At 50.9% G+C, this 144179-nt stretch overlaps 1 protein-coding gene across 1 annotated transcript; it reads right to left on the bottom strand.

The window, feature by feature from the left end:
• Positions 1-58984: 58984 nt before the first annotated feature.
• Positions 58985-132186, bottom strand: PRDM2 (PR/SET domain 2). The gene is given in 10 exon segments (XM_054691643.1): positions 58985-61114; positions 64301-66320; positions 66323-68671; positions 72772-72882; positions 92652-92778; positions 97639-97791; positions 107593-107696; positions 109245-109362; positions 121421-121494; positions 132151-132186. Coding segments are annotated over 9 exon segments (5004 nt in total). The 5' UTR covers positions 121430-121494; positions 132151-132186; the 3' UTR covers positions 58985-61101.
• Between the last annotated feature and the right edge of the window lie 11993 nt (positions 132187-144179).

Raw genomic sequence — 144179 nt, 5'->3', positions numbered from 1 at the left:
TTTGAGGTGAGACAGCTGAATCCTAGCTGCTCGCCCAGAAGACTTCATGTCATGATGGAGGACTATGGGTGCCTTGGTGGGGGCCTTGGTGTGGCGACATGAATAAACAAAGACTTGCTGGGGGGCTGGCAGGGGTCGGGGAGGCCGAGAGCTCCACTCCAGTGCTGCCCTTGGTCAGTGAAGGGGTCTTCCTGCAACTCCGGGCATGGGGTCTCACATTTTCCATGCTTTTGTATATAACTCTCATCATTCCTGCTAAATGGAAATGCCGTCCCATCACCGTTTATAGTCAAAGCTTGCTGGTCAGAAATACTTAAATAGTAACCACAGGGAAAAGATATTTTGTCCAAAATCACACAATTAATAAATATCAGAGAACAACTTGACCACTGATCTGACACCAAAGCTTGACCAACCTTAAGTTCTATGCTCCTCTAGCATCACTTAGAAGGAATTTCTGGGGGTTCAAGCCCAACCCCTTTTGAAGAGAGTCATCATGCCTTGTAAAATGCTTTGCTTGAGAACAAGGCATTTTTATGTACACCTGAAGAGGCGTGATCCTGAACCCCCAAATCATATACAGTGCTGTGAACCAGGTTACTGCAATAAAAAATATAAAATTAAAAGAGGTAAAGGAACCAAACCACATGCCTTCCTTCGGGGGAAGGGAAGCATCAGGGTGCGTCTGGTCAACCTCCCGGCTCGCGGGGGTGAGGTCGACAGCTACCCTCGGGGTTTGGATGAGAGCTCCTGCACCCCAGCACTGAAATGAATCCAGAAAAGGAGCCCCAGACAGGGGCTCAAGCGGCTTCTGTTCTCCCATCTGCATTCCCGCCCCCACAGTTTCAACCCCCCTTTATTCTAACAGGTTTTAGCTCCTTCTGAATCTCTCAGCAAGGCTGACAGAATTCCCTCCCCTCGTCAGCGCTTAATTAGCCCCACTACATTTCCAAGCCAGGCTTTCATCATAACCAGCCGAGAAAGACATTTTATCCTGAATCAACCCCAGCCCTGGATATTGGTTTGTGATTCCTGGCAAGAATGTGGGTGGAAGAACAGGTGGGCAACAAAGTGGGGGTGAGGGGGTCTGCTGAGACAGAACAGACCCAGGCAGTTCTCCTTATTCACCTTCTTCCACACTCCCAGGCCAGACTGGGCGCTCCACCCCCCACCTGGAAAGTGGGGTCTCCTGCCTCCCACCTGAGCCTCCTGCCCCTGAAAGCACAGAGCATTTATAGGTTTATAGCCGTTTTTACCATCAGGCACTGCAGGAGGGAGAGGCACAGCCATTCATTGAAATTACTCCTTGCTGCCCCCCGCCCCCATAATCTACCTTGGACACACTTATTGTTGAAGCAACGCAGTGTGTCAGCCAACCAGACTCCAGGAGGATTCCATGATCTTCAGGGACTTTCTGTTTGCATGAGGAATTGTTCCAACAGTTCTACCCAAGTTCCCATCTTTTCCTCTGCAGAAAGATCTCGAAGGGTGAGAAAGCACCCACCTCCTTGTGCTAAATCAGTGGGCTTAACCTGCTGCAGGTTCTCAAAAGCCACAAGTGGCATTTGCAAGCTCTACCTGCTTGCCAAAGAAGGGAAGCCATGGAGTGGCCTTGAACTTTCTCTTTGCTCTTAAAAATGACATGTGCATGGTCTCCTCCGCTCAGAGACATCCTGAGCAGCTCCGTCCTTGTGCTATTTGGGGTGAACCTGGGTCCCGTGACCACCAATTTCTGAAAACTGACAAGCTTTGCCACTCAGCATCCTTGCTCAGGACTGTTTCACCATGTGAGAGGTTTGTGACCCTCAAAAATGAAGTGCAGGCCCCACAGATTCTCGAGTTTACCAAGAGACGAGGGATCAGCAAAGGCCCTTAGCCGTGCCGGGCTCATTTATCAGTGACCAACCAAGAAAGGCTGTAACGCCTCCACCTCTGGCCTCAATACGGCTCCAAGCTTCTATTCCCAAGTGCCAGCAGCCACAAAGGAACTTCTGTTTAAATTGAGGCCAACCAGGGTAGAACCACCTGACAAAATGGATTTTTAATGAACACTTAGTACTCAGGGGAATGAGCTATTTTAGCTGGAGCTTTCTCCGCTTGAGAGTTGCCAAGGTCAAAGAGCTACATGTCAGCCTCCAGCAACAGGTCTTTGTGCAAGAAACCCTTTGAAATCCACCTTTCTCATGACCCCTGTGGTTACCCTCAAAGGCCGCTGGCTTCTCCTTCATGCTAGAGCAGGCAAGAGGGGCTCCCCGGGCCATGGCACATGCAGATGGGGGCTGCGTCTTGCTGGTGGACCAGCCTCTGGACTACCCACATCACAGGCTCCCTAAGAGACCTAAAAATAAATTCTGGCTTCGTATAGAACCAAGTCCAGGAATTCTGTTTCCAGCAGAAAAATGGACGAGTTACTCAAAGGTGGCTGGAGGCTCCTTTGATCTAAATGGTTCCATTTCTGCAGAACAGCTGAGAGCAAAGGCTCTTTGGCCTGGGCTGCTGTTCATTCTACTTCTATGACTTCTCTCTGCAAATCCGCACCGTGAGTCTGGGCATGGCCGTGGCTTTCTCCAGACACAGCGATTCTCAGAGAATTGACTCTATTTGAGGGCGAGCACATTCTCTTGTCCTCTGTGAACTATGCAATCGGATAACCTAATCCAGCTTGGGCCCTCGAAGTATTGTCCAAGTCCCAAAATGGTGATGGTTGGAGAAATGGTTCCCACACCCCACTTAGAAACTTTTCACTGAGAGATCACGCTTTCGCCTGAACCCTGCCTGCAGGTTGCTGGTCTCATGCCCTGCTTCCCAGAAAACATTTGGAAAATGGTTAGGATGGCAAGCTTGTCTTGGTTGTGGAAGGGGTGAGAAGAGGACATCAATTGATCCAGGGCCTGTTGACCTGACTTGGTGGCCAGGACATAGGTGATACCAGTTGATGTCACTCCAGGTCCCCACCCTCACCTCCCCCCTAGACATACACACTAACACACACCCCTCAGCAGCCCTGCCCTTAGTCCTGCCCCTGCTTCTTCAAGGTCTGGTCCCTGATCCCCGGGCAGGGGTCTTCTATGCCAGCCCCCCTGAATTTAGGGCCTAGACCCCACCTGCCAACTCCCTGGCACAGACCTGGTGTGCTTTCCCAAGGGGCACGACCAGTTGATGCCTGATACTGGCGAGAGAGACACAGAACACTTGCAGCATCCAATGGAACCCTTGGCCTGGAGGGGGTGCCCTGTGGTTCTAGAAAGTTCCATTTCATGATGGAGATGACCTCAGTGGGGAATTCCAATTGTAAAGACACCAAGGTTTCAACCACTGAGGCAGAGGCATGACTTCAAGAGAGATGGGAATAAAACCCACCCATGTAGCTGCTTCTCCTCTCTGAGTAATGAGGAAAGGAGGCCCACCATTAATGACTCCCCACAATACCTGCAGGCCCAGGTGTTTACCACACATGCAGGTAAGTCTGCATTTCCAAAGGGCCACAAGAAACAACCATAATCTCTCGTTCTGCTTGCCCAGCTGCCCCTGTGGATGAAGATTTGTCCCAGGAGAGCAATCCAGGAAGGTGCTCATCTCTCTCCTGTAGGTGGGATAATGATGACTGCAGAGGAGGAGACTCTGCAGGGATGACTGGGCCCAGACTGCCCTGTGTGACTTGGGTGATGCTCAGTTGGCATGGAGGGAGTCCCCGGGATCCTGCCAGGGGAGCATCTGGTCCAGTCCCTGCAGCAAAGGAATAATGAGGAACCGACTCAAGACCTGTTTCTGGCTACCACAATGGAAGACTCCAAGGGTCAAGTGGGGGCAGAAACCAGGACAAGTTACACGCATACAAAGGCCAGGACACAAAATCAGGAGTGGACCGAGCACACCGAACGTGGGGCAGCAGTGGCCCCGTGGAAGGTGGGCCGTGAGGCTGTGCCGGGTGTCGTGCCTCTGAGGAGCAGCCAACTGCAGGCTGTGTATTGCCCCTCCGGCCCTGAGAGTCTTTGGTATATTTCTTATGCAGAAAAATGCTACAGAACATTTGGGAATACAATTGGCATTTGATTAAATATTAAATGCAAAGCAGAGCTTTCAAAGTAAGGGGAATCCACTTTGGTGGGCTGAAAAAACACCCCCCACCCTCCACCCCCACCCCCACACACAAAGATCTCTTGAATTTGTAAATGTTATGTCATTTGGAGAGAGCCTCTGCAGATGTGAAGTTAAGGATCTTGACATGAGATTATTTGGGGTTATCCTGCTGTACACTGCAAGTGTCTTTGTAAAAGAAACAGGGAAATCACACACAGAGAGCATCGAGGTGGCAGGGGGTGGGGGATGGAGGGCTTGGGGGGTGCAGCTCTGAATTAGGGGTGCCGGCCGCTGCCAGAGGCTGGGAGAGGGAGGAGCAGAGCCTGCCCTTGACTCAGAGCAAGCGCAGCCCTATTCCTTGACTTCAGTCCAGCAGTGCTGACTTCAGATTTCAGGCCTCCAGAACGGCGAGAGAATACATTCTGATGTTCTAAGCCACCAAGTTTCTGATTCTTTCTTACAGCAGCCACAGGAAAGTAATAGACCCACAAAACAAAATCAGCCAAGAAATACAAGGTTGACGATGAGAGCAACAATACAGAGGCATTTGCTGATCTTGTAGGATGGACGCCAGAGCAGAACTGCCACTTGGGGAAGGTGCAAAGCCTTAGGGTATGCTGTGACCAGGGAGTTAGAACTACAGCACACCTACACACACTCACACACACTCACATGCTCATGAGCCAGCTGCCATAGGGCCTCACCCTCAGGGGAAAGGGAGACTTGGAAGAGGATGACCTAGTCCCCCAAGTCTGCCTTCCAATGGATGTGAGCTCAAATGCATGCCATCCACACCTAACACACACAGTCACATCACCTGTGCAGATGAGAGCTCACAGATAAACCCCAGCCACGAACTCAAAATCTAAACTTACAAAATACTTGAAATGATAAACGATCCAGGTGACACCCCGAACTGTCCCCACAAATGCCAGGAATGGATTATAAATCCCTTCATCAGATAAATATGAATTTATTTTTATTTTTTTTAAAAGATTTACCTTTATTTATGTGTGTGTGTATATATATATTTATATATATATATAGGAACTGGGGTGCAGGCCAGAGGTGTGGAGGGTGAGAGGATCCACCATTGATAGAGTGGGGAGCAGAACGGCAGATTGACTCAAACACACTGCTGAGGGGAGCAGCGGGGAGACAGGAGGGGTCTGCTGCGCCATGGGGTCAGCTCCCTGGCCGGGGATCGAACTCAGGCCGCAGTGGCTTCATGGCGCTGAGACTTTAACTCCTGTGCCACCAGGGAGATCCCTGATTTTAAATGATCAAAGAAATTAAAACAAAATCAAGAGAAAGAGAAATAAGATACATTTTTAAAAAGACACATGGAAGACCTGAAAACAACTCAAATAGAACTTCTAAAGGTTAAAAAAAAGGCATTAAATGAAAAATGGGCTTCCTGAGCAAGGCTAAAGATTGGAAACAGGTAGATAAAAATTAATGAACCAGAATATAGTTTTTATGTCATTATCTGGAGTGCAGCAGAGAAACAAAGACGGAATGTCGGATGGAGAAGTCGGAAGCAGGTTGCAGAGGAGGTAAGAGGACAGGCAAGTCCGTGCTCAGAGGGACACGTGGCTACACTGCCTTCACCTGTGTCTAGAGCCTTCACCTGTGCCTAGCTGGACACTCACCTCATCTGAAGCGCTTTCTATTTTCCCTGGGAGAGCTGTAGGCCTCGCCTATCTCTGAGGCCAAGTGTCAGATTATCTCAGGCCAGGACTCAGAGGCCCCAGCGCCTGGCACTGGTCTCGGCCCCAGCAGACCACGTTGGTTGTTTAAGGGAGTGTGGACAAGTCCAAGGGTTGGGGTCTCAAGCTAAAGTTTTGTTTTTTGTGTTTTTTTTTTTAATTCCAGCAAAGGCTGGGGGATGGGGGAGCAAAGAGCAGGAAGACCACCAGCCTCAAACCAGTGGTTGCAACTGGGGGCTCACAGGCCGGACCCGGCCGCTGGAGGGTGACCCTTGGACTCTGTAGTCCTTCAGTTAGTAACACGCCTTCCAACACTGGGAGGCAGGGTAGGAGGGTCGGAACTCGAGGTTTCTGTGGGAGAATAAGATCTGGCAACATTGGCAGCCCCCATGAGATGCTGAGAAGTAGCACCTGTTCACCTGCCCGTCTGGCCCCTGGTCCAAACCAAATGTTCCCTTTTTCCACTGTCTTTAGGCTTAAGCTAATTCTTCCAGCAGAGACTCCACATTTTGCTCTAGTAGCATTTGAATCTTATTTATTCAGCTGCCCCTGATTAAGATTGACCATCTCAATTGTCATGCAAATGAGGACATGCTTGAGAATTAATGCAGGTGATTTTAATAATTAGATCCAGCAGAGAGACACAAAGTCGCCCCAACCCGGGCAAGGGCAAGCTGGGTCCAGGTCTTCTTTAAACACCCTTTGGTGATTGGTGGAAATTCTCCTACAACATTTGATTTCTGGCCTTGGGAGTCAAAGAAAGAACAAAAAAGAAGTGTTGTTGTTGTTGTTGTTTTAAATAAAACTGCAATGATTAACCAAGACAAAAAGCAGTAGCTTTGTCCTAGAGAGACAGACATGACCACAGGAATGTTTTAATTCCTGGTGTTACTAAACTTCATCTCAGTAAGCGAGGCAGAGCAGATCACCAATAAGAAATGCTAATGATGACAGTTGTGAACTGAGTATCTGAGTCCCCCCAAAATTCACATGTTGGCATTAAGAAGTCAGGTCTTGGGGAGGTGATTAGGTGGTGAGGGTGGGGCCCTCAGGAATGTGAATTAGTGCCCTTAGAGGAAGAGACGGGAGAGCTGCCCTCTCTCTCTCTGCTCCCCACATTCTGAGAAGATGGCTATTGGCAGGCCAGGAAGAGGTTTGCAAACCAGCCCTCACCAGTAGCCATGTCTGCTGGAGCCCCGATCTCAGGCTTTGCTGCCACCAGAACTGTGAAAACTAAACGTCTCTTGCTTCAGCCCCAGGCGATGGCATCTGGTCAGAGCAGCCCAAACTGACTGACACAGTTTCTACATCTTATGCCAGATGCCAGAATTAACACTTCACACATATGAACGCATTGTCAGACCCAATGAAGTAGGAGAACTATTATCCTCATTTTACAGACAAGGAAACTGACACAGGCAAGCTAAGGTACTCGCCTGAGGTCACCCGGCAGCTAAGGGCAGAACTATGGTGGGAACCCCAGCGGCGGAGCTTGCAAGTCCAGAGTAACAACTACCTGCCCTTCCTGTAATGAGTCATAAGTAATCAGTCCTCTCTGGAGTAAGAGTCAACCAGGCACCAGCCACCGCTTCTGACTGAGGACCCGTAGGGAGGTGGCAGCTGCTCAAGGCCCTGGCTCCTGCACAGGCCACTCACACCAGTGCCCCAAGGCCCCAGCTTGCCCCTGTTGCTTTTCCAACAATCACCACTGGTAGGAACCTCTCAAAGTCCAGTGGGCATCGCTGACAGTAACTGCATCCCAGTCACTCTCCCAGAGCCCAAGAACACTCAGAAAACTCTGCTTGGAGCTGAGGGAAGGAGACTGAACTAGGGGATGTGGCAGGAGGACCAGGAGTGGCTGATGCCCCCACTTCATCCATCATACCCTACCAGGGACCTTCCCTGTGAGAGCCTGGAGTTAGGGGTGCTCAGCCCAAGGCACTATGGGGACGAATCACTCTCTGGCCGCCCTTGAACTGCACACTAACTCGGGGGCTAAGAAGAATTGAGAGAGGATGTAACACAATTTTACCCCTTAGAAACCACAATTTTCACTTTGCCAGATTCTGCTAATGCCATTTTGTTATGCTCGAAGCTTCTTTTGAGGACACCAGCCAGCCTGTCAAAGAACAGATGATTTGGTTTAGAACAGACATGTCAGCACTTCACTGAGGACCACCGTGTGTTGCCAACACCGAGTGGGGGTTGGAGGCCCCAGCAGTGCCTGATCTTAAGGAGCTCAGAATCTGATAAAGAAGCATCGATGAACAGGAATCTCCACACAACATGTTATGGACAGAATTGCAGAAACACAAGAGCCCCAGGTCACACCCCCTGAAGCCACAAACTACTGGGGAGTCCTGGGGAGAGCAGATGCCACATTCACTCAGCAAAGTTTTGTTTGCTGCATTGATGTTCCACAGACATTTCTAAAGATGCGTTCCTGGGAAATTTGAAAGAGCCTGGAGGGATGAGTAGGGGTAAGTAAAGGCTTTGGGTCCAGATGGCTGGAATTTGAAGCCTGGCTAGATCATTAATCAGTTAAGGCAAATCATTTCCTTTATGGCCCTCAGTTTTCTCATCTGTAAAATGGGGATGATTTTATTTGCCTTGCAGGCATGTGGCAAGGATGAATAAGAAAAGTGATGGGGCGGGGGGCACTTAGCTTTATGACTATCCCAGGATAAGCCCTCGGGATGCTGATGTCAGTTGCCAGCAATCCCAGGAAATAATTCCTTATCAAGAATATCAAAATATATCACCCCCACGGAAGAGACGGCCCAGCAAGAAACAGGCCCTGGACTGCCACTTGGGAAGCGGAGGGGAAACCTCAAAGCCACGTTCCCAGGCCTAGAGATTTTGGAAACAGGGCTCTTCCCTCTTTGCTCATCTTCATCAGTTTAACTTTTGCACCCACAGTCTCAGCTCACACCATAAATCTTAGTTTTCTCCTCTCTTGCTTGTAAATGTGGCCTCCACCACAGACTGTCCATCCAGAAGGCACACGACTTGCTCAAAAGGCAGGAGAGGGCTCTGCTGGCAGCCTTTGAGAGGAGTAAGGAAATAAAGTCAAAAGGTAGACCCTGACATATGAGGCAGACAGACAGACAGACACATGCGGCTCACGAACACTTGAGGGTGTCTGTGGCCTGGGCTGGGGCTGGTCCACAGCTGGCGGTGCACACAGGAACCCCGTGGGCAGCTTCGGGGCTCAGCCAGGAGCAGCTCCAAGCAGCAGCAGTCCAGGTGCTGAAGTCTTGTCACCTCCTGTCACCTCCTGTCCTCTCCTCTCCTCCTCCCTCCCCCAGAACTGGGCCTGGATTCATGCAGCATCAGCAGGACGGATTGGACAGAACAATATTAGTCATTTTGATCCAGAAAATTAACCCTGCGGAAATGCTTTTGACCCAAAAGAGATGGGCTGGCAAGCACCTGGAAGGAGCCAAGGGCAGCCTCACAAGCCAGAGCCTCACACGAGAGACAAGGTCCCCAGGAGCCAGGGCCTACGAGCTGTGGTCCCCCAACCAACAGATTGTCAGACAAGGGGTGAGTCGAGAACCCTCTGCAGGGACGTAGCCAGGGCCAGGACACAGGGACACTCTGGTGGAACATTTTGAGGCCAAGGAGGAGATGGGCCAAGGGACTTACTCAGTCTCGCTGAGACCAACACACCAGCTTGAGTCTACACTGCCCACGGCCTTGGAGCTCCTTCCAGCAGCCTCAGTTAAGATGCCGGAAATAGCCAGAAATCAGAACGATGTGGATATCGTGAGCTTCACAAAAGGCCTACCTGGATGTATAGCCTTAAGCCCCCACCCAGAGGACTGGAAGACAACATGGCGGCCTCCATTGACCACACGTCCCCAGCCAGGTGACTGTCTCGCCTACCATTTCAGGCTAGAGCAGGGGCCAGAGGAAAGCAGGAGATGTTTGAGTTGGGGTTTGGAAATCAGAGAGAACTAACTTCATAGGACTAACCATTCAGAAGTGGGGTGAAGGGCCCGGGAGGGCTCGGGGGTGGGTAGCAGCATCAAAGCTGACGAAAAGAGCCAAACACAGCTTTCTCCTCCAAGCCCTGGAAAAAGACAAGACTTGTGGCTTAAAACCCTTTGCGGAAGACACAGAATTGCCTGTTTTGAGAACAGCCTTTGGGATGGGACTGGCTGAGGTTTGCGGCCTAAGCTGGCCACATCTCACCCTCAATGTTAAATCCAAAAAGTACCCTCTACCTGCAAGGTGGCGGGGAAGCAGCAGCAGACGCAGTCTTGCCCAGCTGCGGACCAGGGCACTGCGGACCAGGGCACACCGCGGGGACTCTATTTACTATGACTTGCAGGGCTACTCTAAATGCTGCCTGAAGCAGCTCCTCCTGCAGGCGGTGCGGTGGGGGAGGATACGAGAAAACCACAGTGCCATGTCGCATCAAAGGTGCCGGCAAGGAATGCGGAGTCAGAGACAAGTCTCAGGCTTGAACCCATCCCGTGCTGCGCATGTCAGTCGAGGGTGGGGGGGTCAGCATGTTTTTTCTGTGTAGAGCAAGATAGGAGAGATTTTCAGCCTTGTGGGCCACGTGGTCTACTCCTTTGCTGTAGCACCACCAAAGCAGCCACAAACCAATGTACATCCACTAGACGAGACTGTGTAGCAATAAAACTTTATTTACAAAAGCAAGTGGTGAGTCAGAGCTGGCCCCAGCACCATCCTTTGCCAACCCCTGGTCTAAGGCTTTGGGGCTTACCAAATCCACACAGCCAGCGAACAGCTGACTTGAGACCAATGGCCAAGAACTCCATACACTTTCCATGAATCCACACAGCTTTAAAATTCCACAGTGAGAGGGCCTCCCTGGTGGCTCAGGGGTTAAAGTGTCAGTGCTATTAAGCTACCGCCAGCCACCACGGCCATGAGTTCGATCCCCAGCCAGGGAGCTGACCCACATGGCGCAGCAGACCTCTCCTGTCTCGCCCGCTGCTCCCCTCAGCAGTGTATTTCAGTCAGTCTGCCTGTTCTGCTCCCCACTCTGTCTCTGGTGAATCCTCTCACCCACCCCCCACCTCTGACCTACACCCCAGTTCTTGTATGCATAAATAAAAAATAAGTTAAAAAAATAAAATCCCATACTGATAATTAGATCAGAGTTTTCATGGGCCCCACCCATGCCCAACTATGCCCCTACTGCCAGGGGTCCATCCCTAACCCCTAAATTCAGTGGGCCCTTTTATGCTCATGCGCTCATCTCCTTCCCACTAAGATTCTTTGACTGCTCCATCTCTCAGGAATCAACTTCTAAAACATGACACTTAACAGATATAAAAGATTTACCCAAGTCACCAGCAGGAACCGCACACTTGAGGCCTTGAAGACACCTGCTTGGACATCCTACCAGCACTCACCCTCCCCTTTCCCTGCTTCCCAGCTGCATGCACCTGCACCCGCAGGAGACCCCCCCATGTTTCCTCCGCCTGTGGATCTTGGTCAGCCTTTCTGAAAATTAAGTTTATCTATGTCACTTGGGAGCTGCTATAATGGACATGGCCGTGAGCCCTGAGTGGTTTCTCCTACACCGAAGACTCACTCGTGGGACCAGCTCAGCTGCAAATGTCTGTCCCGTGAAGCATCGGTGTTTGCTCTCAATCCCTTCACCCAACAGAGAGAGCTCTTTGGACGGTTAATTATTCCTCTTTGCATTTCTTCGGGGAGAGGCTTGTCCCTTGAGATGACTGCTCATTAGTATTTCGTGTCACCAAGCTCTCTTGACATAAGGGATTTTCTTTAAGAAGACAGAGGATCCCACGGCCTGATTTAGGCCCAGGAGCATCCAGAGGCATGAGGAGGAAGCCACAGGGTGCCCAGACAGAGGCGCACAGAAATCCCACCTGCCTTCCCACAAAGGCTGCAGCGAGCGGACAGACGAAGGGAAGGTGGTCCAGGAAAGCTCCCGGCCCTGCGCCCGTGGGCAGAGGAGAGAGCCAGGCGCTCGCGGACCCGAGCACCCACAGACACACAGATGGGGGGCGGCAAGCTTCCAGAGCAGCCGGAGTCACGTTGCAGGTGGAGAGCAGGGTGATCGGCACGTCAGTGCTCTAGAACCGCAGGCAGCTGCGCTGCTTTCTACGAGCGGAGCTGCCCGGGGTGGCCCAGGAGGGGTGCTCTCCCGGCCCCACCTTCCCTGGACACGCAACACCTGCTGGCTAGGGGCCAGGCTCTGCTCGAGGACTGTCCACAGATTGATTTAGCTCATCTTTGCAATGGCTCTAGGACCCTGTCTGAGCACTTTATGGACGGATAACTGTTGGCAAAAGGAAAAGGCTCCAGAGGGCAAGTTCAAAGCCAGGGGGCCACCCGAGGAAAGCATCCCTGGCCTCAGCCCCAGACTCCTCCCACAGCGCGCAGTTAACACCTTCCCGCCCCAGCAACCCCTGGAGACGCCTGTGGGGCTTTCCCCAACCACACCAAAGAACTCGGAGGAAGCCAGAAACAGGCATCAGCATCAGGCCTCGAGAGCGAAGCCCCCCTGACCTGACCGTAGGCACAGGCCGAGCCCCGCGCGTGGGCTCCACCAGTGACCGCTGGCGACAGGCCATTCGCCCCCCGCTGGTTTGCTTTGTGACCAAATGCACCCCCAGCAAGGTGGCTGGCCAGGGGAGGCTGCAGCCCACAGCGAGTTTCCCTTCTGTAAAAAACGTGGGGGGCAAAGTCACAGACTAGCGAGGACTCCCCACAGCAAGCCAAGGGCTGGGCCGCCTCTCAGCAGACACTATGACCAGCACCTACGTCGCCAGGAGGTGTGGCTTCAGCCTCACTCCTAGCAGCAGAGAGGCCAGCTGGCAGCAAGACAAGTGGCCGGGGGTTTGCACAAGCCCCCCAAAAGATGACCACAGCCACCACATCATCAGAGCCCCCCAGACTCACCTCCCTCATCCTCCAGGGAGCCCCAGAGAGCAAGATGATGACAACCAGCTGGGGAGCCCTCGCTTACAGAGCCCCCTGCCAGAGTCACTCCCGCGGCTCGCCCTCGAAACTTGAAAGTGACTATGCCAAGCCAGCGCGTCCCTGGCAGGTCGAAGCTACGGTGCAAATTACATCCAGGGAGAGACAGACGCACAGACACGCTGGAGCTCTGCCGCCAGGGCCCCCTGGCAACCGCCTCCCCGCTTCCCGCAGGGCATGCGTCCTACCTGCTTCCATAAGTTGGCACTGCTGCCCGAAGACGTGGGAGAAGGTGACCGGGCTCGGGGCCGAGCTGGGGGGCGCCAGCGTGGACTCCATAGCTGCTCGCGGGTCCTGCTGCTGATCTTCAGGGAGCCCCCGCCAAGGACAGCATCCCTGGCCCGAGGCTACTTGTCACTTCCAAGAAAATGTCCCTGCCCCGAAGCTGGTAGCGCCTCTTCCTCCTACCCCGCTCCTGGGGAATTTTCTCAAGCATCAATCAAGTGAAACATGGAACCTTGTAGGCTCAGCAGAGCTTGCGGCGCGACAGGAGTGAAATACAAAAGGAAAAGCGAAGTTTTATCCCCCCCGGAGTTGTCTCCTCTCATCCGGGAGGGGTGGCTGGGACTTGGTCCCCCCACTCTGCGCTCCCTGGGGTCGCCTGGGCAGGGCAGGGCCCCGCCGATGTCTCAGCCCCAGTGGCCGGAGAGAGCTGAGGCCGGCAGAGTCCGGGAGCAGCTGCAGGGATCGCGCTGCCCAGAGGCTCCTTCCAGAGACGGTGGCGGGGAGCAGGCTGCCTCTGCTCCCCAGGGAGCTGGCCTCGCGCGCAGCACTGCCGCCGGTCCAGGTCCTCCTCCTTCCAGAGCCTGAGCGCAGCTGCCCAGGTCCTCACGCCCTGGGCGGGCAGACGCGGACGGGGACAGTGAGGGAGCAGCTCTGGAGCCAGGTGGCTCTGGTGCATCCTTCGCTCCAGACGCGGTGGGAGGGGAATGAGACGCAGTTAAAGAGGCCCTGCCCCGACCTGCTGCAGCTGCTCCCCTAACCCACACAGTCACCCCTTTTCCATGATGCAAGGGGCTGGCTGTTCCTTGGAGACATTCAGGATGCAGAGGGAAGTGCTAGCTCAGCCCGGCAGGCTCCCCCTGCCGTAACCTCTTCGTGCCCACTGCTGGAGAGGGGTGTGCCAGCAGCAAACGCAAAGATCAAAAAGAGGAAAATACCAGACGTGCCCCAGGGTACCCCAGTGACAGGGTGCGCTACCCCCAGTTCTTGTCTGCACGGAGAGACAGCAGCCCCCTGCCCTACCCCCAAAGGGGCAGTTTTTCTGCAAAGAGGGGACGGAGGAAGAAGCAGCTTTCACATGAGCCCAGCAGCTGTTCCAGTAGCTGCTGCGTCTTTATTTTGCTTCCCCAGCTGCTGATCATTAAGGTGCTAACCTTAGAGACAGAGGCTGTCAAGCCAACATTTTTAGGGGCTTTCTTTGGGGGCTGGGCTGCAACATTGGAGGACACTGGCGACCACCTCTTTGGGCAACACCTCATCCACCAGGAGAGTGAGAAGGTGACACCATTAGGGCAGCAGCAGCAACCAAGCCCTCTTGCCTGCTCCCCAGAAGAACCAGATCGAAAACCATTTACTGGTCCACGTTTAGCCCACAGGAGCTAATTACCTCCAGCTGATTTGTGGGCCAGAAAATCTCTTAAACAGAAGCGTGTTCCATGAGAGCTCTTGGCCAGCCCGGTGATATTTGGGGGGCTCCCAGGGACGCTAAGACAAGACAGAGGGAGTCTTGAAGTACTTGCAAAAGGCAAGCAGTCTACTTCACCTTCGCGGTTCAAGGGAACTTACACTATTGAGCCTCCTTATTCTTACACGACTTTCTTCTCCAAGTCATGAAGCTGTGGGACATCAGAGACCATTCTCTCGGACATCTGGGGTATGAGTTGATCAAGGATTTAGGCTGGGAGAAGACCAGATCTCTCACTAATTGCACAGACCCCACACAGGGTGTCCATGGATTGGCCCTCAAGGTCTGGGTGGCTATGTAAGTTTTAATAGGTCCTAGCAGTGGACTACTATGCTGCCATTAAGAAGGTCCTAGCTGGGATGGTTGTAGGGAAGGGAGAGATGAATAAGAGAGTTGTTAGGGCAGTGAAAATACTCTGTATGATACTGCAATGATGGATACATGTCATCATTACACATTAACCCCACGCAATGTACACACACCAAGAGTGAACCCAATGAGCTTAGGGTGATAATCACAGGTCAATGTCGGTTCATCAATGGTAACAAATGTATTAAGTTGGTGCAAGCTGTTGATTATAGGGGGAAGTTATGCATGGGGGTGGGAAGTATTTGTAGCTTCCTCTTAATTATGCTATGAACCTAAAATACAATTTTTTTTTCAATCCAAGGTAAACCTTTGTGCATTAATTCACCCTCCGTAAAAGAATCTACTGTTTACTGTCTGCTCCTTAGCCCCAAACAACTAAGTTGCCTCCTGCAAACAGCACACTGATGACGCCACCTAATGGTGAGTCCCCAGTAGAGCATCCAAGGCAGGACAGGAGCGGGAAGCGGGGGGAGCATTATTAACAGTTCCACCTGGACAAGTGGCAGAACCTGGGAGGTAGGGATCTGTGCAAGACCTTCCCTGGCTACACACCCAGTTGACTTCCTAACTGCTGCCAGGCGCTGCTACAGGGTCTGAGGTGCCCCCCACCCCCAACTAGCACATCTCACGACGCTCTCTCTCCCCAATCTCTGCTGACCACAGCTGTTGGCAAAAACTAGGAAGCATTGCTTTGATTTGCCTTTCCTTAATTATGGGTACTTGAGCCCTCCTTGAAGGGCCTGTTCACCATGAAGATTTCCTCCTGGGGAATTTGTTGGCCACCTTTACCCGGTTCCCAGTCCCCTCTCTGTTCTGATTTTCTTGCTGATTTGTTAAGTTCTTTGATTTGTCTAGATACCATCCGATGACTCATTTACCCCTGGCTAATAAAGATCACCTTTAAAATATCTATTTGATGCCCACACTATGCTAACCACAGGTAGATGGGACAGCAATGGGGCGTGAAGGGTGGCAGAGGGGAGACGTGAGGAGATGGTGGGAGAAATGATACATTTCTGTATGTTCACGATAAGCACAACGTGTGTGTGTGTGTGTGTGTGTGTGTGTGTGATTAACCAGCTGGGGGGAGACGCTCCACGCTGTGAATTATGGGCCATGAAAGGGCTGGCATTCCAGTACAGTTGAGAGTGATAAGCTTGAGGGAAACCGTTAAGGCAGGGCATGAGGGTGGGGTCTAGGATGAACAGCTGGGTTTGCATTAGTAGCAGGAAGAGATTGGCTTGGGGGAGGGGGCTTTGGCACAAGCACATCATTTGGGCAAGGCTAGTTTACATTTATCCTGTGTTATTCTGAAAAGATTTTAAAATCCACTTGGGGCTCTTTAGATTACAAAGGCTATAAATTTGCTCTACTTCAAATCAATGAACCTATCTTTACCTTTAAGATCTCCCTGGGTACATTTTCAATACTATAGACATTGACATACCCCCAAAGAGCTCCCCAGACTCATGCTCCCAGGGGAGTTAAGAGCTCACTCTACACATATCAAGGTCATCACTAGTTAGCACACAGAGATCCTAAATGGTGCCAAGCATAGGGGCAGAGTGAAGGTGTAATGGCAGGAAGGGACAGTGCAGGATCTCCATGACCCGAGTAGACTGGGTAAAGGAGGAGGAGTCCTGGAGCCCTCAGTGGCTTTTCAGGCTTTTATTGGGATTTACCAGGTACACAGCAGGCAGGGGTGCTGGGGGCCTGCGAGGCTGCCAGGCCTCCCAGCCCCCAGCAAGTCTTCACTCTATCTGGGCTCTTCCGCCTTCTCTGGTGGTCTCTGCTGCTCTCGTGGTTCTTCTCGTGGTTCTGCTTCTGCTGGCATCCCCGTGACACCGCCCTCATAAGCCCAGTCTTAGCCCAGGTGAATCCACTTATGCATGCCCACACCCTACTCCAGGTGCCCGCCAACAGGCATGCATTCAGGACCGCAGGGATCTGTCATCCATCCTAATGGCGGGAGGGCAGAAAACCTGGTATCATTTTTTACCTTACCCTACAGAAGGGCAATTGGAGAAGTATGAATCTGAGCTCAGAGCAGTGTCTCAGCAAAAGGCCACTAAGCCAAGACCACTGCGCACCTGAGCCATACCAATAGCTCCAGACTTTCTCACGGACTAATAGACACTTACAAACATGCCCACTTCCCAGATCAGGGAATGGGAGCCTGGGGAAATGCAAGTACTTTGCTCAAGATCACACAGCCAAAAAGTTGTACAGCCATTAGTGGGTAATCTACAAGATGAACGATTCTATTGGTTTCTGCTTTCCAACTGGTTACTCTCTATTTCATTGGAAAGTCGTGCTGTTGGGCCATACCACATACAGGGTTTCATAATGACTCAAACAAAGTTCCCAGAAAGTCATCTGTGTCTTCATTTTTACAAAATTTTTAAACTACTTTAGTAAGATATAATTCACACGTCATAAAACTCACCCATTTAAAGTGCACAACTCAATGGCTTTTAGTGTATGTACAAATATATCATCAACACAGTCAGTATTGGAATATTTTCATAACAAAACTTAAGTATTTAAGCCATAGGCCTACCATTGTCAATCTAAGCATGTGCTCATCTTTCTGTCTCTATAAATTTCCCTATTCTGGACTTGCAGGAGAATGGAATCATAGAGCATTATACAATCATGTCGTAATGCAGGACCAGTGACTAAGACATCTGAGTAACCTTAAACGTGGCAAGGGCTACATTAGTAATTGTCTCCAAAGGGCTTACCTCAATTTCTAAACAGACTCATTTTGAAAAGTAAAAATCCCTTCTTTTGCCACAGAAGTCACTGGTCAGTAGATCCAGGCTAGAAAGAGATAATAATTTGATTCTGTCACAAGAGAATCTGGAGATGTCAGCCTAATTCTCTGGAGAAACGCTATCAACGTCATCAATCCTAGATCTAAAATGATTTTGTCTATTTTTTCATGTATAATTTCCTATATACTTTGTACCACCTAGTCAGAAGTCAGCAGTGTCTTCTTCCTTTCCTTCTGAATAAGTTGATTCAATCCAAAATATGGGAAAAGATACACAGAAAAACATGCCCAAGTTGTGGATGGTCACCCAGGGCTTACAGAGAACCCAAGAGAGTTGAGAGGCTGTTGTAAGTCAAGTGGGCAGTGGAGGGGGCCAGAGGACAGCAAGACACAGCCCCACAGCACAGCTCCAGGCGGAGGATACTGGTTAAACAAACAAGTAAAGAGGTAAAGATAGAGAAAATAGCGGGGGTGAGATTTCCCGCTGCTAAACAGGAAAAACTAGAATGAAATTTATGGCGTTAAAGTAGAATTGAAAGTATTGGCGTGAACTCATGGTTTTTGAGCTGTATACACAGTAATAGAACTTAGTCCAGATGCAGACGTGTGCATGTAGTGAGTCAGTATATTGCTATATCCCCTAGTCTGTCCACTTGGAGGGCCTGGGAGCAGTGACACCCCAACAGCAATGAGATCTCACAGAAATCAAGAGCCAGACTCTAACTACCATTCTTTCCTAGAAGAAACCAGAACTGGTTAGTTCCAGGGCAGAGGCAAGGAAAACACAGGGAAGTCTGATATTGCGTTCAACCAGAAAGTAAGGAAATGCTCAAAGTTGGATGGAGACATTCCCAAAAGCTATAAAAGCCAGTTAAAAGGGGTTTCCCAAATAATGCCTAATTTGAGTATTACAAATAGTAATAATGGATTATAACCCATGGAATGGAAATCTACAAGTGTGGATGGCTGGATGGCTGGATAAATAAATATAAAAATGCATGGACAAATATACATATTAAGAGCGAAAACACTTTTTTGTAACTAAACCAGGCTAGGCTTTATTAGAGACTCATGCATGAGGGAACAAGTCCCAGAAGGGAGAATTTAGCCTGAGTCCTCCCAAGGAGTTAGACAGAGATACTCCAGGGGTAGGCCCCTGAGCTGGGGAGGAGGAGACTACAGCAGGGCTTGTTCTGGGCATGAGCAGATGGGTTAATTCCAGCGCCTATGTGGGCTGTTGACCTTCTCTTTCCAGGACATTGCGAGATGATCATTAGGCAGGACCTAACTCTTTGTGTCCAGCATGGCGCCTTGGGGTTAGTGTGGTCATCTAAATTATTTGGCCAGGGTTTGCCAGGCTGTGATTTAATCCAGTAGTTTAAACAGAACCAAAGGCAATTTATCCTACTAGGCTGCAATTTGTTTGACCCAGGCTGTCTCATCCCCTAGTGAAAGATTTTAATCCCTTAATCTTAAGGGAATTTGGGGCTGAAGGGCGCTTCTTCTGTACTGCAGCCCACTAGTTAGGGCTCTTGGCCCCGAGTGCTGGAGGAGCGCGGTCTCTCACAGCCTGTTTCAGAGAACAGTGGCAGTGGCCGCCACCTTGGGGCATGGATGGAGTCACTGGGTCATCACCAACTTGACAGGGAACTGTTGCAACCTGAAGGATGCAAACTTTATCAACACATTAAACACACAGAACTCAAACCCTGGTGTGGAACAACAAGGCCCACACTCCATTGGCCTGAGGCTCAAGCCAGTTCAGATGCTGGCAGGCCAGGCTTTACAGCCATCTCGACGATAGCTTTGAAGTTGACAAAGTTCTCCATCTTTTAGAAAAAGAATGTTCACTTTTTAATTAATCCAAGTCAAAAGATTAGAAAAGAAACCTTACTTTGAAACATCATGGCCAGACATTCAAAAATTGGGATCCAATTCATTTTACAGGGCAAAGAAAAAAAAATTAAAAATTAAGAGGACTGGAAACCGATATCCACTAAAAAATGTTACTAAAACTTGATTTCTCTCCACCCTCACACTGGCTCTACCAAACAATACAGCAAAACCCTTTTGCATGTAAAGTCTGGTTTTAGTAAACTTGGCCAGTTCTTTCTCAGGAACGCAAGAACAAAATAAAACTATCATTTTAATTAAAATCTATTTTGCTGGAAGTTTCACAAGGAAGCTCAGATTGAGCTGTGACTAACCAGCCTCTCGGGGCTGGGAGCAGTGCCAAGGCCTCACTACTTGACTTGGCCCGTTGTACCTGCATCATTGGGGAAGTCCCTCTCCTGACAGTCCCAAAATGTCCTGGGTTCTCCTGGTCTGCCAAAGGTGACCTTCCTCACCCTTTTCCTGACAGATCTGGAACCCGGAAAGCAAAGTATCAGGCTGTCTTCTTCTTGAAAGCCCCCAGATCTCTGCATTCCTGAAAGCAGTCTGCTCTCAGAATCATTTCCAAAGTCTGCCTTCCAATATTCTACTGCAGAGGAAAAAGTCTTGCTGGAATTATGCAAAAATAAATAAATGAAAGCACTAGCATGAGAATTGTGAACAATAAAAGTTCGCATTTGGGGGAGGGAGAGAGAGAAAAGTAAATATTTCACTTTGCTGTCTTCTGGAAGTAAAAAGCAAAACATTAAAAACTATTTTTTTAAAAAGTTATATCAGTTCTTCTTAGCTTATTAAGTTGCAGCTAGCAAATCTCAGTCTCCTGCTAGCAATTTTCATAGTTCCAGTTTTTCTATAAGCTCCGCTGTTTTCCTCAGTTCCACAACAAACCTGTATTTCCAGAGTATTGTCAGTCCCTTTCCTGTGATTTTTCTGAATACAAAGTTCAGTAACCTCTGCCAATAGCAAAAGACTTTAAAATAACCATAATTAAAACCTAGCTATAAAGCAGTCGGCAAGGATGTTTGTTCAATTTTGTGACACACATGTTTTAGAATAATCAGAATTGACCAATAATATTTACCAGAACGTATTAGTTTTCAAGCAGTTTTACATATTTTAGGGCACGCCCATTCATTTACATACATGCTGAAAAGGTGCAGCAATTTCACCCTATGACCACCTTCCCATGAAGTTTCGATTTACCCAAATTGACCTGATTTGTTTTAACATTTCTTTCCATGAGGAGAACAATTTTATGGCGTGTCTTGGGTATCCTTCCAAGATCTCCCATAATTTTCTTTAATTAATCAGAGATTATAGTATTTTAGAAGTTTGAGATCAGGAAAGTTTCGTCACAGGGTTAAAAAATTGTTCGCTGATTTTTATCAAATAAAAAATTGTACGCAGATTTTTATCAAATAAAACTAAACTATCCAGAGTGATGAAAATGTTTAAGGTTCAACAGCAGTGACAGGATTAGATTTCTCTCAGTTAACTAGGTCTGAGGAGAAAAGGGACCAAGATATTCAGACTATCTATAAACAGTCCTCAATTTGTTATTAAAAGTTGGTAAAAGCAGTTTAAAAGGACTTTTGTCCTTTTAGCAAATGAAAAAAGTAAAATCTGGCTTCCCATAAGTACCCTAATGATCTTACAACAAGTCATGTTATAAGAAATTTCTTTGTCTAAGATATCTCCCTCAGACTTTCAATCTTTTCTTTTGATTTCTCATTTTTATATCATCCCATTCCAAAAATAATCAGTTTCATTTTAACACTAAATCCTCCCCAGGCCCTCAAAATACCCATTCCCAATACATTCCCTTTTTCCCCCAAACTTACCTCCTAGTTTCTAATTTCTAGACTGCACAATGTCGTAATAATTGTTACACCATCATCCCTCCAGATTGCTTGAGATAGATACACACACACACACACAACCTGCCACCATTTCTAAAACACCTGCTTTAATCATCTTCTTTTAGGTGACATAGGACATATTTTACTCACAGATATCAAAATTTTAGTTTCTTTTAAACAAAGAGCCAAAAATAAACCAAGAAGCCAGTAATTTTAGATAAAATGATCTAGATAGTTAATGAAAATTCCATGATTAAACATAATAAAATCTTCACTTTTTAAAAGAAATTTGGGAAAAATTAATTATGGGGTGCAAAGGAAATCATCACGTACACCTCAGTGTTCTATGCTGGCCACTAACCAGACAAGCACTAGACAGATTGACAAAAGCCAGAAAAGACCACAGAAAGGTTTAATATGATACACACTAGATACTGAATATCCACGACTCCACTTACAGTTTGTCGTGGAATTTCATGTAATCATCAGGATAAGGGGTCAGCTGCCTTAGATAGGAGAGGGGGGTGATTGGAAGGTTGCCAGTGGGGTCCTTTGGGGCGTCCCATGTTCTTCCAAACCAAGACCATGCTTTTTTGGTGTCAGACCTCAAAAAGGCATTTTTTGGAAGGCTGGGTACACACCAAACTTAACTCACCCTAAAACACTGGAGGGACTGTTACTTTCCCTTCAAAGATGCCTGTAGAAAAGTTGTACAGTTTGTCATTTTTTAAATAATTAAACACTGTGTTGGGTGTTCATGCATTAACTTTCTCCAAGAAGGTTTTCTGTTCCCCAACCACTGCTACTAGAAAAAAACTTAGCATTTGAGAAGTGAGCTATTGAACAAAAGTGAACCCTACTTTACCTCAGCGATGTCTCTTTCCCCTTGTTCTACTTAAGCTTTTCCCCGAGTACAATATGTCAGTTCCAGAGACATCTTCTTGTCTCGTTTGTAGAGCGGTATCTGGTGTGGACAGCCTTCAAACATCCATGGGTGAGGGCCTCCCTGGTGGCGCAGGGGTTAAAGACAGCGCTGTCAAGCTATTGCCAGCCACTGGGGCATGAGTTCGATCCCCAACCAGGATGCTGACCCACATGGCGCCCGCTGCTCCCCTCAGCCGTGTGTTTCAGTCGACCTGCCTGTCCTGCTCCCCACTCTGTCTCTGGTGAATCCTCTCACCCCCCTTGCCTTGCACCTCTGGCCTGCACCCCAGTTCTTGTATGCATAAATAAATAAATATTTTTTAAAAATCCATGGGTGAAAAGCACAGGCTGGAATTTGGTGGATTTTTTCCTATGTCTATGTATTTTGTTATCTATGAGGTATTTATTTTATACACATATATTTCATTTCTCTAAGGGGAACCTGCCCTCACATCTGGACTCCGCATCTCCACAGTCATCATGTCTTTGTTGCCCAGACCAGGCCCTGGAAGGTAAAGGGGCGTGTCATTCATAGTTATTGGCATATCAGGCATAAAAGAGGAACATTCTAGGCAAACTGAGATGCAAGCCTTGGCACAAAGGACTCAGAGAAACCTCAAAATGTGGGGCGAGTCTCCTCTGAGATCAGAACTATGCTGTCAGCCTTGTTATTAAGATGGTAATTGTGTTCTCTGCATTTCTGCACAGCCGCTAATGCTCTTAGCTCTGAAATAGAAACTTGTGCTAAATGCATCTTTTATGAGACTTGTGGCCTTTTGTACCTTCCCTCCCCTTATTTGCTAGGTGCCAAATACCATTTCTGGGAGGGAGACCACATGCTGCACCTACATGGCACCCCCACACAAGTCCTAACTTTGTTCTAACTGCCACTCTCAGGCTCTTCCAAGCCAATATGTGGGTTGAAATTCTGGCCTGGTGAACACCCCAGCTTGCTGTGGGAGCTACGTGGAGTCACAGACTCAGGGGTCTTTCCAGCGTGGGCTTGCCAGAAGCTGAGTTTCCCACACCTGCTGTTCTCCAGGCTGAAATGCCCCTATTGCTCTTCACCGTGTTAACACCTTCTGGCCCTCAGCTCTGAATTCTGACATTATTCCGATTGCCCCTGCAGGTGTCTCTGTACACAGCACCTAGACCTCCTTGTACAAGAATCTTGAACCTACGTCTCGAGATTTTTTTTTAATGTTTATTGAAGCAGCATCGGTTTATCACATTATACGTTTCAGTGTACAGCGTTATCCCTTGACATCTGCATCCCCTACATTTTGATCCCCAGCAAAGGCTCGATTCCATCCACCCTCATATAATTCACCCCTTTAACCTGGATTTTTTTGGTGGTGGTTTTATATTCAGTGGGTCTAAGAGTGGGATCGCCAGGTCATACAGTATTTTCGTTTTTAATTTTTAAGGTAAATCCAAGTTGCTTTCCATAATGGTTGTCCCAGCTCACATTCCCACCAACAGGGTACGAGGGGTCGTGTTTCTCCACATCCTCTCCAGCACTTGTCAGTATTTTTTTAATACGTGCCATATTGTAATTTTGTCTCTTATTTGAAGTGACAATAAACATTTGTTCATATGTCCTTTGGCCTTCTGGATGTCCTCCTTGATGGATGCTACCCATTTGATAATTGGGTTATTTGTTTTTTATTGTTGAATTGTATGAGGTTTTTACATATGTTGGATACTAATCCCTTAGCAGCTGTATATTGTGTAAATACTTCCTCCCATTCAGTAGGGTGTCTATTTAATCGTCTTGTGTTTTCTTTCAGTGTACAGAAATTTTTTAACTTGAGGTAATTCCAATGTTTGTTTTTGTTTTTAATTCCCTTGCCATGGGGGTTGAGTCACCAAAAATACCTTTATTGTTAAAATGATGGAATCTATCACCAACGTTTTCTTCCACGCACTGTCTCATATGTTTAGGCCCACACATGAGCTTCTCCAACAGCAAGAAAATGCGCTAGTACCATTCCTTAGGACATCTGACAGTGGAGGGGGGAACCCACTGAGATCTCTTTCGGCAACTGGGGTTCATTACAGTTAACCATTCTCCAGTTCGGGGGGCTTGAACAATAAGGAAACTTCTACCACATCACTAGTGCCAAAGAAGGTGTTATGGGTAAAAAAATGTCTATCAGGAGACATCCGTAGTTGAAGTCCTGACCCTCACCACCCAGAATGGGATATATTTGGTGGGAGGATCTTAACAGAGGTCATCGCACTTCAGAGGAGATCATTAAGGGGAACCCTAATCCAATATAACTGAAGTTCTGATATAAAGAGACATATGGACGTAGGCATGGCCCCAGGGAGAAAGTCAGGTGAAGCTGAAGGCAGAGATGGTGGCAGTTCTGCAGGCCCAGGGAGGCCAAGGATTCCAGCACTTAGGTTGGATTCTCCCTCACAGCCCTCAGGAGGAACTAACCCCACTGACACCTCGACCTTGGACTTCTAACCTTCAGAACCGTGAGACCTGAGAGAAGAAATTTCTTTTGTTTAAAACACCCATGTTGTACTTTGTTATGATAACCTAGAAAACTAATCCAATAGGGTAACTCCAGGGACAGCTAATCCCATGGCTCCTCAGTATTATCTGGGACTTGAGGCTCTTCCCCTCACTGTTTTGACCCCTCAGTGAGTTAGCTTTGCTTCATGAGCACAGAGTGACTGCCAGAGACTGGCCTCAGAAGGTCCATAACAACCAGGGCTGTTTCCTCTCACAATTACCATTAAGAAAAATAAACCTTTTAAGGAGCACCTGGGAAACTTTCCCTCACGCCTCGTGGGCCAGCAGCCCATGGCTAAGACCACCAGCAACAGGAATGGCGTTCCTCACTCCAGATGTCTCCACAGAGCTGGGTGGAAGGTCCTCTTCCCCTAAAGGAGGTAGAGAAGGGTGGACACGGGGCCAACTTGTCCATTAAGCAGAGTAAACACATGGCCCAGTGCCAACTACACTTCTAAAGGTCCACAAGAATGTTTTATTTCTCACAATAAAGATATATATATATACTCAACTATCATATGTATCAATATAATTTTTAAATATTTTTTATAGAAGAAGGATCCCCAAGGGCAAAAGTGCCTCGGACCCACAAAAGTCAAAGTGTGGCCATGGTGGCCACCCCTGCCAGCAAGGAGAAGAGTGACAGCTTCTTGGTGGGCAGCCAGTTGAGTTCGCTGTGGCTCACCCCGTACATGGGGAGATGCCGGACATCAGAGATAGCACCTCCTCGTGCATGACGTGGGTTTTTTCCAGGTGGGGCAGGGTCAAGGATGCTCCTAGAGCAGGGGAAGAAGTCTTCTTGGTGTCCAGTAACAGATAGCCCCTGTGGAGGCACCCACGATGCCTTGCGGATTACTTTTCAGTTTCTCATGGCCATGGGCTAGCTCATGTCCTCCCCAAAGTCTCGTGTTGTCCACCTAACCCTGCAGGGCTACTTGAAGACAGGACCTTTAAGGAGGTGAAGGATTGATGAGGTCATAAGAGCAGGGTCCTCATTGGATAGCACCAGTGTCCTTATCTGAAGACACCGAGACACCAGCAAAGGCCCTGTGAGGCCACGGTGAGCAGTGGCCACCCACAGCCAGGAAGAAAGGCCTCCCCAGTGACCAACCAGGCAGCACCTTGATCTTGGACTTCTGGCCTCCAGAACAGTGAGAAGACTAATCACTGCTGCTTTGGCCCCCCAGCCCACCTCCTCCCCTGGCATGTAGCATCCCGCTCTGGCTGCCACAGCACCCCAACACACTCATTAGTCCCTGCCTCCACTCAGCTGGGGGCAACCGGGTTGGAGCTTGCGAGGCGCTTGCCCAGGTCTTAGTAGACCCCGCTGGAATCCTAACCAAGCTGGGGTCTCCACCTCCCCCACACCAGTGAGGGGTGAAGCCACTGTCCGTCATGGCGCCATTTAGCCTTTAGCATCCTGGGCCTCTCCCCATCTGGAGCTGGTGCAACCGCAGATCTTGGTTTTCACTCTGGGTTCACTCCATCTGGATTGTTTAGATTTGTATTGAGGTAACATCAATTTGCAACATTATATATGTTTTAGGGGTTCACTCCTCCATACACAGCATCTGTCACCTCAGCAACCCCGCCCCCCTCTAGCCCAGACTCAATGCTGCAGTCGGATTTCTAGGGTTTGTTTAGGTTTAACCTTGTCTGTTCTTTGCTTGTTTTTTATAGTCACAAGTGAGTGAAATCATCCGGCTCCCTTTCCTTGGGAGCATCATTCCATCCATGTTGTCACAAATGGCAAGGTTTCATCTTTTTCACAGCTGAATAGTATTCCATCATTACACAGACCACATCTTTACCCACTCATCTGCCACTGGGCACTTAGATTATTTCCATGACTTGGCTGTTACAGTGTTGCCATGATCTCAGGAATACCTCCTTACCAGTTAGGCGTGGCATCATATGGTAGATCTATTTTTTAATGTTTTCCAGAGGGTCTGGACCTGTCTACACTCCCACCGCCAGTGGACCAGCGCCATCCAAACTTGGACTGTAGGGAGCGGCCCAGTGTTCTTTAAATGGGAAGGAGGCCCGAATCCTCCCCTTCGCTCCTTCCATGATGAGCAAGGAAGCCTCATAATGAGGGGGGGTGGAGGAAACAAACTCCTCGGCTTAATCAGAGAAATAGTTTGCAGGCCAAGGGCTCATGCATCCACGCACAGTCAACAGAGACACCGGCTCAGCGTTCCGTCGCCCCATGAACACAGCCCAGACGCAAATGCACGTAAGAAGCAGTGAACAATAATTCCTTCCAGGAGCCCCTGGGTGCGGGTGGATCTTTCCCATGAAGGGAGACGAGCTGATTAATGGAAGATGGTGAGTAAAAGCTGTTCCCCTCTTCCGCGCCCAGGCTAGATCTAAACCCGGGGGTCTGTTCTCCTCTTTCCAAGCTGGAGCCCGTGTCTGGTCAGGATGAAATGTGACAGGAGCAGATTTTCAGAGCAGCTGCTCAGCCATCTCGGCTTCACTCCTGTTCCTAAATAATCGATATGCGTGGCTCCCAGCTGCTATAAACGTCAACCACCCTGTGTGACTAACGCCAGCACGAATCATTCTGGGCAGCTCGTGACCGAGACCTCCCCCACTGAAAACAGAGTGGAAGAATCAAACCTCCCCGGCTGCATTTTATTTCCTGTCAGCTCTCAATGCGGGAGGCTCAAAGGTTGATTCTATCCCCCGGGCTCCCTCCAAAGGACGGATTCATGACCTGAGGCTTTGGGTGATGTTTGCTCCATCTCAGGAGGCTCAAGGACTCAGATGGATGGAGAGAGAGTGTGGACACGGATCTTAAAAAGCACAAATCTGTTCAAAGCAAAATGACCTGTCACTCCTTAGCACAACCAGGGGGGCGCCATGACTCCTGAGATAAGATAGTTGCCCCTGCCCCTGGGCCTTTGCACCTGCATATCCCGGGGAGATTGTAGCTGCCGTGTGGTTTCAGATCAGTCGCTTCTTCTCCAGGGAGTCCTCCTTGACCTCTGGGGCAGGTTTGGGCATTTTCCTGTATGCTCCTTTATCTCATGGCACAGAGGGGCCCTGGTTTTACCTGCCCATAGCACTAACCCTTCTTCCAGTAACAGAAACTTGATGTACTTTGAGGGGACCCCTCCACCACTGCACCTGGCCTTGGTGAGCTATCAGTCCAGAGTCCTGCCCATCTCTAGTCAGAGAGGACAGAGAACCAAGATCAAGTCAGAGTCTCCTGCCAACATAGCCTGATGTTGGTAAGAAGCACTTTGTACCAAGGGCGTTGTTCTCCCGGGGAAAGACCGTCTGCATCCCCTGCTCAGCCCTGCACTCCCTAAGCCCCATCGAGCAGCATCCCCCTCAGTCTCATAAGCCAAGCTTGGCTTCCCAGGGCAAGACCTGGACTGAGGTTAGCCATAGTCAGCTTCCACTGCAGCTAATCCCAACCCCCAGATCCCCTAAGGCCCCACCCATCACTCTGCAGTGGCTTCGAGGAACAGTGGCTGTCCCCACCATCACACCATAGCACCTGACACTGGCTTATGGGTACAAACTCTTTGTGCTGGTCCCTGGTCATGTGGCCTGGCTCGCCCCGCCAAGGGCCGTCAGCCCGACAGCCGCACACACTGAATCAGCGGCTCAGGCACGTGAGCACCTGGAGGCCAACATGACCTGTCTGGCTTCAGGCACGGAGATCTGACTGTGGACGGCAAGTCTGAATTTGTTCGGTGTAACCCGAGGGCATGGTGCCCGCCTTTCTGTGTTGATGGCATTGAATCCAGCCCCTGGGCAGGCGCTCGAGTGCTCTGCCTGCAAGTTACCTGATGTCAGCCTGGCTTTCAGCATCTTTGGAGGAAAATGACATCATTTCCCCTCCACATTCTTGGCTCTTAAACACCAGGTCAGACTTGTAACATGGTCAGTGGGTGGCGCTTCCCTGTCCTGTCTCAGAGTTTCCAACCTTCTCCTTTTGCCCTGGAGCAGGGCTGTGATCATCCAGGAGAACCTGAGCTTAAACCTGCCCTACCCCCTCCACCTAAGTTATCTGGTCTCGTATCTAGTGTGGAAGAGAAATTTTCCTCTCCCCTGACCCTCCAAGACCCTCCAACCTGGGCCCTACAAATCAGACTGACAAAAGACAAATTAACAGAAGAAAAACAAATGAAGTTTCTGAACACGTGGGCATGCGTGCACGTGGGGAACAGAGTCATTCTAGGGGGTGCGGAGAACTTGGGGTTTATATCTATGCAGCATCTCAACAAATACATTTGCAAGAGAAAGTGACAAGACAAAGGGAAAGGGATTAGGCTTTTAGGGAGGCAACTGTGGGGAGCTAAATCTGTTGCTTAAGTTGGGGCTGCTCTGTAGAGGCCTTGGGGGCCACCTCTGGACCAAAAGAAACAAGTGTCAGAGCAGAGTCTATTCCTATGTCTGCTATTCAATTGCCCTCATTCAAAATAATCTTCATATCTAGCTTCCTTGTGGGGCAGGGGTTAAGTCTCAGCATGATCAAGCTATCGCCAGACTCTGCAATATGAGTTCTATCCCCGGCCAGGGAGCTACCCACAGGGCACACCAGACCTCTCCTGTCTCCCTGCTGCTCCCCTTGTTATAGAGCAACCCCGATATTAAACGGGTTCCTGGCTGTGGGTCCTCACCCGCCAGCAGTGTATCTCAGTAGATCTGCCTGTTCTGCTCCCCACTCTGTCTCTGGGGAATCCTCTCACCACCACCCCCACACACCTCTGGCCCACACCCCAGTACTTGTATGCATGAACAAAAAATAAATCTTAAAAAAATAATAATAATCCTCATGTCAAAGTGGAGAAAAAGGAACTCTCCTACGCTGCAGGTGGGAATGCAAACTGGTCCAGCCACCATGGAGAGCTGTCTGGACGTTCCTCAAATGACTAAAAATGGAGTTACCGTATGGCCAAGCAATTCCACTCCTAAGAATCTATTCAAAGAACACAAAAACACTAATTCAGAAGGAAACCCACACTCTGATGTTTATGGCAGCACTTTTTACAACAGGTAAGCTATGGCAACCACCTACATGCCCAAAAACAGATGACTGGATCGAGAAGGTGTGGTCTCTACACACAGTGGGAAACTACTCAGCCATCAAAAAAGATAAACGTAGGCCATTTGCAGCAATACGAATGGAGCTGGAAGAGATTATACTCAGTGAAATAAGTCAGAAGGAAAAAGAAAAATATCAGATGGTTTCACTTAGAAGAGAAATAGAGGGAAACCAAATAAGGGATCGGGCGGGGGTGGGAAACGAAACAAAACAAAAGTAGCATGCAACTATAAATTGGAGACATTCAGCAGGGGAGGGAGAGGGATTAAAACAGGGGCAGGAAGAGCACAAGGGACATGGTGATGTTCACGGGTGACCTGGTGGTGGGAGCTACGTGTGAGAGGGGAAATCAAATGTTGTACAAAAATACAGTGATGCAATATATATATATATATTTTAAATATATATATATTTAAAAAATAATAATCCTCATGTCAATGTGGCAATATTTGGGGGCTCCGTGCTCTGACCCCCTTCATTCATACACAGGATTCCAGGCACCCAGCCACCTCTGTCCGGGCATGACCAGTGCACTGAGTCACCAGGACCCATGGCTGCACGGAATGTTCCAGGCTGATGCAGATAAGCGCGGGTATCATTTCACCGATCTGGTTTTGTATCTACCTGCCTGCTTGCTCTTCTCCCTGAACACTGTCCCATCTTCTGCCAGAAATGCCGAGGAAGCCGCTCTCATCTCTGAGAACAAACACTGTTCATCTAGTCCAAGGGTCAGCCAAGTTCTTCTGCAAAGGGGCGGAAGGTAAATGTGTCAGGCTCTGCGGGCCACAGTCTCCATCCCAGCCAGCGCCTCTGCCCTGCAGCGAGCCGCAGCCACGGACGGCACCAACCCCGTGGCCGTGGCCCGATGTGACTTTATTTACGGAACTTGAATTTACTATCAATTCCAGGGGTCACAGAGTCCTATTCTTTTTTTTTTTCCCCCTTAAGAATTCTGAGTTTGTTTTTAATAATTTGTATTTTACATCATACTTTCTTTTTGTATAAAGCTGTGCTGTCTCCTTTCAGGTATAGTCCCCATAGAATTCCCATCACCAATTCACCTGTGCCAAAGCATTACGCATAAATAGGCAATTCTACAACAAATCCAACAATGCCCAGCACTGAAGAAGGACCCAGGAACCCTCAGTCTGGGCAGTCCCCAGCTTAAGCTCGGCTAAGTACTTAAAGGTTCATCCTAACAGCTTTTACTGGGATATAATTCAATGGCCACACAGCTCACCCATTTAAAGCGTGCAGTTGAATGGTTTTTCACGGAATTATTGCCCATCACACCTATTTAAAAGATCATTTTTAAAAGGCTTAGAATTCAGGAAACAAGTCAATGACTTGATGTTTTGGGCAACGGTGGAGCCCCACGAATCCCGAAAGCCAGGGGTTCTTATAAACAAGAACACTTCATACCCAGTTCTGGGGGGTTCTGGTCCCCCAGATCTCGCTAAGTCTCCTTCACTGAGTCAAAGGAGCAGGCAAAGTGGTTTCCTGGTCAAGTCCATGTGAAATTGCCTCCCTGGCCCCGCGGTCACAAACTCCTTAAGGAAAAGGACTCCAGCTTGAATGTGGCCCAGTAGAACGGGCGCCCCATGGACTCATTCCCCATCCGCGCCCAACAGGGCACTTTTGCTCAATGCTGATGCTTCGAAGCAAACAGCTAGCTCCTGGGTCTAGAACCTTCACACCAGGTCTCACTATACTGCAGAAGACATGAGGGGACAAGACCAGATGTGGGATCTAGACTTCAAGATTCTCAGACAGCCGAGCTGGGCCACTAACCAGAGTTCCCAAAGGGGCGACAAGATCCACTCCCCTCCAGTCTAGCCAGACTGAACATTCTGGCTAGAAAAACAAAGACAATTTATTGGAAAGAAATTGGGAGTTTGCATATAAGTGTGGGGAAGCTGGGAACGGAAATCAGTGGCAGGTGGACTTGACTTTTTGCCTGTCTAGAATCTAACTGCCTTTGTTATCCTTGGGCAGTGCCCTCGTGAATAGCATCAGTTGCAATACCTTTAGGTGTGGAAGTCAAAAAGTGGGGATTTCGCCCTTTTTTTCCCCAGCTCCTAGGAGTCAGTAGGAAGGCATCTGACCTAGTCTTGGCAAACCCCCCAAATCAGGCTCTGAATGTGGGAAGGAGTATTAACAAAGCAATAGTTCGGGACAATTCCAGGGCAGCTAAGGAAGAGGTGGGAGTTGCAGGGGGCTAATGACGTAGCAGCCTGCCTCAGCAGCTGCAAATTTGTTCTGGTGAACTGTTTCTAATAAAATATGATTTCCATGGTTCCCATTTCTGCACCCTCAATGGGGAACACCCTTCTTTTTGTTCCACCTCTGGTCTTGCAGCCTCCCATCAATTTCAACTTTCCATATCTTTCCAATAGATTCCCTGCTCTTCCTTAGGAAGCCACAGGCAATACTGCAGCTTGCAACCAAACTCCTAGGTGCTACAAGAATAGCTCAGACATCTCCAGGGACTTGGAAGCGGGAATTGCAGGCACCATGTCAAAACACAAGCATCCGGTCAGGCGACAGCAGCTGAGACGCGTGACTGCCAACCATTTCTTCTGGGGATTTGTCACTTTCACAGAACTCAAACGCTCAGGCTAGGGAATGGGATGTGTAGACCTCGGGGCCCTTGCTCCCCCCGAGGCTGTGCTAGGATGAGAGGAAGGACACGCCCCCCACTCCTTCCCTCTGCTGTGTCTCAGTCCTGGCAGCAGCACCTCATGGGGTAAAATGGGGCCACTTTGGAGCCCCCAGAATGACCCTGGGGAAGGGCAGGGGTCCCTCAACTGCAGGGGCCCTTCCTCCTACCAGTCAGTGACAAAGCAGGCCCACGAGTCTGCTCCCGAGTCAAGGAATCTTCCACATTCGATAGCAAGGCAATAGGGCTTATTATTTTTTTTTTTCCAGCTTATGTATCAGGCTAAGATTAGAGCCACAACCCCAAGATGCAGGCAGGTGTCAAGAGCCACTTGAACACTCTCCAGTTCCCATGGCCCACTTGACATTTGCCGACTTTCCTCTCCAAGGCCTGCCTGTGATGACGAGCCGGGAGCCGCTGCCCAGCTGCCGGGCCGAGGGCCAGGGCTCACCCACAGCGTGCCGTCCTGCCAGTGTCACCCCAGAAGGGCATTGCTGGCGGCTCAGCCCTCCCTCCGCACGGGGCCACCAGATTTAGCAGCTAAGAAACACAGGACACTCCGTTATGTTTGCATTTCAGATCAACAACAAGACCCTTTTTAGCGTAAGCGGCCCCGTGCCATACTTGGGACTTAGTGACACTTAGAAAACGTCGGTATTTACCTAAAACTCAAGTGTGCGCTCACTGGGCCACGTGACCTCAGCAGCAGCGACCTTGCAAATCAAAGTCCCTGCTTCCCCCATGGCCACCAAGGTGGTCTGTCTTCCCAGAGATCCCCACGCAGAGCAGGCCGGGGGTGAGAGCTGCACAGAACATCCCACCAGCGTGGCAGCTGCAGGCCACGCATTTCACACACCTGTGTTCTAACCCCAGCTCCCAAGGGCTCCCTGAGGCGTCACACCCACCCCATGCCTCAAAATGCACCCCTCGGTGAATCTGAGGACCTACTGGGCGTTGAGTCCTCTAGTTGACGTGGATGGAGAGATGAGTGCTCCCGGGAGGCTGGCACTCTGGAGGCTAGAAATCCACCTAGAAAATCTCAGGTCATGGATAAAATCACCAGCCCTGGTTGATCGCTGGCCAGGAGGCTATTTTAGACTGAGAGGTCAGAGGGGCTGCTGGGGAGACACAGAAACTGAGAATCACGTGTTACTGGGGGGAAGGTCATCTGACAGGGACAGGGATTCACCTGTGCAAAGGCCCTGTGGCAGAAGAGAGCTTGCACGTCCTAGGCACACAGATAATTGCTGTGACCGGAACAGAGGGAGGGAGAGGGTGGGGGTGCACTGGCAGGCGGACCAAGGACACTGCTGAGGGGAGCAGCAGGCAAGGCAGGAGAGGTCTGCCAGGACATGTGGCAGGTGAGACTGGTCCAGAGGGGCTTCTAGACCAAAATTGGGTTTTCTTTGAAGTGCACAGGAGGTCCTTGGGGGGTTTCAGTGACATGATCACCTGATAGGATTCAGAGCTGTGCACTCGACCCAGGGAAACACACAGCCTCTCAGGCTGCCAGGGCCAGGGGGAGACAAGGGAGGTGTTCAGGGCATGGAGTTTCGGGAGACCCTCATTGTTACACTCACACAAGTGCTGACTCTCAGTGGCCCCAGCCCCCCCCCCACCTCAGCCCGCCATGGAAGCCAGCTGACCAGAAGTCACATGACCTGGCGAGCCCCTCCCCTGCCTCCCCCCACCAGCAAGCCTGCCCTGCATCTGCTCAGCTGCTGCACTGGGAGGCAGATCAGATGAGGAAAAAGAAACTTACCTTGTGCTCTGGTTCTGCTGGGGTGATGGGACAGGCTGCAGATTCGGGTTCTCGCTGGGCAGCCCCCAGACTGTTAACAAGAGACCCCAGCCCAGGCTGACCCTTTGGGGCACAGGTGTCTTCCAGCTGCGCATGGCAAGGCAGAACTCCTGGGCATTTCAAAGCGTCTAACACCCTAGCCTTGTGGATGCCCAGCCTCAGGGCCCAGTGCGTCAGCGTGCTCTGGGTACCCCGCCCAGACCCCTAATCGGGCAAGTCTCCCTCTGCCAAGCAGCTCAGATACCTGCTCCACCCTCTGCCAGGCCAGGCTCTCCAGACTCCTGACCTTATCAGCATTAACCCTGAGCACCTGCTTCACCTGCGGGCCTGGGGCTTCAGCAGGAACGAGGACCCCCACCTGCTGGCAACTGTCAGCATCACAGCCTCGGGGGAGCTGTGGGTCCCACCAAGGAGGCCAGAGAGATGCACAACCTCCCCAGCAGCCTGATCCCCTGTTTGGTCAGCCTGCAGAGGCTGCGGACAGCTTCACGGTGCGGCACTCAACCCGCTGCACCACCAGGGAGGCCCCACACCCCACCCATGCCCTACAGCCCTGACTTGTCCTGGGAAATTGAGACAGTCCTCATTCCAAATGCTGCTGCCCAGGAGTCTGAGGGGGCCTTCTGATCCCTGTCCCCAGCACCGCCTGCTGGACACAGCAGCCAGGTTTATCAGGACAGTGGGGTTTCTGGAAAGTGTGCATTTCTGGAGCCCGTGCCGCCGCTCCCAGGCAGCGCCTGGTGCTCGGGAACATCACCAGAGGGGCTGGTTACCCAAACTGCAGGTGCCCGGCCGCCCTGACTTGGTGTCTGTGTAGGCCGGGGATACTTCATGCCTGTGATTGCCAAGGGACAGCTTCCTCCTTAGCGGGCACCAACTGGCGATAACCTGGGCATTAACCTGCAACTTAAAATGCAAGGCTTGTTGCCGATGCAGGTGGTCCAGGCCCACCCCGAGGAGTCTGATGCAATAGGGGGGTGGAGGAGGCCAGGAATTAGCTAATTTTTTTTTTTTAAAGATTCACCCATTTAGGGCCTCCCCTGGTGGCGCAGCGGTGGAGCGCTGGGCTTTGAGGCTATCCGCAGCCTCTGCAGCGCTGGTTCGTTCCCCGTTCACTGGTGAGGATCCCACACAAAAAAAAAGATTCACCCATTTATACAAGAGCTGGGGTACAGAGGCACGGGAGGTGAGAGAAGTCACCAGAGACAGAGCAGAGCAGGCAGGCAGACCAAGGACACCTGGTGAAGGGAGCAGCGGGCGAGGCAGGAGAGGTCTGCTGCGCCATGTGGGAATCTCCCTGGCCGGTCGGGAATCGAACCCGCGCTGCAGAGGCTGGGGACAGCTTCACGGTGCGGCACTCAACCCGCTGCGCCACCGGGGCGGCCCCTCTGGTAGCTAATTTATACCCTCACTAGAACAAAGAAGCTGGATGCAGCTAGCACGCCCGGCACAGCCAAGAACCCACACTGAGGTCAGCGAGCAGCCCAAGGTCACCGGGCCGGCAGGGAGCAGAGTGGGCCCCGAGCCCTGTCCCTCCCTCAGCCACGCACCTCAGGTGGAGCAGGTGTCCCCAGCTGGTCGCCGCTGGGGGCTGTCCCGGGAACTGACCGCTGTGTCATGCTTCTGCCTGCAGGCAGCCTGGGACTTGGAGGAACCCCGGGGCGGCGGTGGAGGGTAGCCTGAACCCCAGCTGCCAGCCGTGTGACCTTGGACACGCTGCTTAAGGTGTTCTGAGCCTGCTTGTTCGTCTGGGGAATGGCCGTGAGGCCCCCGGGCTGCAGGGCTGTTGAGAGTTGAGGGGGAAGGTGCCGGAGGCGCTGGGGCAATGAGGCCTGTGACCACAGGCAGCCCTGGCTTGGTGTCCGAGGCTGGCCCAGGTCCCCGCGGAGGTCCAGCACGGAGACTGGGGGTTGGGCCACCAGCCAGCTGAGTCACGGGGTGGAGAGACAGCAGACTGCCCCGCCCGCCTGAGGCATATTAGAAAAATGGGGTGCAATTGGCATGAGGGGCTGATCCAGCAGAAACATCGCCCATGGCGGGGCCCTGTATTTTCACTTCAGTTGCAAGTTACTTGCAAAATATGAGAAAACAGCAAGAATCTTTCCAAGGCCTGAAGTGGAGATTAGGTGAGGAGATCTGTCAGGGTTTGGGAGCCCTCTGGCGCCCCTTCTCGTGCAGGAAGCCCTGACGCCCAGGCTGGACTGGGGACCCACACGATGCTCGTGAAGTTTCCCAAAATGATCTCCTCCACGGCGTGGCCCGTCCTGCTCCCCCTCCCCCGGCTCTGTGAGATCCGCCGTGTCCCAGAAGAGCCTGGGCCAGCGCTGATGTCCGGGGACATGAGTTCCCCTCTTTGGGGGAAGGGGGGTCTTTCGTTTGCTTTCCAGACAAGCTTCCTCCAACGAGTGCTAATCCCACGGGAGGGCGAATCTCTGCGCCCGCCTGGGCCGAGGTGCCCAGTTCACCTCCACTTCTGGGCGTGTCCAGGGCCCCGGGAGAGCCAGGCTGCAGAGCGGGTGGGATCCAGAGCCTGCCCTCCCCTGAGGACCTGAAGGAACCCGCGGGAACAAGGGGGGGCTGTGCCCTTTTGCCCCCTCACCGCCACCTCATCACATCTTCCCCAGCCCTTAGTCTGGGCTGCACTGGGCGGGTCTGGGCTGGATTGGGCTGGATTGGGCAGGACTGGGCGGGTCTGGGCAGGACTGGGCGGGTCTGGGCTGCACTGGGCGGGTCTGGGCTGGATTGGGCAGGACTGGGCGGGTCTGGACGGGTCTGGGCTGGACTGGGCGGGTCTGGGCAGGTCTGGGTGGGTCTGGGCTGGACTGGACGGGTCTGGGCAGGTCTCTGGGCGCTGCCCCTTGGGCCGCCTGGTCCCCAGGCTCAGACTGAATTCCATCCCCGGCCCTGCTGGGCCTCCAGCTAGAGCAGGAAGAACAGGGACCTTCTCAGCCTCCAAATCTCTCCCTTCCCGTATCCATAAGCCTCCCGCCCGCGCACACATAAACACACGCATATAACACCTAAGTGTGCGCGCGTGGGGGGGCACATGTGTATCTCGGCATCTCTTTATCTCTAGCTATAAACCATTGCTTTTGTCTCTCCAGGGAAGTCCAGAAAGACAACGTTTAGTTTAAGTGAAAGTCACACGTCGCGCTCCTCCTCCGTCTCTCCGCAACACGCGGCTGGCGCGAGGACCACTTCGCACCCTCCTGCCATCTGCCCTCCCAAATTAGGGAAAACTCTGGACTCTGCTGAGTCCCCCGACATACTCCCCATCGGCTTCTCTGCCCCCTCAGGGCCCTGGCCCCTCAGTCCGCCGGGGTGAGCATCCGAGGGCCAGCCCTTGCGAAGGACCCGTGTGCCTTCGCGCCCGCCCGGGGGGCGGCAGACCGTGAGGCGGGCTGGCGAGGACGTGGCGGGATCGGCGTCCTTGCATGCTGCTGCTGGGGGTGCGAGCTCGCGCGGCCCCTTTGGAAAGCAGCCGGCGGTGTCTTGAGACCCTAAATGTAGATTTACCCTCCGACCCGCCTGCTCTTCCTAGAGATCCTCAGGGAGGCCTCCGTCCGCATAAACACGTGCGCAGGATCGTTCTCAGCTGCGTGATTCCCTTCCACGAAGTGGAAACAACCCGCAAGGCCATCAAGTAAACAACTGGTAAATACAGCGGGTCCCGTTCATCCCATGAGCATGGCGAGGGTGACCCCGACGCTGCTGGAGCCTGCAAACAGGCTGTGGGTTCCGTGGGCAACGCAGTGTCCGGGAGAGGAACCCCACCGCATGGAGGCGGATGTGTGGGCGTTTGTGGGGCTGGGGCTGTGGGCAGACGAGAGGGAAGGCTAACGGGTATGGGGTTTCCTTTTGAGGGGATACGAATGTTCTCAAATTGTGGTTGCACAACTTGTGACTACCCTAAAAAACAGTGATTTGCACACGCAAGTGGGTCACTGTAGGGTGGGTGAGCCGGAGCTCACTGTATGGCTTGCCATCCCAGTTAGGGTATCCCCTGCTGCCGTGGAGCCCTCGGGTCCCCAGGACACCCCCGCCCAGCCGAGGCAGGCGTCCCCGAAACGGGAGACAGAGAGAAACCAAAAGGATCACTCCCGCTCGCCTTACAACCACGCGCCACTCTTTTATTGTTCGTTTTCTTCACGCGGCAGGTACAGAACCGTCCTCTGCCCGCCCAGCCCGCCCTGGAAGACGCCGCCGAGCGGGACACACGCTCCTTAGAAAACAGCCCCAGCCTGGCGGCCCGGGCACCTGCCGCCGCTCTCCTGTCAGGCCGCGGGGGGTGCAGGCCGGCACGTTTGCACATGCAAAAAAAAATGAGCTCCCAGCCCCGGCCCCCCCAGGGCAGCATCCGCTGTGGTCGGAAGGTGAGCTCCCCGGCACGGGGCTCGAGAGCCTCCCTTGCTGCTGGAAGGGGAGCCCCCAGGATCTGAGGGGTGGGGCACAGCTCCTGAGAGTTGGCATTTAGAGGACATCATGGCATCGTCGGGACGAGGAAAGCAGCCACGGGTGTCATGCTGGTGAGGAGGTGGTGGGGTTCGCGTTTATGAAAGAGTCCAGCAGCGGGGTCTGGCCGCGGGGGACACGGGGAGGCTGTGGGGGGGCCCTGAGCAGCGGGGCTCTGCCCAGGAGAGGATCTCGTGAGCTTTTCTCTGGGGTCTTCGCCAGACCCCACGCTGCCGCCGGCCAACTGCGCGGTTCACTCACACCGGTTACAAAACTTTAAAAACGGGGCATTTACAGTCAGGGACGGAAACGCGTGCTTTGAAAAGTGTCTACGTACATATGTACAGCGTTGCAAGATCAACCGTGGTAGCCCTGAAAACAAGTCCCCCTTCCGCGTGGCCCCTGCTGTGGGGCGTCAGCCTCGCTGCTGAACAGGAGCTGAGGACCCGCACCCGCGGCCTCATCTGGGGTCTGGCCCCAAGGCGGGGGCCCGAGGCCCGCACTGAGCCGGGTCCAGACTCCTGGCTCAGCGCACCCGTTTCTCCGAGGCGTGGACTGTTCCCCTCAGGCTGGAGCCGCCCCCGTCGCCCCCCGCAGGTGCGCTCGGGCGCCTGGAAATCTCTTCCCCGAGCTGTTCAGTCCTCCAAGTTGCCTTCAATGCCCAGCTGTTGCGTGTTTGCTTGTTTCCTTTCTCAGCGTTGCTGACCCCGCTGAGTGAGGCCCACAGAGGCCCCGCAGCCCCTGTCTCCCCCGTGCGAGGAGCCCCATCTATAGAGGAGGACCAGGGCTTCCTCCCTGATGCCCAGAGTGCACTAGAATTTCACGTCTGAAGTTGGGAGCCAGCGGCTGGGCCGGCTGAGGCAAAGAATGGGGTTTTCCCCGGGCCGGGGCCCAGGAGGCCGTGCAGCGGGCTCCAGCCTGTCCGCTGCCATTGATTCCCAGAGATGCTGGGGGAGGGAGGGAGGGGGTGCAAGTGTGTGTGGGGGGGGACCTGCCTTCTCCAGAAGGCCTTCGCTACCCCCTTCCCGGGCCAGACCCAAGTCCCGCAAGACGAGGGAGAACGAGGAGCAGGATCAAGGAGCTCTTGGAGAATTGCATAGTAGGAGAGGCCCCGCCGAGAGGAGGCCCAGCCGAGAGGAGGCCCAGCCGCAGAGCCAGGTCCCCGGCGGCCGCGCAGTGTCATTCACGGTGTGGCCTCAGCTGCCCTCCCGCCTCCCGGCTCGGCCCCTCTTGGAAGACCTCGGGCTCACACGCCCTCACACACGCGCGCTCCCTCTTCCTCGCCGCTCGCGCAACTAGGGTGGGTCCAGCTCGCACTCCCTGCAGGGCAGAAGGCCGGTCCCTTTGGCTTCACTGAGTCCAGGTCACTTCCGGTGCTGCGGAGAAGACAGGAAGGAATGACAGCGGCCGCTCGTTGGGCGCCTGCCGGGGCCGCTCCAGCGCGCGCAGCTTCATTTGTATCCTGGCTTGTTGAAGTCACCCCTACGCGCACACAGTGCGCAGTGGTGGATGGAACCGCGTGGAAGCCCCAGGTGACCGGCCCCCAGGCCAAAAACCAGGCCAAGAACCAGGCCCGGCCCATGTCCCCCGTTAGGGTCACCACCTCAGTCCTGCCCCCCACTCTGCTGACCTCTATCCCCGCAGGTGGAGGTGGCCCATTTTTTCAACTCAAATTGATAGAATCATCCGGAATCCACCTTTACGTCTGGCTTCTGCTTCACATGCTTGTGAGATTGCCCTCCACCCACCCGCTTGCCACAGGGTTCCCCCTGGACCATTCCCTGCACCTGCTGCCGTGCCCCCGGGGGCGTCCAGTCTGGCACCACCATGAGGATGCTGCCAGGACTGCAGTCAGGCAGGTGTGTCAAAGACACAGACAGTGCATGCGTGTGTGCATGCGTGTTCCACTACGGGGAGGGGCTGCGGTGTGCGTCTGAGCGTGATCCTGGCCCCTGTCCTCTGTGCCCAGCTTTCCCCGAGCGCTCCCAGGCCTGCGTGGGCCCACTCCGGTCAGTGCCACGGAGGCGTTTCCCAAAGTAGTGGCCCGACCCTTAGTTTCACTCCAGCACCCAAGCACCCCCATTTTGAGGCAGAGAAAAGGCGGCTCAGAGAGGACCTGTACAAGGTCAGGCAGATGACAGTCGGCAGCGGGTAGGGGGCTGGGACCAGGTCAAGGCCGTGCCCCACGCCAGTGTCCTCTGCTGGGAGGGGCTCGCCCGCACCCTCGTCCCTGGAGCCCATTCGCAGGGCGCGGCCCAGAGCTGGGCAGGCGGTGAGGGGTCAGTAGCGTCTGCTACGCAGGGTTGAATCTGGAACGTGGGCCAAGGTCAGGGCTCCCGTTCTCCCAGCCGGGGGGCCTGCTCGCCACGGGCAGCACCACCGCTGGCGACTGTTGCTCCCACCACTGACATGGTAATTCAGCGGGAACAGCGGAGCCAGCGGGTTGCCGGCGACGTTCCACATACGGGCCGTTCCCGAGTGTGTCTCGGGTCCGTGGGTCACTGAGGGCTTCCCCTCGTGCCCGCACAGGCGTTACTGTGAACCCGTTTTACTGACGACTTGAAATGCAGAGAAGTGGGTGCAGGAGCGGGGCCCGGACAGGCCTCCAGAGAGCGTGGTTTCACCACGACCCTGTCACCCCCAGCCCGACCTGACGACCGGGCTCGGAAGAGAGCTGTTGCGGGGAGCAGGGTGCCCTCGGTTCAGGGGACCCTGCATGTGTGTGTCCTGCACGCACTAGGGGGTGTGGGGGTGACAGAGTCGGGGGAGCCTGTGATGGGGGGGCATACAGACCTCCAGGGCGGGGGCCTGGGCAGAGGCTGGGCCAGAGGGGAGCTTTCTCATGCAGGAGACGGGAAAGGGGAAGCCCCTCACCCACCCCACTCCTGAAGGCCGGGGAGCCTGGCCCCCACGGGCCCCCAGCCCAGGGAGCAGCAAAAGCAGAGCAGCGGGTCCCGCCCCCAAATAGCCCCAAGACCCCGGGCACAGCCCAGGTGCCGGGGGGTGGAAGGGACAGGTGAGGTGGGTGTGGACGGAAGGCTCCACTGGTCACCCCAGAAAGTGGACTGAATGCTCTGGGGTTTGCCTGGGACATCATTAAAGCCCCAAAATGGAGGTGTGGGCGAGGACTGGGGGGCAGGCACTGGGAAACAGCCCCCATCCCCCATCCCATGTTGGTCCCTACTCTGCTCAGACCACCTGGGGACCAGGTCGGCACACCTGACCCCACAGCCCCGCCCCCGTGGGAAGGCCCGTGCCCACCTGACGTGTCGACACGACCCCACCAGAGGTCACGCCCCCCACTTCTCTCCCTCCCAGTCCACCCCATGACCTCCACACAGGCCCTCAGCACCAAGCCCCCAAGACGGCGCCAGGAGCTGCCCCATCCCCCTGGTACCTGTCAGGGAGCAGGCGAAGCATCTACTCTTTGAAGAGGGGTCCCTGGAACTGGGCTGCCGCTGTGGCCTTGACGCTCCTGCACTGCCTGGTGATGTAGGGGGCGGCTGGCGGGGGGCATCGGGTCGCCAGGCGGAGGCTGTAACTGCAGGGAGAGGAACCACACATCCGTGAGCAGACGGCCCGGGGGACAAGAAGACCCTCCCCAGCACCTCGAGTCCACGCGATGGGAGCTTTAAAGCTGGCTGCCCCCCTCCCTTCCCTCCTGCCACCCCCTGACTCTGTGACACTGCCCGGAGCAAGGCCGCCCTGAGGAGGGGCCTGCAGCTCCGTCCCTCCCGGGCACAGCTCTCCACCCCAGCCCAGGAGGCTTCTGGTAGCAGCACATCCGGCCTGCGGGGCGGACAGGAGGGAGCCCCTCCAGGCCCTCGACTGCGTCTGGGTCTCACGTGCCAAGCCCTCCATGTTGGGGACTGTAAGGGCAGGACAGGACACGGAGCAGGTGTTCTAGGGTCCAGCAGACAGACCGGGTAAAGGAGAAGCTAGATTCCTCAGTGGCTTTTGCAGGCTTTTATTGGGGTTTACCCGGTACACGGCAGGCAGGGGTGCTGGGGGGCCGGGAGGCTGCCAGGCCTCCCAGCCCCCAGCAAGTCTTCACTCTGTCTGGGCTCTCCGGCCTTCTCTGCTTCTCTCTCGGCTTCTGCTGCTGCTTTCTCGGCTTCTCTTTCGGCTTCTGCTGGCGTCCCCGTGACGCCGCCCTTAAAAGCCCAGTCTCAGCCCAGGTGAATCCCATCTACCTGTGCCCACACCCTACTCCAGGTGCCGCCGTCAGGCCTGCACTCAGGACCGCAGGAATCCGTCGTCCATCCTGCTGGCGGGAGGGCAGAGAAGCCTGATGCTTTTCCTGACCCTGCAGGGACCTTAGGGGGTGTGAACCCACATTCTGAGACACGACACGGTTTGGCTCTCTTTGCTACGACAGCTGTGACACGGAATCTGCTTTTCAGAAAAGTCTTTCGCAATTTTTTCAAGCCAGGCAGCCCAGACCGTGACGCCCCTGCTCCCGTCGCGCGGCAGCGCACGTCCCTCTCTCGGTCCCGCCCCGCCTTCAGGAAGTCTCCCTCTCTCACCCCTGAATGAGGTGTCCCTGCTGCCGGCTCCCACCGCCCCCGCCGGCCTCCCCATCTGTGACACTGAGTGGCTGATGCCTCGGTCCCCCCTCAGGAGCTGCGCGACCCCGGGCTCAGGCCTGTGTCCCCTTCACTGCGGCATCTCCGACTTCGCACGACACAGAGAAGTATTTGTTCAACAGGGATGACCCACAGGTGCCGGCTCCACGGCCGGAGCTGGGCCAGGTGTTTTACCGAAACACTGTTCTACTCTGCATGCGACCTGCCGAGGCAGCTGCTGGGTCACCCCCTCATTTGCAGGTCGGGGAACCGTGGGCCAAAGGCCCAGGGACTTAGCCCTGGTCACAGATCCTCTGAGCAGGTGGAAGGAAGGAAGTGAGCAGGGCTGGGGGCGGGGGTGGGGTGGGGAGGGTGGGGAGGTGAAACCCAGAGGGAGGGCACGTGCCCTCACCGGCTCCAGGTGCTGGCCTGGAGTCAGCTGTGCCCCAGGCAGTGAGAGTGGGCAGCAGCCTCCGAGCCAAGCCGACAGGGTTCACACGCCTGGTTCCCAGCCACGAGCATTAGAGGGGAGGGCGCTACCTGCCTCTGCTGGGTGGGGCTGGGGAACACCCTCCAAGGCAGAGACTGGCCCCCAGGACACAGCCGGTCCAGCACAAACTGTCAACAGCTGAGAGGCTGACAAGGGCATTCTCATGACACACCCATTAAAATAAATTAGCGAATGTGCAGACAGACAGACAAAGGCAGCCGCTCTCCACCAAGGCTCTGTCCAAGTCTGATCTCCCCAGGGCTGTGAGATCAGGCCTGTGTTCACTCGTGCCCTCGAAGGCCCCAGGGATGACAAGGCCCACGAGGCGGCTGTTGGGGGGAACCCCACTGTGAGCTCGGCTCCTCCTCCAGCCGACCCAGCTAGGAGGCTCCCCTCGTGCTGCAGGGAGGAAGAGGTGGTCCTTGCACGCCGTAGGTGCCTCAATGCTGTTGCCCCTCTGGGGACACGTCTCCAGTTGACAAGCTACGACTTTGGGAAAGACCAGGTCCAGCATCATCATCCCCAGCTTCTCCCTTGTCAGCCTCATTCTACTATTAAACAAGCAGAGACCCAGTCATCAGAGCCAGCAGCCTTGCCCTCCAGCCCTCTAACCAAAGGCAGGCAGCGGAACCCATCTGGCACCCCCAGGCCCCGTGGTCAGGTGAGTGTGGCAGTATCCGCAAGGTACATGGTCTCTCCCCGGCCCCAGGGGTCCACCTGGGCAGAGCCCCAGAGACAGGTCCCTTCTGCCGCTGGCCTGCAGGCTGCGGCAGGTGGAGGACACCGCCAGGGGACACTTGCACGCTTGTGAGCCCCCAGCACTGCTCGCTGCTGTCTCCCCCTCCACCAGCCTCCCGGGAGGAAGAGCAAGCCTTTTACACCCATTACGGAGGGGGAAACTGAGGCCCAGATAGAGTCAGGTTAGGCTTCCGAGTGTTTTTATGCTGACAAAGCACTTATGTGTAAAATGGATTTTTTTTTTTAAGTCTCCTACATCTCGGTAATAAGACAAATCACTGAAAAAGTTCAGATGGTCGCTTCGCTAAAGATGTATGAAGGGCTCCAGAAGCGCATGAGAAGATGGCCGTTAGCCATTGGGCAAATACAATTTAAGCCACATGAAATACGCCTGCCCGTTGGCTAGAGCGGTCACAATGAAAGGACCTGACAACGTAAGTGTTGACGAGAACCTGGAGCAACTAGAATTCTCCTGCGCTGTCGGTGGGGACGAGCACCGGGACGGCCGCTTTGGGAAGTAGCTCGGCAGTTGATTGTAAAGTTACATGTTCAGTCACCAAATCATCTAGATCTTTACCCAAGAGAAATGAAAACCTATGTCTAGACTTCACCACAGCTTGATTCCCACCAGTCTGCCTGGACTGAAGTTCCCCAGATTCACAGGTCAGAACCCTCATCCCTGTATGCACTTGGCGAGGCCTTTGTAGAGATAATTAGGGTTAAACAAGCTCAAAGGGCAGGGGCCTGACCCAACAGGACTGAGGAAGGGTTGCCAGGGCTGTTTACAGGGACAAGGGGAGTGGGTACCTGAGCCGGGGAGGCTCCAGCGGAACCCATCTGTGGACCCCCGCTCTTGGGATTCCCACCTCCAGAACTACTAGAAGCTTCTAAGTCCCCAGCCTGCAGGGTTACGCAGAGGCGGCCTGAACAAACTCGGACTCTGGTGCCTAAGCGGGGTGCTAAGGGAACGGCGACCCCCAGATGGGGCAGTGGCGCTGCAGCCGGGCGGTGGGTGGAGGCTGGGAGGGTTTTGGGTGCAAACTAGGAAAGCTCCAGATCGCCTTGAAGACAATGTTGTGAGAACATGGATCTTCCAGGTTATCCCGGGCCAACTCGGCAGGAAAGGCCGAACATCTTACTGGGCGCCGCACACGGTGCAGGCCCGGGTTGGGGGTGGTGGTGCGTCTCTGGTGGGGGAGATGCCCCGATGCACTGAGCCACAGGCAAGAAATGGAGCTGAAGGCCAGGAGGGGCGGCCACGCCCGGCGGGGAGAGGGCTAGGGCGCGCCGGGGAAGGCCCCGAGGCCCCGAGGGGAAGGCTCCCGCTCTCAGCACTGTGATGCTCGGGTGGGGACCCGGCAGGGTAGGTGGGTTGGCCCGGGGTGCCGCAGAGCTAAGGAGCCGCAGGGGATGGAGGCGCCCCACTTCGAGGGGGTGGGAGCAGGGGACAAGGGGCCGTCCCGGGCGCGGTGACTGCCGCTGGGCCTCTCAACTGGGGCCTCCGGGGCCGGGGCCGGCCGGGGCCGGGGAGACGACGGAGTGCCGGCAGCACACCCTGCGGAAGGGCCTCTCCGGGCAGGGGCAGGCATGGCGGGGCGGGTCCTCTGACGCACGGAAAGGCAACTGAGAGCGAGAAAGATGCTGCTGATTGAGAACCGTGCCTGGCGCCCGCGGCGGTCCAAGGCCAGCGCCCCGCGAAACACAAGGCGGCTTCGCTGGTCGGGCCGAGGACAAGGGGCGCAAGCCCAGACAGGCGGCCGGGATGGGACTGCTCCCCACGCCACGACGTTAGGGGGGCCGAGCCCGCCCCCGCCTCCTGGAGCCCCCTCCTTCCTCTCGGCCCCCTCCTATGGGCCGAGTCAGCGGCTGGGAGCCCAGGAGCAGCAGCGACAGAGGGGAGGGACGGGGCGGCCGCTTGCAGAGACATGGGAGGCGAGATCTGGGCGCATGAGGTGGGGCCCGAGGGGCTGCCAGGTGGGAGAGGGGCACGCAGGGGAACGCGGGAGCCGAGGCCCCGGGCAGCGAGCGGGATTCCCGGGGACGCCTGGCCCGGGCCCAGGCCCTGCGGGGAGACCTGCCTGGACGTCAGAGAGGTGAGAAGGGGTGAGGGGGGCGGTCTTGTAGGAGGGAGGCGGGAGCCAGGCTGTCCCCGCAGACGGCAGGAGGACAAGGGGCGGGAGACCCGTCGGAGCGGCAGCCATCACCGTGGGGAGCGCGGCTGCGGGGACCGCGGGGCCCACCGGGTACTCCCGGGAAGCAGTGCTGGGCTCCCCGGTGGGGGTACGGGGCAGGCGGCAGGGACTGCAGCCTGGTTTGGCCTCAGAGTAGGATGGAGCCCATTTAAGGAAGACGGGGACCCCGTGGAGAAAGCGGCCTGTGAGACGGGCGCGGGGGGACTGAATCTAGTGTTCAGCGGACGTGCCGGGCCGACGGCCAGGGGTGGCTGAAGCGGGACGGATGGACCTGGGCTGGGTCCGCACAGGGGGGGACGGACGGCTCTCCGGGAGGGGCGGGGAGGAAGGGGTCGGGGCTGAGGACCGAGTAGGGGTACAGACCGGGTGCTGGCGGTGGGAGAAAGCCAGGAGGGGGCGTCAGAGGGAGACGGCATTTCACGGGGCTGCGGGGATGGACAGAGTCAGTGCTGCCGAGGGCAGGGGCCGGGGCCGGCTGCAAGACCAACCGCTGCCCTTGGCGGCCCAGAGGCGGCTGGAAATCCAGGTAACGAGAGCCTGACAAATGCCGCCAGGAAGGGGCGTCCGGAGAGGCGAGGAGAGGCCTGGGGACAGAAGCCCAGAGAAGTCCCCCAAGGAGTTTTGGGGAGAGGGCTTGGGTCGAGGGGCCAGCTCAGGTCACACGGCCTCCCTGCTCCCTAGATGTGCCCAGCTGAGGCCCGGGCGGCCTCGGCCCGCCTCTCCCTGCCCGACAGGAGGGAGCTCCGAGCAGCAAGGCCCGGGCCAGCCAGGCACACAGCGCGCCGGAGCCTCACGCAGCTCTCCACGAGGGCTCGGAGGCCACTCACCCCAAGGCAGGGTCCCGGGTTGTGCCCTCTGCCGGGGAAGGGGCAGCAAGGGCCGGGGGCGGGAGCCAAGGCCAGCCGACCGGAGAGGACGCTGAAAGGCCCCGGCTGGGGCGGCCCACGCCGCTTCCTGGCACCCAACTCCTGCCACTTCCAGGAACGGCTGGCGTCCAAAGTGGGCGCCAGGAGGAGTCAGGAGGGGGAGCAGGGCCCCAGCAGCGGCTGCGGGAGTCCAGAGTCGCAGCCTCAGCCCCGCGCTGCCTGGCCTGGGGCCTCGGGAAGCGCCTCCCCCTCGGGCCAGATCAGGCTCACCTGCAAAATGAGGCGGCGGCCATTTGTCCACCCACCCAGCATTCACCGCGCACCTACGATGCACTGGGGCGCCCGCGGGTGTCTCACAGGCGCTCCTTAGACCTTCCCAGCAGCCCCGTGGCGGGGACCGTGATGATCGCATGTTACAGAGGAGAGACGAGGCCTGGGAGGCGACGCCAGCGACACCCGCCTGCTCAGCCCCTCAGAGACCTTCCTTCCGGGGGGGCCTGGGGCTGGTGGGGCGCAGGGGGGGGTGGGGGTGCCCGCGGCTGACACAGGCAGGCTTGGTGCTGTGGTCCTTTACCCTTCACTCAAGCTCGTGCGATGGGCTGAGCCCTCCTTGTGGCGGGGGGAACCGTGGCACGGAGAGGTCAAGCAACTCCTCTGCGGTCTCAGAGAGTCCTGAAAAGAAGGGAGGGCGGGAGGAAGCCCGGACTCAGGGGAGCTGCTGGACCTGAGGCGGCTTCTCAGCAGACTCCCTCCCTCCTCAGCCTGCAGCAAGTCCAGGGCCCCGAGCTGGCTCCTGCCTGGCCTCCAGGCGCCCACAGGACCCAGCTGCCCGCCAGGTGCTGAGGGCTTCAGAACCTGTTTGGCTTGAACTGCAAACCCCAGCATGCGACGAGCTTGAAACACCACCTGGTCCCCTGTGCACTGGCAGGCTGTGACCCCAGCCAGAGCAGCAGCGGGTGGGGAGACCCCCGCCAGGACAGGAGGGGGCGGGACCCCGGAGCCCATGCCGAGCAGTGGGCCCCGCGCGACCAGGTCGTCCGCTCAGGGTCTCCCGGCAAACTGTTCTTGGCGAGGAGTCAGGGCAGGGGCTGGTCTCTGCTTATCTGGGGACACTAATGATGGGGAGGAAGTGTCCAGTGAAGCCCCAAGGGACCAGGGAAAAGGAACCTTGGGGGGCAGGTGCCCTTCGAAGCACCCCCCCCCCCCCAGCGAGAACACCTGGTGCTCCACGATGGCCGCCGCCCGCCCGCCTCCCTGTCAGGCCACCTCTTCCCAACATGAGAGCCGTCAGCCTGGAACAGGCCTCCTGCTGCAGCTCAGCCCCACATGGGCTCAGCCCCTCAACGGGCCCGTCCTCCAAGGAAGTGACTTCCCGGTGGTGTCTCACTGCCAAGACCCCACCCAAGCCATGGGGTTCCCCCCATTTTGGGCAATTCTTCACCCCGACTCCGCAGGCATCTCTGTGGGGCTCACTGGCCAGGACCGGCCCAGCTCTGCTCACCCCGTGCCGGGGCCTCTCCCTCAGCACCTGGTCCCCCAAGGCCATCCCCTCCCGTCTCCACCACTGGCCCCCAAGAGTCTGCATCCTCCGAAAGGAAACGTCTAAGAACAGAGGAGAGCCCAGAAGAAGACAAACGGGAACAAGCGAGCCCAGAGGGACGAGGCTCAGCAGTGCCCCACACGGGCAGAGCGGCCCCGGGAGAGCCCAGCTGAGGAGCAGGACCCTCTAAGGACACTCAAGCCGTTACCAGCCCGCCCCGTCTCGTGGAGGTCAGCGATGTGAGAAGATCAGGTCCGCTCCGGGAGAAAGCAAAGAGCTCACCCCTTGTATCGTGTGGCATTATGGGGCTGAGCCTCTGGAAGTCCTGTGTGGCGTCTGCCTGGTTGAGGGGTTTCTGGAACTTGCTGCCTGTCCAAGGGTGCTGAGCAGAAGAGGCGGCTGCCCTGATGCAAAGGCTCAGGGGGCTCCTTTGCTCCCACCGCTGAGGCACTGAGCCAGCTCCGCTCAGGAAGACCGGGCGCGGCTGGCAGGGCATCCCCAGGCACTGCTGGCACCCTGGGGTGAACGCACGCTTGCTCTGCACCCGTGGATGGGGCGTGCCCAGGGGCAGGGGCGCCACGGGCCCGAGACACATCCTCAGAGGGAGTGGGGGTGCATGCTAAGGCTCTGCTCATACCCCCTCTGCCCATCCCTGCCCTGCGCCCTGCGCCCCTCACCCTGTACCCCGGCTGGCTTCAAACACGCTATTGGGTGGCGCAGGCTGGGACAGTTCACCTGTTCACAGAAGGGGAGACAGAGGCCGGCAGCAGCTGACCGACTTGGACCCAGGCTGTCTGGCAGCTCCAGGCTCCCCGGGATCCTGGGACCTGCTCACAAGGGGGCTTTCCAACAGGCTCTCTCCACTGGGGACACATTTCGGGTCCAGTCTGATATGACTGGGGAGCCCACGGGCGCAGGCCGAGCAGTGGCAGCGGCAGACACGGAACAAAAGCCCTCCTCGGGGTCCTCGTGCGTCACCAGCTTCCCCAAACCACAGACGGCGGGACTGGCCCCCCAGACGCCACGTGCATCACCATCATCTGCATAAGCTGGTTTTGGGGGCTCACTGCCTGCAGCGCTGGGCCCGATGTTTGACACAGAATCAGGACTGTGATCTTCAGGCTACACTTTACCCACGAGGCACTTAGGCTCAGCGAGGTCAGCAGCGTGCCCAAAACACACACAGCTGGCAAGAGCCAAAGCCGGGACTAGAGCCTGCGCTCCCTCCCTCCTGCGCCCGGGCACGCGAAGCAGCGGGCGTGTCCCGGCAGGAACCCCGAGCCTTCCCTGCGCTGACAGGCCGGGTCAGCTCCCAGAGGAGGACGGCCTCCCCCTGGTAACTAGTTACCGCAGGGCCGGGAGCACAGTGGAGAGCCAGGAAGGCACAAGCGTCCCGCGGAGGGCGGCTCTGGTCCGTGCGGCGCCTCGGGGGAGCCCTCTGAACACACGGAGATGGCTGATCTAACCTCTGCATGGAAATTTCCTAACAGCAAATTTCCTAACCTGTGGCCTGCGTTGGACTGTTTTCCCCTTGGGAGGCAGGGGGCATCCACCGGGCCTCGCGCATGGAGAGTGTGGGCCTGCTGGCCCGCGCACTAAGCCAGGCCAGGTCTCCAGTTACTGCAGCAGTTGGCGGAGCGTGGCAGTAACCCCATCAGAGCCGGGGTCTGCCCCGCTGGGCATAGGCTCCAGAGAGGGGCGAGCCAGCACTTGCATGACACAAAGACATGATCACAAACTGACGGGCATCAAGGAGGGAAAATAAAGGTTAGCAGAGGCCAGCACCAGGGTCCTGCCAGCGGCAGCAACCAGGTGTGCACGCGTATGCGTGTGAGAGCAGGTGCACATGCAGTTTGCAAACACCCAGTGGAACAGGGCCCATGTCAGCATTGGGGTCCCTTTGCTTCAGTGCAGGGGGGCAGGGCCGCAGGCAAGCCTTCACCCCCAGGACCAGGAGACAAAGGGTTTCCAGAAGAGGTCATTTCTGTCCCTGAAGGCCACTCCCTGGGGACAGAGACAGGCACTGTCACTACCTCCCCCACCCCAAAGCTTTGCTGGCCTCGTGGTGTGCCGGAGATTCAATAAGGTGTGACACAAGAGGGTTTGGGGCGTTTGCAAAATGGCGCAAGGCTGGAGTAAGAACTCGTGGGCGCTTTCCCTGGGGCCTTTTCCTGAACTGCGCGTTACAGATCTGCTTACACGGCCACTTTTGCTTTTTACAAGCAGCAGATCCGAGAGCTGGAGAGCCGCTGGGATGGGCCGTGGAATTCGGAGGGGGTCACGCCTGGCCTGCTGCAGAAAGGGATTTTCAAATGGAAAGGGCCCACCCCCCCCCGGAGAGGGGCAGAAAGCCAGGATGATGGCTGAGCTGTCCCCCTGGCTGTCATTGCTGTCGGCTGGACGGGCCCCTTAAACGTTTCATGATGGCGAAGAGAAAAGCTCCGCGCTGTGGAGCGGGGTGCGCCCTGGTTGGGGCCGGAGCGGGGCCCTCAGCACGCGAAGGTCGCTCCAGCAGCTGTCACATCTGTCCACGGCCTGGGCCCAGACACACTGACCTGCCAGGCGCTGAGTCCTGCCAGGCCTCCTCCCTCGCGTGCGGCCAAAACCTCTGCGGAGAAGCCTGTGCTGGCGGCCACGCTCGCCGGGGCGTCCTTGCGTCACCCGGCAGGACCCGGTGCCCCCGGGAGGCGGAGCTGAAACATGCCATAAGTGTATCGGAGAGGCTGCTGACCAGCAAAGGAAAACAATCTAAAAGGACAACGGACACAGATTCGAGGATGAGCCGGGGAGACTCCGTCACCCGAAGCAGACGGACGCCCGAGCCAGGCCTCCTCAGGAAGGTGCTCAGAGGACGGGTCCAAGCTCCTGGGATCCTCGTCAGACCTCCCAGGGGGGTTTTGAGGGCACAGGCGGGAAACGCTGAGCTGGCACTGACAGGAGCAGGATGAGCTTTCCGGGGTCTCCGCTCTGACCCCACATTCATGGCTGTGTCTGACTTTCATAAGCATTCAGACCCATCGCGGGGTCCCCCCGCCAACCACACCCACCCCAGCGGACCTGTGGGTACCGGGGAGGCGGCCGGCGCGGAGGCCCAGGGAGAGGCCGTCGTTCTCACCGGCTCCTTCCCGAAACTCCTTCCCGGAGCCGCAGGAGGAGCAAGGTGAGAGGAACGGGCGCCGCCGCCGGCCCGTGACTGGCTCTGCGGGGCTTTCTGGAGACGTGCGCGTGGCTACAGCCCGAGCCTCCCGCGGGCGCCCGGGTGTCTGCCACGAGCGGGCAGGCCCGGCTCCTCCTGGCGGGGCCGGCCCTGGCCAGCGCTGGGCGGCAAGTGGACTCTCCGGTCACAGGCCCCGGGCCCCAGGCGGAATTGGGCCACCCGCCTAGGCCGAGAGAGGGACCGCGCCCACTTTCCCCCCAACTTCCATTTCCCCCTCCCGGGCCAGGCATGTAACTCGGGTGTCAGGGGCTGGAAAGCAAAGCAGCAGCCACGGGGCGGCTCACACGCCACATGCCCGGGAGGACGGGCCGGGCCGGGGTGGGGCGGGGCTCACCTGTCCAGCAAGGTCATCCCAGCACAGCCAGGAGCCCAGACAGCTTTGGAGTCTCAAACTGGACCAGGAACCCCCACATTCTGGTATCGTGCTCTTTGCCCACAGGGAGCCCCGCGGGTGTTTGCTGCCAGCACCGCCCCCCTGCGCCTACTCCTGTGGCTGGCGGGGGCCACTGAGCTTCCCAGAGAGGGGAGAGCAGCAGAAGCAGGGGTGCAGGGAGCCGGGGCTGGACAGCAGCCTCGGCAGAGGTGACTAGAGGGCTGGGCGCCGGCAGCCTGCACCACCTCTCAGAGCGCAGTAACCCATGGCTACTTGGCACCTTCCCGGGAAGCCAAGCTCACGTCCAGGTAGGGCTTGTCAGCAGGGACGACGCAGCACAATCAGGCCCCGGGCACCAAGCACGGGGCACTGGGGAGCCTCCCCCTCCCGCACCCGGACACCCCCAGTCTCCCCCGAGCATACAAGCACCCACTGTGGCCCCAAGCAGCACCTGGGCACAGATGGGAAGCGGCGTGCCACCTGTGGCTTGGCGAGGCTTCTGTAAAAACAGAAAAGGAACTCACAAGCAGGGAGCGAGGCTGAACTCTCGGGCTCACATGTGCACGGGCTCGTTCCCTCACGAGGCCAGGGCCTGGCGGGCAGAGGCGGTGCGGGGGGCCCCCCCAGGCCTGGCTGAAGCCCGTCTGGTCTCCGAAGAGTGGGAGACCAGGACGAGCAGGACATGAGTCCACCTCCGGCGCACGCCCCTCCTTCAGGGAGCTGGCGCTGCTCGTCCACTGGAGGGCAGCTGCTTCCCAGCAAGCACCGTCCCCGCCTCTTAGAGCGGCCCAGGAGGACGCAGGACCAGGGGCTCCCGCCCGACGCCTGCATGAGAGGCAGAGGAGGGAGCTCCCGGGAAGCTTCCCAGCTCGCCTCACTAGCTGAGGCTGGGGCAAGCTGTTTAGCTTCTATGGGCCTCAGTTTACCTACCCATCTACAAAATGGGGGGGATAAACTTTTACTTTATGGGGTTGCTTAAATGATGAAATGGGGTAACATGGAAAGCTTGGAAGGTGTGTTTTTTTTTTAAGATTTATCTATGCATAGAAGAGCTGGGGTACAGGCCAGAGGTGTGGGGGATGAGAGGACTCACCAGAGACAGAGTGGGGAGCAGAACACGCAGATCTACTGAAATACGCCAGTGGTGATTCTTACGTAACTGCTTGATTGTTTCAGCGAATCCGAGTTCCTCAGTTCCGTGTTCACGGCTCCACGGAGCTGATGAACCTGTTTTCTTCTGAACCTTTCAAAAATTGGTACTTGGCTTTGAAGTTCCAAACCGTCTCTTTTCTTACCTTGATTTGGAAAGTGACCTGCTGCTCCACAGCCTGTTCTCTTTCAAAGGGTGCAGCTCAGATCTGGCTAAGCCCTGGCCCCCCCGCCGCATCGCAAAGGTCCCGGGGTGGGGGCCGCTAACAGAAGGAATTCTGGGCCCCGCGAGCATCCCTCCGAGCCAGGGATGAGGTGGTGCTGGACCCCAGCCCCCAACACCCGGGCCCTGGCCAGGGCTGCCTGTGGCACGTCAGCCCCGAGCAGCTTCAGGGCGGAGCTCAGCAGAAGCAGTGATGGCGGGAACTGACACTTCCCAGGTGCCTCGGTGGACCCACAGGCTTACCCGTGGTCCCCATGTCACCCTCCGCTGTGGCGACACTGGTCATGATTGCCATCGTACAGAAAGGAACACTGGGGCTCAGAGAAGTGAAGGAACCTGCCCAGGTCGCCAGCACGAGAAAGGGGCAGGATGCGAATATTTTATCCGTTCAACGGTATTTACTGAGCAGCTACTACGTGCCAGGCAGTCATTCCAGATGCTGGACCTGTGGCCATGAACAAAATCAAGCTCCTGCCCCAGGAAGACACTCATTCTAGGAGGGGAGACATCCAGTAAACAGACGTAACGCAGACAAACAGAGCAGGGAGGGCGGCCTCGCAGGCGGGTGGAGAGCATGAGGCACCAGGGCCGGGAGCCAGCGTCCTCACCCACAGCAACCTGCCGGGAGGCCACAGCACGCCCCCTGACCGGGCCTGTGCCACCGCCCCGCACACCCTCGTGCACACGAGCCCGAGCCTTCACTCTGGCTCTGGTGTGAGCGCAGCAAGCCGCCTGGAGCTGCAGGGGGATGCCTGGGCCTGCTCGGGCAGCCCCCGCACTCGACGGAGCCCGCACCCCAAGGCCCCGCTCACCTGCTCTGCCCAGCTCGGGGCAGGGGGTGGGGGGCATCCTGAAAGCATTTAGCAACTCAAGTTCTACCCTCACGAGAGGTAGAAGCCACGCTCTCCGGGTAACAGAAGGGGCTGCCTGTCCACGCCCACGAGGGTCTTTTTCCCTTTCAGTCTTTGCAAAAGCGTGAGCAGCGCCTTCAGCAGCCTTGCCCGAAGGCGCCTCAGTCACCGTCATCCGGGCTGTGCCCCGCCAAGGGGGCCACAGAACCCAGCCTTGCCCTCCCTGGGTCTTCCCCTGGGCACCGGGGAACACCAGCGCCGGCACCGCCGCGGCCGCCAGCTACGGGCCTCCCGACGGGCGCGTGCACTGGCGCCGCGCAGCCACCTACACCCGGGGGCCCGCCCTCCGCACACCGGCCCGGGCGTCGAGGCCGACGCTTAGCCCCGCCAGGCTTCTGACCTCTGCTACCAAGGCCCTCTGGGCAGTGACGTCAGTGTGAAACCCCAGCTCTCGTGAGGTGGAGGCTTCGACTGAATTTGAGGCTCTGGATGAGACAGAGGGGTCCGGGGTCCCCACTTAAGAGCTGTGCGACTAATGCAGGTGATGTCTCCTTCCTCAGACCGGGTGACTTATCCACAAAGAACAGCACCTCCCTCAGGTGGCGGGAGAGCGTCAGGTGAAGGAAGCCCTGGCAGGCCCCAGGCAGGTAAGGTCAGGACCCCAGCCCCCAGCTCCCTCCTCCCAGCCTGCCACCCCCCAGGACAGAGCCCGGCAGCTCCGAGGCCTCCGTGGTCCAGGCTGACCATTACAGACGATTTCTGAATGGCTGGCGGAAAACTGCATCCCTGCGGGAGAGTGTGCCCGCCTCACGAGTCCAGCAACAGCCTGGAGACAGCCGCCGTCTGCAAGGGCTCCTGCCGGGCCGGGCTGGCAGGGATTGCGCGTGATTGTAAAAAGCAAGTGGAGAGAGGACGTTACTGCGAGGAAAACTGAATCCACGTGAGTTTTAAATAAATGTCACCCCAACCGAGACTATGACACTGTATGTTTGGAGATGATTAAAGACGAAAACAAACGCATTTATTTTATACTGAAATTCTATTTTTGAAGTCAAAAAGCGCCGAATCTGCACCCCGAGGCCTAAACCCCCTTTGGATGGGAACTTACCTGTGCAATAAATTCCAGGTCTTTTTTTTTAAAAAGGCATCTGCATTTAAAATTTCCATCTAAGTACAACTCGAGATGATCCCGTAGGCGCCTGTCTGAACACTGCAGTGGGAATCATCTCAAGTACATCTTCAGAACACAAACCTGGACTAGAAAATCCACCTGGGGCTGTGACCCAAGTGCCTCCCCACGTCTCCCCTTCACTGCGCACCTCAATAACCGATCAAATAACGTCCAAAAGATGGACTCTGGCTGGCCCTCCCTCAGCAGGACGTGGGCTCGGCCACTTTTCCCGTCAGACGCCTGTGCCCTCTGCAACATCACCTGAATTTCTATCACTTTCTGAGGCAGTGGGACAGCAACCAGGCAGGCACAAACCCTGGGACCCCAAGAGTCTAGTTAGTAGCATCTCCCCAAGTCCCCTTTTATGACTCAACAGAATGTAATGTTTGCAACTGCAAGTCATTTAATGCAGTTGTGATGCTTTCCCCAACTCTGATTCTTAATCCAGAGAGTAAATAAAACCTACACACACACACACACACACACACACACACACACCCCACCCCCTACCCCCACCCCCAGGTTCTAATCCTAGACTTGAGGAATTCAGTAAGGCACCAAGGGAGGCCTTTGTCTTGCACATAAAGCACTGTTTGTTAAGGTGGGAGGGCGAGGCCAGGTCAACTTTCATGTTGGGCTAATGCCCCAGGTCAAGGCATGCAAGGCACACAGGACACACCAAAGCCCCCAGCCCCTCCTTTAAAATGGTTCTTTTCCATCCACCTTCACCATCAGAAGAGGCAAAAATGAGCTTGATTCCCCTGAAGCAGGATTTTGTTGAGAAACCAGAGGGACCTACAGTCTCCCCGACCCCGGGGCCTGGCTAGGCGTGTAACAGGGTGGAGCACAGCCCCTTTGACGGGGGATGAGTCTTCGAAAGGACCACTCCTCCCTAAGCAGCCGCTTGCTGTGCCAGAAGAGTCCTTAGAGAAGGAGTAAGGCCTGTGTCCTGCAAGGGGAGGAAAGGAGGTTTTTATAAAAGGACCAGTAGGCTGGAGCCGCCTGGAGGGAATCCAAGCCCCACCATGACGTGGGGGTGGGGGGCGGGGTTTGCCCTGTGCAACACCCCCCAGGGTGTCTCCCCACTTGCAAATGATCCAGAGGCTCAACCCGAAGGTCATTCAGCACAAACCCAGCCTACAGGAAGCCCCCAGATTCACCCTACATTTTATCACGTGACAAGGGCTGAGACGGGAGTGAGAAGGGCACCAGGGTTCTCGGGCCCCAGAAATTTTATGGTTAATGTGGCTCTCACGCCGGGTAGACACTCCCCTGGGAAAAGGTCAAAGCACCAGGAGGGAGGGGCTGACAGGGGCTCTGGCCTCCGCAATAAAGGGTGAACAGGAGAAACTGCCAGCTCAGCTGTTCCTTTGTCCTCTGGGCCACTCACCTCTTCTCTCCATAAACCACAGGGTCCTCAGCACCCAGTGGGTGCGCTCCTCAGCACCCAGCCTTTGGGAAGAGGGAGAAGGTAACCGCCAACCTGCAGGGCGCCTGAGGCCTGAGTGAGCACAGGCAAGCGCTAAAGTATTAAGAGCCACCCACAACCGCGATTCTCTCTGCCACATAAATTCAGAAAATCTTGGGAGTGCCCCAGACCCCACCCGCAGAGCCCACTGAAAGGTTGGCGGTGGGTGGAGCTGGTAGTGTGGCCCTCAGGGCTGAAAAACCGCTTGGCCAGGACCCGGGGTGGGGCTCTCACGGGGGCCATCTGTGCCCAGCACACGCCTCACAGACAGGTGACCCCCACTCTCCCGCCTTACCCCCCCCCCTCAGGACGGCTGGCCTGTCCACACGCCCCCAGCTCACCACACCCTCGGTAGCGAGCGCTTCACCAGAATGCTCCTGAGCGCAGCGCCCGGAGGCAGCCAGGTTTGGCACCAGGGCGCAAGAGGCCCCAGCCACAGGTGGCTGGTCCTCCCCAAATGGGAGGAATGGCAGACTATTCTGTGACCGTCAGCTGGTCTTCGGGGGACTTTACACGTGGGCATTGCAATTACCCACTCACTTTGGGCTTTAAATTGGCCTTTAAATTTTTATGACTACAAGTTCCTCTATTCAAAGTGAGGTTGATATAAAATCTCACATGAATAAAATATCAAATGTATTAAATAAGCTATAATTTTAGAAGTCACTTTAGCCCAAGTTTTGAAGTCTGCAGTCATTCAGATATTCACTCACATATGATGCATCTTCCTGACAACCCGGTCTTGGCAGAGCTGTGACAGGTCTTCAACAGGAAGGAGCTAGGTGTACAGCTGGGGTTCGGCCTTGCTGCAACCTGCAACCCCACTGAAGGTCAGTATAGAGAGGAGTCAGTCATCAGCCAGTGAGATGCAGCTAGAGGGGAGCAGGGGCCTAAGACCAGCTCATTTGCTTAACAAATGTTAAATGTTCGGTTCCACAGAGTACAAGGGACTGAAGTGGGCACGTCCTTCCTGGGGACGCGGTCATGCAAACAGGACAGACGTGTGACCAGCTGCGGTGAGAGCCAGAGGCCACCTTCTAAGAGGAAAAAGACCCTCCAACCCGTTCCCCACTTTGGGCTGACTGGGAACTAAGATCCAGAAAGTAAAATAACTCGCCCAAGACGAAGTCACCAGAGAAGGTGCTGGTTAGATGCCTGTTCCCTGACAGCAAGGAGGAGTTGGGGGTGGGTTGGGGTGGGGGCTGAGGCTGGGTGGAGGCACCAAGGGGTAGATGGAGGGATGGAGGGGCACAGGGAGGGGTAACGGGGCGGGGTGGGGGGGCGGTTTGAGGCGTGGGGGAAAAGGCAGGCCGATGGGCCGGCACGGAAACCCCCTTCTTCCCGAGCCTCCTCAGCGCGGCACTGCATGTAAAACCACCAGCTAAAAGCTACTTTGCGGCTCCACCAACCCCTCGCCGCTTCCGCCCTGGGTTTTTCTAACACGAGTGAGGAGTGTGAGGCGCGGGCCTTCGGCCGCACCGCCCGCCCGAGGACAAGGGCTACCGTGTCAGTCCCGATGAAGATGCTTACAGTCAACCCTTTTTTTCCACTTAAAAAGAAACCACCAGCAGCAAGTTCATATAAACTGAATGCAAATGTTGCCATTTCTTTCATTCTTCAAGGATCTCTCTAACGACAAAGTCCCCAAACCAGAAGAGGTGGGCAGCCAGCCTGGAGAGGCGGAGACCCCACCCGGGAAGCTTTACTTCGCGCTTTCCGAAGCACGCTCCCCCCGGGAGCTCCTGGGCCCGTGTGCTCCAGGGGGTACCAGCAGTTTGAAACAGTTGACACCAAGCAGTCCCGGGAAGAGGTGGCCCAGGCAGAGGCAGGAGGAAGAGGTGGCCCAGGCAGAGGCAGGGAGGGCGGGGGAGCTCTCTGCTCGCATGCTGTACAAAATGCAGTCCTTCCACAAGGCTTTATAAAGTCTTTTTATTGGTTACAATGATATAAAACGTATCATTTGAATTTCCCCTAGTTATTAAGTGCTTGCTAATAAAAGCATCAAAAAAATTTTGTATACATCTGACAAGCTCCAATGATTTATTTCATGCTGGAAGGGTAAGGCAGCAGACAGCACTCCCGGCTACCCATCACGAACCTCTCTCTCGCCCTCTCTCAAGGCTACGCTGGTTAAAATCAACGCACAACCCCTTTTGTGTGTCAAATTGTAAATTTTAATGTTTTCATTAGAATAGTCTTTTATATCACTCTCCAACAGGAAACAATAAAATAACTAACAGCAAACTTCAATACAAGCACACGCTCCCGATTAACAACTCAAACAAAAAAATGTAAGATGTGAATCACATACAATACAATTGAAGCGTCCAAAACAATTTAAATAATTTTAAATATTTTATTTTTAAACTGCTACAAATGCTTTATACAATATTCCAACATAAAGTCCCCATAACAGAAATGTAACAAAATGGGAATGATAGTGAAAAGGTTAAAGTGGCACAAATTCACCAAACAAGTCTTCAGCTACACATTGTAAGAGGTAGATTACTTTTAAAGTTGAGAACAAAAAAAAAAAAAAAAAAAACAAAAACAAGAAACAAACAAACAAACAAAAAAAAAACCATGAATAAACCTAGTTATTTTCCACCAACTCAGTCATTAATTCGGGGGAAGGCATGTAATGCATGGAGAAACGACACTTCTACATTCAGGAAGAGGTCAATTTGTCGCTTTTTCATCTCTGTGACACTGATGTGTGAACCCTGGGATGTAAATCCATCTATACTTACGTGTAGACACATCTCTACAGGTCTGTGATGCATCCGGGGCACTGGCGGATTGCTACATAGTCTCAATAATACGGGAGTTATAAATTAGTGCCAGATAATGACCTGAGAGGACAATGTCCATTTGGCTATTTAATGTGACACTGGAGGCAGCCTTAAAAAAACAAAGGGCCATATCCAACCTGGTTTCCTCTCCATTATGCTGGCAATCTGCTTGTGATAAAAAACAAAAACAGGCTAAGAGAGAAGCTACATGCCTCTCTCTCTCTGTCTACAATTAATTTAAAAGAAAGGCATCAAGAGCTGGTGTGTGACCAAAACATTTTTAAAACGAGTGCATCAAAATTTGTCATCCCTGAAATCTACAACAAACTACAGATAAAACAGAACTTGCTTTGCAAGGTTAAGTTCAAATCATTCCTCTCTCTGCCATTGCCAAAAACAAAGGCCACACTCGGGTCTGAGTTACCGGTGCCGTGACGACCAGCCAGTGCCCTCCTCTTTGGAGCTCGGTCCCGGGAGCCCAGCACGTGTGGCAGGCACCGGCGGGGAGCAGATGCCTGGCTCTAACCGGGGCGAGCGGCTGTGTAAGGGTTTTGAGTCAGCTTCGACTGGTCCTGCAAGCTTGGCAGACTGCGTGTCCTTTGCCGTAGTGCTTATCCTAAGTTGCGCATGCAAGATCTGTGTTTAGTCAATTAAGGGCTGTTTTGTTTGGGGGCTTTTCTACAGGAAGTTCCTAGAAAATAAGAAAACTGAAGATAAATGACAACATAACACAACTGTACATGAACTGACCATGTGAAAGAAAAGGTGAGTCGACCAGAAGACCAACGTCACTGAGACAGCAACGGAATGACCATGAGGCCCGTAGAACGCGGCCCCACTCCCGAGCCTGGGGCGCGCCACCCCTGGCGCTAACGGGGCGGAGGAGGAGCCAGGGCAACTAGCATCACTGTTTTTAAAATCAATTCATGGAAACGGGAAAACTCAGTCTGGAAACGCACGTTGCGTCTTCATCTTTAAGTGTCACTGACCGGCTGCGGTGGGACTGCAGCAGTGAAAAGAAAAAAAAAAAGAAAACCCCAAAGGAAGAGGCCCAACCCCAAAGCATGTGAAAGGAGGCACTGCAGGATGTGGAAACACCTTGGAGCTTATGAGCCAGAGAGGATAAAAGGGAGTGGAGAGCGGTCCTGTCCTCCCGCCCCGGGGGTGAGCGCTCAGCCCCAGACCTCAGCTCAGCCCCGCGGGCCACAAGCAGGCTCCGCCGTCCTGGGCCCTGGAGCAGAGCAGCACAGCCGGGGCTGGGGCTGGGAGCCAGGCCAGGTGGCTCTGGTTCCTCAGCCCTCAGAAAGGCGCTGGAGGGCCCACTCTTTCCACTCCGCCTGGGCACCGGAGTGCATGCTCCAGGAAATGCCTGACCAGCAAATTCTGAGCCCCGGGCGCCCCAGGGGAAACTGACGTCACCCACACAGCTGGCTGCAAGCATGTACTAGAGAAGTGTGGCGTCCTCACTGGCACCCAAATGTGTCTGGCATTCCATGTCTGAGTGTCGGGGACAAGCTCCTCATCACAGCGCGGCAGAGAGACACAGCAAAGGCGCTGCCTGGCCCGAGAATCCGCCACAAGACACGTGAGGTGACACACCGAGAGCGAGCGCATCTGCAGACTCCGCCAGAAGTCGCCCCTGGGTGAAACTGACAAGCAGCAGACAGCAAGGGCGCAGGGAGGAGAGCCCCCGCTCCCCACACGCTCCGTGGGCAGACACTGCGTGGTTTCCCTGGCTGAGGTCAGGCCTCCTGGCTTCACACCCGATTCATTACAAGGGGCTAAGAAAACCACAACGAACTCTGAAGAAATGCCTACTCTCGGGTCTAGAAACAAAATATCATGCTCCGTTTACATAAATATCGAAAGCCAAATGATATCTGGCTTTCGATATAGATATACGCACACTCCACAAGATCAGGGTCACTTGTAGGTGACCCTACGTGATGCACACCTCCCTCGGGGGCGTCCCCGCCGCCTCTGCCAGCCCAACACCACCAAGGCCTGCTTGCCTGATTCTTCTGTTTCCTTTGATGCCAAATTTCATTCCAGCCAAGCAACACTCTACTCACCATCACACAAAGCCAAATAATTAAAATTAACCAAAACAAAGATGAGAGAACGATTTTATTAGGCACACTGGTCCTTTGCGTCATCAAAAAGCACTGGATGAGGAAGAGGCTAACAGACTTCATAAATGTGTGGTCGCTGGGAGCTTCTCTCTCACAGAAGTACTTAATTTTTGATACCAACTTTACCCTCAAACTGTCTAAATGGGACCCAGACCCAAATAAGTGAGTCTCTCAGAGACTATCGGAGACGAGAGCGGACACACAAAGTCCATTCTAAAGCGTCAACCGCAGGCAGGAATTCATGATGCGGGGAGGGGTGGGCAGAAGGCATTTAACGGCCCGTGGGCCAGTGATTCTGTAATTGAGAAGCAACTGGAAATGCCCTCCAATCTAGACTGTCCAGCCACTGTGGGCACGGACAGGCACACGGGTGCCCACTACAGGCCGCAGCCCTGACAGCTGACACCAGCTGCTACTTCTCACGGGGAGAACAGGCTTCCAGAAGCTACCTATGTAGATGCATGGCCCACACCAGCCCCTGACAAAAGCTACAGCAACTCACTGAAGACATTTACAAATTATTCCCACAGCAGACCATTCCAGCCAGCCTTGGCTCATGATTTTTCTCTTCATTGCTCTCCGGCCCCAACTGGAGGCACCAGTACCAAGTGCTACCTTGTCCCTGTCAAGGCTAACGGTCCTCCCGGGCACGCGGACTCTGACCCGCTCTTCTTCAAACACCAAAGGATTCCAGACACAGAAAGTTATTGCCAAGAGAGCCTCAGATCAGGCCGCTCCCTCCGAGCAGCCCAGATCATAAATTACCTTGCAGGAATTCTAGCTGACGACTAATTCCATAGGTGAGACCAGTGGGCATCACCGAGGAAGTAGCAGGACTCCCGGGGGCGCACAGCAACTCCAACCACAGAAGCGACCTAGGAAGTCTGAGGAGTCGATGGAGGAATTTCACTACTACCCAAGGGCTGCCATCTGTCACCAAGAACAGCTCCTCCTCTAGGGAGCGCACCGACTCCAGCAGTAACAGCACCCCACACCTAAGGCGAATTCTTCTATCACTGCTGGGGAATCAAAGGCACTGGCGGGAGAGGCCGACCCGCCCTGGCCACAGCGGCCTGGCCTCCCGGGGCTCCGAGCCCTCCCTCCCGCTCCTCTGCCCCGGAAGCTGGCTCGTCCCCCTACCGCCGAGACTGGAGGGACAGGCGTAAGGCATCTGAAAGGGAATATGGCGCTTGGTTTGGTTTCAGCCAGTGAGGCGAGTGTGACAAGGAAAGCAGGCGCGATCGCGGTATGCTCAGTCACTTCTAAACTGTGCTTAGGCCACAGAGCTCAAGCAGGAGTGCAGTATGGTCTTAATGAACTCAGGGATGGTCTTAGAGGAAGAAATGATCTGTGAGCTGGAAATGACACAAGTGCCATGAGGATGAAGGAAGTCTGAGTGAATCTCATCTTTTCCTAAGTGGGTACTTTTGAGAGCTCGTCCATGGTTTCAAATTCAAGTCACACCTGGCCCTATGCAAAGAAACGGTGCCCCTTGGCGAGTCCTGGGTCTGAGACAGATGCTGAGCGTTCATCTTTACGGCAGCCAAAGCCCGGCCCCTTCCTCAGGCCTACACCTCAAGCAACAGCCACTTCCTCCTGCCACGGCTCAGGCCGGTTACACAGGGAAAAGGGGGGAAAGCCAAGTGAAGCGGACGGCCTCCTGCCTCCACCTTCTCCCCGCTCCTCTCGTCCCCCGCCCCCGGCTCTTGAGCTCCGAACTCCTGGGCCCTGGAGGCAGCGCTTACCTGAAGTCCTTCAGCTCCTGCCTGCCACTGCTGTCTTCCCGCCTGCTCTCGCTCGGGTCGGCAGCGGCTGCCAGCTGCAGGCTGCGGGTGACGGGCCCCCCACTCCGCTCTCTAGATTTTACATTGAACCGGTCTGTTCTTTTCTTGTTGGCCAAGGCAGACTTGCTCTGTAAGACGGCTTTGCTCTTCTGCACCCTCACGTGCAGGCTCCGAGACGTCTTGCTCGAGAGCTGAGCGGAATGGTTCTTGGCCACAGCTTTGGGTTTCTTCCCCTCGACGTGCGTTATTTTGGCCATTCTGATGGGGCTCGAGTTCCTTAAGGAGGAGCTTGGTTTTTTGGCCTTTACCGAAGCGGCAAATTTAACATTCTGCTTGGACCTGAAGGCCGAGGTGGGCAGGGGGGCAGGTGCAGGCCCGGAGCTGCGGGCGCGAGTCTTGCCCAGAGGGGCCTGCGTGCTCTGCATTTTAATCTCCGCGTCCGCGGTCCGGCGGCGGCTGCTGCTGCTGTTTTTGTCACTGCTTGCAGGTGACACATGTCCGCCTTTCTTGGACGAATGAGACACTTTTTTTTTGGAAGGAGAAAGGGGCTTCTTGGGGCAGCTGAAGGCGGCGTGCTTGTTCAGACTGCCGATGTAGGTGAACTCTCTGCTGCAGTAGGGGCAGACGTGCGAGGACGCCGAGGCCGCGGCCTTGAAATCGGCCTTCTGCCTGGCAGATTTGTTCTTCTGAAGGATCGCCTTCTGGACAAGCTGATTTTTTTTCTTCAACGCGTTTAGTTTGAGCTTGTTCGACGACATCTTGCTGAGCTCCACGCTGAAGTTCAGTCGCTTGGGCTGCCCCATGCGGCGGAAGGCGTTTTTCCCAGCGGTCTCCAAGACCACCACCCCGTTCCTGGGCTGCACGGTCTGCTTCAGCGGCACCGGGTTCTTCTTGGGGGTGTACCGCTTCTTGTCGCTGGCCGACGCGCAAGCCAGGATGTGCTTGTGCAGCTCAGGCATGTTGTCCACGCCCTTCCCACACTTGGTGCAGCGAATGGCAGTGGTGAAGGTCTGGGGAATATTGTGGGTGGTGAAATTTGTGGCCGTCACGCCGATACCCATGGGGTTTCGGTGGTGGTACTGAAATGGAGGTGGTTTAAAGCTCGGGTAATGCTGATTGAGGCCCAGCCGAACATCTGGATCTTTCGTCTTCACTCCAGAAGCCATGATTTTTATGGTGGTGTACAGCTCTTCAGAGGAGTCGTTTAACTCCTCCTCTTCCTTCGAAGTTTCCAGAGGCTCTCCGGGCAGGCTCTGCACATGCTCCGCATGGGCCTTGCTGGGGTCAGTGAAGTTCTGGGGCCGCAGGGTGCCACTTTCAAACTCATGGTGTGTGCATACCTTATCCGGGTGCAGATCTCGCTGGTGCTGCTGCAAATTGCACAGAAAAGCAAATTCTTTTTTACAAACTGAACACACAAAGATATTCCCAACTCCATGAAGTAAAAAGCGATGTTCGGATAAAGCAGTCTTAGCCTTAAAAAGCTGCACACAAAATTCACATTTGAAGGGCCATTCCTCAGCATGAACAGATAAATGTTTGGTGAGATCTTTAATGGAAAGAAAAGGTGATTCACAGACATTGCAGACAAAGTTCTTGTTGAACGTCTCCGGGCCGATGTCCTGCTCGACGACAGACTGGCCTTCTTCCCTGGGCTTCGGGCCCTCACCCTCTAAGTCCTCCTGCTTGAAAGTGATCACGGGGAGAGAAGCTTCCAGATTGTCCCCAGAGGACACCACAGAGGACACTGCGGAGAGAGGAGGGGGCGAGGGGGAGGAGGAGGAGGAGGAGAAGGCGGAGGACGAAGAGGAGGAAGAGAGCGTGGGGGGCCCGGGGGACCCGGCGGAGGCGAGGGGCTCCACAGAAGGAATGGGGGACGGGGAGGGGGACACCGTGGGCGACAGGATCGGCAGTGGGGACTGCGCAGCGGCGTTGGAGAGGGGGGAGGGGCAGGGGCGGGGGGAGGCGCGGGGAGAGGGGCCGGGAGAGGCACAGTAGGGAGGAGAGGAGGGGGGGGCGTGGCGACAGTCAACACGGGAGGGCAAGGCGGGGGCGAGGGGGGCTTCGTGGGGGTCAAGAGAGGAGGCAGCTGCCCGGAGGAGAGGGAAGATGTCTGGAGGGCGGGGGAGGGTGGGGCAGCATCTGGCGGGGACTCGGCTGCAGCGGAGGCAGGTAAACTGGCATCGGGCCCACGCTCAGGACCCGGCTGGGGGTCTGGGGATTTACAAGGACTCGGGCTGCTGGGCAGGTCTGGAGAATTTTCTGCAGGTAAATCGATGCCGTTGTACTCATTGAGAAGAACCTTCTGCAGCATGCAGGTGGTCGGTTTCTTTTTCTTGACGCCACTGCAGGCCGGCGGCATCGCATGGTTTTCCTTGACTTCCTTCCCTTCAGAGTCGCCACAAGGCTTTTTATGCACACTGAGATCCAGCACAGACTCCCAGTGGACCGGAGTCTTGCCTGCCCCCTCAGCCTTCTGCTTCACCCCGCTGGATAGGTCCAGGGGCTGCTGGTTGCACACATTGCTAAAAGGAGGACCACCCGCCCACTCCTTAGAGACTTTATAGTCATCAAAGGAGGGCGGACTCACAGTTTCTCTCGAGTCTTCTCTCCCAGACAAACTCCACGCTGGCGAGCTGCTATGACTTTCTAATTTGGGTTTTTTGGAGCTCAGCACTGCATCGGTCCACACTGTTTTTCCATCGCTTTGCTTTCCAAAGTCTCGCAGGGCAGGGCTGTGCTGTGGCGAGCTGGGGGGAGAGCTGGTCCGCCGTTTGAACCTACTGGAGGTGACGGGCAGCATGGAGGCGGGTGCTGACACACACACCGGGCCCAACTTGGGCACCTCTGTTGCAGAGATGCCCGCGGGAGGAGGCAGCTTGTCCTGGGTCTGCAGAAGTTGTTTGAGCTTCGATGACAAATGCACACCTTTCTCTTTGTGGGCAGACACCGCCTCCATGGTGGACAGGGTCAGAGGCAGGCTTAAGGAACACGAGGGCGCCCCTGTGGGCTCTGACTCTGCTTCAGCTTTGATTTGGGGTAACGCAGGAGGACTGGCAGTTCTCCGCTTCTTGGACTCAGGGTTTGTGCTGCCGGAAGGTTCTTTCGGAGGGTCATCTGCTGCAGGGACCTGAGGGGTCTTCAGATTCTGCGTTATCGCCACTGTGACTGGAGCAAGCAAGCAGTTGATGCCGTACAGGTCTGCTGAGCCGGACTCCATCTCAATCACGTCACAGTTACTAGTGCTGCTGCTGGTCTGAATTTTACCATCGATGTAGTAATTGAGGTTCTCGGAGATATTGCTAGAAATGTCCATGATGTACACGTCGTCGGCCTCCCCCTCCTCCTCCGGCTCCGTGCTGGGGACGTAGACGCTCTGGGCGGGCTGGGCCTGCTCCGCGGGGGGCTGCGGCTCTTCCAGGCCTCCTTTCCGCCGGACGCCCTTGGGGATCAGGTGGCGCTCGTGAACACGCCGCTGGTGCCGCCTCATGTTAGTATGAGTCCCAAACACCTTTTTGCAGTATTTGCACGGATGAAGCTCTTTCACGTCTCCATTCTCTTCCACAACAGAAGAATTTACTGTTTCTTGGGCAGCTTTCTCGGAATTCAAGATCAGACAGTCTTGCCCAAGACCAGGAGGGTTCGAGTCGGCCCTGGGGGCGGCGCTGTCGCCTGAGACCTGGCCGTCCGCTGGGTCCTCCGGGGACGGCAGCGCCAGGCTGGGCTTCCGTTTCAGTCCCGCCTCGTGGCGGCGCTCGTGCCTGCGCCTGTTGATCTGCGTGCCGAAGGCCTTCCCGCAGTACTTGCACTTGAAGGCGTGGTTGACGGAGGACATGTGGATGTGCATGTGGCGCTCCAGCCCCTGCTTGGTGGTGAACTTCCTCTCGCAGTGCTGACACGGGAACATGAACGCCTCAAAGACGTCGCCATTGGCCTCTTCTTTCGTTGTGGGGGTGGTGGCAACCGGTGCTACGTCTGCCGAGTCTTCTAGGGTTTCTTCTGAAGTATCTTTTGGTTCTTCTAGTAAATCCTCCAGCTGCTCGTCGCACCGAATCTCGGGCTCCCTCTCGGAGCCGTCCCGCGGCAGCTCAGGGTCCTCCTCCCCCTCCTCCTCCAAGTCCTCGTCGTCCTCCTCGTCGTCCTCGTCCTCCTCCTCCAAGTCATGGGTCTCACAGCCTGTGGCCTCGCGCGTCTCACCTGGCTCCGTCTGAGGCTCGCAGGCGGGAGGAGGGATCACCGGTTCCGGAAGCGCATCCCGACTGACCGCCTCCTGCGGGGGCGCTGTCTGCTCGATGGCGGCCACTGCAGGCTTCTCGTCCTCTTCTTTAGGACCTGGAAGCACAGGAAGCAGAGGCACGGCGGTGAGGTGGACACCAGCCACTGAGAGGCCGCGGCTGGTCTCTAAGGGACTTCTCCCAGCTACAGTGTGTGAGGGGAGCTGGGGCAACAGTAACTCCACCTTCTCCCTTATAGAGTATGGGATAGGCATCCACCTCAGTCACTCAACAAATACAGGGCAGCAGCTACGTCGCAGGCGCCACGCTGACAGTGAGGATACACAGCACAAAGCCAGCCACACACTGCCCCCCTTTCCGGTGTGGAGCGGCACGCGTATGTCAGTATGTACTGTGCACAGAGGACGGGGCCTGGGACTGCGCTGGAGCAGCTGACACTGAAGCTCAGGAAACTGGCTGTGAATTGCAGTATCAAGTGACTCCAACTGCAGCGAGAACACGGCTAAGTGCTCAGCCAAGTCAGAGTCAGGCAAGTCTGCTCTGAACAGAATGACTCCCTCCTTCCTGAAACTAAATATTTAGAAGCTAGAACACCTTCCAGAATCAGGTAATCAGAATTCTCTCAAGTAAAATCTGAAGTCACTTCTGAGTTTCTACGCCCACCCAAGGTAAGCCCAGCCACGCTAAGCCGAGGTAGCCAGTGGCCATGTGGTCAGGGAAGCGTCACTGGTGACACTGGAGCAGAGACCTAAAGATAAGTCGTGCAAATACCTAGGGTGGGAGCCATCCTGGAGGAGGGAACGGCAGGTGCACGAGCTGTGAGTAAAAACATGTGTTCGGGAGCTGAGAAGCCTGGGGGGATGCTGGGGTCACAGGGGGAGGGAGGAAGGAGATAGGAATGAGATCAGAAAGCCAGAGGCCAACTCTCATAGGACCTAAGGCGTTGGCCTTTGCTCTGAGTGAAACACGGAACTATTGGAAAATTCTAACACAGAAACTGGGTATGACCTACTTGTAGTCAAGAGAATCACAGCTGCTGTGAGGAAGACAGAAAACACTAAGTGGACAAGGTGGAGGCTGTGAGGCAAGAGAGGGGCACCCTGTGCCCTCCAGAAGGGCACAGTAGAGACGAAGGTGGTGTGGGGGAGGTGGGGAGACTGGGCACTTTCAGAGATGAAGCTGACAGGACCCGCGTGCTGACCGGTTGTGGTCAGGGAGGCTCAGAGCAACTGCGGTGATCCTGCTGACTGAACTGCGGGGGACTGAGGGAAAGAGGGCCCAGCGGTGGGTGCTACAGGGGAGCTAAGGGTTTTCTCTGGATGTGCTGAGGTTTGAGGTATTCGCGACAGATAGCAAAGCAAAGACTCGAGTTCCAAGAAGGGTACGAGTCCTCAGACGAGAAGTGGCATTTATAGCCTGGGACCAGAGAAACTCGCCTCAAGAGCGGATGCAGACAGAAGGCGGGAGGACTGCAGACCACGCCGGTGCTCAGAGGCCAGTGAGGCCTCTGCAGAGCCCTGAGAGTGGCCACCCCAGCTTCCTAAGCAAGGACAACTTCAGCGGACACGCTTGGAAGATGGGCCCAGAACTGAACGTCCTAATACCAAGGGGGCCGATGACAGTCTGAGTGAACAGTGAGGACGAGGGCCTGAGCGCACCTAAGAGAACAGGAGGGGAGACAGGGAAACCATAAGCTACTCAAGTTTTACTATGAAGGAAAGCAGAGGAATGGGGTTGTGGCTGGAGGGAAGCACAGAGACGGCAGGGGCTCCAAGGCAAGAGCTGGCACAGGCCAGTCACCACTGTCTCCGGCGAACCAGGTCTTTTCCCTGCAGACTCCTGAAGACAGAGGAGAAGCTCTGCAGCAAAGGCAGAGCTGCTGACCTCTCTTGTCCCAACCCCCACCTCGCTCCCATCCCACCGAACAAAGAGTGCTGTCAAGTTCCTTAGCCTTGTGCAAGTTCCTTGGTCTCACTGCAACACATGCAAGCAAAAAAATTATTGGTTCTTCTGTGGAAGCACATCTGTGGGGCACATCTAATAGCACACAGTTCATCAGGGATGGCTTCACAGAGAAAGGACTGAGCAGGCTGAATCTGAAGGCCAGGACAGAAAGTGGAAAAGCAAACAGGGAGGAATCAAAATATGCAGCACATTCTAAACTAGTCCAGGCTCACCTGGGCAGTGTGGGGATCCACTAAGGCCTTGTCAAGCAGGAGAGAGCTATTTGGGGGAGCTGGCTGCAGTGTGGATGAAGGGGTTGGGAGGAAGACATGACAAGAGGCGAAGACCAATGTGGATACAGAGTATTGGGAGGGAGAGGCTGGCTGCCCACAGAGATGGAAATGAAAAGCAGCAGTCGGGTCCGGGAGAAGCCGCCAGACGAAGGAGACAGCAGAGGTCTGTTAACAGGCCTGGTGACTGGGCACCCGGAGGCGGAGGAGGAGTTACAAAGGCCACCTGGCCCAAGCTCCGCAAAGGCAAGGTATCACCGCAGGCTCAAGGGCCGTGGCAGAGCCTGCTTGCTGTCTCTGAGGAAGTTGCTTTACTTTTACTCATCGCCCACATTTATCAGCAACGAAGTTTCCGTCTAGATAGAAACCAGTCTCCTTTCCCCCTAGATAAATTTCATAAATTCCAAGGCTACACTACAGACTGGGAAACCAGTTATTTGGGGGTGGTGACATCCTTCAAACTAGGAGTCAACTCTCTTTCCAAATACATCTTCAACAAAGACCCAGCACATTACTTTAAAAAAAAAAAAAAAAAGTCAAGAGAACAGAAAATGAAAATAGCATCACTATGGATCTTAAATTTCTTTACAGATTTCATTTTTAGCAAACATCTGTGGCTTCTTTTAATGGGGGGAGGGGGGAGAGGAAAGAGTGTCTTTTCCTGTGACTGGTAAACAGTTCCAGACGTCAAACTGTCCAAACAGGAACCAAAACATACCACTCTACTGAATGAACGAACTAGAAAGACCCACATGCATGCGTGTCCCCCACTTGGTGAGTTCTACATAAAGGAAGGTTTGGGGGACACCAGGAAGACGCTGGAGGGTCTGCCCAGTACATGTAGACGCCTGCGGAGGACGACAGCACCACCTGTCTTGAATTACCAAGAGGACAGGGAGCTGCTGGACCCATTTCTTTTTTTAATTCTGCCACGACAGGTAGGAGGTTCTTGAGTGTATCTGTTGTTGATGGTGAAACATGTCTTACTTAGCAAATCTGCTGTCAGTAGACAGGACTTAGTTTTATAAGGTTCTTGGCTTCATAAAACGCCCATGTTATCTGCAGTGCTGCGTGAACGCCATCACCACAAGCAGTGCTGAGAGAACTGGTTTAAAAGACACAAAATATTTTGTTGGGTTTTCGCCCTTACAAATGTTTCTTAAGAGTCACAAGCCTGTATTTTGAAACTTGCCTATCTGGGTCACTATGGACACTCCTGAGCAAGCTTGGGTCTCTGAGTAAATGTGCCACAGAACACATCAGGACACAGGCCCCTCATGTCTAACAGCGACTCTCAATATGGCGCTCAGCTGCAGTGGGCACACAATCCATGTCTCTCTGGGACTTCTCGCATCAGGAGGGGCCCAGCAAATGAATCCTCAGAAAAGACTGTAAAGAAAACTGTGGGGGCGGGGGAAGGGAGGTGCAGGGCAAGATAAAATAGGAATTTAAATTATAAAATCAAATACTTTTCATTCTGATATATAAAATCAAAGCTACTTGATATTTCTAAGTAAATTTTTAACTGAAGTGCAAACATACATAAAGTGCACACTTTTCTAAAAGGTATATGAATTCTAAGAATTTAGAAAGATAAAATGTTCATAAGTAATGCTCAAAAAGCAAATATCCCCCCACAGATCACGAGCGGACCAGTACCTGCACCCCAGAGGCCTCCTCATAGCCTGTCAATCTGACTTTGATGATTCTGAACTTTATAAATTATTTATAAATGCGATCATATAGTATGCTTCATTTTAGTTTAACCAGACAGTAACTTCATTTTTAACAAGGAAGAAATATTAACTTTCTCTGAAAGTGAGGAGGGCTGGGGCAGCCAGCAGAGCTCATTTAGGCAGCCTCCGCGCCCACCTGGCCGACGACTCCCGCGACGCCCCCAGGAGGCACAGGGTCCAAGCCAGTGGTGACGCTGGAGTCACACAGGCCCCACCTCCCAGCTCACCTTCCGCAGAATCTCTCATATTTGCAGAGGTGGAATTGGGCTCACTTGTCTTCAGCTGTGAATCTTCCGTTTTGTTTCCTTTGCTTTTATTTTCCTGGGATTTTTTCTTCCCTGAAACATAATGGGGAGATATGTATGTGTGTGTGTGTATATATATATATATATATATATATATATATTTATTTATTTGTATTTATCTACCCATTCATTCACTTGACTATCACCCTGAATTCCTGAAGGAGAGAATTACTAACCCAATCAAAGCAAACTGCATTTCTAGACAATTATCACTGTAGATTCCTGAAGGGAGGGGTGATGAATATGGAGACTCTTAAGTGATGTCAGAGAAAAAAGGAACCCATAAAAGCCCGTATTTTTGAGACTCCTGGGCATTAGGTCCCCTCACAGCTGTATTAACCATCGAAAGTACTGACATTCTGTTCCAGAAAAGTTAACAATATTGATGTCAAAGGAAAATGAGGTAATGAGTTTCCATACCACACCAACAAAAAAGGAACTGGTAGAAGTCTGCTCCTTTGTAAGAAGCACATTAGAGGAAAACGTAACAGTAAAACCCTGGGCCTTTTAGTCACGACAGGATTATCTGTAATTGTTAACATGAAACAACAGGAGCAGAGATTCCGCCGCACTGAGAGGCGCACATGTGCGCAGTGGCTCAACTAGCAAATGCAGAGTAATTATGAATAATTCACGACCAGCCAGCTCGGCGCTCCGGGTCCAGCACGAGTCAATATTCCATTAACAACTTGGAAGGTGGAACTCAGGAAACACGAACTGCATTCCAAGCGATACTGGGCTCAGAAGATAAGATTAAAATGCAACACATTCTGACAAGCTGGAGCCCTGAACTAGTCCCCCACGACACCCCCCGGGGACGAGCAGTCCCGCTGGGGAGCACCAGGGCCGCAGGGCTCGGAAGCTCCGTATCTCTGGGATGTCACCAAACCTGCAACCCTTCTTTCCCGTTGCTCAGAAGCTGGACTTATTCTTGCTACTTTCTGCCTCCCAGTTCTCAGATTAAGGCCAGCTCCCACTCTTCCTTCTGCGCCGCGGGCCCTACCAGCCCGGGAGCTCCTGGAACTCTCCCTTCCCTTTGGAAAACGAGTCGTCTCAAAACAAAGTTTGTTCCTTAATAACCAGTCATTTAATCCGTTGGTCTTAAAAAGCAAATTCCCAAAATACCATTTTAAATCTCTAATTCCTCAGCCTTTAAAAAAAAAAAAAAAAAGCACCAACGTACGCGTTTGCTCAAATAAATTCCCGACATGTCTGCCGGAAGAAAGGCAGCTAACATGGAACTAACATGGAACTCAGGACACAAGCACGCGCACTTCTCTGGAGCCATGCTGTGGTGGGAACAGATGCCAGGAGTCTGCAGGGATGCAGCCCTGATGCCCTGTGAGGTGACTGGGGGTAGGGACACCTGCATCCTGGTCAGGGGGCTACCGGTGCACCCCACTGCAGGCTGCAACAGGCAGCCGGGACCTCCGGAGCACCGCGCAGAAGGAGTGAGCTCCTTCTGCTGAGGGGCTGCCCAATGCAACAGAGGATGATGAGTAGCTCTCCTGACACACTCCCCACCACCCCCGTGCACCCCCACCCGGCTGTGACAGACAGAAGTCTCCAGAAGTGGCCACTGGGCTAAACCTACATAATAAGCGTCACCTGGGTGCTGCAGTTTAGACATTTCTTAAAAATTTGAAAGTATTCAAATAACATTAATCAACCAATTTTAAAAACTAAGGAACAGGGCAATTCACCTTTGTTGTAAACACTGACAGTTTATGATAAAAATGAGTGTACTGCACATCTAATTACACCACTCGTTCAGGGAACTGAGGGTTATCTGACAGAAGAACCAATTTTCTCAGATTTTAGCTGGAGCCATCTAACCCTTGAGTTACTTCCAGGAAGACCGCAGACTAGAGGGGGAAAGGCTATTTTTCAAGGTCAGACAAATTCAGAGGGGCTCACGAGCCCAAGCAGAATGGAGTTAGAGCCAGGCTGTTCTAACCTGACTCCCGCTCGGCGTGCCTGGCTCGCAGGGTCAGACACCGCCACAGCAGGTGCTACAACCTGCTACATATCCCTCAAATCAGTAAATCTTTCCCCAGATACTTATTATCTTGTTCCACAGGTAATCAAATTAGAACAAAATAAAAACCACAATAGTCTGTCAGTGGCTTTTACAAAGTGGGGTGGGGTGCCTGGGCGGGGGTGAGGGCAGCACCCCCATGAGCCTGGTAAGCACCTGCGTGCACTTGCCTGAAGGCCCCACCTAGGGCCACTGTCAGCTGCGCTCCGTGTGGGCTAAACAAGATAGACAGGAATGAAACACAGGAAGGTACAGTAGCAATGTGATGGTGTGACACACCACACATACAAGATGAAGAAAATGGGGTGAAACAGAAGGAAACGGCACTTCTTTTCCACACGGCAGGGTCTTAGCTGCTGCTGGGTGACCAAAGCAGGACATTCACTCAGGCCCGGCCAAGCCTGCGCCCTCAGCAACCATGGCCGCAGCACCAGGTGCCATCCTGCTGAAGCACCCAAAGGCCGATCCTTCCCACACCACAAAGACACCCAAAGATGAGGTGCCACCTGCCGGAGGCCCACAACTCAATCAGTTCACAGGAAAACCCTAAGATGACCAGGCTATCCACGCTCTTCCTACAGCATTTATTTAAGACCAATAATGGCCTAAGAATATTTTATTCTTCACCAAGCACTTTACAGCCATCATTTCATTTGGTTCCATGGACAAATGGGGAAAATAAAGCAGTATAAAGGCTTGCACTGCATTTGTAGCAAAAGAACAACAAACTGGAATGTATTTTGTTTTCCATTTCAATTTTATCTTATGTCAGAAGAAAGTTATTGCTCAAAAGCGCAGAACTCCATCTGAGCAAGTTAATAAATTTGCTTCGCCATTAAATAACATCAATAAAACTTGATTTTCCAACAAAACAGAGAAACCCGACAGCCATGACGACTACTTAAAGGCAGTGTGGAGCACTTTTCCACTGCTGCGTGGAATTTAAGTTGCAAAACCAAAATTGCCTAAAGCATCACATGAATAATTTAACCTGGGTCTGGACTATGTTCTGCTATTCTAGTAAACTGGACAAACACAAGAATATTCTAGAGAATAATCTTTCACTTTAAAACGTTCAGGCATTGGAGGAAACGCAAAATTCTAGCAGCTTCTTCATGTAACATAAAAATTCATCACCACCAAGGCCTGTGCTTTTGGTAGTTGAAATGAATTAAATCTGGAACCACAGCACACCTCCTGCCTCTGAAGCACGATGTCCCAGTGCCAGGTGGCAGCGGCGGCAGGGCAGGCCTAAGATGCATTCCCAAGCGGGGGGGTGGGGGTGGGCGCATCCATGAGAGGCCCCACCACGCCAGGAAGGGCCGCCCCAGCACCCGTGCCCACAGGAGCTGTGCCTGCACCTCCACCTGCTCCCACACAGGAGCCCCAGGGCACCCTCCCCTCTCTCACAGCACCACCTGCCACCTCTGACCTCACAACCATCACGAACCCTTTCGGACATAATTTACCCCAAGTATCCCCTTCACACCTGATGGTCTGGTAGAGTCCATGTTCCCACAACCACTCGCCAGCCTCAGGACAGCCCCTAGCCTCCCTCTGAGGGCTGCTCCTCCCCCAGTCTCCTCCTCTCCTGCCACCAGTACGGGGTCCCCCACTGGAAACCCGAAGCGTGAAGCCCAGCTCTCCTCCAGGTAGAAGAGTCTTAGGAAAAGCGCTGGGCGAGGCTGAGGGCCCTGGACCCCGGGGAGTGGGGCTGCGCAGCTGCGCTAACCGGTCAGAGGAACGTGGGTCTGGAGAAGGAGCCTTGAGGTGGCATCCATCTGCCTTCCACTTCACAAACACCGTCTTGCACATACATCCTCTCGTGCTAAAACCCCCACTTTCTCGGCCAGTTTGGAGCAACAACCTGTACCCCGTCTAATCTGCTTCCCAAGCCCGGGGCTCAGCAACCTGTCAGTCAGCAACTCGCCTGAGTTCTCATTCCACCCCCAAAAGACAGCAGGGACACGGCACCGGCACTCCAGGCAGGACTGGGAAGTTGGGCATAAGCACACGGGCACCATACAGACTCCCGGTTCCTGGAAGGTGGGGCTGAGATCCCAGAAAGCAGGCCGCCCGGCACCGGCGACACACTGAACGCCTGGGTTCAGAGGGAAGTCAGGGCTCCTGGGTGGGTGTAAACAGGGCGGGAAAGAAGAGGCCAGAAGCACATGCACACAATTCAGCCTTACACAAGCGACAAATGGCCCATTTCAAATCCCTGATGAGGCTTAAACGCCTGGCCACCCTGAAATCCTCCAGGGTCACTCACAGGACAGGACCCGGGACCTGGGGCAGCCATCCCCGCGAGTGCTGTGCCTGACACTGGCCAGAGAAATGCCTCGCCAGGTCAGCGGCATCACACACAGAGGCATCCCACGGGACCATCAGGAGTGTCACAAGTGGCCACACCAGGTTAGCGGATGCACAGACCAGCGAAACCGGCCACCCGAGTCGTGACGACCGCAGCATGCCACCTATACGTCTCCTAGCATTCCTCTTACGCTTAAAATAGCTCTGAAATTGGCTGATAGTAAAAAATGCTGCTAAGTTCCTTGGACATAATTTCAAGTCTTTTCTATAGTGAAACTCACCAAAAACTGTAATCTTGGAAGCAAGTTATAAAAATAAAACCTTTCTGGCTTTAAGTTGTTCACGGCATTAAATCAGGACTCAAGGCACTGCTTCCAAAAGAAACAATGGAAAAGTCCTGGACTTTTCAGAGCTGCAGATCACACTACAAATTCCTGGAATATTAGCATCCTGCCAGGGGGTACCCAGCCTTCGTTACTCTGGAGGCTCCCTGCTCCCCAACTCTTCCCAATGTCAGGCTAATGCAAGAACAACAAAGATCACATCTGAAGGGCGCTTTTCATTTTTCCATGAAAGGCTCTTAGTGGCTTTAACTGGATAACTCCGGATACTGAAATGGGTTGGTTCCCTAAATACACCAGCAAATTCAAATTCAGAAGGCATTACATCTTCCACTCCTTGGAATTATACTCAAAAAGTCTTGTGCCATGACCAAAACGATTTGAGAGACAAAGTAAATACCTCTGAGTCTTCCACAAGCTGCCACCCTGTTCTGTTTCATAATTTTAACTTGCAGGATCCTTCTCAGGGATCAGGCTGCTGAAACAGCCTTTATTTTACAGGGGAAAAAAAAAAATGTATCTAGAATCTGAAAACCTTACCTATAAAAAGTGAGCTGGCAACTCCAAAGAACTTAATTCAAGTTCAGGTGTCAAGTCTCCTGTGGCCAAACAAACCAGGCTGGGAGCAGGGAGGGAGGTGGTGAGGTGCCAGCGCCTGGCAACTCCTAAAACAGAGGGGACAGTCACACCCCTGAGAATTGGTTATTCTCAGCTAAATGGAAAAGTCTTTTTCTTTCTTTCAAACCCATGATAGATTTTACAGTCCTACATTCTGATGAATTAACTACAAAATTTAGTTTAAAACTATTTTCAGGAAGTAAAACAAAACCTGGATATAAACCTGAGACAAGAAGCAATGGCAACGCTTAACACTCATTCCTTACATTTGTTTACAGAAAAACTCACAGGAACAACTCAGTATCAAAATATCACTGATCAATAAAATCAGGCCACAAGATGTCCACAGACATAAACTGACAGGCTCGACATCGAGACACTGGCAGATGGTTCCAGTGGGATTTATTGATGAGGGTATGATACATATTTCCTGTCTGTCTGTTCTAATTTTCCTAGGTGAACATGTGGCTACATTATACAAAAAATAAGTGGATGGTTTTTAAAGAAATACCTACAAAAATAAAATTAATGAGACAACTGAAAATGTCTATTGGATGAGATCAGTATATGCAATTTTCTAACAGTCAAACTTGGAAGACTTCAGCTTTCTACTTTTTCTGCACAGCAAAATGACTGCAGTGTCTCTCTGTTCTCCATCTCCTACCTGGAGAAGCCAGGGTAAGTGTCCAGAAGAGAAGAGCACTTTCCCCAGAAACACCGCATCCGCCACGGGCAGAGCAAAGGAGACTTAAAAGGGACTGAACTACTCCTGAGATGCCACCCAGCAGCTCGGCCGCTGAGGAGGTCCAGACACCCCAGGGGCTCTCCCGCTCCATCACGGGCGCATGGTGTGGCACTTCAGACACAAGCAACTAGCTGCCCCTTCTGAACAGTCACACACCTAGTATTCTTATTCTCGTCTCATCGCACTTGATTATTATACCCATCATTACTCAAATAAAAAAATTCTAATTTATATAATCATGTTGACTACCCCCATGCATAAGCTGAGGGCCAACGTTTTGTCAGGAACCATGAAAATCATGAGACTATCATGCACTAGTTTTTATTTGCAGCTCCTAAAAATGCTAAAATTAGGCAACAAGTTTATGAGTACGCCATTTTTTGGTAGAGGTTTAGGAAACTCAAGTATAAAGATGAGAATTTACAGAGTCTAAAATATCTAATCACTTGGCTCTATTGTAAAATGAGGCACTTTTTTTTAAAAAAAGATTTATTCATTTATGCATGCAAGCACTGGGGCACAGGCCAAAGGTGTGGGGGTGAGAGAATTCACCAGAGAGAGGGGGGAGCAGAACTGGCAGATCGAATGAAATCCACTGCTGAGGGGAGCAGCGGGGAGACAGGAGAGGTCTGCTGCGCCATGTGGGTTTCTCCCTGGCTGGGGATTGAACTCGTGCTGCAGAGGCTGCGGATTGCTTCATAGTGCGGTGTTTAACCCCTTGCACCACCAGGGAGGTCCCACATAGGCACTTTTATCCCAGTACAGTATAATTTTTAAGACTCTTCATCACCACAGCTAAACAATGTCATCTCCTTCTGCCCAAGGCCTGTCTTCCGGTACCTTTCACACCAGATGTGCCGCCAACTCACCTGTCTCCTGCTCCCAAAGCAAAGAGCGTGTGTCTGCAGCTCATGCATGCCCACGCACGCACGGATCCACCCTCGCTCATAAACCCCACACTGCCCAGCTGTCCTTCAGATACAAGAAGCATAAAAGGGAAATGGCTATTCTAGAAATCACAAATGACATTTAAATTCAATTCCGTATTTTTCTGTTATAGAGCCCTTCACCTCAAAACAGAATTCTAGCCTATTCGACAATGTACCTCATCCTCAGAGCACAGCTGCGATCACACTGCTGTTCAAATCCTGCCCACGCCACTTCTGGCTGGGTTACAATTGTGTTTCTTTACGTAATTCACAAAACTTGCGGAACCGTGATGAAGGAGAAGTATTGTGACCATCTTGTGTGTGTGTGGGGGGGGGGGGTACCCATTACCTGCAAGGCGCTCTGGAAGTGCTGCGTGGAACACACACGTATTACGACAAAGGTGTCTGCCCGCCAGAAGCGACGAGGGCAGCGCCAAGCCTAGCTGCGGAAAGCCAGCCCCTGTGCAGAGAGGCCCTACTGGTGTCAACAAGAAGCGGAGTTTCAGGGGGAAAGATGTTCCAGGGAACCTGTGTTTTGCTAAGAATAAAAAGCGAGGAGGAGGGCAGGGCAAGGAGGCAGGGCAAGGGGCAAGTGTGTTGCCGACAGCCCTGTCCAGCCAGGAGGTTCGGGGGATCAGGAGCCTCCTCGGGCGCTTCGGGTTTTTCTCAGACACCAACGCGGAGACGCCGGCCTTTCAGAAACACTCAATTTCTCAGTGCTGGGCTCCAGGGACCACCCCTCATGGCCCTGGGGTTGAGACAACGTCTATCTTTTGCCAGTAAAGGGGTAAAATAAAGCCTCAGGGAAGAAAGAGGAAGGGCTCGCACAGGACCGAGGCTTCAGACACAGCCTCCTCCGCCAGACTCAGGCTGCAAGAAAGGGTCTCTCAATCCAGTGACTCATTTCTGCTCCCAAAGGGCGACCTGAACCCTCCCCCCTGCAAGGTCACCCATTTTTCCCAGAAAGGGCTGACCCCCGACTCAAGCATGACACTGAACTGGGTTCTGCTCTCCCTCCCCCGTGCTGGGGAGATGATCTCAATAAAGCAGGTCCTCGAGGGACGGTTAGTCCCTGAAAGACAGAACATCACAAAACCGAAATTCACAAAACCAAGCCTATCTCACACAACCCTGGGCCACGACGTGATTAGTGACAATTATCGTGGCTCAGGGCAGGGAGCACCAACTGGGATGCAGACTGGTGACAAGGCCCTGGGAGCGCCCTCGGGAGGAGAAACGGAGCCTGGCTCACGGTGAACGGAATCAATGTGAGGATCAGCCTCAGAGGATTCTCCTTAAACGAATTACAGAAACCCCATCCCTAGCAGTCTGAACTGCTGGCACGTGGTCCTTCCTATGAGGACATCGGTATGTGACCGCCAATGTTTCGCTCATCTGTTCTCTCCACCTCTTCACACCCTCCCACCCAGACAGCAACATGGAAATGTCCAGGTCGAAGAGGACAGAGTTTAACCAAGGAAAGAATTCTGCTGGTCACCAAGATCCCCGTCAACATATACTAATGCTCTAACACTAGAAGTGTTGACTATAAAAAATACATGATCTTCAAGTCCGCCACGCACTGATGCTTACTGCTTCTTACCAATTCGCTCTGTCCAGCTTCTAAAATGAAAACACATGGCTTCACGTCAGCGGGTCTTCATCTTCCAGAAAGGAGACCGGAGAACCCTTGGGGAACCAGCTAATACTTCAGGACCTTCTCCCCAGATGGTCACACCCTGACATAAACGTGACCCCTGGGAGCCCGAGGACCCCCGCCGGCACACACCAAGCTGGAGCCGGCGCCAGTGCGCGCCGACCGGAGGCTGCCGAGCCGCCGTCCCTCAGCGCTGCGGGCAGCATGGGGAAGGCCGGCTGCATCAACTTCACTGGTGGCTCCTCTTAAGAAAATGGCCATCTCAACACTTGTTCTTTCCTGATTTTACATGCAGAAAACTGCACAATGCCGGATTTCCTAATCTGCCACATACAGCACTGAAATGGCTCCCACAGTTACTTCCAAGGTTGTCTGATCACTTCATAGCCAAGAAACTATATCCAGTATCTTCCCAGTCTTCTCTGCATAAAATCTGGTACCAACAGTTCCGCAGAGTCATGAGTAGTGCGGACCACAAAGAGGTTACGACAAAAGAAGAAAAATGAAAGAGCAACTAGTCATTTGGGCAGCAAAACAGCAGCAAAAGGTGTTCACTTCTGCCGGGGTCCAGAGGCCCGCTAAACCCCAACACTGCAAGCACAGGCGTCCATCTGAGTTCAGGGAACTAGTGACACGAGACAGCTGTGGAGACAGCCACGGCAGCACAGAGTCCCATGTGACTCTCCCAAGTCATACTGTTACCCACTGTGGGAGCTGGGGGGTTGAATCCGGTAACTCCACAAACAAGCCCGTATGACTGTTTCCCCAACTCGACTCCACCCAGCTGCCACGCACATTTCGAGCTCGTTTTAAATAAGCAAGTTCTCCATCTGCAAAGTACCAATCAAGTTGTATTTACAACAGAAGCCAACAGTGAAGCCTGAACATTATGTTTAGTGGACTTCGACACTGAAACGGGGTGGGGGTGGGGGTCGGGGCAACAATCATTCACCATGAAATCAGCTTCCCAGGTCCACATACTTGTTAACAATTGCGCGTGAGTTTAGAGGGCCCTGTCGCTCTAAGACCGATGGTCAGAAGCTATTATGAGAGCATCATTTTCTCTTAACGCAGCATGTTCTACACGCTGCTGCACCACGACCATACCTTGGCAGACACCAGCAATTCACTTTATTCCCAGTCTGAATTCCTGAACTTGTCATTTTGAGGGAATCAAAATTGCAAATAGGGCTTTATCAAGCTTAGCACTCAACTGTGAATCTTGGCATCAAGCACTCTTGTGATCACACCTAGAAAGGAGAAGCTACCTCCTGGGATAACACATTTGGCAGCTAATAAAATGCCTAAAAACAAGCAGATTTGGAACTTGACACCCCTTGTTCAAAAACCCACGACTGACCACTCACTCTTTGTTGCGGGTATCGGTAATTCTCAGTTCTGGTGTGAAATCCACCAAAAATGACAGTCCCTGTGTAAACAGACAAGACGGCCCATCCACGTAGAGCTCAAAACTGCACAAACCAGCACCACGCTGCCTGCAGCAGAAAGCAGCGGAGCCAAAAAGGAGGCTTGGTGTCCTGAGGCAGCCGTGCGCCTGCCGGGGGGGCATGAGGCAGGCTGTGGGGGTCACACGCCTCACAGGGACTCCCAGGGCTTACCGGGAGCCAGCAGTCACACCCCAGTCCACAGAAACAGGTTCTCAAAATCTTGTATTGTAAATTCAAAATTAAAGCCAACACCAAACCAGAAAGGCTTATTTCACACTTCAAAACTGAAAGAATGTAAACTGAACTGAAGAAGTCAAACAGGAGGTAGTCAGGAAGGACAGAGATACTGCATCTAAGGGTTTCCAGTGTTGAAATTTAAAAACAGAGAAAGAAATTGCATTGCCGTCCGTTCTAAACTGTACTTCTAAACTGTACTGCCGCTTCCAACAATGCATATAATTTGGTTTTCAGGCTGTAAACACGGGTGAACAAACCAGTTTGCCTTCATTTTTGCGGCATGTGGTGTCTCAGGAAACCTACAAAAGACAGCACCAAAAGGCAGGATTTATAAGTACAAGAAGGAAAGATTATCACTGAAGCTTTACTAGAAATGGGAGGAAGGGGGGCAAAGCTTGAGTCAAAGTGGTATTTATCACTTTCCTTTTTAACCAAAGCAAAGATAATCCTCCACAACTACACAGCTAATTCACCATTGGGTTTTGGACATCCAGACCCCGATTCAACGAATAAAACCCTGCCTCGTGCCCACGGGCAGGCACACGGCCGCCTCAAGACCCCAAGCCTCATCTTGGGCTCTGCTGCAGGCACCGTAGTGCTGGTTCATGCAGTTTTGACCTACGCATGGACAATCTCCTCGTCTATTTACACAGGCAGTGTAATTTTTGTAGGACTTAACACCACTGACATTAACCAAAAAGTAAAAGTGAAACTTTTGCCAGTTTCAAATTAGCAAGGATTAAAGATGTCATAATCCTCTTTTAGAAACTGGTATTTTTATATACCACACACACACACACACACACACACACACACACACGCTATCATTTCATCATTAGAATAACTCTTACCTCTGAAATTAAATATTCTTTTCATATTAAAAAATAAATATTAACATTTAAAATAAACTTACAACTGTCACCAGCTTACTGCTAAAGTTCCATCAAAATATTTAAATTTCAGGGGCCTCTCTGATGGCACAGGGGTTAAAGACACAGTGCTTATTAAGCTATCGCCAGCCACTGCAGCACGAGTTCGATCCCCAGCCAGGGAGCTACCCACAGGGCGCAGCAGACCTCTCCTGTCTCCCTGCTGCTCCCCTCAGCAGTGTATTTCAGTAGATCTGCCTGTTCTGCTCCCCACTCTGTTTCTGGTGAATCCTCTCACTCCCTCCCCATCTCTAGTCTACATCCCAGCTCTTGTGTGCATAAATAAATCTTTAAAAAAAATTTAAATTTCAGGATTAAGAAAAAAAAAATAGCTATGATAAATGCTTCAGAAGGTTGAGTTTCCCAGCCTCTTACCCACAGACCCACCAGGACTTTCTTAACTTATACCCAAATTTTAACCTTTTAAATAAAATTCCCACCTAATTTTTAGAGAAAAAGGAAGAGCAGAAAAGATAATGCTTCAGAAATAGCGAGAGGACGGACAGGAGCTGGGGAGGGAAAGCAGATTACTAACTGCAGTTTGGCTGTGTGTGTGTGTGGGGGGGGTGTGCAGTGTGGTGTGGTATGGTGAGTGTGTGTCACTCTTGTGGGTTGCAAGGGAGTGAGGTGCTGAAGATTTACTAAGTCTTTAAGGAACAATTAAATAAAAGCACTCTCAAAGTTTCAGGTACAAAAGGCCATTTACATTTCATTATAAATTCAAGAAGTTTTAATACTTCTGCACACACACATACTCTAAAGACACAATTGTGGGATAAATACAATTAGGAAATCAGCCCCTGTCCCTCATTAGGATTAGGAAGACTCAAGAGAGCAGAGAGACAGGTCAGGTGACTCCTTTTTTGCCCATTTCCTTTCAACCTTTCCCTCCAGAATGACTCAGGCCACAGAACAGGAAGAGCTTTTATCTGCAAACAAAACCTCTATAGAATGTTCTGCTCCAAATGGTTGAAATAAAAGCCTTTCCCTAAAGAAAAATGTCAAAAATTAAGAGTCTCCCCCCATAAAGATATTGACCAAAAAAAAAAAAAAAAAAAAAAAAATCCAACCAAATTTCTATCTTCTGTTGGTATCCCAGCACAACACAGTGAAAGAAACAAACAAGCATGACTTAACTCAATTATATTCACTCATCAGAATCACACTTGCAGTTTCTGGGTTTTTAGGGTGCATGCTAACGAAAACATACTGCGATCCCTAACATCTCAGCTGAAAATCTTTCAAAGCTGTATTTTCGTCAGCACACAATATGCTGCTGCTCTCAGTGAAAGAACACGGGCGCAGAGGAGCAAGGGGTCGGTGTCAGCACCGGCTTCTTGAAATTCCCAGGAAGGCAAATGGGCACACCGAGCCCCCAGCTCCTGCCGGGGGCGCTGCAGGAGGAGGCAGGTCAAAGCGATGTCTCACTTCGAGCTCGTGGTTTCTTGACTGATTTCAACAATAACATAAAACTAAGAGATGAAAGTCTTGAAAAGTCCAAACCGACAAACATGTCATTAAGAAAACAACAGTTTGCAAGGGATAAAAATGTGTTTTTAGAAAGTGTATTTGGGATGCTCAGAGGAATACAATAAATCTCTTCCATCCATAACCCCCAAAGCAAGACCAAGGGAAGCTGCAGCTTGAGCGTGACTCAGTTTCCCAGCACTGAGTACCTGGCCTCATCACACTGCTCTCGTCCTTCAGGATCAAAGCGTGTGCCTCTATGTGGGTGGCAATTCTAAGGTGAATAATGAGAACTCACCTTGGCTAATTAACACAAACAATAAAATACTGTCCTACTTTGGAAACATGAATAAAAACCAGATTTAGGCAAGGTGGAGTCGAGTGATGTGCAGGTGGGTAAACTTGGGCAAACCTTGTTTCCCCATGGAGCACCCCTTCCTCGTCTGCAAAGGGGGATGACAATGATTAACCCAGAAGTCTGACTCTGCAGACACCTGGGAGGAGACACAGCAGGGATCTAGTGTGGAGCCACCACCGTCAGCATCCGACGTGGACACACCGCGTGTGCTAGGAGGCACAGACCAGAGGCCAACCGCGAGATCAAGTCACCCAGAACACACACAATGAATGAATTCAACCGAGAACTCTTGACATGTCTGGCGCTGAGTGGTAAAAACAAAAACTGTTTCTTCCAAGTATCTATCTTTTTCATTTTGAGAAACAGTCTTGTTTTCCAGTAACTCTTGCTTCTCTATCATTCAGCTTCCCCTAAATCAAACAAATTAACTTCCCTCAACTATGTCAACCAAATTATTGACATTAATATATTCAGATTTTATTCCCCCCACCTCCTCCTGACCCCTAACAAAGGCAAATTGGAGAGTTGTCCTTGCAGCACGCACAGCAGGAGCAGATCAGCCGGATGCCAACCCAGCACATGAGGTCGTCGGAAAGGGCACAGCTCAGTTCTCCACACAATCTGGACCTAAAAGAAACTCCTCAACTCTTACCCCCCAGAGTCTCGTTTCAGGGGCATTTATCCGAGTCCTCAGTTCTTTAGAGACAAGTAAAAAAATTATGCTCTCCTCTTAATTCTCCTACGAGCATAGCACACACACGTAACAACCCCCCGTAAGTAAACCAGAATGTTTAACTGCCTAAAAAAATATTGTTGGTTTAAAAAACAATAATTAATCCATACTTTAGGGGGAAAGCCTCGTATTCAACCTATGGAAAGCACATAAATTGTTTTTCTGCTTTTGAGTTACAACTGCATTTTTTAAAAATCAGATAAACTATTTCGAAATGCATTAGGGGAGCACACTTACGTATGGTCAGAGGGGTGGGAAGTACCCAGCGATGTGCAGACTGAGCAGTACTCATACACTCAATTATGGTATGTCAAATGGTTTTTTTATCACGGCCTACAAAAGTATGCTTGCAAATTCACCATGAGAAGTTGAAAAATTTATAAAATGCTTTGAAAATGTTTAGTTTATCCACATCATTTCCCTCTGAACAAGCTTATACATAAGTACAAATCAAAGGCATGGAAACAAAAATATTGACCAAATTACTTACCTAAATTTGGAGCAACTCAGTAGCATCAGCAGAATTTTAAAAAATTCTAAAAGAGGGCCTCCCCTGGTGGCGCAGCAGTTGAGTGCTGGGCTGCGAAGCCTCTCGCAGCCTCTGAGCTCCGGTTCGATCCCTGGCCACCGGGTGAGGGTCCCACATGGCGCGCAGACCTCTCCTGCCGCCCGCTGCTCCCCTCAGCAGTGTACTTCGGTCCTTCTGCCTGTTCTGCTCCCCACTCTGGCTCTGGTGAATTCTCTCACCCTCCCGCGCTTCTGACTGTACCAGTGCTTGTATAAACAAATAAATAAATCTTAAAAAAAAAATCTAAAAGATTCCAAAAAATTAGAGTAAAAAAAAAATCTAGAAGAATCAAAAAAATTCTGATTCTTGCTATTAAAAAATATTAAACTGTCTGAACTTTTCAAAACAGACCAGGGCAACAGGAGCTGCAACAGCCCGATAGGCCACTACCACCAGGGACAGCGCCCGCCCTCAGCAAAGGCAGCACTGGCTCGAGGGGAGCCAGAGCTACATGAGGGGTGAGGACACTTCCCCGGGTTCCCCAGGTGACAAGCTAGTAAGCCCATGGCGTTTAAAGCTGGGGCCACATTCCCAGAGGTACGTCTCCACCCCAAGCACCCTACATCCTGCTCCAGCCTTGCAAACAACCACACCTCAGTGTCTGTCAGTAAGTGGGCACAGGACCTGATCTGCCCACCGGGCACCCAGAACCTCAGGGCCCATCGGCCATCAGTCTCAGGCACCATGGGCAGGCCTCTGTCAGGACATCAATCCCCCAACAACTCCACCGTGTCCTCTGCTTTTATGCTCTGATCATACATAATTTTAAATGGAACAAGGGCTGCCTCTGCCGCCGGCCTATGGAAGTGGACACACAGCAGCCCAGTCTATTAGGTAGAGGAACAGGCCTGGGTTCAAGTTCTGGCACCTCACTAGGTCACTCTTCTTTCCTGGAGAGGGTGGAGTGCCGGCTCTGCTGGCGCTCACTACTCTCTCTCTTCTGGCTGCAGCACCCCCCTCCTCTGCCAGGCAGAGCCTCTAGTAGCTTGTTTTCTACCTGCTGTCCAGCAGTGCCCTGTGATGGAGATTTTCTCCACCCTACACACTGCTCTCTCTTTCCTCCCCATCGTGAAGCAGCATCACTGCCTCACCCGAAGGGCTTCTACTGACCCGGCTCCCTCCCCTGTGCCTGTCCAGGCATCACACCCATAAAGGCCCCAGCGAAGCTGAATGCACTGAGCTGCAATAACATGGACCCTTTCCTGGACCCTAAGCTCTAAAGTTTTACTCTTCTCTTCAATCTTCCCTACCAACTGGCCACTAGCTTCCAAAGCCTGACAGAAACACAGCCACTAAGTCCATCTGCAGAAGTTTCAAGGTGGCCCCCACTATGCACCATCCCAGCAATGAATTTCCCAACTGGCTACTGGCTTGGTCCCTCTTCCTGGAGCGCTCACCCCTAAGGCTTGTCACGGGGTAGTTCTGTGGCGTTGAAGTCACAGCCTCCGAAAAGCCATCTCTTGGCTCCCCAGCTTCGGTCACCCTGTGCCTCATCCGCCCTCACACGCTGCCAACACTACAGGACTTATCCGTTCCCTGCTGGCTGTGGCCCCCACACGCTAATTCCCAAGGGCAGGAACCTCTGTCATTTTGTTTTCTGCTGCAACTAGAAGAGCAAACGCTTTTAAGTAATGGGAGGGGGACCAGTCACCCGCTCCCACGTCTCTGACCTGCTCACAGTCCCAGTGCCTCCTGCACACTCCGCATGTCCTCCCTGTTTCTCCTGCATTCTGAAAAGTGCCCATCCTGCACCCTTTCTAAACAGACTCCCTGCCATGCCAGCACCCCCCCCCACCCCGTTCCCTTTTCCTTCCCTCAAGGTCAACAGTCTCCTGGCACTGCCATTAGTTTAGCACTTTTTAAAAAAAAACCTGCCTCTGTGGATCTCTTACCTGCCTCAATTGACTTAAGTTTCTACAGGCGTCAGTTATTCATCACCTTTGGAGAAGAATTTCAAACATGTACAACCTCAAAATACCTGCGTGTTGTTCAGTTACCAAGGCCTTTTATTTGAACAATTTTGATTGTAAAAAACAGACAAAAGATTTCTTTAAGTTGATTACATTTTACCAGTTCTGTACTGAATAAAGGCCGCCTGGATAAATACCATGTGCTAGCTGCTACCCGGCGGACTCTCCATGCTCTTTATGAAGGAGGATGTGCAGCTTAATTCCTTGAGGAACACGCTCTTCAGAGTGTTTCATCACAGGTTTTGCTGTTAACTTTCTTTCTTCTTTACTGTCCAGCTGTAAAACTACCTGCTTCTATAAATAACGCTGCTTCCTATGCTCTGCCGTGCTCCTGAGGGCACCTGTGAGGGGGCAGCACCAGCAGGGTCGTACTATTAAACCCACTTTTAAAGCCAGGGAAACTGGACCTCAAAAAGCGACAAGGTCTACCCAGTCACACACCTGGTAAAAACCCCTGGGCCCTACATTTTTCAAGTCGTCCACTAAGCCCATTTGTGGAAGGCACTGCTGTTCCTTTAAGATAAAAAAACTTTCAATCTCTCCTTCCTTGCAGTAACTAACACAGGACAGAGAGGGAGAAGACAGTAAATATTGCTAAGTGGGATTTTTTTTTTATTTTATGTCATAGATGATAATCTTCCTGTGGTTCAAATTAAAAATAACCTGACACACCCAACACTAGAAACGTTCCCTTTCCCTCTACCTGAAAAGTTTACTCTGTCCCAGCCAAGGACAAACTGCTCATGTCCAATCTCATTACAGGGGCTGCTCAGACATGTAGGAAGTTAAGCTGAATCACAAAGCAGAGAATCCAGAATTTTAGCTGGAAAGGTCTAATGTACGTACAACTTTGGCCCCTGGCAAAACTGCATGCTCCCTGGGCAGAGACAATATGAACTGTGTTCTCCAAGCGCTGCGTTCTTTTCCTCTTTACAGGTCTGTGTGTGTCTTTGTTGGCCAACAACAGGCCTATTTCATGCCAAGCATCTGGGAGCACATCGGTCACTTACAGATTTAACGTTCGTCTCCCACAACTATAGGCGCCAGGAGAAGTCACTACCAGGTCTTGCTCATCATCGTGCTGGACAACCTGGCAGGGTGGGTGGCATGTAGCAGGGGCTTAACAAACACACTTAAATGAATGAAAAAATGAATGAGAGAGAGATGAGGCCACAGTGTAGTAAAGGAATCGGAGCGCTTCACTGCCCAGAACACACCTCCTGGTCCACTGGTGAGCTGATGAATTCTGAAGGGTGCCACCTGCAATGCACAACTGTAAGCAGAGCAGCTGTCACGCTAAGGCAACAGGGCCCAGAATGATGAAGAATTCCACCCTTTGTTTCCTCTGCCTGCCCTCCTAACTGAAGGGAAGTTAGGTCCACTGTCAACTTACGGGTCAGCTGCATGTCTTCCGACATCTGGCTTTCAAAAATGCTAAATGAACACTGCGGCTGAGTGAAATTTACGTCCATTTACTCTGACATCACTGCCTAGAAAGATATTTAAATAACTGAAGTCACACATAAGACCTAAATAGAACCTAAAAAGACCTAAATAGACCTAATATAAAAAGGTCTCTATTTCAGATCTTCGCAAGCTATAAATTAGCTTTTGGAGTGTTTCTTTTAAAAGCCAAAAAGGTTTGGCTCATTATATAAACACTCCAAACTTTAGGTCATAAAGAGCAAACAGGCGGGCCTCCCTGGTGGCGCAAGGGGTTAAGCACCACACTATGAAGCAATCCGCAGCCTCTGCAACACTAGTTCGATTCCTGACCTGCCAGAGAGCAACCCACATGGCACAGCAGACCTCTCCTGACTCACCAGCCGCTCCCCTCAGCAGGGCATTTCAGTGGATCCTTCTGTTCTGCTCCCCACTCTGTCTCTGGTGAATTTTCTCACCCCCCACACCTCTGGCCTGTACCCCAGTTCTTGTATGCATAAATAAATCTTTAAAAAAATAAAATAAAACAAGAGCAAACAGGACTCTTTACCAATAAGCTGATCAAAACTGAATGTAAGTTCCAAGAGTGAGTTTCATGCAAGTATTTTAATTGAAGCCTATGATTCAGCGGGTTATGTGCTGCTCAGAGTAGTTAGAAAAATAACAGGATAATGAAAAATATGAACTACTTCACTCAAAATAAAACCCAGCAACCTAGGCAAGTATAAAAATGAAAACGTGTAAGTTCATATATCACCAATAAAACATAAGGTTAAGTTTCTTCCTCCATACCCAACTAACTTAACAGAAAAAAAATAAACAAAAATCAAAAAGCAGACTGTACCGAAATTTTCTAAATACGCACACCAAAGCATGCTGAACTGAGAAAAAGTCTTAAACTTGCTATTAGGCTACGAACATATACTTAAACAGACGAGTTAGTTGGGCTGAGTGGCAGAGGAAAGACTTCCCCTCTCTCCTTTAGCCCCTGCAAATCACAACTTACCTGGGAAGGTCGGTGCCATCAGTTATAAACAAAATGAGTACTTAATAAAGGAACAAGTTGAACTATGTGAAGAACTGGCAAATGCGCATTATCCACAAAATCCCAATACTTCTAAAGAACTATTCTTTCTAGAGCCTGATCAAATGACTCAGTCTCAAAGCATTAACCACCTACAGTTGGGCCAAAATCAGGTCGAAAACAATGTGGATTTAGTAAACGGCCCATAGAGTGTGACCCCTGGAGTTAGTCGTATTTGTATCAGGCCACAAAATACAAAGAACACCTACTGGGAAAAGAACAGACTTCTTAATTATAAGTACTATTTTCACAGTTTTCCAAAATCAAGTTCATGTTAGATCTTCCTTCTAGCGTGACTCCACAGCGCACTTCGCGATGCTCTGACAACAGCCCGAGCTCGGGGGCTCGCGCGGCCGGGGGAGGCGGCGCGCGGGCAGGTCCCTCCCCGGCCGGGCTCCGCGGGGTCGGGCTTCCCCCGCTGCCTCGGCGCGGAGCCGCCGGCTGGGGCTCCCGCCCGCCCCGCGGAAGGCCCCCCTCCCGCGGCGCGGCCGGGCTTCACCTTTTGTGTGAAAACACCCCAAACTTACGCCCGGCGGCGCGGACGCGGCAGCGCGGCGCGTCTCCAACTTCGCCGCGCCGGGGCCGACCCGGCCGGTGCCGCGCGGGGCCTCCGCCCGCGGGTGTCGCAACCGGGCGGGCCGGGCCGGGCGGGCCGGGGGGGCGGGGCGGGGCGGGGGGGCGGCCGGGCCGGGGCGGGGCGGGGCGGGGCGGGCGGGGGCTGCGGGCCGGCCCCGTCCGCCCGCGGCGCCGCAGCCGGACAGCGCGGGCCCCGGCGCCGGCGTTGGGCCGCGGAGGCGCCGGCGCCGCCGTGATTCAGCAGCGGCGGGGCGGGCGCGGCCGCCGAGTCCGGAAAAGGTCACGCGCCGCGGGCGCCGCCCGGCCCGGCCCGGCCCCGGCGAGGCGGCGGGGCCGCGGGGCGCCTACCTTTGCGGGCCCTCGGGGAGCCGCGCTTGCCGCGGGCGCTGGCTCGCTCTTCCTCGATCGCCGCGGCTATCTCGGGGTTGTCTTCCCCATTGTACCAGACCAGGAGCTCCTCGCCCGGCGCGATTGGCTGCGGGAGAGAAGAGACAGGCGCCGGGCCAATCAGAGCGGCGCTTGTTGGCGGGCGGGGCGGCGCGGCGGCAGGACGGGCTCGCGGGCGGCGCGCGCGGGGCCCCTGCCGGCGGGAGGACCGCACGCCCGCGCCCGCCCGCCCGCCCGCCCGCCCGCCCGCCCGCCCGCGGCCCGCGCCGGGGACAGCGGGACTCGGGTCCATCTTGCCGGGAGGTCTCAGCCGGGGACAGGCTGAGGGGGTTTCATCAAAAGTAAAGCGGAGTGAGGGGCGGCAGGCCCGGGAAGGGGCGCGCCGAGAGCCCACGCCCGCCGCCCGCGGCCGGGGGCGCGGCGGGCACGCGGGAAGGACCGCGACCCCCGGCGCCCCCCGCGACCACGGCCACCGCCCCCCGCGACCACGGCCGCCCCCCCAGGCCCTCGCCCCCACCCGCCCTGCCACGGGGACGTCAGGTGCCTGGATCACCTTCAGGGTTGCAAAGGCCAGGAAGGACGGCCTGGGGGTGCTGCCTGCTGCCGCCAAGCCCCGTCCGCAGCAGCCGCGGAGCAGCGCCAGGCCGCCGACCGCCCGGAACAGGGTCCTGGAGCGGAGCCTCACGGGACAGAGGTGGAGGAAAAGGCCATGGGGTTCTCCTGCTCCTGTTCCTGGACTATCAAAACCAGTGACATTCCCAGCGGGTTCTACTAAAGTCACTAAAACCCAGTGAATAAAAATCCACGCGTCCACACTGATAGACACGAATGTGGGAGTGAATGGACCACCACCAAGCAAACAAGTAAGGAGGAAAGCGCCTCCTGAAAGAGGTCTAGCCCATGAGAAAGAAATCAGGAAATTAGAAAGTCACCGGGAGGCAATCAACAGGGCAATAATTGATGATGGCATGAATCATGGATGGAGGCAAACAAGTAGGTGAAGGCCTGAGGAGTGAGAGACTATGTCAAAACATCTGTGCAGAGTCTCAAAACATCTCTGCACAAAACATAAATTACAAAGGGAAAAAACACAGAGAGAGACTGACATCACCTGCTTGCGCGGAAAAGAACAAAGCTTCACTTCTGGAGATTTCTGTCCAAAATATAAAACATGATTTCATCGTGATGGAGCACAAGCGAAGCCCCAACTGGGATGTTCTACAAACCACTGATCGGTTCTTCTCCAGACTAAAAGGTTATAGAAGACAAACACCGAGGTACCATTCAAACTAAGGCAGTGAACGCAAAGTTTTTGACTGGAACAAAAACAGGAGTGAGGTGTGTGGGCTGCCTAACAACCAGGTCCGCTCCTGGATCCCGCCACAGCCAAGCTCACAGAGCAGGATGCCCTCCTCTGGTGTTTTCTGGGGTAGAGGGTCCCAGCTAAGAAATCCATTTAGAAACATAGCAGTTTAGCCCTCAAAAGTATTATGTTTCCATCTCTACAGAACTCTTGTATAAAGAGTCCAAATTTCATAATATTCTAAATTCTTTATTTTTAAAAATTTATTCATGCATAAAAGAACTGGGTTGTGTAGTCCAGAGGTGGGAGGGAGGGGAGGCAGTGAGAGGACTCACCAGAAACAGAGTGGGGAGCACAGGGCAGGCGGATCTACTGAAATACACTGCTGAGGGGAGCAGCAGGCAAGACAGGAGAGGTCTGCTGCCGCCAGGTGGGTCAGCTCCCTGGCTGGGGATCAAACTTGTGCTGCAGTGGCTGGTGATAGCTTGATAGCGCTGAGACTTAACCCCTGTGCCACCAGGGAGGCCTCAAAATATTCTAAATTCTTTTAAAATAAAACAAGCCGAATAACTATAAGAAAGAAAATAATCAAAATCAACAAACAACTATGAACCAGAGATACTCTATGGAGGGAGGGGGGTGGGGGCGGGGAAAGGAGGGCTTGCGGTCAAAATAAGGGGGTTGTAATTGTATGGGGAATATAAAAATAAAATTTAAATTAAAAAAAAAAAAAGAAAAAAAAAGCCACTGTTTCCTTTGCTCCCCTATCCCAAGGATGGCTAAAAGATGCAGTTTTCTTAACTCTGACCAAAGTATAATTCCCCTTCTCAAATCAATGATATCTAAACCGAAAATCTTAAATCAACTATAAGCTGTTCGTGAGTTAAAATGATTACAGACATTTGTTGGCATTCTGATAAATCAGTGTTTCTATTGAAAGAATAGGCTTTTTAAAAAGCCAAATACTAGTTCCAAACATAGTTTATTTCTCTAATTTTTATGTCTCCTATTTATAATGTGTTGATATATAAAATCTGAAATGTTCAGGGTGTGCTGAAGTATATAAAATCTTAAATAAAACTAAAGTAGAAAAGGAGTGAAGAAGATTTTATTCCTGATCTAGTGCCAACCCACGCATCACAGCCAAAACAGTGCTGGCAACACCTGCAGGACAGGCTGGACCCTCCAGATTCAAGGCAACCATGCCCATGTCCACTCATTGCCTCCCCCTCAGAGCTGACAGCGCCAGCACCCAACTCTTCATAGGAGGGTACTCTTGGCATTGTAAAACAAAAATTATAAAAATATGCCAGAATCTGTTTTTCCTCCAATCTAATATGAAATTCCTTAATGATTAACGAGCTGGGGAACAGCTAGATGAAGAGCCTGACTTGTTTAGCTACTGAACAACCATCACAATTGCTAGTGACTAAAATTATTAGAGAGTTGTGTACTTTCCAAATTCATGAAGTCAGCTACATATATAATAGACCTTTATGAAGAGGCAATAAAGTATTTTTTAAATCTGTCTGCTTCTGTGCTCTACTGTTTTTTGCTTCTGCACTGCTTAGTACGTTTAAGATTTTATAAGTCAAACTTCAGAACACACACACGGAGGAAATATAAACTCACATTTTAAAGATTAAAGCTAAAGTACAAACACCTTACTTTTTATATAAATGTCTTAATATTTTAAAAGCACTAAAAGCAAAAATAAAAAGCAATGGAAAGACATCTTCTAAGTTTTCCTTTAGGTTTTGACAGACTTAGATAACCAAGCATACTCTCTTCTCTTAATAGCAGTAAATATAAACTTTAGATTTTTACCAGTCCAATTATGAGAACAAGGTCACTAAGAAATACTAGGTCAGAGTTAGAGAAATACTCAGAATGACACAAACACCAACCACTTGTTTACCTATAATCCACTTCCCAGCACCATCTTTAAAAAGTCACAGTTCAGACCTCAGCCCCAACTCTCAGATTAACGGGTGCAGCGACAGCTAAAGCACATGCTCTTCCCCGTGGCCACTAAGTCAGAATGTAATTATCTGTACGTAGCAAACCAGGTAGCTGAGGCACAGAAAGGTGAGTTGGCTGAGGGCTGCAGGGCCAGCCAGGATTAACCCAGGCAGTCTGGCCTCAATGGTCACGCTCCCAAGCCCTGTTCTCTCTTGCTGCTCCATGTTCCCAGGACCTGCTGCCAGAGAGGAACACGGCCGAACCTCAAGTCTGATGAAGGACCTGCAACGTGTCCTGATGCCCCTCTGGACTTGCTCCCCCATGGAAACCTCATTTCCTCTATCCAGAGTCTCACCTTCATCCTCTTGCTACTATTTTACCTCCGCCAGGATTCCACACCTCACTGAATCAACCATATGTACTCACTTTAAATCAATTTGAAAAACAATGAATTCCTGAATCCAATTTTGAATCCAATTTCGCGCTCCTGTGTATAGCAGTCCCTACCAGTCAATCATGCCACTGCAATCCAACAGAAAGAAAACAGGCAAGAAGGTGGCAGGCGAATGAAATTTCCTCCAAGACTGGGAGCAAGGACGTGGGTACAGCTGAGATCAAGGGCAGGCCAAGAGGCTTCAGATGCCAGGAAAACAGCGAAGGGAAGTCAAACTCTCTCTTCTGGGATCTCAGAGGGGGTCGTGCTCCCCCACGCGCCAGGCCCAGCCCCGCAGAGCTGACCGCTGTTGCGAAGGCGTGCTCATGGCGTTTGCAACTACACGAAGATCCTTCACTGCCCCCCATCTGTATCTTTAATGGACTTGAATAAAGAGAAATTTGCATGAAGCAATCTAAGCAGCAAATATATCTACTCCCAAGAGGGACAACCATCTCCTTTAGAGCCTCAAGACTTGCCTGCAGGAACACTGCCATGCATAATGCGTGCAGATTTGCCGCCAAGAGAACAGGAAAACTGGGGCGGCAGCCGCTCTCCTCACTTCCTAATGCAACTCCCCAGCGTGCCCGCTGACCTCCCTGCCAACTCTAAAGAGTGACTTTCCTCTCCTGTTCATCTCAACAATGATGTTGAGATGTCTCCAAACACAAATCCTACAGAAGGGAGAAACATATTTTGTTTCATTTCCATTCTGAATCAAATTTAGGGACCAGAAATGCTAATCTGAAGCTACATACACCGAGACTAAGATTGTGTCTTCGGTTAACACAACCGCCGAGGCTGCTGGGAGCTTCCTGCCCGTCAGGCAGTTAGTTGCCCACGCACTGTCTCTCAGGGGTGGTGGTGGGGGCTGCACACTTAACTCCTCAGCAGCTGTGAAGTGCAGTACGTGACTACTTGCCACCACCCTCCCGCTCCCACGCCTTACACACGAGGGTGGCAGCATGTATTTAAAACACGGCCTTTCTGGGCCTCCCCTGGTGGCGCAGCGGTTGAGCGCTGGGCTGCAAGGCTGCCCGCAGCCTCTGCAGTGCCGGTTCGCTCCCCATCTGCTGGCGAGGGTCCCACAAAAAAAACCAAAAAAAACGGCCTTTCAAGGCATTGACAAAGCTCTCAAGTAGCACCCTCTCAAGGTCTGCAAAGGCGTTACTGTCAGTCGCCACTTAGCATGGCAGCGGTGCAGAGTACCCCACACAACAGCAGGTGAGTTCTAACCTTTCAGTTCTTACCTTTAAAGTTTTATAGTAAATGGCCCGGTTGATTTCCAGCGGAAATAAGTTCTGCTCTTCGCCGGAGCAAGCCCAGTTCACATAGCGCAGCCAGTTCCCCTTGTCGGGGTCGGTGGCATCAATGCACATCCATCCCAAGTTTGGGTAGTAGACCTTCGAGGAGGGAGGAAACAGCTCTGTTAAAATGGGAGTCTTTAAAATGCCTCCATTTCCAACTTTAAGCCATTCTTTTTCCTTACAAATAAAGCATTTCAATGAAACAAAATAAGTGACAGAGAAAAGAAAAATACAAAATGAAACAACTGAGATCCAGAAGTGTGTGATCCTCATTAGCTACTGTCCTATTTGGGCTTGCTGGAGAACTTCTTTCTCCTAACCTTGAAGACATACAGTTATGATTCTTAATGCTCTCAAAATGCTCTGTAAATATGGTGACAGAGAGAAATGACAACTCTATTCTCTGAAGGGTAAGTCAGCGGGAGACAGGTGGCAGCAGTGTCCCCGCAGCACCAAGCCTGCTGAGCTTTCTGGCTTGTTATGCAGGTCAAGTGCAGGGCCAGTGCTGCCGAGCCACACAGTCCAGCAGGTCCCTTTACTTTAAAGTTGACAGGAACACCAATGCCTTGAAAGGCCCTACATGAGCCTCCACATGGGTGACAGAGGATACGATGATTCTGCAAACTCTGCTGACCCTCAAAACATCTGCCAGGGCAAGCGTCAGGACCAAGGTGCCATGGAACACAGCTGGGAAGTGCCAGTGTCTCTTTAATTCTCCAAAAAGGAAAAAAACAAAACCTGACCCCTCCCTCTTCAGGAGTCACAGCAAATCTCCTGCCAGAAGCTTCCCCTGACCACCCACTCTCAGACACTCCCTCCTCCCAGACACTTATTCCTCATCTTTTTTTTTTTTTAAAGATTTATTTATTTATTTATACAAGCACTGGGTACAGTCAGAAGCGCAGGAGGGTGAGAGAATTCACCAGAGCCAGAGCGGGGAGCAGAGCAGGCAGAAGGACCAAAGCACACTGCTGAGGGAGCAGCGGGCAGCAGGAGAGGTCTGCGCGCCATGTGGGACCCTCCTCTGGTGACTGGGGAGCAGCCGGGGATCGAACCAGCACTTCAGAGGCCACGGGCAGCTTCGCAACCCAGCGCTCAACCGCTGTGCCACCGGGGAGGCCAGGCCCTATTCCTCATCATTTTAAAGAAAATCTATTTAGTGATGATTTTGAACTTTATCTCTGTAAATACATGCAACCATACACACACACATACACACACACACGTTTTATTTCCCCAAAACTAGACTGTAAAACACTTGATTAGATGCTGAAACAGGAATGCAGAATCAATTGGTGACAGGTCTGCCGAAGAAACAACACAGCAAAGAATCTGGATGCTTCTATTTCTCCCCTTCACACACTCAGCCACACCTCCCCCCAACCCCCTCCCTTGCTCTGCCTCACTGCAGCTTTCCTTCCAGAACACAGCTCTGCACCGCCTGGGCAGACCAGGGCCTTGCAGCCTGTGACAGCCAGCAGGCAGGGCACCTGCCTGGGCACCGACAACTCTCTTCCAGCTCAGAGCTGGGGATCACTTCCCAGATTATTTCACTTGACGCTCTGCAACAGATTCACTCTCACCTCTCTTTTAAACATGGAAACTGAAACTCAAGAGTTAAATCACCTACTCAGTTTGTGTCAAGATGGGCCTAGACGCAGGCCTCCTGCCCCTGACCGTCCCAGTTGACACCACAAATCCTTCTTCTTTCAACAACAACCAAGTGCCTTGCAACAACACCCCTGATTTAGCTTGTGATGACCTCCCCTCACCAGAGTATTAGTAGCTCCGTCTTTTCCATGAGGAAAAGATATTTTAGCCTTTTCAGACTCTGCAGTGCCACCAGCACCTGGCCCGTGCCTGGCACAAAGCAGTCTCTCAACAAATAACTTGAAATGACGGAAAGATGTCCTCAGATATGAATGTGTGAACGCCATCTCTTAGCCAGCACCTCCCATGTGACAGCTACCGTGCTACAAGGTGCTTCACAATTCCTTTAGTTAATCATCTGCAGTGCCAGGAAGGACATTGTCACAATCCTCTAAGAAACCCTAGTGAGTTTATTCAAAAATTGGTTGTTTAGCTGGAACACCTATCTGCACCCCTCCGGAGAGATCATCCAGGTGCATAACTCCTTTTCAATCTTACTGTCACACTCAACCTCAGCTCACATGCACAGACACACAGACACACACACCCTCCCCCTTAAAACGTTTTCAAGTGGTATAGTAAGACAAGACAGCATCACAATGCAAAATTTAAACTATATGCACCAACATATATAAGCTGCTTTACTTTAAAATGTCGTATGTGGATTGATAATTTGTGGGCACTGCCAGCATGATAAAATAAGAAAAAGAAGAGATGGTGTTGTAACATTGTCAGTCCACACTGATTGTTTTTCACCAACTTAGGGAACAACCAAGAAGTCCTGTCTTTGATTCAGTGCAGTGGACAGCAGTCCCACTCACTCCCCACCAGTGCAGGGACAACTGCAGGTATCAAGAGGACTTTGGAGACCAAATTGAGATGGTGCCAGAAAATCCCTACCAGAAAGCAGCTGGAGAGCGGCACTGAGGGCCCAGCACCCTCCTCAGAAGGACAAGAGTGGTGAAGCAGGAATCTCCCAGTTCCCAGGTCAGCACTGACCTTCCAGCTAGCAAGGTCCTCCACTGGTGAGAACTCTCTCATTATACATAAGCTCATTTTGTTGAGCGCAGCGGTGTGAGGCTCTCTGCAGCCTCTGCAGTGCTGGTTCGATTCCCGGCCTGCCTGGGAGCAACCCACATGGCACGGCAGACCTCTCCTGTCTGGCCCACTGCTCCCCTCAACAGTATTTTCGGTCCGTCTGCCTGTTCTGCTCCCCACCCTGTCTCTGGTGAATTCTCTCACCTTCCTGCGCCTCTGGCCTGTACCCCAGTTCTTATATAAATAAAATAAATCTTTAAAAAAAAGGGGGACTAAAGCATCTGCTAGGTCATACTAATGATGTGCAATGAGAAAACACTTGGTTTTAGAGGACATTTCCTTTTTTAAAAATGTGCAAACAAGTAACTCACAAAGGATTATACACATGCCCTAAGCCTGTGGAAAAGTTAAACTTACCTTATTATCAAAAATAACTTCAAATCAAAAAAAATTCAAGCCAGTAAAAATGTCTGTTTTTAAGGAAAAAGCAGAACGACATTCCCCAAACAATGCTGATCACAGAATCAACTTTCTGATTGCATGATCATTTGGAGGATGGAATTTAACAGAACCTACGATGTTAATGCACTGTCCTGGCTTCACTGTCATAACTGGGCACCAGCACGGGAGCTGTGTGCAAAGATACTCACAACACCATGGTTAGTGCAGACTTTGTCTTTGGTTGCGCAACACAAACTATTACGATTAGCTCAGGATTTTAATCCAAGCATACAGCAGAATACTAACAGACATTAAAAAGGATTACTGAGCAATGATTCATTGGCTTATGTGGAAACTTCTATTTTCTGTTAGCTATTTCCAAACTCCCTAAGATTTTTTTCTGACAAAACACACATTATTTCTATTACCAGAAAACAAAGATAACCAGAAGCTGTCGAAATGTATGTCAGTATAAGAAACAGTCACAATACACTGATGATTGAATAAAGCCATTGAGAGAGAGTATTAACTACATGACACTACTTTGTCTTAAATATGAATACACACAGAAAAATCTGAATACACACAGAAAAATCTGAATACACACAGAAAAATACATAAAAATGATAGTAATGGTTTTCTTGGAAAAGCAGGATCATCCATAGTTTTTATTTTCTTTCTTCCACTTATCTGAATTTTCTACCGCTTTTCCACTCTACTAATCTCCACAAATCTCTAAGTAAAGAAGGGATGTGGGGGCCTCCCCAGTGGTGCAGCGGTTGAGTGCTGGGTTGCGAAGCTGCCCGTAGCCTCTGCAGCACCCGTTCGATCCCCGGCTGCTCCCCGGCCACCGGAGGAGGGTCCCACATGGCACGCAGACCTCTCCTGCCGCCCGCTGCTCCCCTCAGCAGTGTACTTCGGTCCTTCTGCCTGCTCTGCTCCCCGCTCTGGCTCTGGTGAATTCTCTCACCCTCCCGCGCTTCTGACTGTACCCAGTGCTTGTATGTATGTATGTATAAATCAATCAATCAATCAATAAATAAATAAATCTTTAAAAAAAAAAAAAAAAGAAGGGATGTGGGAGGGGAGAACAAGTCTTTTGAATGAAAACCTCAGTCTGAAAGACGGTAGCCCAGGTCTGCTGAATGCTAAGCTGAACACTCCCTTCTTCCTCTCTCACCCCCATCATCATCACCACCACCCACATACTTCTTTTTCTGAGGTATGCAGGCCTTTCATTTTGGAGAGTTTAACCTTCTAATTAGGCACTGGGATGAAAATGTGGTTCCATACAGTTCCTATCTCAGCTGGTCAAACCCTGGTTTCTAGTCAGAATGAACCTCGGTGACTGACACACAGAAACTAATCTTCAAAAGGAGACAAAATTTTGCACTACAAATTACTAGACCACAAGAGCGCTGTAACACCATTAGGCCAGGGGAATGTACAGACGCTGGAGAGCCAACTAGTGCCCCTTCATTCAGTCAAAAGACAAAGCAAAGGCAGGAAAACTCCCACCCTAGCTCAAACTCAGCAAATGACACATATCTAGTTCCAAATCTTTTTAATGACCAAGAAATATTCTGCTGACTGGACCCCAACGGGAAATATTTCCATGCAATCAGTATTCTTTCTGGATCCAATCTATAAAACGGTCCCCTTTAACAATGCAAGGGCACCTCCTATGTACTACCCGGAAACAATTTTACAAGTTAACTTTCAAACAGAAATTCCCTATTTGGAGAGAAGGGAGAGAAGCCCCTCTACCCCAAGCACTGGGCTAGATGCTTTAGGTGTTATTTTAATTTATTGATACAAGAACCCTATGAAATATTAGTAAGCCCTGCTGATAAGTGAGGACCCGTGGGGGAAGGTTGGTAACTTCACGAGAATACTGAAGTCACTAAAAGTCAGAGCCAAGCGTCAAACCCGGCCCCACATTGACTCCTCCATTGGAATAAAAGATACGCAGACAGGGAATGGCGGGGGAGGCGAGGGCATGCTGACTTCTGTTCTGGTAAGAGGGTTCCCAGTTTACCCCGCTTTCCCTCTTTCCACACGCCCCCTCCAGTCCCTGGCCTTCCCGAGGTTATCCTTCTACCCCTACACTGAACAGACCGGGATTAACTTTTCGTCAAACAGCAAGCAGTCTTCGTACCACCCAATTTTCATTCAATTGAATGCAGTCATTATGAATCATCAGAAAGTAATCTAAATTCAAAAGTCAAGAACACATTCCAATTTAAAAACACAATTTTACATCGACATGACACATAACGGCTTGCAAAGAACAAGCCAAACTGTTCAACATGGCACACCCCAGGCTCTGGGGGTGAAAGTTTTAACATATTTGCTTATCAGTTATTTATTATACTAGATATGCATTAATTCAGATGTGTAAATTTTAAAAACACTCAAATAATGCAAATGTAGCAGTGACGGAGTCAACTGTCTGCCCACCCTCTCCACGCGCACTCGCTGGGTGACCCCAGACACCCCTTTGGGGAATTAGCACAGGTAAATGAAGACACTGTGTCAGCTCCTGCGCTGAAATAGGCCTTGAATCACTCAAACCAGGCCCCAAAGTGAGAGTCTATAGTAATAAAGCCATTTTCATTGCCTGGTCTCTCCATCTGAATGTAACTTGGGGTTCTAACACACTAAAGATGGGGCCCACGCTCCACTGCAGTGGCCCTGCTACTTTGTCATATCGTCTGAGGCTCCTTTCATGTTTTTCTCTGGGAATCCAGTTTGTTAAATTTCCAAGCTAGAATTATGATCTATACAGCATTCCCCACTTTCCCTGTCTGTTCCTGGAAGACAGACAATATCTAATTATATTTCCACTTGTTAAGTAGAACAAAGAAGTAAAGGGGTGACAGGAGGGCCCTCATTGCACCGTATTGACCCCCACAGTAATTAGTAACTCAGAGTTTTCAAAAATCAATTCCAGGTTCTCCCCCATATAACATTCTAAATTTTGTTTCAAAATATAGACCGTATTTCGCTAACATTAGAGGAGGAAAAAAAAAAACCCTAAGCAAAAATGAAGATTGCTAATCTTTTAAAAACTGCTCAGCTACCAAAAAAAAGGGTTTTGCCCTCGACCTGATCATTCACTTTTCTTTGATGTTCAGGTTCAACCAATATTTCCGAGCCAGTTATCTATATCAAATGATTTCACATACATCATCTCATTTATTGTCAGTCAAATCTATAAGGCTTGTTACTCTCATTTAAAAGTAAGAAGGCAGAAAAAAGGATAACCTCGTCTTGTTAGAAAAATATTTCAATGAAAACACTCAACAGAAGTTCTGTCCTCCAAGTGATAAAGAATTTGATCAGCACTGCTGCCTAGCAAGTCTACCCCCTCTCGGTACTTTGAGCTTAGAACACCAGGCGGGCCACCCAGCACTTGCACTGTCAAGGGGAGGATTCAGGGCATTTCTAGAATCCCAGAAATCCCTGTGAGGAATTTCCAGGGGTCCACACAGTACACGAACGTCCCGACGCCAAGTTCAGTGCTCCAGAGTCGGGGGCGGTGCTGAGCCCGTGGGAAAGGCTCACCAATTGCAGTGCAGTGAGTGAATAAATAAACTCCAAAGAGAATTCTCTTGGCATCAGACCACATTCCCAATCTAAGTACAAGTTAAGCTGTTAGGAAGATTGCTTAACTCTCTACACCAAAGATTAAAATGTACATAACTTTCTGACTTAACAATTATATACTTCTAGGAGTTTATCTTAAGAAGATAATCAGACAAGTCAGCAAATATGTATATACAGTGAGCTTTGTCCTCTGAAGAACTGTATAATCACGAAAAGATTAGAAGTATTTAAATGTCTATCTAGTTGAATAAATGGGGAAGAATACCATAGCGTTCTAGGGAGCTTAAGAATGATGTAGGTAAGTATTTGACACAGGTATGTCCACAAGCCCAAAGAAAACAGCAGGTCACAAAACTGCACACAAAGTTTGTATCTGGGGATTGTGTGTGTACGAGGCCCAAGAAAAAGAGAGGCAGAGAAGCAGCGTTAGATGTTCACATATGATTTTCACTTTCTTGTAAGTAATTTACCATCTCATTTATATTATTTTGTAATCAGCATTTCTTACTTTTATAATTAAAAAAAGACTTACTAGAACAGGCAACACCAGTAGTGACCCCAACATGAACTATAGACTTCAAGTGACAATGATGTCGATGCCGGTTCAGCGACTGACAGATGCTGACAGAAGGGGAAGCTGCGGGTGTCAAGGGGCAGGGGGCCTGCCGACTGCGCTGCCCTTTCTGTTCAGTCTTGCTGTGAACCTAAAACTGCTCTAAACAATTGTCTATTTTTTTAAAGACTAATTAAAACCATTCCTATGCAAACATTTCAAAAGTTCTGTCCATGAGAAGCATCAGAGCACCTTAGAAGTAACGCTGAGAGGTTTTTAGCAAAGGTGGCTTTAGAATACTGTGGACAGCGGGCATGAGCGGGGCAGTCAAGGAAAGCACACCACGGAGTCCAAGTTCCAGCAGCCACCCCGCCAGAAACTGATCAAAGCACACGCTCCTCTGCTGAGAACCTGACTGTTTAGTGCATTCACCCCGAGGATACTCTACTGGCTCGCTCCTGTTATTTCTGATTTAATAGCATGTTTTCTGTGAAAGCTTAGAGGACTTAAGACTGTATTAGATAATCAAGGGCTCACGAAAAGCAATTTAACACTTTGTCTTAGCTTAGCTTCCAAATGGCATTCTAGCTGGGGCAAAGACTGGGCTGCTAAAAGATAAGCTGGTCTTCAGGGGCTTTAACAAATGGCAAGATTTTAATGATAAGCAGTTTGTGTTACATTAATAAGAGGTATTTTGAGGCTAAGACCATGATTGGAACAGACTAAGAGGGAAACAGTAAATTTAATCTGGATTTCTAGTTTTTCCTTCGTAAGTACATTATAACATATGCTTGCTCTATTTCACCATTTATGCCCACAAATAAAAGATGCATCCCTTATATTAGGAACTCTGAATGACATCCCGATTTTAACTGCAGGAAGGACAAGCCAGCCTTCACGAGAAGTCAATCTTTAAACCAAACTCAGGAGAACTGGCGCTGTCCTCGGGACGCACAAGCCCAGGCAGCGTGCAAGTGCCGGAAGTTCGCAGAGGGAGGTCGGTCGTACTACAGGAGCCGCACCCCTGACGCGTCCCGGCTCCCGCTTACCAAGCTGCTGTGGATTCACACTGTGCAGGAACTGCAGTGCAGATGAAGCTGCATTTACAAAAGGCACCATTAATGATTTACACAATGTGCCCATCTGCCTGACGGCGCTGGGTGAAAGAAGTGCCATAAACTTGGTGTCCATGGAGGCACTTCCTGGTTCTCTGACATTACCCTCACTAGGACTGGGGCTATCTTGGGAGAGCATATTTGCTAGTTTCCCTTGGGAAACACCTAAAATTAAAAACGCAGTTTATTTTGGAGCATAATTTTGTGGTCAAGACATTTTTAATCACGCAGGCATTATCTCGAGTTAATTACTATCATTTTTTGGCTGGGCAGTTTCCCTACCAATACAGCACTCTTTTACCTCAAAAGTGGTGGAACAGCATAGAGTGTAATTATTCTTGTGGCAAGTCCACCTTTCCTAAGGCCCCTTGGGTTAAGTGTCACCAGGTTTATTGTAAGAAAGAAAATCAAAGTGACTAGGACCCGGAATTTTCAAGTTAAGAAACACTGTTTATAGGACTGAGAAAAACAGCAACATACTTGGAACCTTCACACGCCGCGGCACTCTTGATGGAAAGTGTCCCGGTGCTTACGAGGCATATTTTACTTTTTGGCTTTCGTGTCTTTGTGTGTGAAAAACAGATGTGATTCAATGTAGGCCAACCAAGGGGAACGCTCTTCCTCACCGCCCCGCACCCCACAGCAACAAGCTTTGCCAGGCACCGCACCGACCTCAGCTGGGCTCAACATAAACACGGCTCCGCAGGAAACAGCAGCACATTTGAGCTTCACTGCTCTGGTGATGAGGCTGTTTTTTATTCTCCCCACTTTTAAACGGAAGGTTTCAGGGCCCGGGCATAAGTGGTGTCCTGCCCAGTCTCCAGCTCCCAGCGGGATCTGAACCATGACGAGCCCATGAGAACCCTGTCGGGAGAGAGGCCTGGGCTCCCTGCTGGATTGACACCCCTCTGACACGTGGGCCCCACCGGGAGGAGCAGATCCCCTACGCTCTTGAACAGGTTACTTCTGAAAGCAGCGAGCCAACGCACTGCTCTGTCTGCCAGGGTGTTGTGAGAACACAAAACAAATAGCATAAAAACCTTTCAAGAAGGTCAAGGAACCACACACACATGCAGGCACTCAGTACATCCAACTCAGAATATTCCAGCAGCAGAGATTACTTCCTGAAACACAGAGAAGACCCTAACAGGGTTTTATCTGCAGTCTACTTGGAGTGCCTTCTGCGTTGTCCACCCAGACCCGTAAGTGGCAGGCCTCACACAGGAAATCAAATCCTGGCTGCAATGCAAAACACACTAAATACGGCGACACGAAAAGTGGACGTGACACTTGTTGAGGAAGCCAAGCAGTTTCAAAACACAAATGTAAACTGCAGTCTGCATCCAAGGAAACACATTTTCTCTTTAATAATAAAATTCTTGATTTTAAAGAACATTGTAAGATGACTGTTTTAATTTTAAAACGTCAAATAGGATGACATCTTTAAAGAAAACACCTAACTGATAAACCAATACTGGAATTCTTTCTTACCTCCCACATGTACACATTATTCTTCACCTGAGATCGCTTTTTCTTATCACCAACAAATGGCCCAAACTTTTTGCCTTTTAAAATTGGTTTAGTGGCCCAGACACCTAGAAAATAAAAACCAATACTTTTATGATGTATACTGGCTATTTTAAAGACTGACAACATTAAAAGCAATTCAACTCCACAAGAGAGTTAAAAGGCCAGACTGCCTAAAAGCAAGACAATGCTAAGTCAACTGAGCTCAAGTGAAATTAAGTTAAATCAAATCTTCAAAATTTTATTTTTCTTGTTTACATTCTTCTGTACTTTCCAGGAAACAATGTTATCTATTTGTATGTTTTAAATGTTGACATGTAAAACTAGCCAGATGAAGCCACAAAAATTCTTGAAGAATAACACAATAAACAAAGAGAAAAAAATATCAGGATGTACTGAAACCACCAATAACGTGGAACTCCTTTTTCTACTTTTCCAATTTGAAGTTGTCGCCCATGAACACGAGCTGCCTTCGCAAAAGCACTAAAGGTTTATGAGTAAATGTCTTGAAGTTTGGCCAAAGTGTACAGGCCTTTCCTTTCTCATTGAGTTTCCTACAAACTTAGCTACTGGATCAACTCACTTTTCAGAGTTTCAAACAGCCAAGATTTATGCTGCTCTGTGGTTTTCTCAGAGGAATCTCTACTTCCGCTGCCCGGACCACAGAGATGAGGCCCCGTGAGGAAAATGCCAGGAGGCAGCCACGCAGTCAGGGGCCAGCACCCAACATGACGCCCACTGACACCACTTGGGACAGGTTTCCTCATCTCTTGGCCTCAGTTTCCTCACAAACAGAGGGGCGGGGGCAGAGGGGGGATAGGCCGGTCCTATCCAGGGAGGATGCTCAAGCAATTTTCTGTAAGTCTGCTAAGAATCCCACCTGATACCACAGCTCAGAAGCAATTTGTTGAGCTATAAAACCAACCACTTTGATGTGAGTATGATATAAATGCTCAAATTACTTCATGCCTCATTTTTCAATTAAAATTAGGAAACACATTTATTAAAACTGATTCATACATATGTACACATAAACTGTAATATCAGAAGCACATCTTCAAAAATAGGAAGTAATCCAAGACTGTGTCATTTACTCCCTGAGCCTCTGTGCAGAAATCAGAATACCAACACCGAAGCCAGGCTGCTGCGCCCTGAGAGAGCCCGGCGCCCCATCTGGAACCACGTGGCCACATCTCCCGCTCAGCCCCTACCTAGGTCCAAAAAGTGTCAGGAGTTTGAGACACAAGACAAGTAAGAATGAAGGCACTCACAGTGGGTGAAAGGGGCAAAACAGAAAACAATTACACATAAATAAATATAGTAGCATAATCACACCTTAAGGCCCAGTGAAATCAGAGAGGAGAGAGACGCCATCACAGACGCAGGCAGGGGTGCTCAGAGTCATGGAGGGAGGGAGCAGGGTGCGTTGCTGTTTCAGTCCTGGTTTCATTTTATCATCTAAGTCCACCCTGGAGTCTTGACTGGAAAATGCATAAACACCACATCTTCCAAGTCCAAGAGTCCATCTGGCTTTTAGGGAGCCCGGCCCACCTCAAGTGCCCCCAGAGGCAGCCTGCTCTCCCTTCCCCACCTCCCTCCGCGATCCCTGTACTCACCAATCCGAGTCTTGTCAACAGCAGATGGGAAAAGCCTCACTTCCTCCGGAAGTCCTCGAAGCACATGTTCAGGCACCTCGGCCAGAGTCTCGGGGGCTGCCACAGGCTCAGGGGCGTTCTGCAAGTGAAGACACAGGAGAGCTACTTCATGAGGAAGAAAACCCAGTTAACGTTATTTTTGTTTTCTGGTCCAATAAGCAAATATGCAAAAATATAACTGAAACCTGAAACTGGCAAGCCAGGCCCGGCTGATGATGTCAAGCGTTTCAGAAGTTGCTTTGATGTTTGTTTGTCAGTCTCTAAAAGAAACCACTACTTTCTTCAAGCATGTCTGTGTTAATCTATTTTGTTCCAGCCACCTGTAGCCATTTTCAATATATGTAAATCTCTGGCACCATATTGCTTTAAACTCCCTGGGAATCTGGCAGCAAGATACAATGTAAATTTGCTTTTAAGTCAAAGGCTACCAAATAACACTTACAACATTTTAAAAGTAAGGGTCAGTACTCCTACTTAAATTCTTGGGGCGCGTAATATAAAGGAGATGCCGGCCAGCTGGACCCCGCCCCACATAAGCCTTCACCCCTCCACTGACAGCACCCGCTGGGCAGGGTCTTGAATTCTAACCAAGGACACTGCCGCTTCTCTTGGGGCCTCCATGGAAGTGCCACCTTCCCAGGAAGCAGGAATTTACCACTGCGGCCCAGCCCAGTCTCTACAATGTCACAAAGTCACTAACAGAGATTTTTACACAATGACTAATCAAGATGTATGTCTAGGTTCATGATCATCTTCAGAAGCGAGATTCTATCAGACATGAATGTAAGGTAAAAGGAGGAGGAGATTGGAGTCCGCAAGTAGAACATGATTGTTATTTTAAAAATAACTTTCAAATCAAAGCAAAACCAATTGCGTCTTAACTGGTCCCACCTAGCCCCGCAGTATGAGGAGCATGTCATGGCAGCATGAAGAATGATGGGCCTGGTAGTACGAGACTGTGTTTTATTTCACTGCAGCAGGAAACATGTCCTAAGGACTTTCAAAGAAACCAACATTAGCATAAAGCAAGCCCCAAGCTGAAAAGATTAATTTTCCCACAACAACAAAGCTCTTCGTTTTTAAGAACATTCTGTGCCAAGAAAAGAATATCATTCCAAATTTGCGTGCTACCCATATTTCAGTTTTCCTTTTTTATGTCAACAGGCTGGCTTTAAGAGGAAGAAATGCCATAGCAATAAGGAAGTCAGTATGAAGGTCCACCTCGGGTCACTTCGAGTTGGAATCGCAAAAGCAGGCAGCCAGAGACAGGACGTCCTGCCTGGCACAGGGTACTCAGAAGCACAGCTGCCTCCATCCTCTCTGATGGCACCTCAGTCCCGACAATCTCACCAGGCTCGAGCTTCCCTAGCACAGGACTATTAAAACCACCCAGGAGAAAGCCTCATGGTATCTTCAGTTAGCTGAAGTACAAATACAAATCAGCACACAAATTTGTCATTTCTAAATATGGTATCTTGGGCCTCCCTGGTGGCCTAAGGGTTGAGTCTCAACACTATCACCACTGCAGCATGAGTTCGATCCCCGGCCAGGGAGCTGTCCCACATGGCGCAGCAGACCTCTCCTGGCTCACTGCTGCTCCCACCAGCAGTGGATTTCAGTAGAAACAGCTGTTTTACTCCCCGCTCTGTCTCTGGTGAATCCTTTCACCACCACCACCCTGCACCTGTGGCCTACAGTTCTTCCATGAAAAAATAAATCTTTAAAAAAGTAAATAAAGAAAATAAATATGGTATCCTCATTTAAAAAAATTTAATCTGTAAGCTGGATTTTTGGAAACATGAATGCATTTTTTTCAAGGCAGAGTACGGTAGTTGGTACCCTAAGCCACTGGTAAAGTAAGCAGTAGTAACGAGCACTAGCCAAGGTTGAGTGCTAGCAGCACAGGGAGTTTTCTCCTCTATTCTCAGAGGCTACCCTAAGGCAAAGATTGAAAAGGATCCGGCACCACGGTAACCTGCCCAGGAGCATTGAGGAAGGGAGTCAGCTAGCCAGCCCTGCCAATGGAAGGCGCTATTAGTGCAACACTAGGAAGAAGTGAGTGTGTACACAGAACTCCCTCGACAGGCACGACAGAGCTTATTCCAAACAGCGGGGTGGGGACTGTCAGCAACTGCTCCCAGGTCCCCCCTCGAGCCCCCTTCTCCCCCCCCCCAACACACACACACACACACACACACACACACACAGAATCTGAGGCTTCGGGAAGTTGTCTAGGTTGTCGTGGCCAAGACTGGAATCTCCATCTGAAACCAGAGGTCCCACCTAATGTGGTATTTTTGATAAGATTCTGCTCTTTGAGGCCTGAGCCTAATGTAAAACATGGCGCCTATATTTGATAACGCTGAATTATATCACTGATATCACTGAAATTTGCTGAGAGCAGAACTTAAATGCTCTTCACACAAACACACCAAGACATGTACATGAGGTGGTGGGCAGCAATTAACCAGATGGAGAGAAACCTTTACCATATGTGTATATATATATACTCCACACTTTAAATACCTTACAATTTTATTTGTCAGTTATACCTCAAAAAAGCAGAAGAAAAAAAAAAGATCCTGCAGGAATGTAACCTGAGCAGCTCTGCCCTATGGCCTCTGCGTTTCCAGGAACCTGTCAGCAGGAGCTGCACCCAAGGCAGGACCCGACATACGCACGGGAAACGTAGAACCTGAGCAAAAGCTGGAGAGACCACGCGTGCTAACACGTCAGAAACACCTGTGAGTATAAAGGCCCTGGGCAGAGCTGCCACAGCGGGGAGAAACAAGGAAAATTCCCACACATTAATTTACCGGCTTCCTGAGAAGCCACTATTGTGGCTCCTTTACCCAGCATCAGAAAGCCTTTTTTGTTTATTTTAGGATCTTTCACACCACAGGGGGCTCAGCTGAAGCCCCAGGAAGTCGTCCCGATTCAGACACAGGCAGCTGGGACCTTCCCTTGACCACTTGGGCTGCTGGAAACTGCCCAGAACATTTTAGAAGCTCAGTGGTTGGAGAAGCGGAAGAGGGCGGCTCGCGGGAGGTGTGCCGGACAGAAGCCCCTCCCTCCTCCTCCTCTGCTGCGCAGCTCTGGTCACAACGGAAAACAACTGTCAGCATCCTTCTGGGTTCAGCAGCCCCCAGAGGGCAACGCAGACAGAATGAAATGCTTAATCCCACCTAAACACTAGAAGGAGTAAGTGATTCCTGTGAGCTAACTTACATCTTTTTTTCAAACAGGAACAGAAAGATAACAGGGTCACCTGTCAGAAAGTACTTTCTACCTGTGTGCCTGAATTTCTTGAATCTGAGGCTGGTATTCTTCGGGGTCAACATAAGAAGACTGTTTTAGAAAATGGGAAAGCTCTCCATGCCTGGCCACCAATTCAGAAGTAAACCTGTGGAACCAAAGAACTTTTAAAAGAAAGTTTCTCTAACACCCATAAACGGAGCTTGCATTTATATGGATCCTGATGTCGCTTCTCGGACGTCTGGCTCTGATCAAGTGCACATGGAGCCTGACAGAACCAGACGCCACACCCCTCCACAGGGGTCACCTTGGTTCCTGTGCTAGAGAATCGCCACGTTCCCCACATGGGTTCGGTCTGAAAGAAACTGCAACATCTCCTCAACTTATTATAATATTTCTGAGTCACTACTGTGGGCCAGGCAACATTTTCAGCATCTCATCTGCCTTCACAACACGTCCCTCCAGTGAGGAAGACAGACAAAACCAAAAATCACAATGCCAGGTAGTTCTTCACTGCTGTGCTGAAGAAAAATCAAGCACAAGAGGGCGTGCAGTGTAGAGATGGGGCAGAACACTCTGACAGAGGAGGGGGCACAGGACAAAGCGGCTGGGAAGGCCAGTCCTGAGTTAGGGATAAGCCTGGTGGGCTCAGAGAACACTCAGGCCAGAGACCGAAGTGCCCGAGCAGAGCAGCTGAGATAAGAGCAGCTGCTGCTAGGCGGGGAGGGGTGCGCTGGGGCAAGGCCTGTGAGAACTGCGTCTCCCTTCACTGGTCTGCGCAGACGTGGAGTAAAAAGGTGACCACCTGGACGCCAGACCCAAGCTCCAGACAGGAAGCTGGTTTCTCCTCCCAGCGGCCAACAGTCTCCTCTGCCCGCCCCAGCCCACCCCTGCCCCATTATTCCAGAATATTCTACCACAGATCACTGTGATGAACACCAAACAAATGACAAGGACTTGCAGGCTTTCCTATTACACAGGAAACAAAAATCCTTACTGCACTGCTTAACAAAGCATAATCTCCAAAAAGCCTTCAATAAACTGAGAAGGAACAGAAAATATCCAGTTTAAGTTCATTTAATAAATGGCTCAGGTATTAACTATTAATCAGTCATTAATACAATGCCTCCAACCTCCTACCTGGAATTCAAAGAAAGTCAGCGTTCCCTCCCATCCCCAGTCGATGGCCACAGCCTCTCTCTCCTTTATTCAGTCCATCATTCGGTCATCAACAAACTCCTCTCAGTGCCTGGCCCTGGCCTGGGGCTGACACTGAGTGAGCTGAAAACAAAGGTCAATGACACTGATCCAGGACCCTCCTCAAGAGACTTGCTGGCTAGAAGAACTGGTCCTTCTGGTTTCCTAAGACAAGCACCTCAGAGACCTGTGAGTCTCCAGTTCTGAACTTGCTGAGGGTCTTCAGATCCTTCTACTGCTCCCCCCTAAAACCACCCCCATCCCCTCAGGATGACCGTCCCCTGCAGGATGGGGTAAGGAGCTTGGGGAGTAAAAATATTTACTCCTTCCCCGTGGGGCAAGGTCTGTGCTAAGCACTTCTCTGAACTGTCTCCCCGAGCCCTCACTGAGGGGCCAAAGCGGGGCCAGGCTTCTCTCCACACTGTGCCAGCTCTTTCCGTACATAGCCTCCTCTAGTCTCTAGCCCCACTGCAGTTGTAGGGACTTTCATGATCCCCAATTCACAGAGGAAAGTGAAGCCCGCCCAGTCACAGCTAGTAAGCAGCAGCTCCAATTCATACCCAGAGAGTCAGACTTCAGGGTCTGGAAGCCCAATCGCCCCGCCTCAGCGTTGCCCTGCCAGGAATCTTCCCAGGCTGCGCGGCAGCGAAGGAGTGGAGCCAGGAGGAAGTCCAGACATCAGACTCGAGTCTACATGTCTACTGCTAAACCCTAGGCTCGCACTGTGGTCTCGGGACACCTGTGACGTCTGTTTTGGGGGCTTCACAAGGTCGGATTATTTTTTTTTTAAAAGATTTATTTTTTATTTATACAAGAGCAGGGATACAGGCCAGATGCGCCGGAGGGTGAGAAGATCCACAGGAGACAGAGTGGGGAACAGAACAGGCAGACTGACGAAATACACTGCTGAGGGGAGCAGTGGGCAAGACAGGAGAGGTCTGCTCGCCCTGTGGGTTGCTCCGAGGCCAGTGGGGATTGAACTGGCACTGCAGAGGCTGCGGACAGCTCCACAGCGCTGCGCTCAACCCCTGCGTCACCAGGGAGGCCCAAGGTCAGATTATTTCTATAGTAAGAGGTAAACTGCCCTTTTCACTCTCAAACATGTAGAGGGGATTTTATAGAGATTGCTACTTTATATAGAATTCAAATTGAGATTTAAGTGCCACCATTATTCAACATATTAATTTCCTAAACTACACATTCATTAATTAAGGCTTAAATCATAACAAATAGGAATCACCTTACTGGGAGTCTTTCTTTTTAAAGTCTGAGAATAAATTTGTACTTATATTTTCTATTAAAAAACTCTATACTATGTTGTAGTATAGAACTCTATAATAATATGTTAAATCAACAAAATGGTTTCAATTTTTCACACCATATATATTTTTAGGATGGAAGAGGGGAGATTACTAAAACAAAGGGGAGAAAGTCATCTCAGGATTTCACCACATCTTTAAAAATATAAGTAGAGCAGATTTATCTAGATGATCAGATGGTCTCCCCAAAAAATCTTCCATAAAGTGAGTAAACTACCAACACACAGGGCAACGCGGGTGGATCTCAAAGACAGGATGGAAAGCAAAAGCAGACAGTCACGAGCACCGCGCACGTGGCGGTCCAGCACAGGAAACCCATCCGCAGGGCCAGGGCCGGCCTCTCTGCGGCCGGGGCTAGGAGAGGACTGGCTGCAGACAGCCAGAAGGGACTGTTCGGGGTAAAGGGAACACCCCACATCCTGAGAGTGGAGGATGACCCACTTGTAATGGTTAATTTTGCTGCACATGATTTATGCCTCAAATTTGATTTTCGTGCATAACATAAATCCTACGTTCTCCTCGTTAAAGTATGTTAAAGGAAACCATAATGTTCCTAGAAAACAAAGCACCGATGTCACACCAAAAAAATAAATTTTTCCCACCAACTCAAACATTCTCTGTCCTAAACCTTCCAATGCTCTCCCGTCTCCCCGGCAAGGGGAGACAACCACCTCTGCTCCCGACAACCACCACAGAGCGGACAAGAGCCTCTGACAGCACTGGCTGCTCCAGTCCCTCTGGGCCGCACGGCTCCCTTGTGAGTACCTAGTTTCTTAAACACCAATTTGATTGACATTCCAAGTAGAGAATGAGGGGGAGGGGTTGGGGGTGGGGGCTGGAGGATGGAAAAGATTAGATTCAATATTGCTTAATATCAAGAACTCCACAGTATATTCACACTACAATACATATTAATGTCAGACTAATAAAAATCGCCAGAGTAACTGGAGATTATCTAAAATTCTATGAGCAACTCTTCTTTATTTAGACTTGCAAAGACTCTCAGCTACTATTCTGGGGGCAAACACTGGGGAGAAAACTCAGACAAGCTTCGGTTTACTAAAACAGCATTAAATCACATTTGGATAGGAAGTGACTATGACGGCAAGACAACAGACAGATGGGGACACAGAAATCCTATGTACCGCCCCTGGAACACAACCAACCATTCTGAAACACACACAAAAAAGTATCCTCTTTCAAAAGCTGCCAGGTTCATTAAGTTGTCTAACAAATAGAACTGTCCTCGAAGAAGGTGCTAACCTTAATAACAGACAAACAGCGCCACACTCCACCCCCTTCCAATCCAGTCTCCATGGCACCGAAAGAGTGACAGTCTGAAAAATGGAAATCAGATGATGTTACTTTTAGTGGTCTGTTTCCCACTGCACTTAGGATAAAATACAAGCTTTTTCCTGTGGCCCTAAGGCCTTATAAACCTGGCCCTCATCTCTCACGCTGACTTCATCCTGTCCCAGAGTCCCTGATGCTGGCCAAGCTCATGTCCTGATCTGCTCTCTGTTTCATGAACCAGCAAGCTCATCCCACCTCAGGGCCTTTGCACTCACTGTTCACTCTGCCTAGAATTTTCTGCCCCAGATCCTCACATATCTGGTTCTTGGTTCTTAATTGAGTCTCCGGGCTATACTGCATCTCTTCAGAATAGCCTTCTCTGAGCATGTCTCCCAGGGCCCTCTGCCCGTGTGCCCGTGGACACACCCTCTCACGCTACCTTGTCTGTCTTCACGGCACACACTTCACTATCTCAAGTCACCTTGTTTGTCTTCCTGCTTTTTTGCCTTCTCTTTGGGAGCACGGACGCTGCAGAGCAGAGTCCTGGCTGGCCCAGTTCACTGCAGAGCCCACCCATGCTGGGACACAGGCTACGCAGGATGACGAGGGACTGAACATGCAGAGCAGTTAAAGAGATGCAACCAGGCGGGCTTACCGCAACTCCTGCGGGTCTGCAGCATCAAGCGATTCAATGCTTCTTTATTATATAAAACAGCAGAGTTTTTTAAATGCTAGTAACAATTTAAATTATGCCAAGATCCTTTTAAAAAACCTAAGAATGACTCAATAAATTAGTGATCGAGGCACTTGTTTTAAATCATTAGGACTGAAGCGCAGACAATGCTCCAGGACAACTACACCTCAGTGAAAGGGGGACAGTGACCAGGGCTGTGGTCACCGTGACAGCTCTCCCCGCCCAGTCCTCCAACAGCACTGCAGGGCTGCTCTGCTCTGAGCTCGCGTCTTATGTGAGATGTGGCCGTAGGACCAACTGGTCAATAAACATTGAGTAGAAGTGGTAAGAGATGGGACGGTCTCCATCATCCTTGGTTCCTGAGCAACTACGAGAGCTGACCCGCACTGGCTGTGCAGCAGGAACACAGGCTGTGCTGCATGTGAGGGCCCTGGGGCCCTGGAGTCGCCTGCCTGTCAGCATGGCATGACCCAGCGAGTCTCGACCGAGGAAGCAACGCCACACAGTGACCAGGGGCCTGGCTGTGGACACTGAGGGGGGAGGGAGGGTGACTCAGAGCCCATCGCTCACTCTCAAGTGACCCCAGGTAGCCCAAGGCCTCTTTGGGCCTCAAGGTCTCATCCATAAAATGAGGCTGCGGCACCTACACGTGACAGAGCGGCTAAAAGACAGAGGTGTGACAGAAGGCCCCCAACACCCCACAAGTGGCTGGCGTACTGAGCGAACAGGTGGCGAAGGACATGGCTCTCCACACCAGTGCCAAAAGCCCTTGGAGACTCACTCACAGACCCCGCTCGCAGGGATGCTCTATAAAGTAAAGCAAGGCACACTACTCAGTGAAACTCATTTATAAAGTTCTGCCTAGATAACCCAGGACAAGAGTTGAATGCTGGGTGGGTGTGGTGTGTCAGCGAGGCAAGTAAAGGCTCCTAAGGTTTGAAAATGGGGTGAAGGGAGGAAGTCGTGGCCCTCCTGGGCCTGCCTACCAGGCCTGGGCTCGGTGGGAAGGGACGGGCTCATGGGCAAAGCGAGCGGGCTCTAAACAGAGAAGGTGAGCAATACCAAGGAAGGGGTCAGTGCCGAGTGAAAAGCAAAGCAGAAGACAAAGGACAAAGAGCATGTGGGCCTGGGGTCTCGTGCAGCAGGGCTGGGCCAGAAGATGGCCTGGAGCCACCTGAACACGCCAGCAGGTGGAGCAGTTCAGAACAGCGTCAAGCCAGTGCTCAAAGCACCAGAAGGCTTTGGATTCCTTTCTTCTAAAGCACTCACTTCTCAACAGTGGGGTGTGCTCACACCTTGGCTCCCGCAGGCCCTAAAAACTTCACCTGTAGGACACAGACGAGTGAATGATTCTGAGCTACTGCTGTCGTCGAGACCACACCTGCCATAAGCCACAGATCTGACAGCTGAAATTCATCATAACAGGATGATCAGTCCCCAGGGAGAATAATTTAGTACCAAAATCGCCATCAAGACTCAAATTAAAAGTCAGTCTAATTCTGGGCCTCCCCAGTGGCGCAGCGGTTGAGTGCTGGCTTGCGAAGCTGCCCGCAGCTTCTGCAGTGCTGGTTCGATCCCCGGCCACCAGGTGAGGGTCCCACATGGCGCGCAGACCTCTCCTGCCACCCGCTGCCCCCCTCAGCAGTGAACTTTATCAGTCTGCCTGCTCTGCTCTCTGCTCTGACTCTGGTGAATTCTCTCACCCTCCCGCGCTTCTGACTGTACCCGGTGCTTGTATAAATAAAGTATAAATAAATAAATAAATCTTAAAAAAAAAAGTCAATCTGATTCAATTGAAAACTTTTTTAATATCCGAATTTTTGCATAGGTTTTCATTTATTGTTCATTTTCACTGATGGAAAACGAGAGGAATAACTACTAGGGGAAAACACAAAATGTCCCGAAACAATTCTTAGGTTTTTTTCTTTTTTTTTTTTTTTAAAGATTCATTTATTTATACAAGAACCGGGGTACAAGCCAGATGCGCGGGAGGGTAAGAAGATTCACCAGAGACAGAGCGGGGAACAAAACAGGCAGACTGATGTGGGACCCTCGCCGGCTGGCCAGGATCAAACCGGCGCTGCAGAGGCTGCGGACAGCTTCACAGCGCGGCGCTCAACCGCCTGTGCCACCAGGGGAGGCCCGATTCCTAGTTTTTAAAACCTACTAAGTTGATCATTAAAAAAACACTCATAGATTCTGTGCCATGACATAATAAACAGATCTAATTATCAAATAATTAATATTCTTCAAATAATGAAAATGTAACTAAAGGTACTAAAATCCTGACTTATAAAATGTGGACACTTTTTATAATCCAAGTAAGCTTCATTACTACCAGACCATTAAAATTACATCCAAGTCCGAAACATGCTAGCCATTAGGAGCCAAGGAGGACCCCCTTCCACTGATACTTGGCACCTGGCATCAAAGGGCCGTCCTCTGCAGGTCTGATAGCAAAACTTGTCAAAAGCAACATGAACTTGTTAAAGAGCCAAAAAGAGAAATGGTTACTGCTCCACTCTCGTGAGTGCCAGGTGGGCTTTCTTTAGCCACAGGTTCATCTGACGTAAGTGGACTACTGAAGCAAAGTGTCCAACTGGCCCATAAATATAATAAACATAAAATATGACTATCCCACTATGGTGTAAGAATTAAGGCATTATTAAGCATTAGGGTCAAGTTGTAATCACCTGAAAGAAATGACTGCTAAACTGTGATGCAATGAAAGCAAGGTCAATATTTAGATTCCACTTTGGAAATGTTCAAGAACATTCTAGGCCCGAACCAAGACTGCTCTGAAACAGTTCCCTGCAGTAGAAACCCAAGCTCCTCCGGGTGACCAGATTCACAGTAAGAATCACCTTAAAAGAGGAAAATGAAATGGATGGCATCTATGTGCACGACTGTGAAGGGCAAAGACTGTGGAAATCCGCTCTGCTCTCTTTGCCCTCCCCCATCACACCATTTCAACAATTATTTGCATTCAAAAGCATGTCAGTAAATCTGCAAATTTTAAAGTAATAGAAACCACGTGCCCCATGTGCTCACCAGATTCTGTTTTTATGAGGTTTGGGCCCCTGCATTAAAATAAACCTTATTTTTGATAAAGTAATGAAAAGAAATCAAAAGAATCCATTTGAAAAATTTCACATCTCTCAATCCAACATGGGACTGGAGTTATTAAACCTGGTCACCTAATGAAGCTGGGCTTAAGATCTTAAGTTCGAAGCATCTGTAAATGATAAAAAGGTGCTCAAAGTTTCAGTGGCTGAGGAGTAGAAAACGTTTTCAAGATTGATAGTTTTAAGCTAAGCACTTAAAATTACAGACTTGAGATTTTTAAGTCATATCCTTCATATTTTAAAAAAAAATGTGTTTATGAAGATTTCAAAGAGAGTATTTCTGATACCCATATATTTCTCTAACTGCAAGAGAAATGATATTAAGACCAGAAATCCTACTTCAAAGTATAGTGGGTCCAGCATAATTGGTTCTGTTTACCAGAACACCCTTGTGGCTGTATAAAGAGCCAGAGCAGAATTTTAATCTCCAGGTAATCTCACGCTCCTTTAAAAAGGAACACAGCTTACATTTCAATTACTGCCCTCTTGTTTTTATTCTATGAACGGGTTTTTCAAGCAAATGCTAGTTTCTCAATTGATCAGGAAAACTTCAAAAAATAGCTTTCAATCTTCCCTATTAAATCAGTGGGTAGTTACAAAATAACATCCAAAATAAAAAGCTTACTAAGTTAGGGCCTCCCCGGTGGTGCAGTGGTTGAGCGCTGGGTTGAGAAACTGCCCGCAGCCTCTGCAGCACAGGTTCGATCCCCGGCTGCTCCCCGGCCACCAGAGGAGGGTCCCACATGGCGCGCAGACCTCTCCTGCCGCCCGCTGCTCCCCTCAGCAGTGTACTTCGGTCCTTCTGCCTGCTCTGCTCTCCGCTCTGGCTCTGGTGAATTCTCTCACCCTCCCGCGCTTCTGACTGTGCCCAGTGCTTGTATAAATAAATAAATAAAGATAAAAAAAAAATATGGATCTTGATTTATTAAAAAAAAAAAAAAAAAAGCTTACTAAGTTAAAAAAAGGAACACGATATATAGCGTGGCAGAAGAAAGTCTGAACGCCGGTCTCCAGAAAGGAGTCCTCTCCCCAGGGCGCCACAGAAACACCCCCGACGCCAGACAACGACGCCCCTTCTGCTCCACCAACGCACCAAGACACACTGTGAAAGCAGTGAAATAATCAATGGAAGTATTAAGAAACAGAAAGGAAAATCTGGGAGAAATGAATGTGTGTGTTTCTAGCTTTTCAAAATTAAGAACTGGTCTGACATCTAAGTAATGTATTTGTAGAAATTCTTATTTTTAAACTCACCTGATTCATTTTCAATTCCTGTTGTGTTCTGAAAAGATACACACAACAAAGAAACTTCTTTGATTACATGAGCCCTAAAAAGAAAAACAGACAATTGTAATATGTACCTGCCTACAAATTGACAGTGATTTAAAACCACATACAGAACTGCAGAGTTTGCTCAAAGGGCCATTCATAAAGCAACGCCGTGCCCGGTCAGCTGCCATCTACGCTGAGAGGTTACCTCGCAGATTTATTATTCACCATAAAATAGATTTCTATTAATCTTTACTGGGGTTTCACTGTGTGCTACAATAGTAAGCAGACATGTTAGAATGACATCAAATTTGTGCTTTGAAATTGTGTCATTCCTAAGAAATAAATCAGCTTTGTAAACAGAAACACAAAGCATTGTTGAGTAACTTATTCTGCAATGGAAAAGTCCTTTTATTTATATCAATAACACTGTGTTAAATGCAAATGCAGCCAAGACCCCTTAACAGTATTTTTTTTCCAAGTCTCTGAAGATGGATTTACTAACATTTCCACGGGGAGTTGTCTTTGAGCAACAGAACAAGAACCTCACCTTAAAATGCAAATATTTTAATAAAAGTTATTTGGGGAGAAATATAATTATTCCTTTAAAATTTTGGCTGAATATATTCATAGCATAGTAAAACAATGAGAAGACAAATCATTTCTTATAAATGCACGTGACATACTTGCTTCTAAATAACAGTCTGAAGATGAGCCTTTCTGCAATGCACGTCGTGGGATTCACATCAAGTCATCGGAAACACTGGAAAATAAGGCCACTGTAGGTGCTGATACTGGAACTGTCTGATACTGGAACACATCTGCTGGTACTGGAACTGTCCCACACCAGTAAGCATAATTCTATTTCTTCGTGAACTTGCTTATACTTCACTTTCCTTTCTAAGACTGGACTAATGTTATAACTGCATGTTCTGTTAATAAACCAAGGAACTAAGTCAATGGCATTCTTCACACTAAAGTATGCTGCCTGTCCATTATTATAAAGAATAGTGCTTTGCTGTTTTCATCTCCCCTCCCCGCTCACTGTTCCTTAGTTGGTAGTTTTCGTGGTTTTTGTTTTTTGTTTTTTTCCCTTGAGCTATTCAACCACACTCACCTGGCCATCTTAAAGAATCAAACGCACTTTATTAAAGTTAGGGCCTGGTCATCCAAATGGATTGTCAGTCAAAACTGGCATAGGGAGTAAGCATTCCCTAACTTGCAACTTGTCAGAGAGCTCAGTGCCAGCAAACCAGCATCAACTCAACGAATACAGTTCAGGTAACCCGAGGCTAACTCCTAAGTTCACGCATTTACATCTTAACCTGGAGCGGCTTTCAGGTATGCATGCAACATATCTTTTCTCAGGGGCACCTTTCACGCAGCCTCATTGACCCTCTTCCACGAGACTGGAGATGGCTGTGAAGTTACAAATACTCAGTGTTCCTGCAAAAAAGTGAGACTAAAGGGAGGCCACTGCACTTGGGCTGGCCGACTCCTCCCAGTGCACACTGTCCCCTCCATCAAGGCCACCTGGCAAAGCCCTGTGCAACCAATGCCAGGGTGCCTCCCACAATTTCTGACAACCAAAATTAACCTCTGCACATCCCCAACACCCTCCCAGGCGAGAACCTCTGAACTGTAATAATGACATGACTAGCTGCAATATGGTCATATATTTTATAGTAACTAAAAGTTGTTTTTGGAGTAACTTCCTTAAGATTTCTCCAGCACTATGTGCCACCCCACCCCCCACCTCATGAAGCCCCCAACAATCCTCCATGAGCAATCATATTCTGTGTCGACAGCCCTGTTTGTACACACACACTCAACTAAGAGAAATCTCGAAGCCAAAGTTTCATCAAATGAGAACCTGAGCTATCAAGCCTATCAGTACAAGGGCAGAGAGGAATCTTTCTGCATTTATTACTGAAACGCAACAATTGTAATAAAAAAAATTTTTTAAAGATTTATTTATCCATGCATACAAGAACTGGGGTACAGGCCACAGGTATAGGGGGGTGAAAGGATTCACCAGAGACAGAATGGGGAACAGAACAGGCAGAGAGACTGAAATACACTGCTGAGAGGGGCAGTGGGCGAGTCAGGAGAGGTCTGCTGCGCCATGTGGGTAGCTCCCTGGCCGGGGATTGAACTCGTGCTACAGAGGCTGCAGACAGCCTTGTAGGCTGCATCTTAACCCCTTGCGCCACCAGGGAAGCCCTGTCAAAAAAAATTTTAATGCTAAACTATTAAATGCCTCTGATTTTCCGCGATAAATACTGAAAATCTTAAAATTCCTAGGAATACTCTGAGGCCAACATATGTCTTCATCTCTCTGTTGGATCCCAACGCCTGACCAAATCTCCTCTTGGATGTCTACAAGACCCTTGAACACACCAACACACACCTCAAACACACCCCCCCCACAGGTAACATACATTATTCGGATATACAGATTCAGAGCGTGCAAATCTCTATCGCTAATTAGGCAGCCAAGTAACACACACTCTTAGAAAAGCATGATCTAGAGTTTACATATCCAAGGACTTAACAAAATGCATGTAATTAACTTTTCTAGCAATTGCTTCCAAATTCTAGGACAAATCATCCTCACAAATGTTTAACTTAGTAATAGTATAAAGACAATTTGATTACGCAAGGATCAGTCTTAATAGAGCACCAATAAAATAATTAGGGTCTTTATTTGAAGACTGTTTCTTAGAAGTGTCAGGACAACCTCAATAACTGCTAAGCTGCTGTCATGGGAGGTGGAAGGCCAGAGACCAGAAAACTGACACATCTGCGGGCACCCCAGCCCTGGCTCAGAACAGCCCCGAAGCCCCAGTCACAGCTCTGCCACCAATCCCCTGACATGACAGATTAAAGACAGACATGAACTCACGAGTGCGACACACAGAACACTGGCAACCTGCCGTGCCTTTGCAGACTTTTAAAATCTACAAAATTATGGGAACGGCAAAGCGAAAGCAAGAACAGAGCAAATGAAATATGCTGAAATGAAAAATCAAATCTGATGCATGTGTTCCAGAATAAGGAGGTGGTGTGTGTGTAAAGAGAAAACAGATGAAGATTTGGTAAACTGCTGACTCTCAGGGTGTGAACCCTTTCTACTTGAATGATTTGTTCGTGTCTCGCATTCCAGGATGATTTCTGCCAAGGCAAAAAGACAATAGTACAAGTGTGTCACACGCAGGAATTTCCTACCAGAAGAGTATAGGAAAAGATACAAAGAACGGAACGTTCACAGAGAATCATGTTACCTCTCCCGCTTTAATAAGCCAGTTCCCTCATGAGACCCAGAATACCACAGACCAACAGCCCAGGGTCTGAGCCCTGCATACAAGAACTGGGGTACAGGCCACAGGTAAGGGTGGGGGTGGTGAGAGGATTCACCAGAGACAGAACGGGGAACAGAACAGGCAGACTGATGAAACACACTGCTGAGGGGAGCAGCGTCAGGACATAGACCTAAATAAGGAAGCAGAGTCCATGGAGCTTGCTGCAGAGGGGAGCACTGGATACTGACAGGTCTCCATGTAACACGGTGGGAAAACAGAGGGTGGGGCTGTTCTGCCAGGCTCAGAGCATGGAGCTCCACGGAGAAAGTGGAGCTGATTAGTTTTTGTTTGAAATATGTAAGTTAAACAACACCATGAAAGAATGTTAAGTAAGAGACCTGTGGATCTGCTAGGAAGGTACTAGAAACCCATATTTAGATTATGGCTCTGGGAGGCGGGGTGGGGGTCCTTCTCAGACTACCACTTCTTTACTTGGCGGGGCTAGGGGGCAAGAAATGAAAGGGAAATTTTTCAAAAATTACTGCTCCAAGCACCCATTAATAGAGCTAGCTTAGCAATAGCTGATCACTTAGCTGGTTGATGTTACACACAACTATTAATGTGTGCTCACCTTTTTTCTTTTGATTAAACTGGCACATCTCTGTCATTATATTGCACGGAGCATGTAATTTATTACATCACAGATTTCAGGTTTTGTTTCAGGTTTATACCACAATTGCCTCTAACCCCCTAATTAAAAATACCTGGTTTCTCTGAAGAAGCTGAAGCGTTCGTTACCCTACCTCACACCGTAACAGGAGGCCACCATATCCCCCCCCCCCCCCCGCCACAGTACTGGAAACAAAAGAATCACTGCCAGTGTTCCTGAGTGAGGTAACGCCATCCTACAAAATAGCCCTGACCTATAAAGTCCCCCTTTCCCCATTTGCAAGATTAATTACCAAAAACTGCAAAGGTCAAAATCCCCAAGAAAAGGAGGGACTGTGCTTTCCAGCCATTCCCTGCTCGCTGCGGAGTGCTAGGCCTCAGACTCAGGGTGATTATCACAACCCCCACCTCTGCCAGAACAGCAGCTGACCACACATCCTACAAAAGACCATTTAGATCAAAGACGGTCTTGTAAAACAATTCTTTTCTGACCTCTTCCCTTTAGATGCGTAAAAGGAAAACAAAGTTGGTTCTTTCCTAAGGCTTGAAGGCCAGGCTTCCAGCTCACACAATCACTACAGCAAAACGCCACCCAATGGCCACGGTTCCCAAGACAAGACCAATTCCCAGCTGGCCCCTCAGAGTCACTGTTTCTCCGCTGCCATTGCCAATGCAGATGTTACCTTCGGGATTAAACCTTTCAAACTGAGAGATCTTCAGGAATCCTATAAAATACCTTTGAATTTCCTGGAAAAGGGACGAAAGCTCCGGCCACGCAGCCAAGGGCCTGGCACTCAAGCCACCGCGCTTCCACGCAGTTCTCCAAGCACCAACGGCGTGGGCTGCTCAGGACTCTCTTCGGTTTTTTCCTACACCATAAAAAGTCAAGCAAAACCCACCTTCCACCACCGACACACAAATGACAGATTGTAAATGCACCTAAAGCAGAAATAAATTACACCAGATCGAGTGACAACTTACACTCTGGTCCGCTAAGATGTGGGCGCGCATGATCACTACGAGATTGTACAGGTTTGTGATTGCTCCCTTTGCGGTTTGGTACAAGCAACTCTTCTATTTTAAAGAAACTTCTGAGGTTTGGGGTCTATCTAAAAACATAGCTCCCTCCAGTCTCCAGAGCATTTCAAAAGAATAGCCACGCCCAGTGTGTGCAGAGCATGTTTCTTCAAAAACTGCTTGTAGCTCATCTCAAGGAAACCAGAAAAGCCCCCCACGTGAGATGGGGAGGATGAAGGCGGTCTCCAGATGCCGAGGGCTGTGCCTCGAAGGGACAGCGAGTTCCTGGAGGGCTCTGAGGTGCGGGCTCAACGGCAACCTGACAGCGTGGGGAGGGCTCCCAGATCCTGTGAGAGAAGTTCTTTTCCCACCCGGTCTGCCCCGCATCAACCCAGAAAGTCCTAAGGTCTTTAGCAAAGGACAAAAGAGGAATTACTTAAAGGCTGAGTCTGTGGGCACACACAGGCAGGGGCAGGACAAGAGGCTGGCTTCCCAGCTGCCCACTGGGTAGGCAGCTGCGGCGACCCGGAATGTTGGCAAGACAGAGACGCCCACTGAGGAGCACCACAAACAAAAGCAATGTCTAACGGTTTCGGAGGGCCGGGGTGAGGAGAGGGTAACAAAAAGGCTGGGCCAGCCAAGCCCGTCACGGAGAGGAGCTACACGCTAAGGGTCGGAAGCACAAGGGCCGAAACAAAACCACAACCTGCGCCGTGGAGGGAGGAGGAGCAGAACGTGTTTCCCATCAGAAAGGGAGGTGGAAAGAGCTGGTGGAGATGAGTCCAAAACGCGGAGTGTGGATGACTGGAAGGGCAAGTATTTTAAAGACAGAGCAGCCAGGAGGAGGGCTGGTATTTAAGATGGGGAGAGGCCCCTTTTAGGAGGCGTCTCCCTCAATGGAGAGGCTGCAGCAGGGCTGGCCGTCCAGGCAGGGGCGGGAGAGTAGAAATAAGTCTGCAGGCCCAGGGGGTGACTCAGGACAGAAGAAATCACCAAGGGAAAAATATGTGGAAGGAAGTGAAGATGAAGGATGTGACGTTGGAACAAGAAGGAGCTAGGAAAGAGGCCACCCCCTCCACCCCCAACCCCCCCACCCCCGTCATGGCCAGGCCGGGGAGAAGTCTACAGAAACAGAAACAACTTGGAAGGGCTTCCCAGGACAAGAACTGTGGCACATTATCCTCACAACCTGCTGCCTTAGGAGAAATAGCCAGAAAAATGCTATGAGTGTTTTTGAAAAACCTAGTTCCACAAGCTGTGTGCTATTCTTCATTGATTCATCTTCACGTCCCCGCTGGAAGAAAGACATCGCTATGGTCCCCGCTTCGTCAACAGGCAGAGCAGAGGAGATAACTGATCCACGCTCCCCGGGCTGCAGTCTATTCCTGGCGGGGGGCTCGCTCCTTTCTAGGGGTGGCAGGATACAGTAGTTATCTCCCAAATGGGTGCACTGACAAGTGGTAACAGCGCTTCACAATTAGCAAAATCTCCATTTACCCCCAGAGCCCTCCTTTTCAAAACACCTTCCCGGTTATATTGTAAAACCAGGTCTTTTAGAATTAAGGCAAAGTTCCTAAAATAAGCCTCACAGAGTGAGAAACATTTAGGATGTCACATTCATGTGGATATACCAAATTATGCTTAATTGATAATGTCTTACAAAAGGTACAAGACACATCAGCAAGTATTTAAGGGTTTGGTGAATCTCAGAATGCTTTTGAAATTTTGATGGCATGTTATACATTTGAAAATGCCAAAGAATGTTCCCAGGGCTTCCCTGTTGTCTTAGTGGAACTACCTGCGTAGGTCTCACCAGTTTCTAGACACGCTGCCCACCACAATTAAACTCACAGTTGCACTCGGCACTACAGATTTTGGGCAAGCTTTGCCAAGAAGTAACATCGCTCTTTCACAGCAAAGACTATCACATGATTTATGGCAGGAGCTACAAAATATTCTTTTCACCAAAATGGCTGGCGAATACCTAAGAATTCAGCGAAATCTCATTTACTGCATGTTCCAAAGGACTCATAAATGAAAACACAGTATAGGTAGGACACGAACCAAGATACCAAGAATAAATACTACAGCGTACTAAGCAAAATATTATAAGCGTATTTCACTCCAAATGAACGAGATTTACTAGCTACAATAACTCCAAGGCTGCTGCGGGGAGGTGGGGGTAGACAATGAACACATCCTCCGTAGGAAAATATTTCAACGACACACACCTTCATTCCAGTGAAATTACATCAATGTGGTCTAACAGCATCTCTCTTTATGTTTTACTTATCAGTTAAGCTGTAGCTAAAGATTACTTACGCCACAATAAAAATTCAATCTCCACTATCTTTACTTTTAAAGGTTACAAATAAAGACGTGCTAATCTGTACTTTTTTTTTGCCCCGGGGAAGTTGCATTGATGATGCCTGTGTGCCAAGAAGATCAATAATTAGCAATTTTTAAACATAAGCTGCTGTTAGTGAAGCATTTCAAAAGTAAACTTATTTCCTCAGGCAAACTCACCACTTCCGGTGCATAACCACGGGAAGGGTGGTTTAAAAAAAAAAAAAAAAGACTTGTGCAAAATGAGTCTGGCTTCTGCCTTGATCTTCAAGCACTGACTTGAAGTCTCATCTTCTTGGAGAAACGACGGTTGTTCTGTGCTGCTCTGTGGGATGGAGCAGAAGCTTAAGTTCCTCACCAAGCACTGACTTGGCAAATGTATTTAAATTTCATAATAATTCAATCCACAAACCGGGAATGCCTATCTGGTCATGAAAACTCCCAGTCTCCAGGGTACCTTGCAAGGCTTTAGCTCAGCCACAGGAGGGCCACCAGCGCAATCTGCGGAAAGTGCCGATCCTAAAGTCACTGCCAGGCCAGTGAGTCCACGACCCACCTTCCAAGTGGACTTCACACAAAGTATGTGGCCTGCTCTCACACTTCCTTGGCTAAAGAGACTCCATAAGCTGCTTCAGTGATGCCAACACTGGTCAGAGGAGCCTTCCTTTGAGCAGTGGTGGAGAACTGGGCAATTCTGCGCCCCCTCCGCACCCCACATCTTCTAGCAATGTGCTGGGGAGTCTTCATCAGCCAAGGATGCTGCTAAATACCCTGCAAGGGCAGGACAGCCTCCATGACAAAGAATCGAGAGAGCCAGCACACGCCCTCAGATCACGGATCAAATGGCGGGCAGGGGACCGCATTGGACACGCGACGGCGGTCTCAGTAGTGAGGACGGCGGGTACGTCCCCATCATCTGGAAACCCCGTATCTACACATCACCATGCGAGCCTGACAATTTCCCTTTCTGAACACCTACTCCCTCTCCCTCCCCACTACAGTGTTTTCTGGAGCAGCCCACAGTTGGTTGGGTTTTGCTTTTGGGTTTGTTTTTTTTTTTTTCCCTGCGTGGGTATTAAAAATAGCATGAAAAGCAAGTTGGAAGACATGAAAATAGTAAATAACCTAAGGTGCTTTCCATCCCGGAAAGTCTATGATTTAACAGGACTTAAAAGGTTTGTAAATCAGATCTGGAACTTGAAAAGAAGTCGTGGGCAGCTTAAAGAAACAGTCCCATGAATAAATAAACATCGAAAGTTAAATAACCATCAAAAGAATATGGGTAAAGATCTATCTACGAACTGCCCAGAACCTGCTGAGGGGCAGGGAGTGAAAGGCAGCTGGAGTGTTGCTTCTTCTAACTGCGCTGGCCAGCAAAATGTGTAGAGACTAAAAAAATTAACATTTTCACGCAGCTTAAGAGATTACAGAGTATTAACATACACATCAGAAAAAAGTCCTCAACAAATCTTAATGACAAGCAAATCTCAAGCTAGAGAAACCTTCCCGGTCGATATGGAATTGATAAATAAATTATGGCCCAAGCAGACATTACATAGCCATCCCCGATACACGCTCAAAATGTCAGAAGGGAAGACAGATTATAAACCACATGTACAAGCGCAATCCTGTGTGAAACATAAACACATAGAAGTGAATAAATATGTATAAATAAATACACACAAACACAGCGAGAGACAGGAAGGAGAAGTCCACCAAGTGTGTGCGCAGTTATCTGAGGAGAGGGAGGCTTAGGGCTCATTTCTGTTCTTTCTTTGTGATTTTTCTCTGTTTTACAACACGGAGAACCTCTTGCTACGCTTCCTACTTACACAAGAAATACATTATTACAAAGTGTTTCGGGAACTGTGCACAAGATGAAAAAACAAATCTGCACACGCCGACTTTTCTGTTCATCACCTTCAGACCCCACAAAAGCAAACCTTTCTTGGGCGCTGCTGAAATGTGCCTGTCACTTCTGCAAGGGCCTTAAGTATATCAGCTTACTGAAATCAACCCAAAAAAGATACTTGGGATAAAGACAGCCTGCGACACCAGCAGCTGTGGACCTGTGTTCACCCCACCAGGAGTTTCCATCTCGGTCGTCACAGCTTGAAATGAGGGGCGGTTTCATAAAACAAAATCATCTCTGCGGGTCCTCTCCGGGCTCCACCGAGAAGCCACGTGCAAAAGAATGCGGTCAAATAAGTGTTTGCGAGGAAGCATCTAGAGAATGATGGGGCAGCTGCATGCCATCTCAAAAACAAAACCCTACTAAAAAAAGAACATGTAATTATGTGTCTCTGTTCCTCCGCCTTAATATTTGTACAGCAATGTCATAACACGTTGAGAAAAGGGCCTCGTTTCCCCAATACTTGGACACAACTGGCGAAACGGATGTGAAGTCTCGAGCAGAATCACCGAAGGGCTCAGCTTGCTAAACGCTGCGGCTGCTTTCAACAATAAACCTGTAGTGAACAAAAACTAAGCAACACTGGGGTCGCGTCTGGGTAGGACCTTGTCAGTGTCTGATGAAAGGGACTCGAAGGACCCACCCCAGGGGACCCCCGAAGGGCGCTGCTGCACCTCGCAGAAAAATAAACCCCAATAGAGCCCCGAATGTCCTCTGCGGGGGAGTGACCGCTGCTGGGTGCAGGGAACTGCGGCTGCCCGGGGACCAGGCAGCATGGGCTCGGGGGGCCCTACAGCTGGCGGCCAGTTGGGGGGTCACTGGGTCACGCGTGGGGTGCACGGAGAGCTGGAAAAGCGCTGACCTGTTGGGCTACTCCACATGTCCCGCGCCACCATCACTGCGAGGTTCGTGGGCATCTTTAGTGGCAAAATTAGCCCCACCTAAGCGCACGGCTGCTGGGAAGGACAACGCGGGGCGCGCGGAGGATGAGGGCCCCGGGGCGCCCAGGTCTGGACACACAGAAACTACTTGGGAGACACAAAGACGCAAGACACAGGACAAATGCAGAAGCCAGGGTGCGAGGCACGCACATCCCCCCAACACAAAAGCGGAACGACTGGAGACCCGGACGGCCCCGCGCGCCCCGGCTGCCCCCGCGGGGTCCCGGCCGGACTCCCCGCCGCGCCCCCCGACCCCTCGCCGGGCGCGCGGCCAACCAACGGCGACAAAGCAGACCCCGCAACTTCACCGCCGGGGCCTCCGGCCGGGCCGGGGTGCTCGGCGCGGGCAGGGAGGGACCCCGGCCGCCCCTGGCCGCAGCCGCGTCCCGGGGACCCCGCCGGCCCGGGGCGCCCGCACCTCTGAGGGGCGCGTCCGCCCGCCCGCCCCGGCCCCGCCGCCACGCTCCCCGCGGGCCGGACGGGGTCCCCGAGCCGCTCCCGCCGCCGCCCGCCCCCGCCGCCTCGTACCTGCGCCCGCCGCACCCCGCGCCTCAGAGCGCCGAGAGCCGCCGCCCGCGCCGCCGCCGCCGCTCCGCCCGCCCCGGCGCCCGCGGCCGCGCCGCCGCCATCTTGGCCCCGGTCGGAAGTGACGTCGGGCGGCACCGGCCGCGGCCTCCCCGGCCCGCGCCCGCCGCGCCGCGCCCTGGGCCGCGACCCCCGGCCGCGCGCCCCCTCCGGCCCCCTCCGGCCCCCGCCGCCCCGGCCCGGCCCGGCCCGGCCGCGCGCCCCCTGCGCCCCGGAGCCACGCACCCCCACCTATCCCTGGCCGCGCGGGCCAGGCCAGCCCCCCGCCGCGCACCCCGCCCCCCCGCCGCGCCCCCCTTCACCCCCGGCCGCAAAGGCCCGGGCCGGGGGTCGCAGGAGCCCCGAGTGGCTGCCGATGCCCGCCGGACCACATTGGTCCCCGTCGGCGGCCCCTTAGAGGAAACCCCCGCGGCCCGCAGCGTCCAGTCTGAGCGGCCAGGAGTTGGGGTGCTGCGCGATTACAAGGGACCCCAGGAACCCACAGCTGAGAGGCGGGGAGAGAAGGAAAACGGGTTCTCACTAAATGGCCCTCAAAGGACTCAGCGTAGACATCCCCACCTCCACCCCTTGCTTGTCTCAGGGCCAGTTTAACTTCCTAAAGGATCAAATTCCAAAAGGGCAGATGCCACAGGGTTCATTTGCTCGTTCACAACCGGCCAGTGTGCCCGGCTGCCCTCGTGCTGCGGCGCCGGCTGCCGCTCCCGCATGGACATTGGCCTTGTCCAGCGGAGCTTATTTACAAATGAAGCAAATCCGACGGCCTGGGTGACAACGAATGAAGGGTTTCATGGAAATGGCCTGGGCTGAACTGGAATTGTCTATCTGACATCAAGGGGAGATGTCTAGCCGGCAGTTAGAAAGGCGTCAAGTTAGGGCAGGAGGTGCAGAATGGGGATGAGATCGAAAATAAGGAGTTGTCACACTGGGTGGTACTGACAGCCATGAGCACTTCAAGATAAATGCATGGCCTGAGCATGAAGTCAGTAGAAATCTAAATGTCACAGGAACATTAGCCCTCAATGGAAAGAAACCACCCTAAAAAAAAAAAGCAAAAAAAACCAGACACTAAATTAGATGTGGTTGTGCCTGAGAAACTTATAAAGGAGGACACAGTCCATTTATGTAAGTAGGAGTGAATGTTAAGAAAACATGTCAAGTCGATAAACAGTGACAGGGTCAGCACGAAGGCTAAGAACAACCAAAAAAATCAAACCTCAAGAACTTGCGCTTTTCCTCTGCCGCTCAGGGGAAAGAGACCTAGGATGCAGGTCAGAGTGGCCTTTAGACCTTTCCATTCTTTACCTAGTCCATGCCTCCAAATATAATCCATGCATCAAAATCATCGGGATTCTCTGCAAAAACAAAGGGAGATGCCATCATTGAAAACACTAACATATAAGTCAAGATTTTAGAAGAAAAGCTATATACCGGCAGGCATTCAGTAGAATTGCGAAGGAAAATAAAGGACCATTAAGTCTGAAGTGACACGGTGAACCAGAATTTATGCCAGATAGCACAATGCAAGACAGGGTTGACAGAGTAGTCTGTGGTTGTCCTCCTGACATGATCTATTAGAAAGAATTAACCTATAGAAATGTGCTCAGACTTCTTGAGGCCAGAAGTCCAAAATGAGTATTACTGGGCCAAAATCAGGGCATCAGCAGGGCCATGCACCATCTGGAGGCACTAGGGAGAATTGGTCCTCACCTCTTCCAGTTCCTGGTGGTTGCCAGCATTCCTGGGCTTATGGGCCCATCACTCCAGTCTTCAAAGCCAACATCTGCAAATCTCTCTCTGCTCTATTTTTTACATCACCTCCTCCTGCCTCTGTCTCCCTCTCATAAGGGAGACATTTGATTACATTTAGGAGCCACCCAGATAATTCAGGATAATCTCCCCATCTCAAGAATCCTTCATTTCATCACATATGGTAAGACCCTTTTCATATGGGGATTGGGACATGGAGCTATCTTTGGGGACCATTATTTGAACTGCCACACTGGGTACACACTCAGCACCTCTAAATCCTCCCTAATCAGCCATTGTATTTTTTTCATCTGTGAACTTTTCTTGATCATGTTTGTATTTTTCAAACTGTGCCACTTTTAAGGAATAATTATGTGTGTGTATGGATATATATTATCACTTTAATACAAAAAAGATATGAACTATCAAGAATACGATGTCATTTCTTGACTTTTTATTATCTGATGTGCTAATGACTATTCTTTTGCCTCTTTGAAAAAGTGAATAAATCGCTAAAGGAGGAGAGAAGGAATTGAGATATTTTTGTCAAATCTTGTAGGCCATTTCTCCATCAGGGATTGAAGTATAAAATGCACTCTTTGTCTAAATCTACAATATGGGGCCTCCCTGGTGGCGCAGGGGTTAAAGATCATCATCACTCTATCGCCAGTCACTGCAACACAAGTTCAGTTCCCCAGCCGGTCAGGGAGCTGACCCACATGGCACAGCAGACCTCTCTCTCCTATCTTGCCTACTGCTCCCCTTAGCAGTATATTTCAATAGATCTGCCTGTTCTGCTCCCCACTCTTTCTCTGGTGAATCCTCTCACCCCCCACACCTCTTGCCTACACCCCAGCTCTTATATGCATAAATAAATCCATCTTTAATAATAATAATAATGCTATTAATAAATCTACAATACGAATGAAACACCACTCTACACAAATACCCTAATACAGGTCCTGGCCATTGTTGTGCCTTGGCATACAGTCCTGTGACCGAGGACATGACCAGCATTCACCACATCCCAGACCCAGAGTAGTGTCTGACATACAGTAAACACTAGAGAGATTTTGGAGAAAGACCTCTTCTCCTTGGCTCTTCTGATCCAGCTGGATAAGAGCGAATATGTGCAAACCAAAGACACTGTGCACTTGATAGGCATGTGTGGTCATGAACCACAGAGCTCCTCAGCACAGCAGTGAGGAGACCCACAGCATTGCTCCAAACAAGATGAAAGATTATACAACCAAGAGTAAAGACTTGACAATGCATTGTCAAAGGAATGTAAGTGGACTTAAAATGCCCTGAATGGTAATAGTTCTTCTCCACCAACTTTGAAGTATTTTTCATGGACTATCAGGCCCATGGGCGAAGAGCAGATTGAGTATGTTCTAGCAAATGCATCCAAGAAGTGCCCTTTTGTTCAAGTGACACATCCCTTACCTTTTTAAAAACAGTCCCCTTTCCTCATAGCTGCAAATCATTTGCAAAGAGACCCAGAGCTGCTTCTCATTTCTTCACCCTCCTCACCCCTCTGCCACAATGTTGACCCAAGCAAGGAATGACATTTGAGCAAGCACGCCAGCATCAAAGATTAGAAGCCTGGATTCTGGGTTCTGATTACGGATGAACAAGCAAAGTTCAAAAATAGCAACTCCTGGGGCTAAAGATCTATCTTGCTGCATCAAGGACACTTTGGGCTGCAAAATTTCAGTGCCCAAACTTCTGCAGCCTCAAAATGCATGGATGAATCTTAGCAGGGGTGAGGTTTCCCGTAAGGAGGAGATAATCTTCCTTGAGTGTCATCTGCACTGACATTTTGTCTTACCTGCTCGGGTAATCTTCACGGTAGCAACAACCAGAGCAGCAGCTGTTATACAGATGGAGAAGCTGACACATGGTTGCTGAGGACACAGCTTGTCAGCTCCATGGACAGGATTCAAGGACTCATCCCGGGTCAAAGTCCACCACTGTCCACTGGCCACACCGCTTCCCAGTCATGAGGTGCTCATGCCTGGCAGTTGAGGCACTAGAGAGAATACAACGGGCCAAAGACACCACCTTTACCCTCCAAGACCCTGTATCTCAAGGGCAGACTGGGCTTGCTCAGAGGCACAGCAGAGCAGAGTGCAAACCAGCCTCCCATTCTTACGCTCCCCGTGAGTTCCTTGAGGGTCTGTGCCCCGTGTCTTTGGTATTGTATTTTTCAGTATTACTTTTTTATTTTTAAATGATTTATTTTTGCTAGAAGAATTGGGGTGTAGGTGAGAGGTGGAGGGGGTAAGAGGATTCACCAGAGACAGAGTGGGGAGAACAGTTGGATCTACTGAAATACACTGCTGAGGGGAGCAGCAGGGAGACAGGAGAGGTCTGCTGTGCCATGTGTGCTCCCTGCCCAGGGTTTGAACTCAGTGCATGGTGGTGACAGCACTGAGACTTAACCCCTAGGCCACCAGGGAGGCCCATAATATTACTTTTAAAAAGAAGACAATAGACTGCAAGATGTTAACTAATCGATTCAAATCCATGAGCCTCACAATAAATAAATTCCATCCTATAAGAAAACTCACAGCACTGTTTCTATAGTTTTCCTTCACGTTTCTTCTGCCACATTTTTAGAACCAAACATTAAGACATCGGTTAAAGGGTTCAGTGTTTCCCACACAGACGTCCCCCCGCAGCAGCATTCACCCCTGTTTCAGAAGCTCCAATGGAACAGCCTCAAAGACCAGTGTGGTTTGTTCTAGAGAACACAAAGTGAGGCTTATTGAAGAGTTCATCTTTCTCCAAGGCAGAATTAATTCACCACCTAGTGCACCACCCGGAGTGCATGCATAAAACATGGAGGTTGGCAACAAAGACAGAAAGTGAAAATATTTTTCAGCAGGCAAAATGGCAAGCAGCTTGAGAAGGGACAGAAGATAAATCAGTACAGGAAGAGACAGCACGGAGGCGGCACAGCCCCGACTTGCATTTTTTTCCCCCAGATTGCAGGCTCCTGCGTGTCCCTTTACAGTGGTGTCCAGGCACAGGTCAACCCCTCAAGCTACCCAGATGCCCTCACTCATCCAACCCAGGTATGGGTCACAGGAGCTCATGATTCTCACTGCTGCCTCTTGTCCTGGTAACGCTTTTCTTTTTACTGTTTTTTTCACCTTACCTTTTGTCTAGAATTCACTCAGCTCCTCTTCCCTCCTCCACCCACATTTTGCCTCTGCTCAAAAGCCAGTTTTCAGTGAGACTCTCCCCGAGCAGCTGTCTGCGAGTCCTCGGACTGCCTTAGCAAAGCAGTTTCAGAAGCTTAAAGTCTGACATCAGGGCTGGTGCAGTTGGTTCTTTCTGGGGGATGCGAGAGCCTTCCAGAGTCCAGTAGCTGCATTGGCGTCTTGGCTTATAGACACCTTGTTCCACATCAGTCTCCGTCTTCACACGCCATCTTCCCCGCCGGCTGTTTTCCCGTGTATCTCCACACGGCCTTCCTGTCCCGGTCCTTGGATCTAAGGCCTGCTCCTGTCCATCCTCATCTTAATTACCTCTGCAGAGATAGTATTTCTAAATAAGGTCACATTTGAGGCTCTGGGTGGAACTTGGGGGTTCACTATTCAAACCCAGCACAGGAGAACAGCCCACACTGCTCTTCTCTTCAAGAATCACCATGTAAACCCCCTCAGCACCAGCCATAAGCTCTGCCCCACTATGGTTTAACTACTGCAGAGGCACGTCCAAAGCCCCAAACATGGTTAAGCCCTACAGAGTTCTACAAGCCTCCCTCACCCCTGTACTCTAGACACAAGTCTTCCTTAATGGAAACTGTTGGTTGATAAAGACCTACGCACTGTTTTGTCATTTAAATACAATCTGTGAAGCACATCTTGGTAAGGACTCCAGGCCTGCATTTTGAATTCACTTTTGTTTCCTTTAAATCTGTCTGTACATCCCTCTACTCCCTTCCTACCACCCCCACTTTAAACTCTGCTGTTATCACCAGCATCTTTGGCTAACAACAGACAGAATACTGTTCCAAAGTTTCACAAACCAGGTCAGAAGGCGTGGATTCCTCTGTTACGCGGGTCCTCATAGTACCCACCTAAGGAACCCACATATGGCCCAGCCAAGAGAGCACCTGGTGGAGACCCCTGACTTAGTATCACAGCTGCACTGTATTCTGTTCATATAATACAATATGTATGTGTTTGTGCATTATATACTCTATTGAATCATATGGCTAAAGTTATTGGACAGCAAACAATTATTTTAGCAGATAATAACCTAATCTTTTATGTAAGACTGTAAACATAACATGAAATTGACCATTTCCTCTGACCCATCCCTGAGGAAGCTATTCAGTTGGGGTAACTACAGTCCCTTTATTGTGAAACTATTACCTCTGCAACTCTTTTCATCTTGCAAAACTGAAACTGTACCATTACAATGTAACTCCACATTCTCCCCGCTGTCAGCCCTGTAAATCACCCCTCTGCTTTCTGTCTCTTTGAATTTGACTACTTGAAGTGCCTCCTATTGTATCATATAGGTATCACATAGTATTCTATTTCATTTAGCATAATGTCCCCATGGTCATCCATGTCAGAATATTCTTCCTTTCTAAGGCTGCATATTATTCCATTGTACAAATGCACCACATTTAGATTATCCATTCATCAGTCAATAGCTGCTTGGGTATAAATAATATGGCCATAAACGTGGGGGTGCAACTACATCTTCAAGATCCTGCCTTCAATTTTCTGGGGTATCTATTCAGCAATGAGATTTCTGGGTTATATATTCATTCTGTTTAATTTTTTGATTGCCCCATTTTACACTTCTTACCAATAGTATATAGTCTACAACCTTGCCAACACTTACTATGTTCTGTTTCCGCGACCTAGCCATCCTGACGGGTGTGAGTTGGTTTCCCATTGTGGTTTTGTTCGCAGTTCCCTAATGACTGGTGATGTGGAACATCTTCTCAAGCACTTCTTGGCCATTTATACATTTTCTTTGGAGAAATGTCCCTATCACCCTGTTTTGTTGTAGAGTAGTAGGGCTTGAAATATATATTTATATAACAATTCTGAGTCTAAATCCTTATCAGATATATGATCTGCAAGTTTATTTTCCTATTCCCTGGATTACCTTTTCATCTACTGACTGTGCTCTTGAGGCACAGAAGTTTTTAATTTTTATGTAGCTTTTCATTTTGTCCAACTTTTACATTTGTTGCCTATACTTTCAGTGTAATAGCCAAGAAATTGTTGCCAAATCCAATGCCATGAGCCTTTCCTCCATGTTTTCTTCTAAAAGTTTTATAATTTTAGCTTCTGTGTTTTGGTCTTTGGCCCATTTTGACTTAATTTTGTCTATGGTGTAAAGATTCAGCTTCCTTCTTTGGCATGTGGATTTTCAGTTTTCTCAACACTGTTGAAAAGAATGTCTTTCCCCCACTGAATGGTCTTGACACTCTCGTTGACCATCATATACCATATATGTGGGGCTTATTACCAGGCTTATACATGGCTTTTAAATATGTTTAGCTTGTGTATTTCTTCAAATAGCTGCCAGTGAAAACTTTTTGGCATTTTTGTGTGTTTTTAAGAATCCATAGCTAGAATTTTGAAATGTTTTGTAGCTAAGATTTTGTGCCCCTAAGAATGTTTGCCCTGAATCAATTCTGATCAGTAACATCTGGTTAAGGGACAAAAGAATGAATTGTTCAAGGGTTGAATACATTGATCCCATAGGGATGAGGAAGCATCGTCTGTCTTCTCCCCAGTTCTTTTTCTTTCTTTTTTTTGCGTAGACCTGGCATGTAGGCCAGAGGTGCAGGGGTGAGAAGATTCACCAGAGACAGAGTGGAGAGCAGAACAGGCAGATCTACTGAAATACACTGCTGAGGGGAGCAGCGGGCGAGACAGGAGGGGTCCGCTGCACCATACATGGGTTAGCTTCCTGGCAAGGGATTGAACTCAGGCTGTAGTGGTGATAGCACTGAGACTTAACCCCTTGGCCACCAGGGAGGTCCCTCCCAGTTATTTTTTTTTAAGATTTTATTTATTTATACAAGAGCTGGGGTACAGGCCAGAGGTACGGGAGGGCGAGAGGATTCACGAGACAGAGTGGGGAGCAGAACAGGCAGATCTACTGAAATACACTGCTGAGGGGAGCAGCAGATGAGATAGGAGAGGTCTGCTGCACCATGTGGGCAGCTCCCTGGCTGGCTGGGAATCGAACCCGTGCTTCAGAGGCTACTGACAACTTCACAGCGCTGTGCTCAAACTGCTGAGCCACTGGGGAGGCCTGATGTCCCAGTTATTTCTGATCATGAATGGTGTTCATGCCAAGTGGCTCCGTGATAAGCTCAGGACCATGGGTAGAGCCAGAGCAACATGCCTAAAAGTGGACTGAAACCCCCCAACAGTGAGAAAACTGAAGCTTCTCTTCCTTATACTGTGGTTACCTGAGCTAAAAACACATCCTTAAATTCAACCTCAGTTTGGATTGGGGACAGACCTTGCCTCTTTCTAGCCATGTCTCAAGATACAAGGCACAAAGATGGTAATATGGAACATGAATATTAATAATACTCTTGTTATGTATTCTACTCTGAGAGCAAATATCAAAAAAGAAAAAAAATTACCAGCAAGACTGAGGCCTCATTAACATCCTCTGGGGCCAGTCAGGATTGTATGTACTTTCAGAGAGCATGAGGAAGTTGCATGCCCTGGGCAATGTTTTTTCAAACTTTCTCTTCTGATATGATTAAAATGAGCGATAGGCATTCCTCAGAATTTTGGCTTTCCTTGGAAGCCTGTTTTTCTAATTAGAAGACAGTGAGTCTAACCCTCTCCCCGATGTGGCATGTAGCTGAGATGAAAGCAGACACAGGTGGCATCACAAATCACAATAGCCTCACCACTTTTTAGAGTTGACTGCAATGAAATACTATGATAGTTACAGCAAACATGTGTCTGAACAGGGGAGGAACTAAGTTTTAAGTAAGATTATACATGGCTTTTAAATGCAAAATTGGGTCTCTTTCCTTTTTTTTTTTTTTCATTTATATATATTTTACATCATTGTTCCTTTCCTTTTTTTTTAAATAATAGATTTTATTTTTATATTCCCCATACAATTGCAACCCCCCCATTTTGACCCCAAACCCTCCCCTCCCACCCCCCACCCCATTGTTCCTTTTTAGACAATGTCACCCCCCCACCCCCAAGGGCCCTAGTTTCTTTTGAAAATATTTATTTCAGATCTAGAAAGCTATTTTAGTGCTTTGTTTTTAAGAATGTGTAGGTAAGAATTTTTTAAAAGAATTTATATGACCTTGGGCCTCCCTGGTGGCACAAGGGGTTAAGCACAGCACTACGAAGCTGTCCGCAGCCTCTGCAGCACGAGTTCGATACCCCCAGCCTGCCAGGGAGCTTGCCACATGGCGCAGCAGACCTCTCCTGACTTACCTGCTGCTCCCCTCAGCAGTGTATTTCAATCAGTCCGCCTGTTCTGCTCCCTACTCTGTCTCTGGTGAATCCTCTCACCCCCCCGCACCTCTGGCCTATACCCCAGTTCTTGTATGCATAAATAAATAAATCTTTAAAAAAAAAAAAGAATTTATATGATCTTAAACTTGTTTCTTGAGACTTCTATAGGAACAGAACCTTATGTGTGTTCTTTTTATCTATCTGTCTGTCTCTCTCTATCATTTATCTGACTACAGTGTGGGCTAGCAGGCTAGAAATCCAGGACAGTCTACAGTCCAGATAAAATCTGAAGGCTGGCTGCTGAATAATTCCCTTCTGTTCACAGAGACCAGTCTTCTTGTTCCCATCAGGTCTTCAACTGATTGTACTCCACATTATGGAGTGCAACCTGCTTTACACAAAGTTCACTGATTTAAGTGTTAACCTCATCCCAACATACCCTCCAAGTCAGGATGTACAATTAACCATCACAAAGATATAGCAGCACTATAAAATGGCATCTAGTCATTGCTAATAATAATGGAAAAGTGGCATTGGCACTTGAGTACTTTGCAGTAATGTCAATGTAGCTAACAGTACATTCAGAGAGGATTCTTTTTTGCTGTCAGGGACTACTGTATTGGAGGCTGTGCTTGCAGGTAAATTTGGTTTTTCACAGATCTACAATATTTCTCCTTCAAGAGTAGTACTAAGTACGTGCTGCTGAATCTTTTGCATTTTGTTTACACTTGCTCTTTTCCAGTGCATGACAATTTCTGAGGGATGATTATTCTATGAAGAGGGGGAAAAATGTATTAAAACAAAGAAGAGTTGACAAGCTTGATCGTGTTTATAGATCTTTCAGTATTTTCATGTCTTTGGCTGCAGATTACTGAATGGCATTCAGACAAGTCTTGACGTGAGAGGTCTGGGAGAATTTCTCTGACTGCTTCAGCACTATCTTACACCATCCATTATTTATTTCTAATATCAACATCTGTAAAGAACATTATCAACCAAGAGAAAGAAATTTATTTCCACTGAAGTGTTTCCAAATTCCTAAAGGAAAGGAAGTTTTATTCTGGCATGCAGGTGTGGACACGCACACACACAACCTTTCTTAGGAAAAATATTCTGTGAGTCACATCAAAAAGCAAAAAATAAAACTACAGATAATAACATCCACTGTGAAAACTATTTCTCCCCAAAATAACCCTTTTTTCTCGAGACTTCTAGAGAAACAGAACCTGATATGCTTGTTGATGTATTTCTCTTTCTCCATGTTTTTCACCTGCCATTACCTCCGCTGTTCATGTTTACATTAATTGAGCCAGAGTGATGGCAGAACTGCTGTCTGGTCGCTGAGATGACTAAGTGTCAAGGTGAAGTTCACTAGTCCAGATCCGTTCACTGGCTCAGCACAGATTTACTGAAGCTCAGACAAAGTTCAGAATGTGCAGCATGTGCAGGACAGATTTGGACCCTACCTTTGTGGGGTGAGGATCTGCGATATCCCCATTAAGGCACAGTCTATCCCACCTGAATACCAGGGCCTCGCATCTCCTGAGCTCACCTTTCAGCCCCATCTACCTGGCTTCTACTTCTCTCATCACTTGTCCCTGTTTTTTCCCAACTCAGCCCCCAGGAAGCCCTGCTTCCCCAGGCCCCATATTCACCTCCTGCCTCTGTGAACCACGCCCTGGTCCTTCCTCCTACTCAGGTAGGGAGAAACCCCTCCCGTCTCTGAAATCCCTAGACTACCCAGAACCCCTGGATCCTCTTTTAGAACCTTCTGCCTTGTAATTCTCACTGTTTGCATCCACATCTTATTTCCCTCCTAGACTACCAGTTCTACATGGACGTATTGGTCTTGGAGGCCTTCACACGCTTGGTGAAAAGAATTAACTAGACTTACTGGTCACTGTCCCTGGTGGATGGGCAAATCTTGGGTGCTGGTTCAGTGCTGCCATCGTGAAGCTGGTCACAAACCAGATCAGTGCTCCTTTGAAAAGGGCCTGAAAAAGAAAAGATTACAGGACTTAGAAAGGAACAGAGAACACGTGTAATATATTCTGAGCATATTTGTATGCATGAGTGATTTGTGACGGGGCAAAGCCAGATTATATATCAATATTTACATGAAAAGAGCAAAAGGACCATCCAACCTAATGAGAATTTTAAACCTCTTCTCACTGTCGCTCTCATTTACACTTGAAAGGGACTGTCAATCAGGAATTTTTTTTCTTTTACTGGAGAGACGATTGATTCTCTCGGAAGGCCATGCTTTGCTTTTTTAAGTTACAACATGCTCCCTAACTTGAAAGTGCTCGTCTTCTTGAAGTCATGTGGGCTTCGCTGCTGAAGCCTTGAATTTGAGGTGTATTACCCTGGGTAAAAATATGCCACGAGGAAAGGATTATTTGCAATTCAGAAATGTTGGCCTCATTCACTTGGTGACGGCCAAGTGCGCTGGGACCAATATAGTCATCTAATTTATAGTTTTAAAAACCGTAATTGTTTTGGTTAAAGTCAAGGGAAGGCAAGTCCTTTTCCTGACAGCTCAGCAGGTCTCCCAAGCTGTGATTGTCAAAATAGAGGAGAATGACCAAAAATAAAATCAAGCCTGTGTCATAGTGAAACCGATTGCTGAGGTTTTTCACTCAAAACGAAAGAGGAAAGAAGCGAACCCCAGGACTCCTGAACAGATCTGTAAGCTGCAGAGGGATCTAAATCAAAGGGAGCTGAGAGATTTCTCTGAAG

This window comes from Talpa occidentalis, unplaced genomic scaffold, assembly GCF_014898055.3.
Source record: "Talpa occidentalis isolate TD23 unplaced genomic scaffold, MPIMG_talOcc4v2.1 talOcc4.9, whole genome shotgun sequence".
Taxonomy (NCBI): Eukaryota; Metazoa; Chordata; class Mammalia; order Eulipotyphla; family Talpidae; genus Talpa; species Talpa occidentalis.
The sequence above is the reverse complement of the archived record's forward strand: the minus strand, read 5'-3'. Positions and strand labels throughout refer to the sequence as shown.